At 46.7% G+C, this 119,635-nt stretch overlaps 6 protein-coding genes and 3 long non-coding RNA genes across 13 annotated transcripts; 3 read left to right on the top strand and 6 right to left on the bottom strand.

Moving 5' to 3' along the window:
* The first annotated feature begins 12,308 nt into the window (after positions 1 to 12,308).
* Positions 12,309 to 21,058, top strand: LOC120706061. Of its 4 annotated transcripts, XR_005688168.1 has the most exons (4): positions 12,309 to 12,548; positions 14,894 to 16,473; positions 19,237 to 19,399; positions 20,145 to 21,058. It is a non-coding gene; the product is annotated as an uncharacterized LOC120706061 (long non-coding RNA). The 4 variants fall into 4 exon arrangements; XR_005688170.1 differs by lacking the exon at positions 19,237 to 19,399 and having other exon boundaries at positions 12,309 to 12,552; XR_005688167.1 differs by lacking the exon at positions 19,237 to 19,399.
* LOC120706057 (LEAF RUST 10 DISEASE-RESISTANCE LOCUS RECEPTOR-LIKE PROTEIN KINASE-like 2.4) lies at positions 12,698 to 15,599 on the bottom strand. The gene is made up of 3 exons (XM_039990629.1): positions 14,906 to 15,599; positions 14,076 to 14,108; positions 12,698 to 13,961 (listed from the first exon to the last, which is right to left on the bottom strand). The coding sequence occupies exons 1-3, from the start codon at positions 15,558 to 15,560 to the stop codon at positions 12,883 to 12,885; spliced, it is 1,767 nt and encodes a 588-aa protein (XP_039846563.1). The 5' UTR covers positions 15,561 to 15,599; the 3' UTR covers positions 12,698 to 12,882.
* LOC120706059 (LEAF RUST 10 DISEASE-RESISTANCE LOCUS RECEPTOR-LIKE PROTEIN KINASE-like 2.5) lies at positions 17,083 to 19,240 on the bottom strand. The gene is made up of 2 exons (XM_039990632.1): positions 17,608 to 19,240; positions 17,083 to 17,527 (listed from the first exon to the last, which is right to left on the bottom strand). Exons 1-2 carry the CDS (start codon positions 18,576 to 18,578, stop codon positions 17,419 to 17,421), a joined length of 1,080 nt encoding a protein of 359 aa, XP_039846566.1. The 5' UTR covers positions 18,579 to 19,240; the 3' UTR covers positions 17,083 to 17,418.
* Positions 21,059 to 24,066: 3,008 nt separating the features above from the next.
* LOC120706065 (LEAF RUST 10 DISEASE-RESISTANCE LOCUS RECEPTOR-LIKE PROTEIN KINASE-like 2.1) lies at positions 24,067 to 27,940 on the bottom strand. Of its 2 annotated transcripts, XR_005688171.1 has the most exons (4): positions 27,032 to 27,940; positions 26,582 to 26,620; positions 24,537 to 25,602; positions 24,067 to 24,445 (listed from the first exon to the last, which is right to left on the bottom strand). XR_005688171.1 is itself a non-coding variant. In XM_039990639.1 (3 exons), exons 1-3 carry the CDS (start codon positions 27,831 to 27,833, stop codon positions 24,608 to 24,610), a joined length of 1,836 nt encoding a protein of 611 aa, XP_039846573.1. In that variant the 5' UTR covers positions 27,834 to 27,940; the 3' UTR covers positions 24,067 to 24,607. The 2 variants fall into 2 exon arrangements, 1 of the variants encoding a protein (XP_039846573.1); XM_039990639.1 differs by having other exon boundaries at positions 24,067 to 25,602.
* LOC120706067 lies at positions 26,005 to 28,124 on the top strand. The gene is made up of 2 exons (XR_005688172.1): positions 26,005 to 26,763; positions 27,040 to 28,124. It is a non-coding gene; the product is annotated as an uncharacterized LOC120706067 (long non-coding RNA).
* An 18,852-nt stretch (positions 28,125 to 46,976) lies between these two features.
* LOC120706064 (LEAF RUST 10 DISEASE-RESISTANCE LOCUS RECEPTOR-LIKE PROTEIN KINASE-like 2.4) lies at positions 46,977 to 77,864 on the bottom strand. The gene is made up of 4 exons (XM_039990638.1): positions 77,106 to 77,864; positions 48,677 to 48,715; positions 47,346 to 48,408; positions 46,977 to 47,255 (listed from the first exon to the last, which is right to left on the bottom strand). The coding sequence occupies exons 1-4, from the start codon at positions 77,833 to 77,835 to the stop codon at positions 47,198 to 47,200; spliced, it is 1,890 nt and encodes a 629-aa protein (XP_039846572.1). The 5' UTR covers positions 77,836 to 77,864; the 3' UTR covers positions 46,977 to 47,197.
* LOC120706066 (LEAF RUST 10 DISEASE-RESISTANCE LOCUS RECEPTOR-LIKE PROTEIN KINASE-like 1.2) lies at positions 62,177 to 63,669 on the bottom strand. The gene has a single exon (XM_039990640.1). It carries the CDS (start codon positions 63,619 to 63,621, stop codon positions 63,103 to 63,105), a length of 519 nt encoding a protein of 172 aa, XP_039846574.1. The 5' UTR covers positions 63,622 to 63,669; the 3' UTR covers positions 62,177 to 63,102.
* Positions 77,865 to 84,214: 6,350 nt separating the features above from the next.
* Positions 84,215 to 88,832, top strand: LOC120706069. The gene is made up of 2 exons (XR_005688173.1): positions 84,215 to 84,518; positions 88,629 to 88,832. It is a non-coding gene; the product is annotated as an uncharacterized LOC120706069 (long non-coding RNA).
* LOC120706062 (LEAF RUST 10 DISEASE-RESISTANCE LOCUS RECEPTOR-LIKE PROTEIN KINASE-like 2.1) lies at positions 84,834 to 89,881 on the bottom strand. Its single transcript, XM_039990634.1, has 4 exons — positions 88,843 to 89,881; positions 86,771 to 86,800; positions 85,520 to 86,627; positions 84,834 to 85,433 (listed from the first exon to the last, which is right to left on the bottom strand). Exons 1-4 carry the CDS (start codon positions 89,708 to 89,710, stop codon positions 85,292 to 85,294), a joined length of 2,148 nt encoding a protein of 715 aa, XP_039846568.1. The 5' UTR covers positions 89,711 to 89,881; the 3' UTR covers positions 84,834 to 85,291.
* Between the last annotated feature and the right edge of the window lie 29,754 nt (positions 89,882 to 119,635).

The raw sequence follows: 119,635 nt of genomic DNA on the forward strand, positions 1-119,635 counted from the left end.
CCAAATACTCGTATAAACCATAACGAGTAGAGAAAGCTGTTTTTGGTATATCCACCGGTCTGATTTTGATTTGATGATAACCAGATCGTAGATCTATTTTTGAGAATACCTTAGCTCCGGCTAGTTGATAAAAAAGAATATCAATACGAGGAAGTGGATATTTGTTTTTGATGGTGACTGCATTCAGCGGTCGATAATCCACACATAGCCTTAGTCCGTGATCTTTCTTCTTTACGAACAGAGCCGGGCAACCCCAAGGTGAGGTGCTCGGTCGAATAAAACCTTTATCCAGCAACTCTTGTAGCTGGATTTTTAATTCAGCTAACTCACTCGGAGTCATTCGATATGGCCTTCGAGATATGGGCGCTGTGCCAGGCTGTAACTCAATGACAAACTCAATATCTCGATCGGGAGGCATACCTGGCAAGTCCTCCGGAAACACATCGGGGTATTCACAAACCACCGAAATTACTTCTAGAATTTTTCCCTCAAGATGATATATGACAGTGGCTGGAATTGCATGCTGGGAAAGATGAATATCCAAAGAACCATATGTGGGAGAGTTTAACTGAATAACACGAGAGGAGGTATTGATGGTAGCACCATGTTCCTTCATCCAATTCATTCCAAGTATGACATCTATCCCCTGGCTTGGAAGGACAATGGGTGTAGTCGGAAAAATCGTCCCGTTCAAGTCAAGGGCCACACCTCGAACGAATTGGCTGGTACTTAAGTGTGTGCCCGGTGTATGAATAATATAAGGTCTTATCATGTGGGTTACTTGCAAATTAAGCCGTGCTACACATGCTTGACTGATGAAGGTATGAGATGCTCCCGAATCAAATAGCACAGTAACAGGGCAGTGATTAACGGAGAACGTACCCGCCATCACTTGGGTGCCCTCCGGAACTTCCTCCAGAGTGGTGTAGTTCACACGACCAGTCTTGGCAGGTACAATCTTCTTCTTCTGATCCTTCTGGCTGGAACCTTGACTCAGCGCTGGAGTCTTGTAGTTATTCTGCCGAAGTGGCAGACGGCAGTCACGTGCAAAGTGCCCCAGGTTACCACAATTGTAACATGGGTAGTTGTTGGGGCGAGGACCTTGTAGCATTAAAGGCCTCTGCTGCTGTATCGGAAAACGGGGTGCCCACTGCTGCTGTTGCTGTGGTGGTCTAGCGACCCAACGGCCCTGCTGTGGAGGACGGTTTGAAGTCTGCTGATGTCCCGTCTGAACCAGCTTGTACCTCTGGGGTGCGTTGCTGGAAGATCCAGCAGGTGCCTTCCTTTTCTTGTCAGCTTTGTGCGCCAACGTGGCATCTTCCTGCGTGATGGCTTTATTAACCAGATCGGTAAAGTTGTTGCACGTGGTGAGGGCTAGCTTGTCCTAAAGCTTGGTGCTAAGTCCCCTTCTGAAGCAATCTTGTTTCTTCTCATCAGTATCCACATGAAAACCGCCATACTGGGATAACTGATTGAAAGTCTGAGCGTATTGGAGCACAATGTTGTTCCCTTGCTTCAGGGCTAGGAACTCTGCCATCTTTCTCCTCATCAAACTGGTAGGGATGTGGTGGGCTTTAAAAGCTGCCACAAACTCATCCCAGGTGAGACGTGTACCAGCGGGAAGTAGAGCCTTGTGATTTACCCACCATATTTTCGCAGGTCCTCTCAGCTGTTGTGCTGCAAAGGCGGCTTTGTCCATTTCTGTGCAATTGAGGATACTGAACTTATCCTCAATGGTGCGGATCCAAGCATCAGCCTCCAGAGGATCATCGGCCTTGTGGAACAGAGGTGGCTGGGTGGCCAGAAAACCGACATAGTCAGTTTCTGCTGGTGCTAGCGGGGGAGCATGTCGACCTCTGCCGGCATTAACTTGGGATTGCACCAGTTGCCTTATTAGCTCAGTCTGCTCGTTGCGGTCCGCGATAAGAGCTGCAACGGCTTGAGCCAAAGAGGGAGGTTGTTGGGGTAGTGCTTCATGATTCTCATTGTCATGATTATCACCCATCTGCAAAACAATCATTCCCCTGGTTAGCCATTTCGCTATCAGGACTAATTCATGCAATTTAAAGAATGTGCATATATAATATGAACACACAGCATGAATCCTTCCCCTCGCGATATGGTTCACCAAGGGAAGATAAACTAACTTGCTTTGGTTGAAAGCGCATCAACTAACAAGTTTCGTCTAGAGCAGCTCTACGTATGCAATACTAAACATCGCTCAACAAAATTTCAGATCTGAAGACAGTCAAAGCGCAACTCATAGCTGAAATTTCACACAGTGACAGAAAAGATCATCATGGGAGTAAATTTTACATTAAGTAGCCACGCTGCTTCAGCTGGAACAAGGGCTATTACATAACCAAAGCCCTGCTGCAACCAACTAACATTAAAGAAGGGTTCACAAACGACCCGAGAACACACCACTACTAAAAGAAAGGTCTTGCACGACCCGGCTACACACCACACTAGCAAGGGGTTATCCTACATGACTCGAACTACCGAGCCACAAAAGAATTCTCAACCCAAGGTTAGCCTAGAGTACTATGTTGGTCATCCTACCCAACTATCCTACAGTTAGGCTACACTGCAAGGGGAGAATCAACACTATCCATCCACATCCTCACGGAGTCCCAGGTCCCGACTCGACTCTAGACACTCCCTCGATCTCCTCAGGGTCCTCTTCCTCTTCTTCTTCTTCTGGCTCCTCCTCGGCTGCCTCGGCCTGCATGTCTGCTGCTGCCTGCACCTGAGCCTGAGCGTCCTCAATCCACTCATGGGCCTGTTGAAGCTGCCCCTCCAGGTGCTGCACCATCTGAGTCCTGTTCTCTAACTCCTCCTGCAACTCCTGAATCCTGATCTTCCTCGCTCTGGACTTGGCCTTCAGGGTCTTGATCTTATCTTGAGTACCGATCATGTGCTGCTCATGGAGGTGAGCCTCTCGAGCCTTGCTCCTGCATATTGCATTTTCCTCGCGCAGCTGCTCATACATGTTGCTCAAAGCTGAGGAGTAGCTGAACGAGAGTGCTGTCCTGACGTTGTAGTCGGGCATCATGTAGTTCAGGTTGCGGTTCACCGATCTGCGTAGGCCTGAGTAGTCTCATCCTTTAGAGGAAACACACTGTAAGGAGTATCTATCACCTCTGCATTATGCTTCTCTGAGAACTCCTCAATGGCCCTCCTAGATGCAATCTCCCAGGAGTCAGCCAGCTTCCTACCATAGACAGTGAGCTGCCACGAGTCCCATTCCAAGCGAGCGGGGCACGCAGGGATCTTCACAATCATCTGACAGCGCTCGGTGCCTAGCAAGCTAGACTCGTGTCCAGAGTACTGTGGGGGCTCAGTGTAGTCAAATGCCCTGAGCATCTGCCACAGCAGACGAGGAAAGTGGCCGGTGTGGAGGGCATTGGAGTGCGCCCAACCCTCAGCGTCCACGATCACGTGCGTGAAGGTAGCCATCTGTAAGAACACATAGCGCTAACATAAGTGACAGTTTTCAAAAGAACAGATTTAAACTGGCAACGCAACACAAATAAATTTTTTAAAGAACTCACAGTAAAAACATGGTGATCCAAATAAATTTTTGTGAAGCGCAACCAAAGGTAACAAAACAAACAACAACTCAGGAATGCAAGATGCAAGATGCATGCCACGTTCTAGCGTTTCTCACCCAACAAGTACCAAAATATGGTATACGAGAACACTCGGTGGCACAATTACGTACTCTCCCTATATATAGACTAGTCGTTCCTACGATCAAGGATTTTATAACGCGCTTACGAAGTTAGTTTCCTGCAGAAGAACACAGAGACAGATATAAATATCCATTTCTGGACCCTTCGTGCCAGCACACACGAACGGCCCCCATGTGTCCTACGCCACACGGGTAACGCATATGCAGTTTCCCACATATTCACACATACATTACCATCCACTATAGAGATGGCACCCAGACGTTCGACGCTGAATGGGCAGCGCTGCATACGTCATAACAACGTATTCACTTCCCGTACACTCGCCTTACGGGACATCCAAGGGTAGACGTGTCCCAAGGGTCACGGTCATGGCCAACCGCATGACAGGTTTACATCTCGTAACATTGCCTTACGAAATGGCCGTGATCACAATCACACGGCATGAAATCCGCACTCCATATCAGGCGGCAGATAGCGACAGGCTCATTTGAATTGAGCCTTATCACCTCCTCGTATGCTCAACATACGGGACCCGCGCACGTATGAAACACGTGGGCTATTCTAAGGACTACTAGAATGCTTACCTTGCTTACCTCAGCGTAGGTGCGTCGTTACCGAAGTAAGGTTTAACAAAAAGTAAAAGCTGGAAGTGCTGGAATAAAATAGATACTTAGTTGCCACCTAACTTATACACATAATTAGGGCATACGAACTATCTATCCTATTCCTTAGCGCATCTAGCGTCAACTTTTCGAAAAACCCGAAATCGTTGCAAGGTAATCACCCCAGTGCAATTTAGAGCTCTCATGCCAGCTGTAGCAGCACCGTCCAAATTAAACCGGCTTAAATGCACTAACCATCATCTTAATGCTTAATCAAGTTACTGTGCACTTAAAACGGTGTAACCTGACAGGCTGTCGGGTAAAATCCCGATTAAACTACTGTACTCCAGGATCACAATTGCACTTAGACCCGTACGAAGACGAGCACAGGTGTTACCAGCAAACAGAAATCTTCAAATTAATTTACAACACAGGTTTTACATAAAAGATTTAAATACAAACAACAGAGTTCAAACGCACAGCGGAAGTTTAAAACTGAGTTCGAAATACAATACGATAACTACGACGACGATAAAAGGTGAGCTCCACATCCTGCCCACCGATGTGACGCCAACCTGCCCAAACTTCACGGGGAAGACGGGGCCCACTCGACGGTCCAACCCGGAGGAAGCGGCTGTCCAATCCAGGACGCACAGATCTCCTCGAAGTCCGCAGGGACACAACCTGCTCAGAAGGGTTACAACGACAACCCTGAGTATACTAATACTCAGCAAGGCTTACCCGACTCTGGGTATACTTAGCCCATTACCTAGACATGCGAAGCTTTTTGGCTCTGGAGTTCTTTTGCTGAAAGGCTGCTAGAAGTGAATCCTTACTTTCAATATTTTAGCTCCATTTAGTGTACCAAGCATTAACTAAATTCGCCTATTCATCTAGAGCACACATGGTGGAACAGATTATCTTTTAGTAACTCACAAACCAACCCTTTCTATTCCTCTTTCATTCCACTTTCTTACTACGATGTGACAAAGTGACCAAGGTTCTCTTAACCGAGAGAGACGGCAAATCGATCCGATTTAACCTTGCAAGGTGGACCTAACTCACACGACACGCGTAAACCCCGTCGGGCCACACACGTCAACTGTTCCCATCATCACCCCGACGTCTGAACCACGCCTGCCAAAACCCGGGTGAAGGGTCCCTCACAGCGAACTCCCAGAGAACTAGGAGGCGACATACACTCCAACACCCGCCATCATCCCACTCCCAGAGTAGCAGGTCGCGATTCAAAGTATCGTTGCAAATCAGGTAATTAGCTTACCGGATTCGACTACCTCCTACTTCCGGCATGTGGTTAGTACTGTTCAAACTCAGTCAACACTGCCAACAACGGAACGGTCCTCAATCGGCACAGGCGGAGCTTACTTTCCATCCATTCCATACCATTAATCCAACTCATATCCGCCCGGTCTCCATTTCTCTTTACTCCACAATTTATTACAGGCCAAAGCTAAGGGACCAAGATCCTAAACTCGCGAGTGACAGTAATCACTCGACTTCTACCGAATTCCTATTTAGCAAAGCATTTCTATCGACACCTGCATACTAGTATAGGCCCACGGTACCTAGGGAGACATGCATACTATGGTTCCATTCAACTCCTAGAACATAAATGCACAATACTTAAATAAACATTGAATAAATTAAATTAAGGTTATGCTCCGGGGCTTGCCTTGCAGGTCAGCGGGGTTAACAAAGTCTGCTGGAGCGTGATCAACGGTGTCCTCCTGCTGCTCTCCTGCTCGTGGCTCCTGGACCGGTTCAACGATCAGCTCGTGGGCGACTTCGCTCGCGGCGTCTACACGAATAAAATATGCCATGCAACAGTTAGGATACGGTGCAATGCATGAGTGCTGCTGATGCGATTCCAAAAGTTAAAACATTTTAGCCTGAAGTGTTTCCTTCAAAACAGCCACTACTAAAATGGCTTAGGGTAGCATGGAGTGAAACAAAAACTAGCCTTGCAGAAGTTACACATGCATGCAACAATTAACTAACAGAACTTAAAAAGGAAAGCGCATGGCTAGGAACAAATCATAAGTAAAACCCTAACATGCATACATGATCTAGCAACTAAAATTTACCAGATCAACGTGAATGAAATAAAACATGCCTCACACATTTTTCCAACATTTATTGATATAGAAAACATTTCTTTTAGCCCTAAAAAAGGAAAACAAACACTAACAGATCCACAACCAAGCACATAGGCTATGCATCTGAAAATTTTACAGTGGGTTACACAAGCAAGGATAAGGCCATTGCAAATTTTTCATAAATTTTAGAGCCCTAGAATAACCGGTAATAAATAAACTAGGTTTAACGCAAACCGGATTTTCAGCAGGGCAAAAGTGACAAAGTGCATGCTTAAGGATTTTTCCTCTGAAGATCAAGATTTTAGAAACCTAACAAAATTTGTTTGGCATTTATCGCATTTTTCTGTGATTTTCAACGCAATTAAGAACTTTCCAGCCGGAAATAAAGAATAAAAATTGAAAACATTAAAGGGGGGGAGGCTGACAGCCGGGCCCCACATGGCAGTGGGTGCCGGCCCAGCCCCAGCTCTCCCCCTTCCTCTGCTCTGCCCCGCGCGGGCCGTGGCCGGCATGGCGGCCTGCACCGCGGCGGCGGCGGCGTCCGGGCCCGCCCGCGGCTCGCCGGCGGCGCTGCTGCGGGGCCCCACAGCCAGGACGGCAGGCGGGGGCGGGGAACAGGGCGCGGGGCACAGGGGCGGCGCGCGGATTGGAGCGGCGGCGGTTCGTGGCGGCGGCAGGGGTGGCGCGGTGGTGGCGCGGCCGGGCCGGCTAGGGCATGGCCAGGCGGCGGCGCTGGGGTGGCGGGTGAGGGCCAGTGGCCCCAGGCGGCCGTGCGGCTCGCGGCGGCGCGCGCGAGCGCGCGCAGGGGGCCCCCGCGAGCGCGCGCAGGGGGCCCCCGCGGTGTGCGGCAGCGGTGGCACGCGGCGGCGGCTTGCGGCGGCGGCGTTCCGGCCGCAGCGGAGCTCAGCAGCAGTGGGAGCGGCGGCATGAGCACCAGGGAGCCCAGGCGGCCCTAGGGCGCGCGGAGGTGGCGCCCAGGGAGGAGCAGAGGGGCCGGGCGGCGTGCGCGCGTGACGGGCGGCGCGTTCGCGGCGACGCGGCGACGATTCGGCAGCAACGGCCACGGATTCGGTTGAGGAAAAGGTCGGGGAGCACGAGTAGGGTGCGGCCGAGCTCACCGTGGATCGATTTTGCGCGGAAGAAGGCTGGAAGGGGGTCGTCGACGTGAGGGGCGAAGCTCGGGGCGGAGCTTGATGGAGGTCGGCAATGGAGGCCGCGTTCTGGAGCTTGACTTCGGCCGGGGTAGGGCACGGCCACGCTCGTGGAGGGATGGAGGAGCTTCGGGGCGAGGTCGCGCAGCTCGGAGTGCGACGGATTGAGGTGGGGCGGCGAGGGTTGGCCGGAGCGACGAGCGACGGCGATTTCGCTCGGTTCTGCTCGCTCGAGCTCGACCTAGCTCAGAGGAAGGAGAAGGCTGGAAGGGAGGAGAAGGTTCCCGTGCTCGCAAGAGGATAAGGGCAGCGCCCAGATGCCGAGGAACGCCGGGATGAGCGACGCGTGGAGGAGCTCGCCGGCGTCGACGGTCGCCGGTGTCGGTATGGGCAACACAGTGAAAACGCTGGAGCTGTCACTGTTGACTCGTTTGAATGATTTTGACTCCAGTTTGACCCGCTAAAACTCCAAATTTCATGTAACAACTTGAAATTTGGTCAAAATAAAAGTTGTAGAGGATTAAAAGATCTACAACTTTCGTTTTGGGCGGAAGTTGATTTGGAGCTCAGATCAAGGACAAAAACGAGATCGAAAACAGCTAAGTAGATGTTTACTGCGCGAACGCGATTAGCGTTAACGACGAATTTGAGTCCACGATTAGCGAGTTAACTCGTGATTAGCGAGACGATTAACACAAGGGTGTTACACCGGCCCCCCAGGCCGCCCGGCAGCAGGGTGACCAGCTCCCACAAGTTATATAAGGGTTGGCTGGTCCCCCCACCCCTCATTTGCATCACTAAAATTCCCGAAAAAAAGAAAAGAGAGGGAGAGAGAGAAAGGCGAAGCCCTGCCGGATTTTCAAGCCGGCGACTGCAGGTAACCAAAATTTTTTTACGCTTTACAAACAATTTATGTTGTAATTATTTTTGTTGACACAGTAGATTAGCAATCAGTTTAATACAAGCGTTGATACAGTACATTAGCAATCTGATTGCGCACTTGTGATTGTCAGGGCTCAACACTATGGCATACTCAGGATCCACCTACATTCCATGGAGTAAGGTGACGGCAACAGTCCCCCAAGAAGTCCAGGTGCCTATGTGCTTTTGCGGATCCTTGTGCAAGCTAATGAAATCAAGGGTTTTGGGGGACGACTTTGGTATGCGGTTCTTCATGTGCGAGAATTACGAGTATGACCCGCCCAAGATTACGGCAATGATCGAGCAAAAGTACTACAAAACACTATCAGAGTTTGCCACTTTCAGATCTGGTAATGACTTCTAACATGATTTGGGGAAAGACTCCACCGCCTCTATGTGATTTCGTGCAGTGGTTAGACACCGAGCAATCTCAGCAGGATAAGGACCACGTTGAGCGTCAAGCAAGGTGGGCTGCACAAAGGTGGCAACGAATGCTGCATGAAAAACAGATGGAGGAGAAGCGCAAGAAAGACTAGGAAGAGATTCAGAAGAGGATTGCAGAAGTGGAATGTCAGGAGGCAGAGGAACATGAAGCTGATAGGGAGAGGAAGCGAGAGAGGGCCCGCCGTGCTAAGAAAGCAGGACCTGAAGCTATTTGGAAGGGAAAATATTCCCGGTGCACTCAGTAAAGCACCACCATGTAATTTCAGCATTTTACATTTTATAAGGCATGTCAGGTTTAATCACAACACGAGGTTATCGTGTTGCACATGCCACTGCTTTTCATTGTTCAAGTACCTAGTAGTACGAACGCCTTAGGCCTTTGCTTTGTAATCGTAGCATTGTTTACAAACTTGTATTGCAAACCGGAAATTTATTCTGAAACAAAAACTCCAGGTTCCAACCCAGATTCTGAACATGCCGCAATGACATGGGAGCATGGTAAGTGAAGAAGCTGTGGCTTCTTGCATCTGTAAAACACCTTGCATTCCGGTGTTATCAAGCAATCCTGAACGACGCTTTGTCTGCGGACACCCTGACCTGTCCTGTCCTCGCATGAAACCTCAAACCTTTGATCCTTTGTGCCCCATGGATACAACTCTGTGATATTGAGTCTTTTCAATTTTTTCTTTCATGTATTTAGTGACCCTATTAAAAAAACCACTCCTGGATCATTAAGTAAGACATCAGTTGTCTGGTACCGCTCTCTGAAGTACCTTGTGCATCCGTACATGATGAACTCAACTATGCCAACAAGAGGAAATCCACGAACATGACGCATTACCATATTGTAATACTCTGCGTGGTTGGTTGTCTCGATCCCATATCGACGCCCACCAGTGTCGTGTAGAATTGACCACTTCTCCTTAGGTGCATCCTTAATCCACTGTGTGAAAGGTCCGCCGTCTGAATGTCTCCGGCTGGAGGTTGAGGCATGTTCCTTTAGCAGCTCGACGCACATGTTATCTAGCACCTGCCACAAAGCATCAAACTTTCGCTGCTGATTCTGAGTGCACAACCTTTTGAACAAATTCATAAATTCCTTATTCTTGAAGTGCTCATAAAAGTTTGCACCCATATGCCTTATGCACCACCTACTCACAACATCTGGCCATATAGGAGGTTGTCCTTGACTTCCTTCATGTAATTACCTTATTGCTGCTAGAAGACCTGCATGCCTATCACTGATGAGGCAAACATCTGGCCTTGCAGCAACAACGTGAATCTTCACACGTTCAAGGAACCAGTACCAGCTCTCTATATTCTCATTCTCAACAAAAGCAAAGGCGATGGGAACCACCTGCTTGTTGCAATCAACTCCAATCGCTGTTAGTATTGTCTTCTTATATCTTCCTGTCAAAAATGTGCCGTCGATACACAGAACAGGAAGACAATACATAAATACCCTCATACATGCACCAAGGCAGAAGAAAGCACGAAGTAGAAACTCAGGTCCCCCATATAAACTCGGTACAATGTAGGTATCAGTCGCGCTTTCAAGATTTCTCTGCACAATTGCTGACAGCATGTGAGGCAGGTTATCATATGATGCATCATATGTGTTGAACCTCATCTCAAACACCTTTTGTTTTGCCCGCCACGCCTTTGCATAGCTGATTTTGTATTGAAAACGGTCGTCTATGTCCCTAATTATCAATTTTGGCTCAAAATCAATTTTGTCGAGAATCACGTCATACATCTTCTTGGCCACGAAAGTGGATGTGATGCTACGGTAATTTTGCGCAACAACAGTCAATCTGCATGCATGTGGTGTAACAATTGAACACTCCCAGTTTGTCTTGTACTTGCCCTTGTAGGCATGTACTCGCCATGTACAATCGCCATTGACACACTTCACCTCATATTCATTGCTGCTAGACTTCACAACTTTGAATTCCTTCCTCAACGATATAGTCCAAAGCTTCACAGCATCATTCACAGCTTCAATGATAGGATACTTTGTCCCCTGCACAACCTCATTCTCTCTGTATTCGTACTCATTACCCCTAATATCCTATATCACTGGATTTCCAAAACCCATGTCTCGTCATTCACCTAGCAACGGGTAGTCCTCATCGTCTGATGAGTCCTCACATTCCTCCATCATTCCAGCCTCCTGGTCTTCATTCTCTACAGCTTCCATTATTCCAGGTATCCACTCCCCCTTATGAGCTAAATTTTGCGGCTCAGGTTTAATGACATGCACGTTCTGGTCTTTTTTTTCTCCTGCCTGATCAGCTATACCTTGCGGATCAGATTCTATGACATGCATGTTCTGATCTTCATTTTTTGATCTTATATAAGATGATGTACTTGTGGACCCTTCACCGAAATGACCTGCTTTCCGGTGAATCTGAATTAGCATTGTAAGAGGCCACCCACGGTCAAGGGCTGGTTGCATGTAAGTCCGCCATTCTTCGCTATTTGTTATAAGCATCAACTCCCAGAAATCTCCGTCAGTTGCCAATTCGTCACAGTCTGAACGGTTAGCAAATAGGTCTTTGGATTCACATTGAATATCTCGTGAAACCATTTGCATATGGAACCAAAACTCATCTCTAAGGGTTTATCTATTCCGCACTCTCTGTGTTCAAAAACAGATAGATCTACTCCATACGCATCATGAGAAATATAGTAGTCACCATAATGAACTTGAAAACGAAGCTTACTCGACATATCTAGCCACACAATAATGATATTAAAGTGATTGCTAATCTACCGTGTCAACAAAAATAATTACAACATAAGCTGTTTGTAAAGCCTAGAAAAATTTTGGTTATCTGCAGTCGCCGGCTTGAAAATCCGACAGGGCTTCGCCTCTCTTCCTCCCTCCATCTCTTTTCTTTTTTTTCTGAAATTTTAGTGACGCAATTGAGGGGTGGGGGACAGCCAACCCTTATATAATTTGTGGGAGCTAGTCGCCCTGCAGCCGGGCGGCCAGAACCTGCCACCCCGCTGCCGGGCGGCCTGGGGGCCGGCTGCCTCTCTGCCGGGCGACCGGTCCTCTAGGGGCCGCCGCGCAAATATTCGCGAAATTTTTTGCAGAAAAGCCCATGCCGCCCTGCATCGGGGCGACCAGGTGCCGGCCGCCGGGTATATTTCTGTAAATTTTGAGAACGAAAAAATATTTTTGTAAAAAACAAAATTATAAAATATAAAAATAAAAAAAACGCCCCTGACGACGGCGGCAGAACGGCGTCTAGCCGTCTACCATGGCGCATGCTGCAGCAGGTTCCGGTCTCGACGCCGTCGGGCTGCGGCACGCCGGCGCCACGGCAGCAAGTCTCACCACGAGATTTTTAGCTAGTTTCCCGGGGGGGGGGGGCGGAATCGCTGAGCTGCCGCAAATCCGGATCCTTTCCCGCTTCACCGGCGACTTGAAGCCGGTGGTCAGGGATGCAGAGGGGATGGATCATGGATGGGGAAGCGCAACGCAACCCTTGGCGGCTTGGCGCCCGGCCGCGCGGCCCGCTTGTCAACAATGGAGGTACGTGCGCGGTTCTTGCTGCTGTCTTCGTAGCTGGTTCATCAGCGGGGAGCCGGAGACCGCCAAGGAACCAAGTAGGTAACGCGCTCTCTGATTGTACCGTAGATTTATCCACTGTCGTGGTTTTGCTAGTTGTCACACTATTTGGATGCTATGCTGCCTCTGCGCGGATAGTGGTGCTTGAGTGATGGAAAATGGAAAAGCTGTTAATCAGACAATAATGTTTGCTAGAATCATGGGAAAACTAGGATTAAACCCACACATTGGATCAATGTCTTTCTCAATGTGTGTATTCATCTATTGAAAGAACATAGCTATAATTCAAAGGCGCTACAAGAACACATTTTCAAGCTTTTGATTGACACTATGAACCACAAAAACGAGGGTTCCCAATAGGAAATATCTTGCTTAAGATGAGAAATGTGATTGGGGTGAGGGGCAGGAAAGGAATGGCTTGGGTGGCATTTCCAATTCGTTGCTGTTCTTCTCCAGCATTTCTAAGACTATGCTCATGGAAGGACGATTTCCTGGGGCCATTTGTATGCACCATAAGCCAACTACAGCCATATGCTTTGCAGTCTCTTCCAGGTCGGATGTGACTTCATGGCTTTGCACATCTTTCACTAAGCAGTCATAAATCCAGTTAGTAAAATACACTTCACTAGAATTCTCAGTATTTTCTTTAGCGTTTGTTCTTCCTCTCACCATTTGTAGTATCATCATCCCATAGCTGTAAACGTCTGACTTGGTCGACACAACTCCAAACCCTCTATAGAACACTTCAGGAGCAATGAAACCAATGGTGCCTCTTGCATCAGCCATCGAGAGAGCACTATCCTTGAGGTGACACAGTTTTGCCAATCCGAAATCAGCTATTTTGGGACAGAAGTCTTCATCAAGAAGGATGTTGTGGGGCTTAATATCAAAATGGATGATGCGGGTGCTGCAGCCCCGGTGCAAATACTCCAGACCTCGTGCGATGCCAATAGCTATTTTCCTTAATTGTTCCCATCCAAGTGCTGACCTTAAACTCTCTGAATAAATGTACTTCTCTAAAGAGCCATTGGCCATGTACTCATAAACAAGGGCCCTCTTAGATCCCTGTAAACAAAAACCAAGTAAACTGGCAATATTAACATGGGAAGTCCTACCAATACTAGTGACTTCATTTAGAAATTCCTCTCCATTGCCTTTGGATCCTTTTAAGAGTTTCACAGCAACCATACGTCCGTCTGGTAGAGTACCCTTGAATACTGTACCATAGCCACCTTCTCCTAGTTTTTCCTTGAAACATCTTGTTGCTTTCTTCAGATCTGAGTAACTGTACCTCTTCGGGGTTAGTGATTGATATCTCCTTAGTATCTCTTCCGTGTTTGATTTACTCTGAACATGCTTTTGGAGAATGAACAGGTTGAGCTTTTGTTTCCGACGGTATATGATCCAAACAAGACATGTGAAAAGCACACCAGCTGCAGCCGACAGGGAAGCTATAATTTCAACACAAAGAATAAAAACATTCAATGCAAGTACACTTGTAGCAAGTTGATCCTATTCTGTTATCCATAAGAGCTGCCATGCATAGCTCAACAGGCAAAACATACCTATTAAAATTAGTTTGACTTTGCGCCTCCCATCTGCAAGAAATACTGATTTTTAAAACAAAATCTCAAACACAATGGTAAAAAACAATCATAGTGTTATTAGAGGAATGTAGAAAACAGGCGCGATGTGACCAGAGATGGTGGCTTTAGACTGACCTACTGTGCTTCTCTCTAACATCATGGTATCATCTAATTTTCTCAATATTTTCATTTTTTGATGGACTAGATTTACTTTCTAAAATTGATTCCATTTTTTCTCTAAATTTATATTCAAGTGTTCTTTATGAAAAATGCAGTGTGTTACCTGTTGCAAGATCTTCCATGTACATTAATTACAAAAATGCCACTACCAAACCTGCTACTGAGGTGTTTTTATCAATACCGCCTGCTTGTAATTTTTTAAGAATATTCAGTGGCTAGTTAAAAACATGCTACTTTCTGCTCTGTTTTCTACTGGACTGAGTGTGATATCAAACTGTGCTGATTATAAGGCCTTGACTCCTTTAGTTGGCATGTGAACTCTCAATCTTGCTAATTCAGGAAATTCCATTGTCATTGATTTTTTTTAATTACGTCCTTTATCTGACATGTTTTAATATAAGTGAGCTAACGCAAGATGATAGAACATACAGTAGAAGTATATTTCTACTATTTTATAAATTCCTTAACATTAATAAGTAGGCATGCATAACTTAGTATGTCATAATAAGGCATGAAAGCAGTTTTCTTATTTCAAATGCAGTAGAAGAATCTGAACTTTTGTATATCAGAGACTCTGCTTCTTTCCCCATTAATTGATTTGATTTTAATAATTTCAGAAATGAACTCACCAGACGGCAGCTGCCACGTCAAGAGGAAGCCATTGCTGATGAGTTGCTCATAGTTGCTTGCGTTCACCTTGCCGAATGTCCCCAGCACTGGCACAAGAGTAGTGCTACAGCCCTCCACTGAGTACTGCGTATAGTTGCTCGAGTCATTGTAATGCCCTCCAACTGCAACACGAACAAACAAGCTGCTGCTGCATTTCGTCTCCACAAGCCCCCTATCCGCCTCTGGTATCTTGGTGCAGTTGTAGAAGATGAGGTTCAGATTGACAGGGCTGATCGAGAATGGAAGGCCGACTTTGGAGGAGGTATTAGCAGTCAGAACATGACAGCCTTTTGAGTCGGATGTGCTGAAATCTGCAACCTTGTGGATATCGGCGACAAGCAAGGAGCTGTTGTCATAGAAGATATCGAGGATCCGGAACCGGTACTTACGCCGGTAGTACCCGAGGTATGGGATGCTGTTGTTGCAATGGACCTCGAAGCCCATCCGGCCGCATTTCGTGTCGGTTGCCTGCTCCGGGACGAATCCGAATGGGTCTGCAATTGTCAGGTTGCCGCATGTCTTGGGTGAGCAGTTAGCCCCTTGATCAACTGGTTCAACGGCTGCTGCTATCTGTGAAAGAGTCATGCACAGCAAGAACAAGCTGATGGAGGACATCGGAGCAGAGGTGATAAAAGCGTGGAGATAAGAGTTCAGAGATGCACATAAGGAGGTAGGAATGGGGTGGATATGAAGTACTTGTTGGCTGGCCGATCAATGAGCGATGGAGTGCCCGAAGGGCAAGTCTTGATCATGGAGATTTTTTTTTCTTTTTGAAATGTTGACCGTGGAGTTGAGACGGCTGAAGTGAAGTCTGAACCACAACCACTGCACAGTGACTGATCGAGTATGCTTTTTGATCACAACGTCATGGTCGTATTTGGCTAGCTTAGTCCAGTCACCGTCATGAGCTTCTAGTCCTTTCTCCTTCAGTCCTTTGTTCCATCTACGTAAGCTTAAAGTCTTGTTCGCTGCACCTGGTTGCGGCGACGCCGGGACTGTACAGCCGAAACCAATTCTAGGACGACGATGCTGACGGCCGATCAATGACTTACGTAAGCTAATCCGAGTATTAGCAATTCCAGGGCCATGGAAGGATGCAACAGCAGCTGGGTACGCCTTGGAGGGGGTTTGCTTCTTGGCTGTCTCTGAAAAAGGATGTTTGGGCTCATTCTGACCATCCCGAGGCCTTTTCTTGGCCCCCTTCCGCCCTGGCGCAGACACCGGGGCTGCTGCAGTTGCCGTCTCGGCGTCTCGCCGTCGAGAGGCGCGGCGGCGGCGGCGGCGGCGGACACTGGACACATGCGCGAACCACCACTAGTGCCGCCATCCCCTACCGCGCGCGCAACCGCAGCTGCTACCCCGCGCGCCTGGGGCCTGTGGTCAGAGCAGCAGGCAGGCTGACGCAATCTCGCCTTGCGCCGTCGATGGCGCAAAGACGCAAAACCTTTCTGGGTCACCCGCCTGCCCTAGCTCGTTCTCTTCATCCAAGGACCGAACAAGCAGTGTGACCTCCCAAGGAACCAAGCAGGTAACATGCTCTCCATTCTGCCGTAGATTTATTTATTTCTATAATTTTGCGAGTTTCAGTTGTCAAACTCGTCAGTTAATTCTGATGATGCTTAGCTTTATGAAAAAACGTGTTCTGATTTTGGATGGGTCGTTACCAGTACACTACAGTATATTTGAAGGGGGAAAAAGGTTTACTATTGACCAAACTAGGCGTTTGGTTTTGTGGACTTTATTGGGATTTAATCCTGAGGATCTTTGGAACCGTGGGGGGTTCTTAGGAATACTGACCAGACTTCAGAAATGGTACACCGCATCCTGAAATTCCCAGAACGGTCTCTGCTGAGACTCAGAGTAATTGGACTAGTTCTGTTTGTCCATATGTCTCTTAGGAAATGTTGGTGCCCTTCTGAGTAACGGAACTCAAATATAAACCTTTCCAAGCCCATTCTACACGGGATCGCCATGATCAGCTTCATCTTCATATGCCGATGAGTCTTGTGCCTCCAGTATCTTACTTGATGCTGCTTGCCCACTTTAAGATGCATCTCTCAACAACTCAAATATGGACGATATGTCTAAGATACCTGAGCTAGAAAAAATGAAAAATAAATTTGTGTGCCTAATTTGATACTGGTAATCTCTGGATATTACGCAACCATATATGGATAGTGCTGCATGAGTAAAGGAAAAGCAACAAACTGGCAATCAACGAGGATATTAATTTGATAATATTTTGTCTAAAGAAACCCCCCTTCGGTCGTACTATGTATGACATCATATGCAAGATAGAGAGTACTGTTGTAGGATAGTAGCGTTTTACCTTTTTCTTAAAAAATCATAGTAATTTAAGACTTGTACCTCCTCGCTTATACACAGCAGGTGTATATACAGACTATTACAGGGATATGTTCTGAGCTAAAATAGCATGCCTCTCGCTTTCTCTGAAGTGTTCGTTTTACATCTGTCATAGAATTTTCCCATTCCCAAGGTTTATCTCCTCAAAAGAACCTTGTGGTTTGGTAGAACTGCTGGGACTCCTGCTTTCTGTATCCAAACTGTATACTGAATCTTCGCTGAAAAAAAAAGAAATTAGTTGTATATACCCACCTATTAAAAATTACAATTGCAGAAATATCTAGAGAGAATATCTTACAGTATTTGGCTGAAGTTTTGTTTTGGGGGCATGTCCAAACTGTCTAATCCTTTTTCAAACATTTCTAAAACCTTGGTTATTGTCGGACGATGCATAGGCAATACTTGTATGCACCAAAAACCGATCAAAGTCATCTTTTTGGCAATTTCATCAACCTCACTTGTGACCTCACAAGCCTGTAATCCATCATCTTTGGTAAAGTGGTCATAAATCCAGTGTGGAAAATACTTTTCACTTGACTTTTGAGCCATTGATTTCACATTTTTTCTGCCTCCAACCATCTCTAGCAACATCATTCCATAACTATAAACATCTGATTTTGTTGAAACAACTCCAAAGGTTCGAGAATAAACTTCAGGAGCAATGAATCCAATTGTTCCTCTAGCACCGGTCATTGAAAGCTTACTCTCCTTGGTATGACACAATTTAGCTAAACCAAAATCAGCAATCTTTGGGCAAAAGTCTTGATCTAGAAGGATGTTTTGAGGCTTGATATCAAAGTGGACAATCCGTGTATTACAACTATGGTGCAAGTATTCTAGGCCACGAGCAATCCCAATTGCTATTGTATAGAGCTTTTGCCAACCTAAGGTTTCTTTGGGGTTCTCAGAATAAATATACCGATCCAAAGAACCATTAGGCATGTACTCGTATATAAGAGCTCTTTTTGTGCGCTCCAAACAAAACCCAAATAGGCTGACAATATTAACATGAGATGTCCTTCCGATGCTCATAACCTCGTTCACAAATTCATCACCATTTCCTTTGCACTCATGCAAGAATTTCACAGCAACCAGGCGACCGTCATATAGCCTTCCTTTGAAAACTGTTCCATAACCACCTTCTCCAAGCTTATTATTGAGAGAAGAAATTATATTCGCTACCTCTGTGTACTTGTATCTTTTTGGAGCTAGGGATCCATATGATACTATTAGAGAAACCATATCAGTGTTCCTTTCAGTGGTGTACATAGTCTTTGTGCCAAGGAGAAACCATATCAGCACACAAATACATAGAACAAGTAAGCTTGCAGCTGCTACTGTTGAACCTGAGATTAAAGTATATGTTATTTAAATTGAAAAAAATCAAAATGCATACATTATTGTTATTCTATCAACGCTTTCTGCGCTCTAATTTTGGTAGTGCTCTACAAGACCAGTTAGAATGCTTGCCCCTGCTATCTGAACAATACCACCACAGACCACTTTGGCCACATTAGCTAGCCTATCTGATATTCCCATTGATTGAACACTTCATAGTTTTCTTCTGGAAGTGATAAATATTTAGTAGGAAGAATAACAGAGGAAAATCGCCAAATGTCCCAGTTAGAGTACACCCAGTTAATTCGGGGTGGTCATGTAGTAATATAGTATGAGACCTAACAGAATCCCTTTTTGGATCCTTCAACAGTGCTTCTGCTCAGTAGCAGAGCTATTAAAAGATTAATGGGCCAGCTAAGTTAGCTCATGTAAAGTTCCATGATAGTGGGGATCAAATACTGCCATACTGGAACATGCATGCACTAAAAGTTCCCTTGATTTCAACGGCTACAACAGAGAAAATTATAACATGAGGGGAGCCATGGTCCTGCCAGCTAACTCCATCGATGTTTCTGCTTTTTTTTTACAGGGAACATGTCAGCATTCAAGTGAAACGTGTCAGTATATGATCATTAGATGATGGAACAAACTATAATAACCTTGATTTGAATGGGTGCTGTTTTTATCATGCTGAGTTCCAACTCACTGTAGCATGTGGGCCAAGCTCGGTCAACACAACCTTACTAGATGATGTAAGAATTGCAGGCAAGAATATATTTTATCAATTTCTTCAAAAAAAGAATATATTTTATCGTTTTCTCACATAGGTACCAATCATGCTCCAGATGAACTATTCTTTTATGAGATGATAGCCTGCTTAAATTTATTTATATTATTAAGATCCAATAATGTGTTATGTATTTACCTATTATTGTCATCTTCCTGTGAGCCCTCTCGGTTGTTCCTGCAGTAGCCATAAGTTTGATTGACATTAGAAATTTGAGATTAACACATATGACTATTGTTTAAGTTAAAAAAATTGTTTGATTTTTTAATATTTCGGAGAACATATGTATCTACTTGCTATTGGAAACCAGGAAAGCATATTTTCTCAGCTCATTTGATTGAAGAAAGAAGGTCATTGATTAAACAAGTGAATCTTTACCTATTTTTAAAGCATGCAACGTTTCCACCAGAAATTCTGGTTTGGTCCAAAAATATCATCAATGGGTGGACACAAGAGCGTATATAATGAGATTTGAGCAATTAATACTGTATTGTAACATAAGTTAGGCTGATGGCGAGTGTAAGCGTGCTCTGTTTTTTTTTCTTCAAAAAAAGCAAGGTTATATTGTGCTATCTATTTTTGCCTTGCCAATTTCCTCAAGATTAGTATTGTAGTAGCAAAACCGAAGAAAGTTTGGGCTATATTAGTGATTTAGTGTTGATGCTTAATCAAATGAATTATTCAACAATATGGCATTGAACTCACTGCAGGTGACGCCATCGGGGTAGCGGCAACCCTCGCAGCGCTCCGGGAAGTACTCAAGCATAAACCCTGCCTCCATGATCCGCTGATAGTCCGCCCCCATAGCCCCGTCGTATGCCATCACCGGCACCATCGACACGCTGCAGTTCCCCGGCAGTGTCATCGAGACGTCGTCGGGCCTGTACTGGCCAGAAAGCCAGGCGAAGGAGCCATTCGCGCTGCAGCTCAGTGGCGCCCAAGAAGGAGGCAGCTGCTGTGCTCGCAGGTTGCAGCCGTGGAGGAAGAACAGCTCCTGGTTCATTTCGGAGCTCACGTAGAACGGCTCGAGGACGGAGGAGGCGTTGGCCAACTTCTCGATGTTGCAAGCGCCATCCAACAGGTCGGTGTTGGCGACTCTTATAAGCTTCATTTCGTAGAAGATGGCCTGGATTCGGTATGTCCAGAGCGAGTTCTTGAAATAGCAGGTGGCGTTGTCACATGTCACCTGGAAGGCTTGGTGGCCGCCGCACTCCGGCGAATGCGTGCCGGCGAGCCAGAACGGGTAGGCGATGCTCAGGTCCCCGCACCACGCCGGTGCGCAGGGCGCCGTCGTGCTCGGAGCCGGGGCGCCTGTCGTGGTGGATCTGGTTTGGGGAATGAGCAGTAGCAGGGCCAAGCACAGCGAGGTAGCAGGAGATAGGAGCATCATCTTGGCAACGCAATGGCAAAGGAGAGTATTGCAGGCTTGCAGCTGCTGGAAGATTGCTCGTTCAGTTGGAGTAGGCGACAACATGCTAGTCAGGAGTGAGAGCGTGCAATTGAATGATGTTGCAACGAATTCAAGTATTCAACTATGGCGGGCGTACATTTCCTTTCGATATTTTGTAATGTACTATTGTTTCCTTCTGCTTTTTAAATTAAAGCAAGGTTTGACCCCTTGTGATCTCCGATCCAACCCCACATTTTAAAGTTTAGCCATTAATATTGTCAACATCATTTTTGTGAAAGGGGAACACAATCTTTGTTGCAATATTATTGGGGAAATGCCTACACATGCAAACGTGACCAGGTCAAACACTTGTCTGACGTGACATAGGCACGACCCACCATGGTCCAATCTAATCTCCTACAGTCCTATTCTCCTATCATATGTATGTTTTCCACCTCTACAACAACACGGGAGTCCGTTTATTTGGAAATACTCTCCCAAAATGACTTCAATCTAGTGAAACTAAGATTTCTATTTCTAGTTCATTTTAGACTAATCTAACAAAACAACTTTACATTATACAGTACTTCAATTTACCCACAGAGACTGATAATTAATGAGTTAATGTCCAGATTAAGAGCCTATTTGAGAGCACTGCAGCTCCAAAAAAAAATAGCTCTGGAGTAGCAACTCCATATTTTTGCAGCTCCACTCCACTAACTCCACAAAAATATGGAGCTATTGTACGTATTTGGCTTATTATTACAATGCTCCAACTCCAGAAATCAGCTAACTTGTTGTAATTAGTCTATTTTAATTCTTGTGAATGGGCTCACATGTAACTCACTCTTCTCCCCTTCTCTTCCATCTTTATCAACACCTAGTCTTATTACCTCTACCTCATACGGAGTATTCACTTTACCCTTCACTTGTCTCTCTTCTCTCACCTCCTTCAACCGCCAAGTTTACATAAAATTTGGTTCAAAAACCATCAAAATCACTTGGGATAGAAATACTTTTGAAAACAAAGTAAAAACACCAGCTAGTAGGACACGCACTTCCAAGTTCCAACAACTTCGAGGCCACGGCAACTCGCTCATAAGTCATAAGAGCAACCACAATGTATAAACAACTTTTGTGTAAGTAGTCCATAGCTATTGTTGTTGTCACAATATATATGGATATGTCATGATAGAATCTGGAGTGAGAGAGGAGATGGAAGAGAGAGTAATATTTGTTTATTTCTTATGGGCAGTCCATAGCACTATGGGTACCTTTTGCTATAGACTGCTATATGGACCACTTCTACAATATTTTACCTAGCCTATAGTGAATACTTTATTGCTATAGACTACCTTATGGCAAACGTTGTGGTGCACTCGATTCCGTTACTGAAGATTCAGTGAGATAGTCGTAGATGTCAATAAACGGAGCAAATGTGCACAAGAAGGCTTGAATTATCAGAGATTATGATTAGGCGTGAATTCCTGTATAATTAGGCATGAATTTGCAGCAGAACAGAAACAACATACAAATGGGATCGATTTAACGACTCAAATACAGACATCAATTTCTTTGAGAAAAAACATTTTTTGTTGGTACAAGTTAGTCGAGGGGAAAAATGGACAAATTGCTCAATTTATTGGCCGCTTCAGTAATCCACACAAACAATGGGGGGAAACATTGTGGTGAATACTTTATTGCTATATGAACTACCTTATGGCAAACATTGTGGTGCGCAGGTTGCAGGCATGCGCCGGCTTCCATGCCCGCTGCAGGATGCGTGCGAGCGGATGCCTCCGCCTGGGCCCGCAAGCAGAGATCCATCGGCCCGTCTCCGCCGGCGGCAAGTCAAGCGCCCGTTTTTCTCTCTCCTCTCTTCTCTCTCCTCCACGTAGGATTCAACATGCTTACAGCCTATTATAATGCTGTTCTAATTGAGCAGTAAGCACCACCGACACGCAAACCCAATAGACCAAGGCTATAATAAGTCATCAATAGCACATAACACTGTTTGAGCTTACAAACTCCACACTGAAGCAAAAAAGGCTCGACTGACAGGGATTGGACTGAGTCAACGTTCCCCTGCATACGTAGTTTGACGGAGGCTAGTCAACCAACTGTCCTGGACCTCTCTGTTCGTGAGCTGTGCTCCCTGGCGCCATGGCGCGGTTGATGTAGTCAACACGGATGACGTCGCGCGTCACATGTTAGATGATCTGCGCCACCAACAGTACTCTCCCTTTTTAAGCACCATGCGGAATGAAGGAATTCTATAGGATTTTCGCAGGAATCAAATATAATTCTAGCTTGTGCACAAACAAAGTTTGCTGTTCATTGAGATTTGAGATCTACTCCTTCTGTTTTTATTTACTCGTGTCTATAAATTTGATCGAGGTTAGTTAAGTTTGTTCTAAGACAAACTTATTGCAACATGTAAATAAAAAACAGATAGAGTAGTCTTATTTTGCTTCTTTTACCTATCTCATCACCTGGTAACCAATAATAATACTTTTCTCTTACATCAAATCAGCATCACCCACCAGCCATCAGTCAGCCAATAATACTTTTCACTCACAGCAAATTAGTACCAGCCACACAAGCCACTCAAGTTGAAACAAGTCCACAACCGAGACCTGAAGGTTCGTGGGCTTTTAGGCCCACATGAGTGACAGGGCTATAATCTGGCCCGTTATGGACAAACTGTAGACACGAGGCAGGCCGGTTGATGGGCCGGGCCCGTCCGCTGCAGCTGCCATCTTCGCCATCTCGGCGTCTCGCCGGCGCGAGGAGGCGCGGTGGTTAACGCCAGCACGAGCCACCGCCCACCGCTGCGGGCCACCATCCCCTACCGCGCGGTCGCATCTAGTGCTGTCGCGTTAGCGGGAATCGCCGAACAACCTCCGCCCCGGCTGCCCTAGCCTCGCTGATTTGGTTGAATAATTGAATGGCATCCAAGGAACAAGTAAGTAGATTGCTCTCCGATTCTGCCGCAGATTTACTGATTATTGTTGACTTGCTGTGATTTTGCAAGTTTCAGCTGGCACACACGTAGGCCAATTTGATTAGGTGCTCTGGTTCATAGAAAACGCGTTCTGATTTTAGATTGGGTAGTTACCAGTGCGCCCGCTATACTTGAAGGGGAAAACTTTTACGATTCACGAACATCAGGGAGTTTGGATTAAGTGGAATTTTCTTTTTTTTTCTTTTTGAAATTTTACAGTATATAGATATTACAGGGATTTGTTATAAGCTCAAACGAAACTTGTTAATATGTCTGACCTCCAATGCAAGATAATACAGCAGGCTAGTGACCTTTCTTTTGATAACAATAACCATCCAGTAGACCAGTACCTTCAGATTTGGACCCCCATCACTATAAACAATAGATTATTCACAATGATACTGTCGGAACATGTTTCCACTTGCAATGAAATGCCTAAAGATGTTATTACTTCTAGAATAGGTGTCCGTCTCAGAGTGGGTGACAACAACTGTTGTCGGATTTCTGAAATCTCCTTCATCTTTAGTATGTCAGTTCAGTCGTCACTATAAGCTTGTGTTTCCGTAGGACAGCTGGAACTTGCACTTTCTACATCCAAATTATAAGCTGGACCTTCGCTGGAAAAAAGGAAAGGAAAAGTAGCTGTATGTATCAACTTCACAAAAATGGTATTGGACAAATACAGAAATGAGTAGAAAGATATCTTACAATACTTGACTGAAGTTTTGCTTTGATGGCATCTCCAATTCGTCCAAGCCTCTTTCAAACATTTCTAAAACTTAGGTTATTGTAGGGCGTTGCATAGGTAATATCTGTATGCACCACAAGCCAATCAAACTCATCTTTTTTGCAATTTCCTCAACTTCCTGTGTAACGCCACAAGCTTGTAATCCATCATCTTGACCAAAATGATCATAAATCCAATCTGGAAAATAGTTTTGACTTGACTTTTCTACAGCTGTTTTCACATTTTTCCTGCCTCCAACCATCTCTAGCAACAACATTCCATAACTATAAACATCAGATTTTGTCGAAACCACTCCAAATGTTCGTGTGTGCACTTCAGGAGCTATGAATCCGATTGTTCCTCTAGCACCAGTCACTGAAAGCTTGCTCTCCTTGGTACGGCATAATTTAGCTAGACCAAAATCAGCAATCTTGGGGCAAAAATTGTGATCAAGAAGGATATTTTGAGGTTTGATGTCAAAATGGACAATGCGTGTATTACAACTGTGGTGCAAATATTCTAATCCACGGGCAATTCCAACTGCTATTGCATAGAGTCTTTCCCATCCTAAAATCTCTTTGGGATTCTTTGAGTAGATGTACTTATCTAAAGAACCATTGGGCATGTACTCGTATATAAGAGCTCGTTTTGACCCCTCCAAACAAAACCCATATAAGCTGACAATATTAACATGTGAGGTCCTTCCGATGCTCATAACCTCGTTCACAAATTCCTCCCCTTTTGCTTTGGAATCATGCAAGAATTTCACAGCAACTAGACGGCCATCATGTAGCCTTCCTTTGAAAACCACACCATAACCACCTTCTCCAAGCTTATTATTCATCGAAGATGTTATCTTCATTGCTTCTGAATACTTGTACCTTTTTGGAGCTAGTGATCCATGTGATGATATTAGTGCCTCAATGTTCCTTTCATTGTTTCTGATGGTCTTTTTGCAAAAGAGAAAACATAGTTTTTGCCTCTTTATATACCATGCCATCACACAAATACATGGAAGGAGCAAGCTTGCACCTACTGCCATCAACACTGAGATTAAAGGATGTGTCACTTTTGTCTTAAAAAAAGGGAAGTTTTATTATGGACGTGAGAACTATGTAAACATTGATAATCTATATATCTTATATAGATAGCACCCACTAACTATTTCTCTCTTCATGCAAGGTGTCCACCTCATTCTCCACTAAGTGTCCCACTAACTTTCAACTACCTTATTAATTACAAAAAATATTCATGTCATCTCTACAATATGCAATACTTTTAATCTTTAATTAAGTAAAGTAAAATCATATACATACTCTATTTTTTCATCACCTATTCTTCTATAATGTGATCAAATATTCTATTGGTGTTTCTTCTTTTAGCTCATCGATTTTTACGAGATTCAATAAACAAGAAAATGTCCATATGACCTCTACTATGTGCAATACTTTTAATCTTTAATCTATTAATGTAAAGTCATATACATACTCTATTTTTGCAATACTTTTAATGTTTAATCTATTAACGTAAAGACTTATATACATACTCTATTTCTTTGAGCACCTATTCTTTTATAATGTGATCAAATATTCTATTGATGTTACTTCTGTTAGTTTATCGATTTCTACCAGATCTTGATAAAAAATAACATGCAAGTAAAATTCATATCACCTATATAGCCTATATAGATGACACCCACTAAAGCCATTAACTCTATTTCTCTTAACATGCAAGTTATCCGGATCATATAGGAACCCATTATATCAAATATCACATCAACGTCCACTAGGGCCATCTATTTATGTTTTGCATCGATTTTTTTGTGAATGTTGCCATGCAATCATCTTAATTTTTCTACTTTCAAATTTCACGTTAAAATTTTATTTAAGAAATCCCGCAGCAACGCCCGGGGTATCACCTAGTTAGATATGAAGATATGGCTATTTGTAGCATATTTTGAATAATCATTTGTCACAATTGAAATCAATGGTTAGAAATGAAGAAATGGCTAAACATAATTAAGTACCTATCAGTATTGCCTTTCTGCCAGTCCTCTTGCTGCCACCTGGAAAAAGCGCGTAATATTAATTATGAAAAGGCAATATTTGTACTACTATATTGATGGTTCCAAAAGGAGGGGAATAGATGAACTATGCAACAGGGGAAGGGAGATCGATCCATCGCTGATGGTGAAGGGCTGAAGGGCAGGTGAGTCTTTCTACTTTCTTTATGTGGAGGCATGTTTCTTAAATTTAATCTTTTTTTTTACAATCACAGTCACAGAAACCATGAATTCAGTATGACAGCTAACAAGTACTACTATGATAATGGTTTACTTTTGGTGAACTGCATATAACACTGATTATCATGAACAGTGGTGTTGACAATATGCAGTGAATGATGATTACTAAAAAAAGCTTCATCTGAGTACGGAGTACTGTAAAGCAGGTCCAAATCCAAACTAACATGCACTCACCGCCGCAGGTCATGGGGTAGTGGATGCCGTCGGGGCAGTTGCACGAGAAACCCATGCCATTGTCAGGGTATATGCACTCCCCGCCGCTGGCAATGCATTTGGAGCAATCCCCCGAGACCGCCGTCCACTCCAGGAGAAATCCTCTCCTCATGCCCGCGACGTAGTCGTGCCCGTGCCCGTGCCCATCTGGAGCCGCCGGCGCCGGAAGAGTGGGCACGACGGTGACGAGGCAGCCCGGTGGTGTCGCCCGGTGGAATCTGCCGCTGCTTCCAAACCGCCCTCCGAACCCGACGAACGACGCGTTGTCATCGCAAGGCAGGCGCCGGAACCCAGGCAGAGCCTCTGGCACGGGCTCGCTGCATCGGGAGAGGAACCGGAGCTCGCTGTTGGCCTGGCTGATGGCGAACACCCCCAGCCCCATAGCGGCCAGCGAGATGTTGAAGCACGGCGCCGGGCAGCCGGTGGCGAGGGGCAGGTTCTCGTCGACGACGTGGACGGAGCTGTTCCGGGCGAAGATGGCCACCACCCGGTACGCCTGGAACACGGAGTGGCTGAGGAAGGCGCCGCTGGCGTTGCACTTGAGCTGGAAGGGCGGCGACCCGCACGGCGGCCGGCCGGGCTCCTCCAGCCAGAACGGGTAGGAGACGTTCAGGCCCCCGCACGCCTTGGGCGAGGGCGAGCAGCCTGCTGGGTGCTCGGGCGGTGGCTCTGGTGCGCCGCGGGACGGACTGGCAGTTGAGAGCCGTAGCAAGAAGGCCAGAGCGTGGAGAAGACCAAGCGATGGCAGGAGCGCTGCAGCCATGTCTCCTCTCTTGTGTTGCGGATGCTGGGAGAAGAGTTGAGATCATGGACATGGAGTGCGGCCACCGGGCTGTGCCATGGAGGCCTGGAGCCCACCGAAGTTTTCAAGTGTTGCTGATTGCCCGTGCACGATGGTCCGCGGATGTGACCAAGTCTCAGCTTAGTCGTCGTCTCCACTCTCCACCACTCATCAGTCATCACTGGGTCAGTACTCAGTAGTGGTCGGTCCAATTCGATCCTTTTCAGGCGTGAATGAATTCAATGCAGCGAGTCGATCCTTCAGAAACAAAAAGAGACAGAAAACTTCTGGCTACTCGAGCTAGGCGCGCGTGCGCCCGACAGTCTTGCTTGTACCCATCGACTGGGATTTGGGAAGGACAAGCCCAAACGGATCAAAAATTTCTTGCAACTGAACCCGTGCTCTGATAATGTGTCCGTCCGGGTTCACACAAGCTGACTCGCCAGCATGACTCGCCGGCGACGTGGTCAGCGGGCGCACCACAATCTTGTCGACCCCAAGTCGTCGGTGTCACCACCAATTGTGCATCACTACACGGCGAGACAGTGGCGATCGATCCTGTCTGCCAGTACTGAGGAAAGCCACTGAGATGAGAGCTACGCACGATACAATGCAAGTGGAAGCAGTAAGCGTACGCCGAAATCTCCATGATAGTTGCCGGAGGGTTAAAAGGGCAGAGGCCACTGGCCACTAACGCGACGACGCCAAGCAATGCGCCATGGAGGCGTCGCCATCCGCGTGCTGCGGTGGATCAACAAAGTCTTGGAGCTAAAATCGTATCGATCTCTGCCGATTGCCGCTCGCGTCCAGGCAGAGTGTAGCAGCAGAACGTAAACGTACGTGAGACGTGGGCAAGTCCGCAAGTGGGAGCTGGGACTCGCCGGCGAACGCGGCGCGGAATCGTCGTACCGGCACCGTGCCCGCCACTCCCTCGGGCAAGCATGGCAGTCGCCCAGGCCGGCCGACTCCCGCTCCAGGACGAACGCCCTTCAGCAGCCGGCGGTTGTTCACCACCGTCATGGGTCATGACCGCCGCCTCCGGCAGTCCGATCCGGCCGGAGCACCGGCTCCATGCAGTATGAACGTGCACCGGCCTGACTCGATCGCCGGCGGACTGTCCGGTTAGTAGTCCTGTCATGGTAAGTGTAGATGGGAGCGCTGCCTGGCTCCGTACGTGCCGATGCAGTCGTGGAGGAAGCAAAGGGCCCGGTTCCGGCGTTTCATCCTGAAGGTGCTGAGCCTGTGGAACGTTGTCTCATTCACGTTGGTCTCTGATAATCTGTAGTTGTGCTATTACCTACTGGTTGATGGGAGGGAGCTGTTTCTTGTGTGTTACCCTCTTTTCTCCCTTTGTTGTTCTTGTTTCTCCTTTTTCCTTCTAATAAAGATCATGGCAAAAGCTCTTGCCGCCTTTCCAAAAAAAATAATACTGAGCTCTTCTTGACCGTAATCATCTGGAAAAGTATGGCTGAATGGTCATGATGCGATTTATCAATCGCCTGAAATCGTTTTGCTAGCTTAGTCGACGCCGCTCACCCGTCCAATTACTTGATTGGAGCGCATATGTATATCATCAGCGTTTGGAGATTTTGGGTGATGGATGACAAGCTGTAACTTACAAAAATATAGATATGTGAAAGTGAAGACTAATGGTGGTCAATTCTGAATGATGAATGATTGATAATATGGCGTGAATTTGATATCTCTTGGCTCTGCCCAGCTTATAGTGGAGGCTCCACGTGCGGAGCACCACGCGGCAGTCTCCGGATGCGCCGTGAACTCGTCGCAGCAGCTTCCTTCGATCCTCTGGCCCATCGGCGCCAGAGTGAGGAGACCGTCCTGGTGAACTACCACATCAGGACAACTTCGGAAGCATGCAACCGCGACCTGGCGGCGGATCCGATGATGATGGAATTCGAATTGCAAGGGTCGGTTGGGTTGGCAACCGCGCAGCTGGCCCAGGCGTCGGCTGGTGTGCCGCACGGAAACTCCCCGCCTTCGCCCTCCCCAGACGCTGCCCCAGAGCTGCAGGAGCATGTTGTTGCCGGTCCACATGCCAGCACCGGAACCCCCCAGATGGACGCATCTGCGATGGGAGTGAATGCGGAGGCAGAAATGGGCACCCTAGTGTTTGGTTATAGCTCACTTTGATCAATAATTAGAGGTATTAAATAAAAATATTTTATAAAATTAACTCCACAACTCCTGCGCTACTTCGCGAGACGAATCTAACGAGACCTTTGACCGTACGATTAGAGAATAATTACTATAGTATTATTGTAGCCAATCATGAATTAATTACTATCAATAAATTCGTCGCGAAAAATTACACACATCCGTGAAAAAATTTTATAAATAAATTTTATTTAGTAGCTCATGCATTGAAAATTCTTTTTCTAACACGTTTTGTGCTTCGCATTCAAACGGGAACGCGCAGCTGCGCGAGCCCAGCCCGTTTGCAGCAACGGTGGCAGGTGAAGCAGTACGCTTTGCGTCGCCCATCGCAAGAGCTGAGGACCCCTCACAGCAGACTCAAGAGGTGACTGACAATGTGGCCCCACATCTGGAGCTGGCAGGCGACACAGTCGAACCTGACTTTGCCACCAGGCTCGAGTTGTTCATCAAGGAAGTAAGCACCTGCTCGTGCACCAGGCCAGGCTAATGCCCACACAGATTTCCATGCGGCCGGTGCAACCATTGCACTGCCCCCTCGTAGTCGACGCATCGCAAGCCAGAAACTATCACACGTGCCGGTGGCCAAGCGTGGTGAGACCCTCCTAATGCGTCGCTTCGGTTTGAATACCGATGCACCCTCTCCGGCGTTGGTCAACGGCAAGAAGGCATTCGATGCTATTTGCAAGGCTTCTCTTCAGCCAAAATACCGTTCAGTGATCAAGGAGCTATTCCCCAACACTAGGGTAAGCTCAGCAGCGAGCCGGCGTAGAGCCATCTCTGCTGCTGCTTGAGATGGTAGCTGCGACGGAGCTAGGTTGTTCAGATTGTTTAGTTAGTGAGTAGTCAGTTTTTGAGCTGCATTTCTAGGCCCGGGCTTTTATCTTCTAATCTAGCAAAAGGTGGGCCAGCGCATAAAATTTGTGGCGCTTTGTGTAACTTGAATCGTTTTCTTCTATCTTAATACAAAGAAGCACAGCTCTCCTGCGTTTTCGATAAAAAAGTGTCTCTTGGCTCGTGATGTGCAGCCGCAGGATGCAACGTGGCGGTCGACATATGCGGTGAAGGTCAATTAAAAGATTCGTGCTGAGGGCGGTGAAGGGCGAACACGAGTAGGCTTGGACTGAGAGACCCGAAGAGTTTCGGCGTAGTCACATGCGATCCACGTGGTGCGCTGAAAAGCTAGTACATGGACGGATGAAGACGACGTTGGTTGAGTCAAGCGGGATGGAGGACTCAGAGGCTTGGCGGAGATCGGACACGTGTCGACATCAAGAAGGTCGCGTGAAGGCTGCGTTTGTCTGCGCACTCGGTCTGCGGGGTCCGACGAGGCGGCTTCGCGCCTGGCAGGGCAGCGTCCGCGCTGGCCGGCTACGGGGTATGCTCCTGTGCCCGCGTGGCGGCCAGTGACTGGCAGGGCCCCGGCCGGCGATCGGGCCAGCGCCAGCACCCGCGACTTGCAGGGCCCGCCGATGTGGCAGCCTGTGCGGCGCTCGACTAGATCCGGTGGGCGGCGGCTCCACACCCGGTGGCAACGGCCTACGGGGCCTGCGCTCTGATCTACTTGCCCTGCCGGTCGTGGTCTGCTGGACCAACTCTCCACACGCGTCTTTGGGACGGTGGGATTCGGCACTTCAGGGCCAACGGCGAGCAGAGGCAGGGCCATTCTAGCACCGCCGCAAGGTGCTCCCGGCGGTGGACAACAACAGCGGCATAGCAGCCACCATGTTGCTGGGTGCTGCCGTCGCACCAACAACTCAGCAAATAACAAAGTATCTCGTGTGATGTGAGCGATATGTTGATAGAACTGATTCCTCACCTTTTTACCTTTAGCTCTTGTAGAACCTCGTGCTGATAATGTGTTAAGAAATCAGCTTCTTGCATATACACACATTCACACATATCACCAAGGCACAAGATAGGAAGAGAGTTTCTATATTCACTTCTTATTTTTCTCTCTATTACAAGTGATGAAAGTGATCCTCTATTTATAGAAAGAGGAGCTGATTTACAATATGTGAATATGCATACTCTTTCTTCCTCTCTTTATTAATTGGCCACCATCAAAGTCAAGGAATTCTGTGACAGAACCGCCAAATTAAAACTCAAATTAAGCTAAATGGCCATCATTTGAATTCATCAGGCACATTTGGCTTAACGGTTTAATTTGACAGTCCTTTCGAAACCGACATTCCGATCGAAACAAACACCAGTAGTCCCACGCGAAGGTGAGCGCAGGCAGTACAAATATGACGAGTACATATAAATACGATTACAATACCGAGTAGCATACATTAAGTTCTACAAACCTGGTTTAATTACATAAATAATATACAAGAGCAACTTTACTTTAAAACAAAGTCCAATATAGGAAACCTGACGCTTATAATACATGAAGCGCAGTATCGAATCACACACTCAGCCCACGGGTGTGTGATTCGGAAACTAGCAAGGACTAAACATCTGGTCCGGCCACCTCCCAACCATCCGCGCCAAGCTGGATGAATTTAGCACAACAAGGGCAGAAGTCTATCTCATCCTGACCTGAAATAGTTTGAGCCACAACCCTGAGTATACTAATACTCCGCAAGGCTTACCCGACCAGTGGGTATAACTTAGCCCACATAACTAGACATGCAAGGCTTTTGGCTGTTGGTTACTTTTGCAGAAAAAGCTCTAGAAATGAGTCCTTATTTTCCCTCTTTTAGCTCCAAATTCTATATTCATAAATCATTAACTATTATTTGCACCTGCTAAGCAATCATAACAACATGGAGTAATAATTCCTAGTAGACTCCACTAATCATCACTTGAAATCCATATAGCATCACTACGATGTGGTGCCGTGATCAAGGTGCTCATATCCGAGATGCGACGTACGGCGGATCGATCCGATTTAACCTTGCAAGGTGGACCTAACCAACACGGCACGTATTAGCCCCGTCGGACCATACGGACCAACCATTCCCCTCCCCGCCTCGAACTACAGGACCGCCCCACCAGCGTATAGTCAGCCGAGCTCAACGAGAGACCACCAAAAATAAATACATGCATCCCAATTCTCCGCGACTACTCGACTCGCCCTAAGGGGTGGGAAGGAGTCCTGTACTTTCGAAGTAAGGCAGTACTCGGCTTACCGGTTTCGACTACCTCCTACTCCCGGCATGCAGTTAGTACAATTCAAACTCGATCACAGGGCCAGGCAACGAACGGTCCTTAACCGACACAGGCGGGGCTAACCTTTCCCCGCCCGGTCTCCATTTTCTTTTCTTTCTCCAACCTATTCCATTATTCCATATACTCAAAATAACGAGATATCCTATATCTCGCGAGTGACCCGAAATCACTCGTCTTCTACCGAGTTCTATTAAGCATAGCATCTCTATCGTCCTCTACATACTAGTATAACTCGAGGAGACCTAGGGATCATGCAACTAGGGTTTCAAATAATTCCTGAACCTAATGCACAAGTAATAGAAACATAATATAGGTGTCATAGTTTGAAATAAACGGATGTGCACCGGGGCTTGCCTGTGGGCTGCTGCTCAGTGCTAGTGTCAACTGGGCCTTGGGCCGGGTCGTCACGAAACTCCTGCGGGGCTGGCTCCGTCTGCTCCTGCGGCTCCGCGATCACCTCGTACACGACTGCCTCAGTCGCGGATTCTATATGTATGCATATGAGACAATGAGTAAATGCCAACTCGACTTTGTAATTAGAAGATAAATATTAAACAAATTAATAATTTACATAAAATGACGCAGGTATGGTGATAATTAAGTTAAATCCTAAGTGCTAGGAACAACTAATCTACCTAAGTATCAACTAGAGCACCATTTAATATCAACAGAACATGATTTGCAAAGACATTTATTAAATTACTTCTCATGATTTCTAAAGAATCTTATATATAAAGATATTATTTATCCCTATGCAACTATACTAGCTAGGTACATTTTATAAACATGTACTAAACTAGGTCCTATGAATACGAAAATTTTACAGTGGATCACTCATGCTTAAAGTAAGTTACTATAAAAATTTCATAATTTTTAGATTAACAGATCTATAGAAACTAATTAAGCAAGACTAAACACAATTTAAATTCTTGTAGGGGTAAAAAGGTCATTTCACCATCATGGATATTTTTCCTCTATAGATCTTACTCTAACAAATCTAACAAAATTTGTTTCACATTTATAGCATTTTTCTTTAATTTACTAGGCACTTTACAAGTCTCAGACTAAATAGACTAAAATCATTTGACAAAAGAATAGTGGCACGGCAGCACCCATGGCCACCAGGGCCATGGCCGGCGGCGTGGCGCGTCTGCCTCGCCGGCGATAGGCCAAGGCAGCGGCGGGGTAGGGCAGCATGGCGGCCAGCAGGGCTGGGCGGAGCCAACACGGCCGGCGACGCGGCAAAGAACTATACAGGGGCAGCTCGCGGCGGTCCAGGCGGCCTGGAGCGGCGGCGCGGCGGCGTTCCGGTCGATTGACGGGCGAACGCGGGCGAATAAGGAGAGCATGAGCATCGTGGATGTGAGGAAGACCGATTCCCATACCTAGTTCGAGCAGAGAGGGGCCGAGGGTAGGTCGTCGACGTGGAGGTGGATTTCAAGCGTTCCTGCTCCCGGCGGACAGGGAACCTTCGATTCCCGGCGAGGTGGGGGGTCGGGCTGTGATTGGAGGGGTTGGGGAGGACGCTAGGGGGGTGGAGGAGCTTCGGGCGTAGTGGATTTGGGATCCATGGCGAGGAGCTCGCGAATCGGGCCGGCGAACGCAAGCCGCTCAAGCTCTGTTTGTGGCGTCGGGAGGAAGAAGAAGATGAACAGGAAATGAGAGAACCAGAGCTCGAGCTGCGGAGATGGAGGAGGACGTTCTGGACGTCGGAGGCAACTAGCAAGGGGGATGAATCATGCTCGACGGCCGGCACGCGGCAACGACCCGCGGGGAGCTCGGTCACGGCATGGGCGACGGCCCGACGGCGTTTCCCTATTGGCTATGGCCTGTTCGCAGTACGCTCGCTCGTCGTGGATGGCCGGCGCGTGGCCCAGCTCGCCGGGAAAACAGGAGGCTCCTCCACGACGGCAACGCACAGAAACGAGGCGCTTCGGGAGGCGTCGGTGCTCGGCACAGGCACAGGGAGAAGAGAGGGGAAGAGATTGACATGTGGGGTCCACATGTAAGGTTTGAATTTAGCTAAACTTCATTCAAACTTTGGTGAATTCGTATTTCCATTTGAATTCCAAATTTTGGATTGTTACAGTCCTTCCCCCTAAAAGAAATCTCGTCCCGAGATTTAAGAGAAAAGTGCCGAATTAAAAAGGAAGTCGGAAAATCATATACCGTGGTATAATTGGAGCAACTCAGGACATTTGGATTGAACAAATTCCTCCGTTTCCCAGGTAGCTTCTCGCTCTGAGTGATTACTCCATTGTACCTTATAGAAATTGCTGGTTTGATTTCGAGTGACCCGAGTCTTGTGATCAACAATTTTCACTGGATGCTCTGGATAGACAAGATCGGGCTCCACTTGTAACTTCTCTATGTCCATTATTTTGTTTGGAACACGGAGGCATTTCCTGAGCTGGGAGACATGGAATATATTATGAACTGCGGATAATTGGGCAGGAAGTTCCAAGCGATATGCTACTGGCCCACATTGTTCGATGATAGGAAAAGGCCCAACATAGCGAGGGGCGAGCTTTCCCTTCACACCGAACCGTTGGACTCCTCTCATTGGAGATACCCGTAAATAAACATGATCTCCCACTTGGAACGAGATCACTTGACGTTTCTTGTCTGCATAGCTTTTCTGCCGAGATTGTGCTATTTTCAAGTTCTCCTGTATAACCCGGACTTGTTCTTCCGCCTCACTAACCATATCAGGGCCGAATACATTTCTTTCACCGGCTTCTGACCAATTCAATGGAGTTCTACACCTTCGTCCATATAATGCCTCAAAAGGAGCCATTTTGATGCTTTCCTGATAGCTGTTGTTATAGGAGAATTCAGCTAAAGGTAGACACTCATCCCATTTATGACTATAGGTGAGTGCACAGGCTCTAAGCATATCTTCAAGAATCTGATTTATTCTCTCTGTCTGACCATCGGTCTGAGGATGATAAGCTGAACTGCGAATGAGTTGAGTACCAAGGGCTGCATGGAAGTGCTCCCAAAAACGTGCAACGAATTGGGTACCACGGTCAGAAATGATAGTCCTGGGTACTCCATGCAAACTCAGGATACGACTGATATACAGCTCAGCATAATGTTGTGCCCTATAGATGGTTTTTACGGGAAGGAAATGAGCTGACTTCGTGAGACGGTCCACAATAACCCAAATAGAATCATATCCTTTAGAAGTCTTGGGAAGTCCAACAATGAAATCCATACTAATATCTTCCCATTTTCCTGATGGAATAGTCAACGGTTGAAGAAGACCAGCTGATCTCAAGTGGCTCGCTTTAACTCTTTTACAAATGTCACACTCAGACACATATTTGACAATTTCCCGCTTCATTCTTGTCCACCAAAATCGCTGCTTCAAATCTTGATACATTTTATTGCTGCCCGGGTGGATAGAATACCTAGAGAGATGAGCTTCATCAAGAATTTGTTTTCGGAGCTCTAAATCTTTAGGTACCACCAAACGATCCTTGAACCATAGAATTCCAGCCTCATCTAAATGAAAACAATTCACCCCCGGGTCATTTTCTGCAAGTCTTTGGCGAATCTTTTCCATCCCAACATTATGTTTTTGAGCAGAAATAATCCGATCACGAAGAGTAGATGAAAGGACCAAATTATCAAGACTGCCTTGCGTGATGATCCCCAAGTTTAATTTTTCCAGTTCATAACAAAGGGTCTCATTGAAAGGCACAATAGACAGGCAGTTGCACTGAGCCTTGCGGCTCAAAGCATCTGCAACCACATTGGCTTTACCCGGGTGATAATGAATTTCCAGATCATAATCCTTAATCAATTCCAACCATCGCCTTTGGCGTAGATTTAGTTCATTCTGGGTGAAGATATACTTGAGACTTTTATGGTCCGTATATATGTGAATAGGATTGCCTAGAAGATAATGACGCCAGATCTTCAAAGCATGAACCACTGCTGCTAGTTCTAAATCATGAGTGGCATAATTTTCCTCATGTCGCCGGAGTGCTCTGGAAGCATAAGCAATTACTCGACGGTCTTGCATGAGGACACAACCTAAACCCGTACCTGATGCATCACAATATACATCAAAGGGTCGAGTAATATCAGGTTGGGCTAAAACAGGGGCAGATGTCAAAAGTTTCCTCAAGGTCAGAAAAGCCTGATCACATTTATCATTCCAATTAAATTTCACCCCTTTCTTGAGCAATTCTGTCATGGGCTTAGCAATTTTTGAAAAATCCGGAACAAACCGCCGGTAATATCCTGCTAGCCCAAGAAAACTCCGAATTTCCGGAACAGATGTAGGTGCTTCCCAATTCAAAACATCTTGGATTTTACTAGGGTCAACAGAAATTCCATCTTCTGATATGACATGACCCAGGAATGGAACCTCCTTTAGCCAAAACTCACACTTGGTGAATTTGGCATACAACTTGTGTTCCCGAAGACGCTGGAGAACAATGCGAAGATGCTCAGCATGTTCTTCTTCATTCTTGGAATATATAAGAATGTCATCAATGAAAACTACGACAAACTTATCCAACTCGGGCATAAACACCGAGTTCATGAGATACATGAAGTGAGCCGGGGCATTTGTCAACCCAAATGACATAACGAGATATTCATAAAGCCCATATCGTGTGGTGAAAGCCGTCTTTGGGATATCTTCGATCCTAATTTTTATTTGATGATAGCCCGATCGAAGATCAATTTTGGAGAATACCTTGGCCCCGACTAACTGATCAAACAAAATATCAATTCGGGGGAGTGGATATTTGTTTTTGATAGTGACAGCATTTAAAGGCCGATAGTCCACACACAACCTGAGGCTTTGATCTTTCTTCTTAACAAAGAGCGCTGGACAGCCCCAAGGTGAAGTGCTAGGACGGATATAACCCTTATCAAGTAACTCCTGCAATTGCTTCTTTAACTCTGCTAACTCATTGGGTGGCATACGATAAGGTCTTCTGGAAATTGGTGCCGTTCCCGGTTGCAATTCAATGGCAAACTCTATCTTACGGTCAGGTGGCATGCCTGGTAAGTCATCCGGAAAAACATCCGGGTATTCACACACCACTGGTATTTCAGCCAGACTTTTGGCCTTAACCTGATTCACCGTATGAGTTAAAGACGCATGGTTCATGAGATGCAAGGCCATAGAACCATGGGTGGGAGAATTGATGTGCACAGTTTGCGAAAGAGTGTCCAATAGAACTCCGTGTATTTTCATCCAATTCATGCCAAGTATAATATCCACTCTCTGAGCTGGTAACAAGATCAAATGAGTGGCAAAAACTTTTTCTTGGAGCTGCAAAGGTACTTGTTTAGCAGTTTGATTCGTTATTAATTGCCCCCCGGGTGAATGAATATTGTATGATATCGCCATGCTTTCTATCTCCAACCCAAGTCTCATAGCACACTCTTTACTAATAAATGTGTGTGATGCACCCGAATCAAATAATATGGTAACAGGGTGATTATGAACTGAAAACATACCCGCCATCACTTGAGCTCCTTCAGGAACATCCTCTAGCGTGGTATAATGCACGCGTCCTGGCTTGAAATGAGCCACTTTCGGCTTCTGATTGTGCTGATTAGAACCCTGAACTTGTTTAGGTGGCATAGGGCATTCACGTGCAAAATGACCAACTTGACCACAGTTGTAACAGGGAGGGAAATTAGGGCGTACACCCTGTGGCTGCACCCACGTCTTTTGCACATTTTGCTGAGGCACCGGAGATCTGGTTACCCCTTGAGGTTGTGGGTACTGCGGTGGTCTATATCCCGACTGGTACTGTGTTGGCCTATAACTTGACTGCTGTTGCGAAGGCCGATATGTGGTCTGATACTGTATTGGTCGGTACACCGGCCGATGCTGATAAGGCGCACGAGGGGGTCCGGCCTGAAGCAGACGAAACCTCTGATTAGCCTGACTAGAAGGCCCACCCATTGGTGCCTTCCTCTTTTTCTCTGCCTGGTGAGCTATACGGGCGTCCTCTTGAGTGATAGCCCCATTGACCAGCTCACTAAAGGTGTTGAATTTGAACATAATCAAGCGTTCCTGGAGCTTGCTGCTAAGCCCCTGCCTGAAGCACGCTTGTTTCTTTTCATCTGTTTCCACATGATACCCAGCATATTGAGACAATGTGTTGAAGGCTTGAGCATATTGTGTCACAGTATTGTTGCCCTGTTTCAGAGCCAAGAACTCATTGAGCTTCCTGCGAATAACTCCTTCAGGGATATGATGTGCCCTGAAAGATTCCTTGAACTCATCCCAAGAAAACCGAGTGCTAGCAGGGAACATAGCTACGTGATTATCCCACCACGTACGTGCATGACCTCTGAGTTGCTGAGCTGCAAATAATGCCTTGTCATTGTCATTATACTAATACAGAGTGAACTTGGACTCAATGGTCCGGAGCCAACTGTCAGCTTCCAGTGGCTCGTCCGCCTTATGGAACAGCGGTGGCTGAGTACCCAAGAACTCCGGATACCCAGGGACAGGCGGCTGGTGATGATTATGATTTCCATGCCGCGGTGCAGCACCCTGATGAACGAGCTGACGGAGCAGTTCCGTCTGTTCATCGCGTCCAGTCAACATGGCCGCAATTGCCTCAACCAAATTGGGAGGCGGTGGCAGCGCATTAGCACCATTGGGCGCAGAGGAGTCATTATCGGTGTTCGGCATTCTGCAATTAATCATGAATTGATTAGTCCCAATATCTGATTAAATTAAATAATCATGATAGCAACTAATATTCAATTCATGAAAAATGCTGAATTTAGAACACTGATTAAATAACTCAATAATTGTATCACCACTTTTATTCCCCACAATTGCAACAAGAATAACTGGATCATGCATGAGGGAGGCACAACCATTTTTGTATCAACTAGTGAATACAAAATAGGCCCCAACTAAATCTCAAAATCACAATTCTTCGCGGTATAGATTTGACAATATCTCCCAAACTATACGTCCAAAAATTTATAACTTTTGCAAGCGAATGGCTATCAGAATTCTCTACAACTTTTATAGAACTCGCGTTTGCTGCATGGACCGTCTTCACGAATTTTTACGTACTAAACTTCGATGCTACGAAAATTTTTACCGCATAGATCATACTTCACGAATTTTTACGTACTAAACCTCGGAATTACCATAAGTCGAACACTAAGATGATATTTTACAATGGGGTTACACACCTACAAGCTCAGTCTAGACATATACAAACCACATTCCTATCTTACATCAGAGTTATTCTAGTCATACTACCAGATCTAGTTGTTCCTAAAACATTCACCAAACTACAATACTATGTCAGTCCTTCCTACATCCAAAGTCTAGCTACTCAACGCGGCGGCTGGTACTCGAAGACGCGCTCAACCTCGATTCCACGCGCGCGTAGCTCCTCCTGCAGACGTGCCACGTTCTGCTCGTTCACTAAAATAGCCGTGGACCCTGCCTGAGGTGGAACGTCGTTCTGACCGACGGAACTCGCTGCATCAGACATCTCCTGAGGCCCAACTCCTGACTCAACACCTGACGCCTGAGGTGGTGGCTCAGGTGGGGCTGCGGCCTGCTGCTGCTGAAGCTGCAACTGGTGCACGTTCCCTAGTGCAACCTGAAGCGCGTCCTGTAAGTGGTCAGTTAGAGCCTCCTGGTCGTCCACCTGCTCAGTCAACTCCTCAATCTGCTGAGCCTGCTCCGCTAGCTGCTCTGTCTGCTCCGCTAGCTGTTGTGACTGCTCCTCTAGCTGCTGTGATTGCTCCAAAATCTGCTGAGCCTGCTCAACTATCCTCTGCTCCTGCTCCCAGAACTGCTGTGCCAACCCCACTACCTGCTGACTCTGCTCTGCGAGCTGCTGGCTCTGTCCTAAGATCTGCTGAGTCTGCTCCTGTGCTGTAGCGTGGGCTGTCCGGAGTCCCTGCCGGTAGAGTGTGTTCTCACTCCTAAACTGGTCGCACACACCCAACATACCGGCGGCGTAGCGGGCGATCCTGGCCAAAGCTGGGACGTGGCCTGGAAGAGTAGAGTCCAACAGAAGAGAGAACCGCTGCCTCGAGTACTCAGAAGTCACTCTGACAGGAAAACCAACCGTCGAAGCAGAGTAACTCGCAAAAATGGGCTCCTGCTCACAAAACTGGGTAATAGCCATCGCAGCTGCACGATCCCAGACGCTCAAAATCTCGGCACCCTCAGTGTGCACCTCCCAAGGGTCTGACGGAAAGAGACCGAGGCGTGCCGGAACTCGCAGGCGAGCCTCCCAACCAGAGATGGCCCCCTCGGAAGACGCGCGACCGTAGTACTGGGGAGGCTCGGTGTGGCCAAACTCCTGGAGCACCTCCCACAGCAACACGGGAAGGCCCTCACGGTGAAGACAAGTGGAACGCACCCACCCGTCCTCGTCAAAGTGGAAGTCCGACAAGGCCGCCATCTGCGAAAAACGCCGACAGCAGTAAGGAACATTCCCAAAAGAAAATACGACTCATAACTCATAAAACTGTAAACATTTACAGCACTCTAGAGAAACAAAAATTCTTTTAACTTCAAACTTCCAACAAAATTCACAACACAAGTAACTCGCTAACCCATTCTTACAATGCAATGAATGGTATTATGCATGATCGTCCTACGTCACTCTTCCAACAAAATTTGCCGACAATAATAGGGCATTATACGTGGTCTTTCGGTGGCAACATACGCTCTCAATTATATAATCGATTTCTACACGCCTTAACTTACGTGTTCGTTTGTTAGTGTACCTGCAGAAACCACATGATATACAGATATATGCATATATCCACGACTGGACCCTTCGTGCCAGCACACACGAACGGCCCCCATGTGTCCTACGCCACATGGGTAACGCATATGCAGTTGCCCACATATTCACACATACATCACCATCCACTATAGAGATGGCGCCCATGCGTTCCACGCTGCATGGACAGCGCTGCATACGTTACCGAGGCAACATATTCACTTCCCGTACAAATCGCCTTACGGGACACCCAAGGGTAAACGTGTCCCAAGGTACACGGTCATAACCAATCGCATGACAGATTTACATCTCGTAACATTGCCTTACGAGATGGCCGTGATTGCAATCACACGGCGGGAAGTCCGCACTCCATATCAGGCGGCAGATAGCGACATGCTCATTTGAATGGAGCCTTATCACCTCCTCGTATGCTCATCATACGGGACTCGCGCACGTATGAAACACGTGGGCTATTCTAAGGACTACCAGGAATGCTCACCTTACTTACCTTAGCGTAGGTGCGTCGTTACAACATTAAGTAAGGGTTGTGCAAGAAATTAAGGTTTAACAGAAAGAATGTGCTGGAAGTTAGTGAATATAAATATTGCCACCTATTTATAAATAACCAAGTACTATATAGGGCTTAATACGGATTTAATCGCAAAGCGCGACTGAAACGATTTTCTTTATAACCTAGAAATTCGTTTTTACTTTTGAAAGTCTAGAAAATAGTCACATCCATACCACCCCTGGTGTATTTCGGCTCTGATACCAGCTGTGACAGAACCGCCAAATTAAAACTCAAATTAAGCTAAATGGCCATCATTTGAATTCATCAGGCACATTTGGCTTAACGGTTTAATTTGACAGTCCTTTCGAAACCGACATTCCGATCGAAACAAACACCAGTAGTCCCACGCGAAGGTGAGCGCAGGCAGTACAAATATGACGAGTACATATAAATACGATTACAATACCGAGTAGCGTACATTAAGTTCTACAAACCTGGTTTAATTACATAAATAATATACAAGAGCAACTTTACTTTAAAACAAAGTCCGATATAGGAAACCTGACGCTTATAATACATGAAGCGCAGTATCGAATCACACACTCAGCCCACGGGTGTGTGATTCGGAAACTAGCAAGGACTAAGCATCTGGTCCGGTCACCTCCCAACCATCCGCGCCAAGCTGGATGAATTTAGCACAACAAGGGCAGAAGTCTATCTCATCCTGACCTGAAATAGTTTGAGCCACAACCCTGAGTATACTAATACTCCGCAAGGCTTACCCGACCAGTGGGTATAACTTAGCCCACATAACTAGACATGCAAGGCTTTTGGCTGTTGGTTACTTTTGCAGAAAAAGCTCTAGAAATGAGTCCTTATTTTCCCTCTTTTAGCTCCAAATTCTATATTCATAAATCATTAACTATTATTTGCACCTGCTAAGCAATCATAACAACATGGAGTAATAATTCCTAGTAGACTCCACTAATCATCACTTGAAATCCATATAGCATCACTACGATGTGGTGCCGTGATCAAGGTGCTCATATCCGAGATGCGACGTACGGCGGATCGATCCGATTTAACCTTGCAAGGTGGACCTAACCAACACGGCACGTATTAGCCCCGTCGGACCATACGGACCAACCATTCCCCTCCCCGCCTCGAACTACAGGACCGCCCCACCAGCGTATAGTCAGCCGAGCTCAACGAGAGACCACCAAAAATAAATACATGCATTCCAATTCTCCGCGACTACTCGACTCGCCCTAAGAGGTGGGAAGGAGTCCTGTACTTTCGAAGTAAGGCAGTACTCGGCTTACCGGTTTCGACTACCTCCTACTCCCGGCATGCAGTTAGTACAATTCAAACTCGATCACAGGGCCAGGCAACGAACGGTCCTTAACCGACACAGGCGGGGCTAACCTTTCCCCGTCCGGTCTCCATTTTCTTTTCTTTCTCCAACCTATTCCATTATTCCATATACTCAAAATAACGAGATATCCTATATCTCGCGAGTGACCCGAAATCACTCGTCTTCTACCGAGTTCTATTAAGCATAGCATCTCTATCGTCCTCTACATACTAGTATAACTCGAGGAGACCTAGGGATCATGCAACTAGGGTTTCAAATAATTCCTGAACCTAATGCACAAGTAATAGAAACATAATATAGGTGTCATAGTTTGAAATAAACGGATGTGCACCGGGGCTTGCCTGTGGGCTGCTGCTCAGTGCTAGTGTCAACTGGGCCTTGGGCCGGGTCGTCACGAAACTCCTGCGGGGCTAGCTCCGTCTGCTCCTGCGGCTCCGCGATCACCTCGTACACGACTGCCTCAGTCGCGGATTCTATATGTATGCATATGAGACAATGAGTAAATGCCAACTTGACTTTGTAATTAGAAGATAAATATTAAACAAATTAATAATTTACATAAAATGACGCAGGTATGGTGATAATTAAGGTAACCCCTAAGTGCTAGGAACAACTAATCTACCTAAGTATCAACTAGAGCACCATTTAATATCAACAGAACATGATTTGCAAAGACATTTATTAAATTACTTCTCATGATTTCTAAAGAATCTTATATATAAAGATATTATTTATCCCTATGCAACTATACTAGCTAGGTACATTTTATAAACATGTACTAAACTAGGTCCTATGAATACGAAAATTTTACAGTGGATCACTCATGCTTAAAGTAAGTTACTATAAAAATTTCATAATTTTTAGATTAACAGATCTATAGAAACTAATTAAGCAAGACTAAACACAATTTAAATTCTTGTAGGGGTAAAAAGGTCATTTCGCCATCATGGATATTTTTCCTCTATAGATCTTACTCTAACAAATCTAACAAAATTTGTTTCACATTTATAGCATTTTTCTTTAATTTACTAGGCACTTTACAAGTCTCAGACTAAATAGACTAAAATCATTTGACAAAAGAATAGTGGCACGGCAGCACCCATGGCCACCAGGGCCATGGCCGGCGGCGTGGCGCGCCTGCCTCGCCGGCGATAGGCCAAGGCAGCGGCGGGATAGGGCAGCATGGCGGCCAGCAGGGCTGGGCGGAGCCAACACGGCCGGCGGCGCGGCAAAGAACTATACAGGGGCAGCTCGCGGCGGTCCAGGCGGCCTGGAGCGGCGGCGCGGCGGCGTTCAGGTCGATTGACGGGCGAACGCGGGCGAATAAGGAGAGCATGAGCATCGTGGGTGTGAGGAAGACCGATTCCCATACCTAGTTCGAGCAGAGAGGGGCCGAGGGTAGGTCGTCGACGTGGAGGTGGATTTCAAGCGTTCCTGCTCCCGGCGGACAGGGAACCTTCGATTCCCGGCGAGGTGGGGGGTCGGGCTGTGATTGGAGGGGTTGGGGAGGACGCTAGGGGGGTGGAGGAGCTTCGGGCGTAGTGGATTTGGGATCCATGGCGAGGAGCTCGCGAATCGGGCCAGCGAACGCAAGCCGCTCAAGCTCTGTTTGTGGCGTCGGGAGGAAGAAGAAGATGAACAGGAAATGAGAGAACCAGAGCTCGAGCTGCGGAGATGGAGGAGGACGTTCTGGACGTCGGAGGCAATTAGCAAGGGGGATGAATCATGCTCGACGGCCGGCACGCGGCAACGACCCGCGGGGAGCTCGGTCACGGCATGGGCGACGGCCCGACGGCGTTTCCCTATTGGCTATGGCCTGTTCGCAGTACGCTCGCTCGTCGTGGATGGCCGGCGCGTGGCCCAGCTCGCCGGGAAAACAGGAGGCTCCTCCATGACGGCAACGCACAGAAACGAGGCGCTTCGGGAGGCGTCGGTGCTCGGCACAGGCACAGGGAGAAGAGAGGGGAAGAGATTGACATGTGGGGTCCACATGTAAGGTTTGAATTTAGCTAAACTTCATTCAAACTTTGGTGAATTCGTATTTCCATTTGAATTCCAAATTTTGGATTGTTACAAATTCACATTGCTTTTGGACTTTAATTCATAACAACTCCCTCCCTCCCTTTCCCCCAACTTCTTTCCCCTTTCCTTTCTTAGGGTTAGAAATTAAGAGATGAAGACTTTAGATTTTGGATCGTGGATCATTAAGGAATGAAGGCTGTATTCTCATTTTGCACTTCGAGGTTTTGATTCGAGTAATCTGTGCCTCGTTATCTTGTTTTCTTCCTTTTGGATTTGTATTTTCGGATCTCGGTTATTCGTTCGTGAGCGGCAGGTGCCGCGGCGCTGCGCTAGCAGGCGGCTCGCGCTGCGCGCACGGCGCGCGCGGCAGGAGCTGCGGCCGCCGGCGGCGGCGGCGGCCGGCGCTTGCGGCTCCGCGCTGCAGCTGCCGGCGGCGCTTGCTCGGCAAGTGGCGGCCAGGCACGGCAGCGTCTGCGGGGATCAGCGCCCAAGCAGAGCGTGCGCGTGCGGCAGCGCGTGTGGCCCAAGCCGAAGCGGCCCAGCTCGGGACAGCCCAGGCAGGGCCGACATACCAAGCTGGAGTGCGACCACGCAATGAACTGGGCACGAGGTCCAACAGTCTGCATCGGCCGGTAGGAAGGCAGCCCAGTGAGAGTCTTTGACTTTTATTTCCTTTGTTTCTTTTCCCCTAGCACTTGTTAATTATTTAATTTCTTTTGTAGTGCTGTAATTAGTTAATTAATTTCAATAGTTGTTAATCTACATGCTTAATTAAGTCCTTGATTTAGTTAATCTTTGCATGTTTGTTTAGCTAGATTTAATTAGCTGTTATTCTTTTTTTTAAGTTATTTCTCTGCATGCCTAGTTAGGGTGTTTTAGAGATAGTTTTCCTTCTCCTCGGCGTGAGTTTTTTCTGGTTGTGCTTTACACGTTGCTTCCGCTGTGGTTTAAGATTTTCTAATTCCTAATTGTTACTAGGATGAGCGTGTCACCAGTTGACTCGTGTCATCTGAATTGGAGTCAGCTTTTTCGTTGAGTTTTTGAAGGCTTCCATTCGCCCCCTGTGGTCGCCCGTTCCAGTCCCACACAAAGTTACGTAAAAAGCATCGTACACATACTTGAACAATAGCAAATTATAGTAGGCATGTAGCCTTTTCTTTTGAAACAGGTATCCTAGTAACTTATCAAGATTGAACCCTGTCTCATATAGATACACAAGTTTAATGCCTAATTCAAATGCTAGGTAACCTTTTCATAGAGTTGGTAACCGTTGTAAGGTTTTCGAATTCAGGATGCTTATCTCCTTCATCTTTAGCACTTCACTAAAAGCTTTTGTTTACATACCACTGATTGTTCTTGTGCTTGCTTCATTCAAATTGTAAGATGGATCTTCTCTACAAAAGAACAAAGATTTTGCTATGTCAACATTATAGTAAGTGGTACCGGATAGTTGCAGAAATGTATATCGCAAATATATATCTTACAGTATTTGACTGAAGTTTTGTCTCGGAGGCATGTCCAATTCATCTAAACCTCGCTCAAACATTTCCAAAACCTTTGTTATTGTAGGGCGATGCATTGGTAATATTTGGATGCACCACAGGCCAATCACACTCATCTTCCTAGCTATTCCTTCATTTTCACTTGAGACATCACATGCTTGTAATCCATCGCCCTGACCAAAGTGGTCATAAATCCAATGTGGAAAATACTTTTCACTTGACTTTAGAGCCACTGAATTCATGTTTTTTCTACCTCCAACCATCTCTAGTAACATCATTCCATAACTATAAACATCTGATTTTGTTGAAACAACTCCGAAGGTTCGAGAGTGCACTTCAAGAGCAATAAACCCCACTGTTCCTCTAGCACCAGTCATAGAAACCCTGCTCTCCTTGCTACGACACAATTTGGCCAAACCAAAATCAGCAATCTTTGGGTGGAAATCCTGATCTAGAAGGATATTTTGAGGCTTGACATCAAAATGGACAATGCGTGTATTGCAACTATGGTGCAAGTATTCCAATCCTCGAGCAATCCCAATTGCTATTGTATAGAGCTTTTCCCATCCTAGAACTGCTTTAGGAGTCTCCGAATATATGTACTTATCCAAAGAACCATTGATCATGAACTCATATATTAGGACCCATTTAGAGCCTTCCAAACAAAATCCAAATAAAGTAACAATATTAACATGAGAGGTCCTGCCGATACTCATAACCTCGTTCACAAACTCCTCTCCTTCTTTTGAATCATGCAAGAATTTCACAGCAACTAGACGACTGTCATCAAGCCTTCCTTTCAAAACCATGCCATACCCACCTTCCCCAAGTTTATGATTAAGAGAAGACATTATCTTTGTTACTTCCGAGTACTTGTATCTTTTTGGAGCTAATGATCCATGTAGTACTATTAGGGCCTCAATTTTCTTCTCAATATTGCTGCTAGTCTTTCCGCACATAAAAAGACGTAGTGTTTCCCTCTTTCTACGCCTTCGCATGACATATATACATGCTAGGAGCAAGCTTGCAGCTACTGACATTGAAACTGAAATTAAAATAGCTGTTATCTTTCACTTAAAATAGTGAGGCATATATTATGTGCGTTCATATTTGCATCTTTAAAAAAAAACACAAAGGAGGAAGTACGAAGTGCAAAGTACTAGAACAAGCTATATATATATATATATATATATATATATATATATATATATATATATATAATGACTATGATTTTACTATGATTCATCCAGTTTTATATTATTTAAAGACATAATCATGGATTGCTTTTGAAATTTTAATCAAGCATTGCATACCTATTAGCACTATCAGCTTCTTGTTTTTCCTCTTGCCACCTGAAATAGAACATAATTTAATCATATAGATTCTTTTGTTAAAAGGAAGGAATGAGTTATGCTCATGAAATGTGAATTATATGATACTTAAAGTTTGATTCCGTAATGTTCCATTTCCTAAAGTTGACCTTGTGATTCAACACCCATTTACTCGACAATCTATTGTTAGGATGTGCCACTCTTGTTTGTTGAGGGAACCACCTAAGTCTCCCTTTCTTGGCTCTCGATCCAACCCCTTATAAAGCCAGGAAGGGAATCAGAATCATCATACAAATCGCCAAGAGCACAAGAGTGATAATAAGGAAGAGAGAAATGTGCATGAGGAGGCAGGGGCGAAAGGTACAGCTGAATCGAGGGGGGGGGGTGCGCTGTCCATGGTTCTTCTGCTAACTCTCTGATTTATAAGGTGAAAATTTGATGATTACCACTGAGTTTTCATTTCGACGTAGGTGCATGGGCACCCAGCGGAGTGTACCTAGCTCCCCTCCCCTCCCACGCACACAAAAAATTATGACCCCCCCCCCCGCGGTCCCAAAGGGGTAACAAACAAGAGGCACAAAACCCAAGCAAAAGAAAAAATGGCAAGCCAATTGGGAATAATCGTGATGAAAATAATGCCGCGCATCAAATCCGCAATAGTCTCAAGCATTCCTTGATCTTAACGGGAGACCAACCCAGGATGATGGAGTAATCTTCCACGTGGGCCTATATATTGTTGGGGAAACGACCCCTGTCTATCCCCTTTTTTGGTGAAGGGTTTCATATTAGTTGATTTTCAAGCTTTTTCAGCGAAGGACCGAGAGGAGTTAGGGTGTGAGAACCACCCAATTTGATACTATTTTAAACGAATCGCTGGTCATTATCATTATCATCCAGATGGAAGCTAACACGTGTTGGCTAGAGAGCGTGCCACGTGTTATCCCCCATCTATAGACACGAATAACCGACATGTCATCCGTCCAAAATAACATCAAATCCGGTAGTCCCGGTATGTGCTCCAACATAAGTCCAGGATCCAGCATATGCACATACCGTTTACAATCAGATATGTCGCCACAGAACCATAAAGAGCAATTTTACACACTTAATATTACAAGTTCGATATAGGTGGGTTTCCAAGCTTCACTTACAAGCCTTGGGTTCACGAAAGTCATATTAAACAGAAATTTAAAGTTTATTGCATTAACATGCTCTCACGGAGCTCGACTACGATAAAGACATACTCAGGTAATGATGCCTTGCTCAAGGACATCATCACAGCCACAATGACCTACTCCTCCCCCGCATCTAGATCGGCGGGGTAGAAGTGGCCGAACACCACTTCCGGCTCACCTGCAACTAGGTTTAGAAGCAACCTGAGTACAAAGGTACCCCGCAAGACTTACGCGATTAAATAAACAAGGATCGTGCAAGGCTCAAGTAAAATCTTTTAAAGGTAAGTAATTATTACATAAGCATGAGCTTCCTAGAATATCTCCTATCAAAATTAATTAGTGTTGCCCGAAACCCCCAAATAATTTTAGTTGATTAAAAGAGTAACATAACATTCAATAGATCATTGACAAGACATGAATCCAAAACCAACAATACCGAAACTCTCTAAGAGGAATTCGGCAAACTAAGAGCTTGCTCATATCCGAGGGCGCGGCAATTCGAATTGTTTATAACCTTGCAAGGGTGTACTACTTTACCCACAAGACGCAAGGACCATGCGACTCACCCAATCCGCTAAAGTTGGATAAGGGGGTACTCGCGTCAACTGTTCCCAACAAGGCTCAACCGTTGAGGGTACGCCCAGCTTGCGCGTGGAGACTTAGTTCCACCGATGACATCTCTAAATTTCCTACACATAGTTCCACTCGGGGACCCGCTAAGCCTCCCTGCATAGCCCTTGGCCACGTATCTGGGACCGGGCCCCAATGGTTAAGTCAAAGAAGGTAATTGGCTCATCCATACCATTATATTGGATATGTGGTAGCACGGAAAGGTGTTCAAGGCCGATGGCATCCACTCGGTCCTTAATCGATCCAAGCAGACTATGCCCATGTGACTTCATTCTCTAGGCCCTACCATTCCGCTCGAATCTCGGTACTACCACTTCACTAACAACCAAACCCAACCAGTGCAATCAAGGGTAATCGGTAAATGTGATACTCCAGCTGTTCTTTCTATTAAGCAGGATGAGTATTCTAAGTAGAGCTAAGCATCTAGTCAAGTTAAATAATTATCTGACTAACAAGTGACAAGAACATGGATAAACCAATCAAGGAAGGACAATGCATTAAAGTGGGCATAAGAATGCAATACGTACATAATTTATATACCCAACATTACCCGATGAGATAACTAAACTAATCAAATTAAATAGGTGCAAGGAATTATGCTTAGCTGCTTGCCTTGGTTAACTTCGGGCTCAACCACGAACGGGACTCTGGGTTCAGGCTCAACGGACTCGGTGGGCTCCACGGGTTCGACCTCCGACGATTCGGTCACTATAATGCATGAATGCGATGCAAGAATTAAGAAATGAACTAAACAACAAGCATAAATCATGGAATAAATTGAACATGCAGAGAACATTACAAGGAACACATGAAAATTGAATTTGAAGCAAAATAATTTTCGTATAATTAATCATAAATATATTAGTTTTGAGCGGTTCAAAACAAGATAAATAAGAAAAGACATGCAAACTAGTTGAAACAAATCCAATAAAATTATCTTAGATACTAGGCATGAAAATAAAGCTAACAAAACTGGTTTTATGATTTTCTCTCTTTCCAGAAAAAAGTTCTATATTAAAACATTTTCAGACAAAGCATAAGAAAACAAGCTAAAACTTTGATAAACAGCAAGGAAGAATGCGAACAAGTTGCACCACTGAAAACTACACCTCACAAGGAGTCTAAAAAAATTTAGTTTGAAATTTTTAGAGCAATACTCAAATAACTAAGCATTAAGCCAACTTTTGCAAAATAAAACTATAGATAAATTTACAGCAAAGTAACATACAAAACAATATTTTTCCTAAGTAGATCAGAGTGATACGAACCTAACAAAATATGTTTCATATTTTTCTGAGCTATAAACAAATTTCTATGGATTTTGCAAGATTACAGACAAGTAAAACCTAAGAAAACCCCAGCAAAAAAGCTAGGTGCACCCGGGTCCGGCCACACCCGCCAGGCCAGAGGCCGACGGGTGGGCCCAGGGCCAGCGGCCCACCCCAGGTCGGGTCAAGGCTCAGCTCCCGCCTTGACCCGCGCGGGAGCGTGGCCACGGCGCGCCGGTGCGCGCGCGGCGTGACGCGCGTGACGCGGCGGCGCCGGCGGACGGCAGCGTGACGAGGCAAGGCCGGAGGGGCTCGGGGCGTGCGCATGGGGTGAAGGAGGTGGCGGCGAGCCTCACTGGCGGTGGCGCAGGCGAGGAGCGGCGATGGACGGGCGGCGCGCCGACGTTGGGCGGCGGCGGACCGAGGCAAGCGGCGGCGGCCCTGCACGGCGAGGCCCAAGGCTAGATGAGCGCCGGAATCGGAGGAGGAGGGTGAGAGGGAGCTCCCCGTGTGAGGAATTGGCGCGGCACGCACCGGAGGAGGCGAAACGGCGACGACCACGGAGCTCGAGCTGTGGCAACAATGGGGGATTTGGGGCTAGGATTTGCGGGGAGAAGGGGGCCGATCGGGCACGGATAAAGAGAGGGTGAGGGGGAAGAGTGAAGGGGCGGCACGGCATGCGAGGATGGCCGGCGCGTGGCACAAGGATGGACGCCGGCGACGGGGCGACGCGTGCGCGCTGAAACAGAGCAGGGGAAGAAGGTAAGAGGAGACTGACAGGTGGGCCCGGCGAGCTAATTTTTTTCTCTCCTTTTTTTTCTCTGGGCTGTGACAACTCTCCCCCCTTAAGAAAATCTCGTCTCGAGATTTAGGTAGACAAGAGAGGAAGGATAAAACTTGGACTAAGTTGAGGCCATATTCACCTAGACAAGATAAACATCAAAGAGACGATGCAAAAGGGCAGGGATGATGTGACGTGATGAAACATTCTTAGAGTTTTCTTGATGGTGACTGTGTCCACATATAACCATATCTAGGAAGATGAACTTCATAAAGGAAGTGGAGTGCGGTAGGGAGAGAACTTACTCATCGGAAAAGAATTCCGGGTATTCTTGATGTAATCGATCTTCACGCTCCCAAGTGGCTTCATCTTCGAAGTGATTGCTCCATTGAACCTTCACAAACTTCACCATGCTACGCTTTACTCTTCTTTCATCACGATCAAGAATGGCAATTGGGTGTTCCTCGTAGGTAAGGCCCGGTTGAAGATCAAGTGACTCAAGTCGATGGCGTCAGCTGGAACACGATGGCATTTCTTTAACTGAGAGACGTGAAAAACATTGTGCACGGTGGAGAGTAATTGAGGAAATTCTAATTGATAAGCCACTGCTCCAACTTTCTTGATAATCCGAAAAGGTCCCACATAGCATGGCGCTAACTTTCCTCTGACTTGAAAACGGCGAGTGCCCTTAAATGGAGAAATCTTAAGATAGACATAATTTCCAATCTTAAGATGGAGTTCATGACGGCGACGATCAGCATAAATCTTTTGACGAGATTGAGCAATGCTAAGATTCTCACGGATAATTCTGACTTGTTCTTCGGCATCTTTCACCAAGTCTGGACCAAAGAAAGGCCTTTCTCCAGATTCGGACCAATTGATAGGAGTCCTGCATCGTCTTCCATAGAGGGCTTCGAAAGGAGACATTTTGATACTTGCTTGATAACTATTATTATAAGAGAACTCTGCAAATGGTAAGCAAGTAACCCATTTCTTTTCATATATGAGAGCACAGGCTCACAGCATGTCTTCTAAGATTTGATTGACTCTCTCGGCTTGACCGTCGGTTTGAGGATGATAAGCAGTACTGTAAGTGAGATCAGTTCCCATAGCTTCATGAAGACTTCTCCAAAAGTGAGCAACAAACTGAGGACCACGGTCAAAAACAATTTTCTTAGGAACACCATGAAGACAGACAATGCGAGTGAGATATAACTCTGCATATTGCTTGACATGATACGTAGTCTTTACTGGAAGGAAATGAGCCGATTTTGTCAAACGATCCACGATTACCCATATGGAATCATATCCTTGAGAAGACTTGGGTAACCCGGTGATAAAATCTATTCCAATTTATTCCCACTTCCATGATGGAATAGGTAAAGGCTGAAGGGTACCGGCAGGTTTGAGATGCTCGGCTTTAACCCTTTGACAAACATCACACTCAGAGACGTACCGAGCGATTTCTCGCTTCATGCGAGTCCACCAAAATCTTTGCTTGAGATCTTGATACATTTTGATACTGCCCGGATGAATGGAGAATTGAGAACTATGGGCTTCATCCAGGATAATTCGCCTGAGGCTATGATCCTTAGGCACCACAATACGCTTCCCAAAGAATCGAACTCCTTGATCATCAGTAGAGAAGCATCGAGCTTTGCCCTCCTTCATTAATTCCCGAATTCGAGCCATACCCTTACTCTTCTTTTGGACATCCTTAATTTGATCATAAAGGTCAGATTTGACCATGAGAGTAGCAAGATAGCCTTCTTTAACTATGGAAATTCCAAGTTTCCAGAGATCATCACAAAGAGTTTGCACAGGAGGAGCTATGGTCAGGCAGTTGCATTGAGCCTTCCGGCTTAGTGCATCAGTGACGACATTTGCCTTACCAGGATGATAGTGCACTTCAATATCATAATCCTTAATTAACTCAAGCCATCGACGTTGTCTCATGTTGAGATCAGATTGAGTGAAAATATATTTGAGGGTCTTATGGTCAGTATGGATATTGCAATGATTGCCAAGCAGATAGTGACGCCATATCTTTAGAGCATGGACAACAGCCGCAAGCTCTAAATCATGGGTATGATAATTTTCTTCATGTCGCTTGAGTTGACGAGAAGCATAGGCCACTACTCGGCCTTCTTGCATAAGAACACAGCCAAGACCGATGCGAGAAGCATCACAATAAATATCGAAACTCTTGGAAATATCTGGCTGAGCAAGAATTGGAGCAGTAGTTAGACGATCCTTAAGGGTTTGAAAGGCTTCTTCACAGGCTGGGGACCACTCAAACTTGACCCCATTCTTCAGTAACTCAGTCATACGCTTCGCAATTTTAGAGAAGTTCTCTATGAACCGGCGGTAATATCCTGCAAGTCCAAGAAAACTCCGGATCTCGTGGACATTCTGAGGTTGCTTCCAATCAAGAACATCTTGCACTTTGCTAGGATCTACAGCAATACCATCCTTAGAGAGAATATGACCGAGAAAAGAGACCTTTTCAAGCCAAAACTCACATTTGCTGAACTTGGCATAAAGACGATGTTCTCTAAGTTTATGAAGGACAATATGAATGCGACGAGCATGATCTTCTTTGGTCTTGGAATAAATAAGGATATCATCGATAAAGATGATCACAAAGACATCAAGTTCTTCCATGAAGATGCTATTCATCAGATACATGAAATAAGCCGGCGCATTGGTGAGGCCGAAAGACATAACAGTGAACTCATAGAGGCCATATCTTGTAGAGAAAGCCACTTTTGGAATATCTTCTTTCCGGATCTTGATTTGATGATAACCTAACCTTAGATCAATCTTGGAGAAATAACGAGCTCCCGAGAGTTGATCAAATAAGATATCAATTCGAGGAAGAGGATATTTGTTCTTGACAATGACTTCGTTTAATGGACGGTAATCAACACACATCCGTAAACTATCATCTTTCTTCTTTACGAAGAGAGCAGGGAATCCCCAAGGAGAGGAGCTCGAACGAATAAAACCCTTGTCCAATAAAGTCTTGAGTTGTTTCTTCAATTCTTTCAACTCATTGGGAGGCATTCGGTAAGGCTGTTTAGAGATAGGAGCAGTCCCGGGCATGAGCTCTATAATGAATTCCACCTCGCGATCAGGTGGCATACCCGGTAATTCTTCTGGAAAGACATCTGGATATTCACATATCACAGGAATATCTTCCAATGTTGTAGCTTTAGTACTCGGCAAAGCATATAAACAATATTCCATCTTGGCAAGAGAGAGTAGAACTCTCTTTCCAGAGGGATGCAAAAGATCGATGGTGCGGGGCCCATATTTAATAACTCCATCATGCTTACCCAACCAATTCATTCCAAGAATCACATCTAAACCTATCTGATCTAGAACAAGAAGATTAGCTTGGAAAATAGCTCCCTCGATGAGAATTGGAACTCTATCCACAAAGTTTCTAGAAATGATCTCTCCACCCGGTGATTCTATACGGTATGGCACTGGTAGGTTTTGCATCTCAAGCTTACTATGCAGCATAAATTTCTTGTTGATGAATGAAAAAATTGCTCCAGAATAAAAAAGAACTATAGCAGGGTGAGAATTGATTAGGAGCGTACCCATGAGAACTTCGAAATTCTCCGGAATTTCTTCGGCAGTGGTGTAGTTGAGATGGCCACGTTTAGGAGCTTGTTGTTGTTTGACTTCTTGGTGTGATGCTTGAGGTAGAGGGTTATTAGGCCTGGGTGCATTGAAGGCACCTCCACGCCTCGTAGAGGGGCAATCCCTAGAGAAATGGCCTATACCACCACAATTGTAGCATGGTTTCTTTGCAGCAACATTTGGATTGCTCCAGTAGGTATTGATCGGCCTAGGAGCTTGTCCTTAAGGAGGTTGAGGGTGATGCACAATCCACATAAGACAGGGACGTTGAGCACCCGACGCCCGAGGTGAAAGAGGAAAAGGCCTCAAACGTGGACGTGAGGAGCTACCGCCCGTAGAGGTAGGAGCAGGACGCTTGTTCTTTGCTTCAAGATTCTTCATCTTGTGCTCGGCTCTGATGGCAATATTCACCACATCATTGAAATTTTCAAACTTGGTAGTGGAAAGCTTGTCTTGTAACTCCTCAGAGAACCCATCATACAAACGTTCTTGTTTCTTGGCATCTATGGCCACTTCTTCAGGTGCATACTGGAAAGGGTATTAAAGGCATTGACATATGCCATCACATTATGACTTCCTTGAGTAAGATTCAGAAATTCCTTCTTCTTAATGTCCATTATACCCTTGGGAATATGGAAAGAGCGAAAAGCTGTGCAGAACTCTTCCCATGTGAAACGGTGATTTGCAGGGTGAGAAGCCTTAAAGTTCCGCCACCAAGTCCCAGGGGTATCATGCAGTTGATGAGCAGCAAATAAAACCTTCTCATATGGCTCACACTCAATAAGACCCAGTTTCTCTTCAATGACATTGAGCCAGAAATCCGCATCAAGAGGATCCTTAGAGCCACGAAAGATGGGTGGGTTGGTGCGGAAGAAATCCCCGAACCTGTTCACTTGAGGCTCAGCTCTTGGGCCATGATTGCCGGCATTGCCCATTTGATTGACTATGGTCGCCATAAGTTCAGTTTGCCGGGCCAAGACGTCCGCGAGGCTTGGGTGAACAGGAGGATAGGAAGGGGAACCTCATTGTTGCGGTTGGTATTGCCACCCGAACCATTAGCACCATCCCTTTCAGTTCCCGAACGCAACACCATCCTGTTAATAAACAAAACGGTTAGCGGTCAGGAATGAAAGTTAGAGAATGATACTCAAAGGTAGGGTGGAAAGACAATGTGTAGATAAAAATCTAACACATAACCAACACTGAAGTAGCCATTCTAAGAGAAAAACAAACAGATTTGGTCCACTAAGGTTAACAAGATCCAACTAGGCAAGATCTTAACAACAGCACACTTGATTGATGCAGCACGGAATTGGAGACCAGAAGAGAGAGTATGCATGCATGCAAGGTATGAATGCACATGACGTCTCCTCACATCGTGAGCATGCCTTAACGTCCTAGCACTCCCTTACGACCTGAAACAACCGCATTGCCCAGCAGTGCTACAACCCTCCTACTAGCACTTAGGACAATGGGTGATTCCCACCCTCTCAACCCCGGTAAAAGGCTCAAAAGGTTTCCAGCAGGTGAAAGGGTGTTCCTACGCTCCCGCTACTTATGAAGACAAGAGGGGTTAAGCATACCTTAATTAAACAAGTGAAGCAATAAGGGAGAGTTAGCTCTAAGACAAAGAAAGAAGGGTAGCAATTTACTTTAAGTTCAAATTTTTAACAAAAGTAAATCTTAATGCAAGTGATCTAATTTTATTTCTACCCACACCCTACTAAGCAAATTTTAGGTTCACTTTATGGAAACCTCGGTTCTGATACCCGTTGTGAGAACCGCCCAATTTGATATTATTTTAAACGAACCGCCGGTAATTATCATCCAGATGGAAACTAACACGTGTTGGCCGGAGAGCGTGCCACGTGTTATCCCCCATCTATAGACACGAATAACCGACACATCATCCGTCCAAAATAACATCAAATCCGGTAGTCCCGGTATGTGCTCCAACATAAGTCCAGGATCCAGCATATGCACATACCATTTACAATCAGATATGTCGCCACAGAACCATAAAGAGCAATTTTACACACTTAATATTACAAGTTCGATATAGGTGGGTTTCCAAGCTTCACTTACAAGTCTTGGGTTCACGAAAGTCATATTAAACAGAAACTTAAAGTTTATTGCATTAAAATGCTCTCACGGAGCTCGACTACGATAAAGACATACTCAGGTAATGATGCCTTGCTCAAGAACATCATCACAGCCACAATGACCTACTCCTCCCCCGCATCTGGATCGGCGGGGTAGAAGTGGCAGAACACCACTTCCAGCTCACCTGCAACTAGGTTTAGAAGCAACCTGAGTACAAAGGTACTCCGCAAGACTTACGCGATTAAATAAACAAGGATCATGCAAGGCTCAAGTAAAAGCTTTTAAAGGTAAGTAATTATTACATAAGCATGAGCTTCCTAGAATATCTCCTAGCAAAATTAATTAGTGTTGCCCGAAACCCACAAATAATTTTAGTTGATTAAAAGAGTAACATAACATTCAATAGATCATTGACAAGACATGAATCCAAAACCAACAATACCGAAACTCTCTAAGAGGAATTTGGCGAACCAAGAGCTTGCTCATATCCGAGAGCGCGGCAATTCGAATTGTTTATAACCTTTTAAGGGTGTACTACTTTACCCACAAGACGCAAGGACCATGCGACTCACCCAACCCGCTAAAGTTGGATAAGGGGGTACTCGCGCCAACCATTCCCAACAAGGCTCAACCGTTGAGGGTACGCCCAGCTTGCGCGTGGAGACTTAGTTCCACCGAGGACATCTCTAAATTTCCTACACATAGTTCCACTCGGGGACCCGCTAAGCCTCCCTGCATAGCCCTTGACCACGTATCTGGGACCGGGCCCCAATGGTTAAGTCAAAGAAGGTAATTGGCTCATCCATACCATTATATTAGATATGTGGTAGCACGGAAAGGTGCTCAAGGCCGATGGCATCCACTCGGTCCTTAATTGATCCAAGCGGACTATGCCCATGTGACTTTATTCTCTAGGCCCTACCATTCCGCTCGAATCTCGGTACTACCACTTCACTAACAACCAAACCCAACTAGTGCAATCAAGGGTAATCGGTAAATGTGATACTCCAGCTGTTCTTTCTAGTAAGCAGGATGAGTATTCTAAGCAGAGCTAAGCATCTAGTCAAGTTAAGTAATTATCTGACTAACAAGTGACAAGGACATGGATAAACCAATCAAGGAAGGACAATGCATTAAAGTGGGTACAAGAATGCAATACGTACATAATTTATATACCCAACATTACCCGATGAGATAACTAAACTAATCAAATTAAATAGGTGCAAGGAATTATGCTTAGCTGCTGGTCTTGGTTAACTTCGGGTTCGACCACGAACGGGACTCTGGGTTCAGGCTCAAAGGACTCGGTGGGCTCCACGGGTTCGACCTCCGACGGTTCGGTCACTATAATGCATGAATGCGATACAAGAATTAAGAAATCCACTTAACAACAAGCATAAATCATGAAATAAATTGAGCATGTAGAGAACATTACAAGGAACTCAAGAAAATTGAATTTTCAGCAAAAGCATTTTCCTATAATTAATCATAAATATATTAGTTTTCAGCAGTTCAAAACAAGATAAATCATAAAAGATAGGCAAACTTATCTAAACAAATCCAAGAAAATTATCATAGATACTAGGCATTATAGAAAAGCTAACAAAAACAGTTTTACTATTTTCTCACTTTCCACAAAAAAATTTCTATATTAAACCATTTTCAGAGAAAGCATAAGAAACCAAGCTAAAACTTTGATAGACATCAAGGAAACATGTGAAAAAGTTGCACCACTAAAAACTACACCTTACAAGGAGTCTAACAAAATTTAGTTTGAAATTTTTAGAGCAATACTCAAATAACTAAGCATTAAGTTCACTTTTGTAAAATAAAACTATAGATAAACTGACAGCAAAGTAACATACAAAATAATATTTTTCCTAAGTAGATCAGAGTGATACGAACCCAATAAAACAAGTTTCATATTTTTCTGACCTATACACGAATTTCTATGAATTTTGCAAGATTGCAAACAAGTAAAACCTAAGAAAACCCCAGCAAAAAAGCTAGGTGAACCCGGGTCCGGCCACACCCGCCAGGCCAGAGGCCGACAGGTGGGCCCAGGGCCAGCGGCCCACATCAGGCCGGTCAAGGCTCAGCGCCCACCTTGACCCACGCGGGAGCGCGGCCACTGCGCGCTGGTGCGCGCGGCCCGCTTGCGCGGCGCGGCGGCGCCGGCGGACGGCGGCGTGACGAGGCAAGGCCGGAGGGGCTCGGGACGCGCGCACGGGGTGAAGGAGGTGGCGGTGAGCCTCACCGGCGGTGGCGCAGGCAAGGAGCAATGACGGACGGGCGGCGCAGCGGCGTGGGCGGCGCAGCGGCGTGGGCAGCGGCGGACCGAGGCGCAAGCATAACTTTTACAACACGAGTTTAAATACATTAGTTTCATAAAGCTGGTTCGAATATATACATAACTTATAACTTTTACCATGGAGAAGCCAAGTCCAAATAAAAAAAGAAAAAAAAGAATCTACAACTCTACCATCTACTCTAGTTCAGTTTCTATTCAACCAGTCAGACCGGTTCACTCTACCGTTCAGACCGGTAGCACTAATCTACCCAAACCTACCGGTCAGGCCGGTCCACTGACTGGTCAGACTGGTCTAAACAAAACGGAAGAGCTGCACACTTCGCCCACAAGCATACAAGCCGCCAACTCGCTATTCTATGGGTCTCGCTCAACCACCTCCCACCCCTCTGCATCACGGTGGATAAACTTAACGCAGCAGGGGCAGAAGTCAACGTCTGGGTGCCCTGAAACAAAAATTGGTGGCAACAAACTCTGAGCAACTAATAATCAGCAAGACTTATCCGACCAATGGGTATAACTTAGCCCACATATCTAGACATGCAAGGCTTTTTGGTTGGTGGTTATTTTGCAGAAAAGTCCTTACTTTTCTTATTTTAGCCTAAGTTCTATATAAATTAATCATAGTCTAATATTTGCATAACCAAATCTAGAGCAAATATAGTGGAGCAATAAATAATAATTCATTGTGTTCATCATCATAGGTATAACTATTATTCCATCACAACACTACGATGCGACGCAGTGACCAATGTGCTCATATCCGAGAGCGACTGACGGCGAATCGATTCGATTTAACCTTGCAAGGTGGACCTAACCAACACGGCACGCGTATGCCCCGTCGGACCACACGCACCAACCCTTCCCCTCCTCGCCTCGAACTACAGAACCGCCCCACCTACATATAGTCAGCCGAGCTCAACGAGCGACCACCAAAAGTAAACATATGCATCCCGTTTCTCCGCGACTACTCGACTCGCCCTAAGGGGTGGTGATAAAGTTCTGTACTTTCGAAGCGAAGCAGTACTAGACTTACCGGTTTCGACTACCTCCTACTCCCGGCATGCGGTTAGTACAGTTCAAACATGATCAGTAGGGCCAACAACGACTGGTCCTTAATCGACACAGACGGGGCTAAGACAACCAGGAACCTTGTCTTGCTGCCATACCTATACACCATCATCAATTCCCGTCCAGTCTCAAATTTCCATGCATTCTATATCCATTTCAACAACTCATGTGTCAGAATATAAACAAATCTCATATCTCGCGAGTAATCGGAAATTACTCAACTTCTAAACATCATATATCTCGCGAGTGACAAGAAGTCACCCGACTTCTACCGAGAACTCTTAAGCATAGCATTACTATCGTCCTAACATACTAGTATAAACTCAAAGAAACTTAGGGATCATGCAACTAAGATTTCAACCAATTCCTATACGTAATGCATAAGTAATATATATATATATATATATATATATATATATATATATATATATATATATATATATATATATATGTCATACTTTAAATTAATAGGTTGTGCACCGGAGCTTGCCTTGAGTCTGCTGCTCAGCACCGGGGTCAACTGGGCCTTGGGCCTGGTTCTCATGCCTCTCCACCTGCTGGGCCTACTCTAGCGGCTCCCGTGGCTCCGCAACCACCTCGTACACAACCTCCTCTGCGGCGGCTGCTACACGTATGCATATGATATGAGGAATGCAATTATGATTTGTAATGATAAATTAGTCATTGTACGAGTATAGGTACTAATAATCTACCCAAAGGTACGCCCATACTAGTTGACGACATTTTCAGATATCTGGAATATCCGGACCATTATTCGGAGTGTCCGGACCCCAAAGTCCGGAGTTTCCGGGCCTATACCCGGAGTTTCCCCCGGAGTGTTCCAAATCCGGAATATCCGGGCTTATACCCGGAGTTTCCCCCGGAGTGTTCCAAACCCGGAGTATCCGGGCTTATACCCGGAGTCTCCGGGCAGACCTAACAAAAGGGCAAAAACAGCATGCATGTCACGGGGTGCAGCGGCGCCCATGACATTCCCAGTGCGCCGGCAAGGAAAAAATGGGGGAAAAGAGGTCGGGAAGGTTGAGAAGGATGCGGTGAAGCTTACCCCTTGCTCGATTCGTGCGGAGGAAGGCCGAACAATGGGGCTCGCGTGAGGCGGAGCTTCAAGCGGTCAACAATAGAGGACGTCCGTGGGGAGCCGATTCCGGCCGAGGAATGGATCAAACGGGCTTAGAAAAAGGTGGAGAACAAGGAGAGGAAGATGCTCGTGAAAGGAATCGACGATTCGGTGGCCGAAGGTGGAGATCGATGGGTGGGCGGTGGGGGAACGAGCCCAGCTCGTGGAGGAAGAAGAAAAAAAGAAGAGAGAGCTGAGTGAGGGTGGAAAGACTAAGACTTGGATTTAAAGACACATCAACCGTTTTGCCCGGAGTTTCCAGATCTACGGCCGGAGTATCCGGTCAGAGTGTTACAGTGTACCCCTTCCCAAGCAAGGCAAAGGAATTGGGCGAGTTGTTCCCGCAGCTCACGGGCGCCCAAGAACGAGGCAGCTGCCGTTCCTGCCGGTGGCAGTCATAGAGGAAGAACAACTCCTGGTTCTTGGAGCTGATGCTGAAAGGCGAGAGGCTGAGGTCGGAGGAGTTGAAGAAGAGGTCCACACTGCAACTGCCGCCCGACAGGTCGACGTTGGTGACTATGAAGGAGCTGTTCTCGTAGAAGATGTCCCGGAGCTGGTACCTCCAGTAGGAGTTCGCCAGGGAAACGCTGCCCTGCTTGTCGCATGTAACCTGGAAGCCCTTGTAGCCGCACTCCGGCGGGTGCGTGCCGGCGAGCCAGAACGGGTAGGAGATGGAGAGGTTCCCGCAGAGCGCCGGCGCGCAGGCTAGGTTCGATGTGTTCATGGCGGCGACAGTGGTGGTGGGACTGACAAATAGAGCGAGCAGTAGCACGGCTACAGGAGGAAGAAGAGATGGTTGCATTTTTGCGGCGCAACTGCGAACTGGGGTACTGCGAGTGTGCGATTCGAATTAGGACTGGGCATTCGGTTCTAACCGAACCGATCGGTTCGATTCTTCAGTTCTTAAAGAAGTTCAGTTCCTCAAAAACAGGAACTGTTCGGTTCTTTTCAAGATTAGGAACCGAAAAATTTCGGGTTCGGTTCTTTCGGTTCGGTTTCGGTTAAAACCGATGGAACCGAACTTAGTTGAGCACCCAGGAACGCGCACAGCCGCTCGCCGTTGGCGGCTTCCCTGCAGGGGACGGGCGCGCCACCACCGCCGCATGGAGCCCTGGACTGCCGATGGGCGAGGACCACGGCTGCCCGGCCGGCGGCCGTTGTGCGCCTGGCCTACCAGGGAGGCGCAACGCCGTTGCGACCCACGCACCAGCTGGCCGCATGCCCCGCTGGAGGCCGCTGGGGAGGGCGGGGCCGCGGGCCCGCGGCCGGGAACGGGCCGCAGTGGCGGTCAGGGAGGTGCCGCGGCAGCGGGCGGGGAGGGCGAGGCGGGATCCGGTCGTCGTCGCTGCCGCTGCGCCTGCCGGGGGGAGCCGCTGCCGTGCGTCGGTCGCGTCTGCCGGGGGGAGCCGCCGCCGTGCGCTGGTCGCGCCTGCAGCCTGCACCGGTGCAGGGGGCTGGGGCTAGGGCCGGCGACCGGCGGCCATGGGGCGGGCAGGGACGGTGGCCAGGGGCGGGAGCCGGAGGGCGGCCGGCGCGTGCTCGGCTGCTCGCCAAGGGTGGGGCTGAGGGCGGTGGCCGGCGGTGGGCGCGGGCGGGAAGCGAGGGGGCAGGGGGGAGATGGTGCGCCTCCGTGCCGTGGTCGGGGTCGGGGCCTCGGGCTCGGTCCTCGGGCGGAGTGGAGGCGCCGGTGGCGGACCGGCGGACGGCGGTGGCGGGGCTGGTGGGATGCGGCCTTGCGGGAGTGGAGGCGGCGGGAGCACGTGGCTGGGGGATGAGGGAGTGGAGAGGCTGTCGGTGGAGGCTGAGGGGGTCTGCTAGAGCTAGGGTTCAAGATGGGCTGTTCTACATCTTGGGCTGCTATTGGGCTATTGGGCTTTTGGTTGGGCTTCGGTTAGTTCGGTTAACCGAGCCCAAGAACCGAACTAACCGGCCTATTTCGGTTCCGCAGAATCAGGAACCGAACTAGGAACCGAAATTCTCGGTTTCGGTTCTTTTGGTTCCGTTCCCGGTTCTTTCGGTTCGGTTTTCGGTTTTCGGTTAAATTTGCCCACCCCGAATTAGAATAGGAAAGTGGGCAGGTCAGTGAATGATGATGGCTCAACGAATTCAACTATTGCAGGCGAAGTCCGACAGGTTAGTCTCTTGAAGTGATAGAAAGTTGAAGCAATTTCCATGGCTGTGCGTGGGAGCTTGGAGAATGCGGCAGAGCTGACTAGGTCCAAGTCTCTAGTCTCCTCCAACACTGGTCAATCTAGCCTGACTATTCCACGCCATATATATTGTCTGTACGACTATTATTTGTTGGCTTGTTGCACGAGCATGACCAGAAAATCAAATTTGCTCCTACTACTAATCGAAATTAATTTACGCTGCAATATGATGCAGGAAAACAGAAGCGCGGGACGGTGGGTCCTACTACGATGGATCGGCTCATCGGCGGGCCAGAACATAAAGCAACGCCAAGATGCAATGGGATCGATCCACCCACTCTCGTCGTCGGTGCTGTGTTTTGCCGTCGGGGCAGAGGCACGACTACTTGGCCGGTGGGACGCGCACGGCGGGGACAAAGCAACACCAGCTACACCAACACCACCTTCAACTTCAGCAAATCTGAGGAATGTGAGTACTCTATCCTGCTTGTGATGAGTGAAATTGTCAACCGTGCGGTGTGATCGTGCGCTTGGTCTTTGGATTGCAGGTACACGAGCGTCGAGTGTCGACGGGGAGCTGCCGTGGAGGTGCTGTGGCCGATGGACCGTGCGGTGGACGGCAGTGAAGGGCAGCCGGGACCGGAGCTCGGACCGGGCGGCAGCTGTGGCGTTCACTCCTGGATCGAGGGCGCAAGCGGTGACGGAAGGCGGGTTTCTTGGTTTGCGCCACAAAACCAAGGAGGCGGACGGCGGTTGAAGACGCAAAGCCGTGGAGGCACGGGCGTCGGTCTCGGGACTGATGGAGGCGACGGGCGTCGACGGCGTCTAGGGCCTCGCTGCGGGCGAGAAGGTGACGGGCGTCGGGCGGCGTCTAGAGCCGTCAGAAGGCCGAGGCGGGAACGGCGTCTAGGGCCACGGCGTGGAGGCGGGAATCTTCCCGCGCGTGAGGTTTTGGCGGTTTTCTCAAAACCGGCCACCTACCCGGGTTTCGCGGACCCTCCAAAACCGCGGACCGGAACTTCATCGACGTGGCGGCATCGCAGCAAAGACTTCGAGTCGAAGAAAGAAGCTCCGTCGTCGATCGAGGCTGTACAGCGGGGTGCTGCTGACCCGACCGGTCTGACCGGTCCCAGGGGACCGGTCTGACTGGACTGGCCGCAGCAGCCGGGTATAAATACCCCCACCAGCCCGTGGCTTGTTGAGTCTCTTGAGTCTTTTGTTTTCTCTTTGTTTTTCCTTCTCCCAGCCCCTGCTCTAGGTTAGGGCCAAGGACTCCAACGCAAAGAGAGTTTAGATTATAGCTATTCTCTTCAATCTAGTGGGTGGATGATGGGCGGATGGCTCTAGCTGTTGTATAGGTGAATTCCTCTGAGAATTAATGGATGAAATTTGTTTGCGATTCACTTGTGTGTGCTAAGCATCTCGTCCTCCCCTTCTCTCTTGCGTTTTGGGTTCAATTCTCCTCTTTTGGTGTGTTTCTTGTTTGGAGGAGTCCAACCCTTGATTTCGTGGTTTGATGAACTCTTTGGAATGATTCCTATGCTTATAGCCTAGTGCTAAACCCCCTGAAATCATGGGTTCTCACGGATTGGCGATTTTGTGTTTTTGAGAAAACCCCAATCTCTTTTGATCTCCCCTCAATTTCTCAAGATTCGTTGATCTTTAGGACGAGATCTTTTGGGGATATGTTCACGGGGTAGTTACGAAGCTTTCCTCCAAGTTTGGTTGGATTTGGACTTCATTTAATCGAGATTCGTGGTTTGAAGGTTTGTTTGCGGGCTTTGTGGACGACACCGGTCAGACCGGTCAGTCGGGGTTTGAACTGCCCGACCGGTCAGACCGGTCCAGTGCACCGGTCAGACCGGTCTGTGTGTGTTGCACTGCGGGTTGAGAAGTTTCTCTCGCCTTTGCTTCCGCGCTGCGACCTGGGTCTTTTGCTTCGAGATAGCTTGTCCATAGCTATTCTCGCTGACCTAGGTTTGAGGTATTGCGGTGATTTAGGGACACAGGCCGACGTTTCAAATTTCAAAGAAATTTTGATCGGCTCCCATTCATCCCCCCTCTGGTCGCCAGTTTTGGTCCCTCAATTAGTATCAAAGCTTGGTTGAGATTTTCAATACCTTAATCGGTTCGAAAACCACTTGGCGACCATGGCGAGTCTTGGTAAAATCCCGGTGTTTTCCGGCGAGGACTATGCCTACTGGAAGGTTCGCATGAGAGCATTCTTGCAGAGCATGGGAGCCGAGGTCTGGGAAATTACTACGAACCAGCTTTACGAGGTGCTGGCTGTTCGGACCACGCCCCTTCAGGTGACCCAGCACGAGGCTAACGCTAAGGCCGTCAATGCCTTGTTCGCTGGCGTTTCTCGTGCGGAGTTCTCACACGTCCAGAGTTTTCAGGAAGCCCACAAGATTTGGACGTGTCTTGAGAACTACCACGAGGGCACACCTCAGGTGAAGGCCAGACTGTTCGAGACTCACCGGCATGAATACGAGAACTTCACACAGGAGCCGGGTGAGAGCATTGACTTGATGTTCAGTCGTTTTCAGTCGATTGTGTAGAAAGTCAATGCGAACAGATCTGCTGATGCCCTTGAGTACACAGAGCACCAGAAGGCCCTCAAGTTGCTCTACGCACTTGACCGCTCTGTGTGGGATCTCAAGGGGAACACCATCATTGAGTCTACTGGCTATGAGACTCTGACGGTGAACGAGCTTTTCAGCAAGCTCAAGGCCAAAGAGGTGGATAACTAGACACGAGCCAAGCTCAATGGTGCCCCTCCTTCCAAGAGCATCGCTCTTGTGACTGGCCCAGGTGGATCGAGCTCTAACGCTAACTCTGCTCTTGGCTTTTCTCTTGCCTCTTTGCCTTCTGTTTCAGATGAGCAGCTGGAAACACTGGGCGGCGACGACTTGTGCCTCCTCATCAGCAAGTTCCAGCGCGTCTACCACAACAGGCAGAGTAAGAAGAACCCCGGGTGCTACAACTGCGGTGACCTGAACCACTTCATCGCCGATTGCCCCAAGAAGTCCGGCGGTGGCCAGAACAACCACTTCGACTACTACCGCCACCGCGACCGCGACGAGGGAGGCTCCAACAAGGAGCGTCGGTGCCACCACCACCACAGTCGTGACCGGGGAGGACGCTTCGACAAGGAGTCGCTCAAGAAGCGCTTTCAGTACAAGGCCAAGAAGCGGGAGAAGGCCTTCCTGGCGCAGCTCAGCGACCTCGACAAGAGCTCCGACACCGACCGCTCTTTTTCACCGACCTCCGACGAGGACGACAAGAAGAAGAAGAAGAAGCGGGACAAGGAAGCCACCGGCTTCATCGGCCTTTGCTTGGCGGCCGGTCGGCGCAAGGGTTTCTGCACCATGGCGGGTGAAGCCGATGGTGCTCGTGCATCTTCAGGTGGACATGCTACACCGACGCACGCCGACTCTTCTCCTGGATCCGAGAGTGATTCAGAGGTAAACTCCACGATCGACCTACTAGATACAGAGGTTAGGGAGTTGTACGCCGCTCTCGACAACTAGAAAAGGCTGCTTAAGGAAGCAGCTAGAGAGCGTAGAAAGCTTAGGGCTGAGGTGGTTTGTGCTAGGGAGAAATCTTGTGAGGATGAGTACGCTGGCTGCATATCTCACATGAACGATCTTGTAGCTCTACGTGCCAAGCATGACGAGAACGTCGCGAACTTAGATGTTGCTAAGACTTCGCTTTCAGACATGTCTCGTGAGCTCGCTAAGGCCAAGCATGAACTAGAACTGGTTAAGGATGCTCCTATTGTTACCGATGTTCTTGAATGCGATGAGTGTCCTATCTTTAAGTCCGATCTAGCTTCGTTGCAGTCCAAGTTTGCTACTGTTGTGTGCGAGCTAGAGGAGATGAAGTCTAGGCCAGTTCTGCTTGGTGCTTGCAAGCTTTGTCCCACGCTTAGGTCGGAGCTAGATGAGAAGAACGCCTTGATCAAGTCTTTTGGGAAGACTAAGGTTGTAGAGTCTAGCCCACCTATTGACTGCTCTATTTGCCCTGGTTTGATTGCCGATCTGGATAGTCTTGCGGTAGAGAAAGCCAAATTAGAGAATGAGAATACCTTATCTTAGGGCGATTCTGAGTTGGGTTTCTAGCAGTGAGCCGCAGTTGGGCATGATGATAAAGCAGTTCAAGCGTGGTGATGGGTTTGGGGTCGGTTACACATACACGAAGTTAGATTTTGACAGGTTGTATGGTAAAATTGGCAAGGCTGCTGGAAACACTGCTATCACGAGCACGCAACCTTCGCTTGTTGACCCCGCGGATGGTGTGCTTAAAGAACCACCGAAAGCACCTCCGCAGAAGCAGGTTTGGGTTCCAAAACCCAATGAGCTGAGAAATCCCCTCGACACACTCCCTGCTGCCGCAGCCCTGGTTGCCCAGAAGAAGGGGGCTGCTCCTCCCCGTCCGCGGGCTAGGCCTCCACCTCCCAAGCGTGAGGTGAGGTACCACTGTGAGTTCTGTGACAGGGAAGGTCACCTGGAGGAGTTTTGCTTCAGGAGGAAGCGGGCTGTGAGGCGAGAGCAGGAGAGACGGAACGCGGACATGTACTCTGCTCGGGTGCATGGTCCTTCTCGGCGTGGTGGTAGGCAAGATGCTAGGGCCCGCCGTGTAGGTGGAGGTCAAGGAGACGGTGGTGCTTACCATGCTCCAGTGGGTGGTTGCTTTGCCGGTCGTGCTCCTGGTCGTTTTCAGTACGGCTATGGACCACGAGACCGAGGCTTTGGAAGAGGTTTCGAGGCACCACGCCTTCCTCGCGGTGGTGTTCGTCAGTCACGCGGTAGACGGGACGGGGGATACGCTTTGCCTGGTTTTGCTAACCCTTCTGTAGAGCAAATGGCTCGACACTAGTTTGCTTCTCACTTTGCTAACCCCAGTGTTGAGACATTTGCTCACCCTTTGTCTCACTACTGATGTGCAGGTCGGAGGCTTGGAGAACAGGTGGATCATGGACTCCGGTTGTTCGCGCCACATGACCGGAAATGACAAATGGTTCTCCAGCCTCACCCCGATGCGCTCAAAGGAGTACATTGTATTCGGGGATAATGGAAGAGGAAAGGTACGTGGACTTGGCGCTGTTCGAGTTTCTGATCGCTTTACCCTGAGAGAAGTTGCTTTGGTTTCGAACCTTGGGTTCAATTTGCTCTCTGTTTCGCAACTTCTTGATGAGGGGTTTGAGGTTCGCTTCAAGGAGGGTTGTTCGCGTGTTTTAGATTCCAGAGGAGATTTGGTTTGCCGGATTACACCTCTCAATCGGGTTTTCTTGGTTGACTTCTCTGGAACTCCTCTTGGTCCTTCTCGTTGCTTGTTGGCTGGTCCTTCTTCTGATCTATGGAAGTGGCATAGGAGACTTGGACATTTGAGCTTCGATTTGTTGTCGAGACTTAGCTCACTTGGCCTGATCCGAGGATTGCCCAAATTGAAGTATGAAAAGGACCTTGTTTGCAATCCGTGTCGCCACGGGAAGATGATTGCTACTTCGCATCCCCCTGTTAATCAGGTGATGACCGCTCATCCTGGAGAGTTGCTACACATGGACACAGTAGGTCCTTCTCGGGTGATGTAAGTTGGTGGGAAGTGGTATGTTCTTGTGATCGTGGACGATTTTTCTCGCTATTCTTGGGTCTTTTTCATGAGAACCAAGGATGAGGCTTTCGAGTTTGTTCGAGACTTGATCTTGATGTTGAAAAACGAGCTACCATAGGCCATGAGAGCGATTCGCAGTGATAATGACACAGAATTCAAAAACGCTTGTTTTGATGCCTTTTGCAGTGATCAAGGGCTTGAACACCAGTATTCGTCTCCCTACACTCCACAGCAGAATGAAGTTGTAGAGCGGAAGAATAGGACACTGATTGAGATGGCGAGGACGATGCTCGATGAGCATAGGACTCCTCGCAAATACTGGGCTGAGGCGGTTAACACTGCTTGTTACGTGTCCAACCGCATTTTCTTGCGTGCTTTCATGCACAGGACTTCTTATGAGTTGCGGTTTGGACACCAGCCCCGTGTTGACCATCTCAGAGTTTTCGGTTGCCGGTGCTTTGTGCTGAAAGATGGAAATCTTGATAAGTTTGAGTCTCGCTCGTCTGACGGCATTTTTCTCGGTTATGCTTCTCAATCTATAGCGTACCGGGTGCTGATTATTGATACTAACATCATCAGAGAGACTTGTGAGGTCACTTTCGACGAGACTGCACCGTGCAATTCTTCTATCTTTGAAGTTGCAGGAGATGATGAGCTCGGCATCTCCATCTTTGAAGATGAGGAGGAAGAAGCTGTGGAGGGTGAGGCTGAGGCTACCACGCGTGTTGTGGACCCAGTTGCCTCTGCCACGAGCTTGGACGATGATGACGGTCCCGATCCGACTACGTCTACTTCACGGGGGCCGATCGAGGAGGTGACTCAGGCTTCACCAGCTGTACCTGAGGAGACACCAGCTTTGGTTGAGGAGGAGGCGACTTCGACAAGGGAAGCACCTCGACATATTCAGCGTCGTCATCCACCTCAACAGATGTTAGGTGATCTCAACGAGCGAGTTACTAGGTCCAAGGTAATAAGTATCGCTGGCTTTGCTCATTCAGTATTTGTTGCCTCTTTTGAGCCCAAGGATATTGGACACACTCTTTCTGATTCTAATTGGGTCAATGCCATGCATGAGAAACTTGAAAATTTTGAAAGAAACCAAGTTTGGGTTTTGGTCGAGCCTCCACCTGCTTGTAATCCCATCGGAACGAAATGGGTTTTCAAAAACAAGCAGGATGAGGATGGGTTGGTTGTTCGGAACAAGGCTCGTCTTGTTGCCCAGGGGTTCTGCCAAAAAGAGGGTATTGATTTTGAGGAGACTTTTGCCCCTGTTGCTCGTTTGGAAGCTATTCGAATCTTTCTTGCATTTGCTGCTTCCAAGGGTTTTAAAGTTTTCTAAATGGACGTTAAATCTGCCTTCTTGAATGGTTTTATCGAAGAAGAGGTTTATGTGAAGCAACCCCCTGGTTTCGAAAATCCCAAGTTTCCAAACCGTGTTTATAAACTTCAGAAAGCACTTTACGGTTTGAAACAGGCACCCAGAGCTTGGTATGATAGATTGAAAACTTTTCTGCTGGCTCAAGGTTTTAAAATGGGATGTGTGGATAAAACTTTGTTCCTCATGCGGTCTGGCACTGATTTTCTTTTAATTCAGATATACGTGGATGATATTATCTTTGGTGGCTCTTCTGACGCTCTTGTCTCCAAGTTTTCTGAGCAGATGTCCAGGGAGTTCGAGATGAGCATGATGGGTGAGCTGCAGTTCTTTCTCGGGCTGCAAATCAAGCAAACTCCTCAGGGCACGTTCGTCCATCAAGCCATGTACACCAAGGACTTGCTGCGGAAGTTCGACATGAGTGATTTGTCACCTCAGCCGACTCCGATCAGCACTTCGACGGCATTTGATGATGACTTGGACGGCGAGGCGGTGGACCAGAAGGAGTACAGGAGCATGATCGGCTCGCTCTTGTACCTGACGGTGACCCGGCCGGACATTCAGTTCGGGGTCGGCCTCTGTGCGCGGTACCAGGCTTCTCCGCGCACCTCCCACAGGCAGGTGGTGAAACGCATCTTCAGGTATCTGAAATTCACCCCTGAATTTGGTCTTTGGTATTCTGCGGATTCTTCTCTGGTTTTGGTGGGCTTTTCTGATGCGGATTTCGGTGGGTGTCGGTTGGATCGCAAGTCGACATCCGGCACTTGTCAATTTCTCGGTACATCTTTGGTGTCTTGGTCCTCTCGCAAGCAGGCTAGTGTAGCGCTTTCTTCTACAGAAGCTGAGTATGTTGCCGCTGCTAGCTGCTGCTCCCAGATCCTTTGGATGAAACAAACCTTGCAGGATTATGGCTTAAGTTTCAGTAGAGTTCCCATCTTTGTAGACAACATGTCAGCCATTAGCATTGCAAAGAACCATGTCCTACACTCCAGAACCAAGCACATAGACATCCGATTCTATTTCCTGCGAGACAACCATGAGAGAGGGCACATAGACCTGGTCCATGTCCCTTCAGAGAGGCAAACCGCAGATATCCTCACCAAACCGCTAGAGCAGGACACCTTTGCTCGCTTGCGAGGGGAGCTTGGGGTTTGTTACCCCTTTTGATCGCTGACTTTTGTTTGGTTAGCTTTGTAGGTCTTTGTTTTGCTTCTCTTAGTTTTATAGGTTTGGTAGTTGCATTGTGCATATGCATTGTACATGTTTGTATTTTGCATTGCCTCACTTGCACTAGCATTATTGTATACATTGCTATGATCTTCTAGTATGGGTGGGCAAAATACCCAAAACCCGAAGCCCGAACCCAAAAAACTCGAACCCTAATTCGGGTTCTAACCCACGGTACCCGAAATTATTACGGGTAGTTCGGGTATTGGGCCACGGTACCCGAACTACCCGAAATACAGCCCAGCCCATGTATGTTTACTCATTGCACTTGCAGCCCAGCCCATGAAACCCTTAACCCTAACCTAGACTGCCGCTGCCGGCCAGCCGCACAGGCGCACAGCCCACCCCACACCCTAGTCAGTCACGCCGCCACTACACCCGAGTCGCGACCCGCGAGTCGCCCAGGCCACCAGCGCCCCTCCTCGCCCGCCGACCGCCGCCGCGCCACCGCCCCTCGCCCGCCGGCCGCCGTCACCGCGCCACCGCACGCGACCACGGCCTACTTCCTCCCACAGTGCTGCTCGAGGCGACCCTCTTGCTCGCGGCGACCCCCGGCGGCCGGATCCAGTGCCGGCCCCCCTCTCCTCTTCTCCGATCGGATCCATGGAGGCATCTGGCGCCTCCCGCTCCTTCCTCTCCCTCCCCGGCGAGCAGGCGAGCCGGCTCCGGATCTCGCCCTCGCCGCAGTGGCCGTCGGGGCGGCCGCCTCACCGGCTCCCTCTGCGCCAGGCCGGCGGGCGAGGAGCTGCGGCCTCCTCACCTGCGCCGGGCCGAGGAGCTGCGCCGGCCGGCGCGGGCGTGGGGTGGGGCAAGCCTCCCCTGCTCCAAGGGGCGCGGGGCGAGCGGATCCCGGCCGCAGTGGCAGAGGCCCCTGCGGCCTGGTCCCGCCCCGCCCCCGCCCCCGCCGGCCGCCCGCTGACGCCTCCGCCCCGCCCGTCTCTCGCGGTGCCTCCACCCCGACGGTCCGCCGCCCCTGCCCCGCCGGTGCCATCGCCCCTGCCACGCCACGGATGCCCCCACGGCCCGTCGACGCCCCCGCAGCCCGCCCCCACCGCGCCGCCGACGCCCGGCCACCGGCCCCACCGCCGACGCCCCCGCGGCCCGCCCTCACCGCGCCGCCGACGCCCCGCCCTTTGTTGGCCCTCTTGATATCGGGTAGTTCGGGGATTACCCGAACCCGAACCCGAATTTTCGGGTACCCGAAATGTCGGGTTTTTGTTATTTCGGGCAAATTTCGGGTATCGATTTTCAAAACCCGAAATTTCAAATACCCGAAAAGCCCGACCCGAAATTTTCAGGCTACCCGAATGCCCAGCCATATCTTCTAGTGCCTGCTAGTGTGAGTTGATAAATTTGATCATGTATAGCTTGCTCCATTGTGTATATGACATCATCTGAGTTAAGGTATTTTGATTTGAAAATCTGAAAACATGATCACCCTGTCTTGGCTACTAGCATGTTAGGGCGTGTGATATGCTTTGCTATTTTATTCATGCTAGTATACCTTTTCGTTCAGCAATTCATACTTGAAATGATCTAAATTTGATAAAATTGCTTGAACTGTTCTTGAAATGGTTTGAAAAGATCCAGGTGGGATTGCTTGTCGCACTGATCGAGTTTTCGGGACGGCTCACTTTGCACTTGTGAGAACCCGGGCAAGGCTGTGCATGACTGAAACGAGTGCCTTAAGCTTCTGATTGCCTTTGGCATAGGCTTGGTCTCGTTGCTAAGTAAAGCATGACAAGCTTTCAACCCCTGGCATTAAATTGCTTGATACAATGAGTTTGCAAGTCAATGTTTACAACCTGCTTTGGATGTTTTTGGCTCACCTGTATGAGTTTGATTAGCACTGTTTTCCATTCCCTACTTGTTAGTGCTAGATCATGGGTGATGCTTTTATTTCTCCTAAACTGAACTTGCCTAGCTCTAGATTGATTTGATATACCTTGTTGTGCTAGATGCAGGTCTTGTTTATGGATGCACACGTGCTTGTGACTAGATGTTGCTCATATCATTGTATCCCTGAATGCTTTCACTTACACTTCCTGCATTGCATTCATTGCATAGCATCTGTTCAGGGGGAGTTTCAGCTTCAGGGGGAGCTTTAGGTCTTTTTAGACTTGATGTGTGCATGTGCCAACAAGGGGGAGAATTTTGGGAGAAGTGATCGAACAAGGGGGAGACTTGTTTGATTTTTAAAAAACTTGTTGTGCACAGGGCCTTGAGATTGCATCATTTTGGGAGAGTTGCACTTGTGAGAGGGAAAAACTTTGCTTGGGGAGTTTCTGCTTTGGTTTTGGCTCCTGGTTTCCTCGTTTTCCCTCTGCTTCTTGCATGACTGCGTCAAGCGTTACCTCTGTCTTTGAGGAGTCATGTTTTAGCTTTTGATCGATTGTGTCGAGCCTTTGCCCTTGTCTTAGGGGATCGATCTTTGCTTGAGTAAGTGACTGTTCTTTCCCTTCTGAGCTTTTCGTCACTTGCTTGAGTTTTTCTCCTTCGTGCTTCTTTGTTCTTCTCTAGTTGCACTTCTCATCAAGGGCGTCGGGCGGCGTCTAGGGCCGTCAGAAGGCCGAGGCGGGAACGACGTCTAGGGCCACGGCGTGGAGGCGGGAATCTTCCCGCGCGTGAGGTTTTGGCGGTTTTCTCAAAACCGGCCACCTACCCGGGTTTCGCGGACCCTCCAAAACCGCGGACCGGAACTTCGTCGACGTGGCGGCATCGCAGCAAAGACTTCAAGTCGAAGAAAGAAGTTCCGCCGTCGATTGAGCCTGTACAGCGGGGTGCTGCTGACCCGACCAGTCTGACCGGTCTGGCCGCAGCAGCTGGGTATAAATACCCCCACCAGCCCGTGGCTGGTTGAGTCTCTTGAGTCTTTTGTTTTCTCTTCGTTTTTCCTTCTCCCAGCCCCTGCTCTAGGTTAGGGCCAAGGACTCCAACACAAAGAGAGTTTAGATTATAGCTATTCTCTTCAATCTAGTGGGTGGATGATGGGCGAATGGCTCTAGCTATTGTATAGGTGAATTCCTCTGAGAATTAATGGATGAAATTTGTTTGCGATTCACTTGTGTGTGCTGAGCATCCCGTCCTCCCCTTCTCTCTTGCGTTTTTGGTTCAATTTTCCTCTTTTGGTGTGTTTCTTGTTTGGAGGAGACCAACCCTTGATTTCGTGGTTTGATGAACTCTTTGGAACGATTCCCATGCTTATAGCCTAGTGCTAAACCCCCTGGAATCATGGGTTCTCACGGATTGGCGATTTTATGTTTTTGAGAAAACCCCAATCCCTTTTGATCTCCCCTCAAATTCTCAAGATTCGTTGATTTTTAGGACGAGATCTTTTGGGGATATGTTCACGAGGTAGTTACGAAGCTTTCCTCCAAGTTTGTTTGGATTTGGACTTCGCTTGCTCGAGATTCATTGTTTGAAGGTTTGTTTGCGGGCTTTCTGGACTACACCGGTCAAACCGGTGGGCGAGACCGGTCAGACCGGTCAGTCGGGGTTTGAACTGCCCGACCGGTCAGACCGGTCTAGTGCACCGGTCAGACCGGTCTGTGTGTGCTGCACTGCGGGTTGAGAAGTTTCTCTCGCCTTTGCTTCCGCGCTGCGACCTGGGTCTTTTGCTTCGAGATAGCTTGTTCATAGCTATTCTCGCTGACCTAGGTTTGAGGGATTGCGGTGATTTAGGGACATAGGCCGACGTTTCAAATTTCGAAGAAATTTTGATCGGCTCCCATTCACCCCCCTCTGGTCGCCAGTTTCGGTCCCTCAAAACCAACAACACTTACCGGGCGCTACTTGTCTAGTACTACAATCACTTGCCTACTTCCACAAGTTAGACGCATTTATGCATTACTGTGAGTTCTCCCTAAAAGATGGTCTCAAGTTACTTAGTACTGGCAATTCAGTTTGAATAGTGATTACCTGACGACGGCGCCGCCACCCGCCATGTCAAGAGGAAGCCGTCTCTGATGAGCTCCTTGTAGTTGCTCGCGTTCGCCTCGCCGGACCTCGCAAGCACTGGCACGACGGTAGCGTTGCAGCCCTCCAGAAAGTAGCTGCCGTAGCCTCCTGGGTCGCCGTCGGAACGGTCGTCGGCGACGCGAGCAAACGTCCTATTCCCGCAACTCATCTCAACAAGCCCCTCTCTCCGCCACACCTCCTCCGGCAGCGGCCTCGTGCAGTTGTACAAGATTAGGTCCCGGTTCACAGGGCTGATCGAGAACTGAATTCCGAGTTTGGAGGAGCTGTTGTTCGACGGGGCGTGGCAGCGTTCCAAGGTAGAGTTGCTGAAATCTTCGAGCTTTTGGGCATCGGCGACGAGCCAGGAGGCGTTGTCATAGAAGATGTCGAGAATCTGGAACTGGTGGAGGTAGCGCGGATTGTAACCGAGGAACGGGGTGTTGTTCAGGCAAATAATCTGGAACCCAATCTTGCCGCAGCTCGTCTCCGTCGCCTCATCTGGGACGATCGCGAATGGGAAGGTGATGTTCACATCGCGCATGGCACTGGCTGCCCACCTCGCCTGTCTGCTGCCGCCGCCGCGAGCACCAGCGGCGCCGACGAGACGATGAGGAGCAGGAAGAAGGACGGGGCCATGGGAGGGCGCGACGAGGCGAACGAAGGGGGGGTGAATCAGTGATGATGATGCCATGACGGGAGGACAAGGCGCAAGCAAGTGGCTGACTAAATGGTGAAGGAAGTGAGTCCACGCGCACTCGGGACATGGTCTTTCACGCACGGGAATTTCCAAGGTGCCCGGTGGAGGGGGCAAAGGGACGACTGTCGCGTCGTGTGCCACGAGAGGTTGTAAAGGGCCGAACTAAAATTTAGCTTGACTAATAATGTAAGGCCGAACTTTTAACAATAGCTGAACTCATATTTATTTTATAAATTTTTGAATTAAAAATAAAAAAATTGGATTGTGAAGAAGATATTAGGAATCTGATCTATTACCATCCCTAGTCATGAGATGAGTAGATGACCAGCCTATTTCTTTGGTAATGACAGTTTGATGTATATCATGGTGACAAAACATTGATCGACTATGACCAGCCTTTTTTTTTTCCTGCTATTTCTAGAAAAACTGTAATGGTTGTGCTCATGAGCTAGCTCGCACTGCTCTTATTCGGGACCCGGATTTCCCATGTGTTTGGGAAGATCCCCTCCTAAGCTTTGTAACCACTTTGGTGGATCGCGATTGTCCTGATCCCGGGTTTGCTAAATAGGGCGAGCGGTATAACTGTCAGAAAAAAAGTGCAGCGGGGTGCAGAGTAACCGTCTGGCAACAGAGAAAATGATAGTAGTAATCACTAAACAGCAAAAGCAAACTAAATTCCTTTACAGGGGAAGCTAACAAATTGCACTGGGCCTTCAGAGGTGACGCAATGTCTGGGCGTCAGGCCCGCGCGAGTTACCGGGGGCGGTGGTTTTTTCTTTTTTATATTTTTTAAAAATAAAAATTTTAAAAATATATGTCCGTTTTGAAATATTTCAAAAATACCATCGGTCGCCCCCCATAAGGCGACAGGCCTTAAGTGTAATTTTTTTTTAAATTCGCAATGAGGTCCCCGGAAAAAAAAAAGAAAAAAAACGGGCGACAGGGGCCTGTCGCCCAGCCCACGGGCGACCGCCGCTGGGCCCAGCCCACGGGCGCGGCAGCGCGGCAGGGGGGCCTGTCGCCCCCCCCCCCCCCCCCGCGGGCGACCGGGGTATCCCCCTATAAAAGCTCCAGCCCTCCCCTTCCCTCCTCATTTGAGCCCGAAAATTCCACCAAAAATCTAGAAAAAAAGAGAGGAGTGAGGAGAAGGAAAGCGGCGAAGCCCTGCCGGATTCAGCACTTGTGATCTGCAGGTTAGTACATTTAGTTTATATATTGTTAGATTTAAGTACTACGTATTTAAATATGAGTAATTTAAGTAGGGGTGAGTAATTTAATTTAATTAGTGCTATAGTAGAACCATTTAAGTAGGAGTTCAATGATACTTTAGTTTGTAGTTACGTAGTAGTAAATTAGTTTAGAAAATTAGTTCTACGCATTTATTATTACAATTGCAGTACTATTAGAGACGTGTTTATAAATTAATTATGATTTAGAATAGAATTTGGCATATGCAGTATAGAATTTGAGTGTCATCACGTAGTTATGAATACTTATACGTTGTAGTTGAATTTCATACTTAGTTTTTACGGATTATTGAATAAGGTAGTGAAGTAAAGAGTATAACTCGATAAGTATTATGTGATATACAGATATGTCGAGCAAGATGCAGTTTTAAGTATTTTATGGTGAATATAATGTTATGTATGAGCCAAATGGAGTAGATCTTTCTGCCTTTAAGCGCACATCTAGCGGCATAGACAGTTGGTATTGGTTCCTTGAACGAGTGAAGATTCATGTTGTTGCTGCACGTCCAGATGTGTGCCTTATTAGTGATAGGCATGCAGGTATCCTGCAATCAATACTGAAATTGCAACGTGGAACTGCGACAACGCCTCCATTATGGCCTGATGTCCAAAACAGATGGTGCATTAGGCATATGGGTGCAAACTTCTATGAACACTTCAAGAACAAGGATCTTAAGAACCTGTTTAAGAGGTTGTGCACCCAAAATCAACAGAGAAAATTCAATGCATTATGACAAATACTTGATCAGTTGACTGCAGAGCTAGTGAAGGTAAGGGCATCAGGAGCAGGCACGAGTCAGACTGCAGAGGCTAGGGATTCAATTGAGAAGCCATTTTCACACTGGATTCGAGGTGCACCTAAGGAGAAATGGTCATTCCTTTACGATACCAACGGAATACGGTATGGTATTCAAACAACGAACCATGCAGAGTGTTTCAATATGGTTATGCGTTCTTGTCGTGCCTTTCCACTTGTGGGGATTGTTGAGTTCATCATGTATGGGTGCATGAAGTATTTCAGAGAGCGTTACACGGCTGCAAGCATAAACATCGGCAACCCCCAAATTCAGTTTTGCAAAAGAGTGACACAATATATGCAAGAGAAGATTGAAAAGACCAAACTGCACCGCGTCATATCCACAGGTACAATGGAGCATAGATTTGAGGTTCTATGCAAGGATAGAAGTGGTCGTGGTATCCATAGAGATAGGGTGGTACAGGAGAGTTTGATTACAGTTGATGGCAAAGCCTTCTGCTCCTGCATGAAGCCTAAGTTATTGCATATGCCATGCTCCCATCTCATTGCCGCATGTGCAGAGTCTGCGTTACAGCCAGGACTATTTGTTTCACCGTACTTCAGCAAGAAAGCAGCTGTATCCACATGGGGACATGAGGTATACGGGATTGGAATTGTGGGGCCTTTCACTCAGGATAATGAGAATAAGATGTTTATTCCTGATCCAGCCACTAAGAAAGGCAAAGGCCGCCGTCAGACACGTCGTATTCGGAATGGTATGGACGAGTCGGAAGCAAGCAAGGCACAAAAGCGTTGCAGCCAATGTGGAGCATTGAGTCACAACTACAAGAAGTGTCCTCAGAATGCACTTCACGATGCTGCTGACGTCGGTCCTTCCGGAAATCCCAGAGATGGAGCACCTCCTACGTTCAGACGAGCATCAGCGAGAATTGCTCGTGGAAAGCATTCGGTGTCATGATCCACAATTGTATTTCATTATTTGTAATATGTAGTAATGAAATATGGCAGGTATGTAATGAAGTATTATTGTATTTATGTGTCCAGTTTGTATGAAATATATATTTACCTATGTGTTCTCATATATTTTTGAATGCAGGTATGGAGATGGACTCCTTGCTAGACCCAGTGATCGACTCGAGCCACAGGTCTTACTTTGCAGCTGTTGAGCACCGAGCCCTAGAGGTGCTACGTCCTCGTCCACCCGGCGAGGCGATCTCTATACACCACGATTGGTGTGACCGGTATGTAATGAAATATTATTGTTTATCACTTATGTATTCGCCGGTATTCCTTTGTTTCGACATTTTTTGTTTTTTTGCAGGTTACGTGAGGCCGGCCTACTGACTCTGAGCCGTCTTGTCGAGGTTGGGCCTATTCAGTTCGACCGATCCCTCCTGACGGCGCTAGTTGACAGATGGAGGCCGGAGACACACACGTTCCACCTCCCGTGTGGGGAGATGACTCCTACGCTGCAGGACGTGGCCTACCTCCTCGGCCTCCCTATCATCGGGGAGGCTGTAGGTCCGCGTGTGATGGCGGCCTCATGGAAGGATGAGCTGGAGGCCCGTTTTGCCCTGGTTGACCGCGTGGAAGAAGCAGGTCCGATCAACCCGCACCCGCGAGCAGCAGGTCCTTTGAAGACCTGGTTCCTACAGTTTACAGTACGTATTCATTCCATATATAAATTTAATTGTTACAATTCACATGTTCCATTGATAGTTGAAACCATTAATCTTAATTGTTTATGCAGCCTGCCCTGTTGGCTGCGGATGCCGACGAGTACAGTGTGACCAGATCGCTGGAGGCGTACCTACTTTGGTTGTTTGGTTACATCATGTTCAACAACACTCATGGCAACTCGGTCGATAGGATTCTCCTTCCGTATGCACGGGAGATTGCGGATGGGGACGAGGACGTACCGCCCTACAGCTGGGGTGAGGCGGTACTTGCAGCCACTTACCGTGGACTCTGTGACGGCTGCATGAAGACACAAGGGAACGCTATTCTGTCAGGGTTCCCACTACTGCTACAGCTTTGGTCGTACGAGAGGCTAGCCGTTGGTCGGCCCTTTGTCAGCCACGAGCCTTACCACGGGGGCATGTACGGCGACGAGGAGGACGAGAGGCCCACTATGGGAACTATCTGGATCTGGCGTCAGGTACGTTCACAACAAATCTAATTTTATTATTCATTGTTACATGATGTATTAGCGCACTTTTAATTTTACTTATTCGGAATGCAGAGGTCCTGGGCACATGCGCGGGTTAGACGCGCATATCTTGAGTTTGTTTCGGAGCTCGACATGCTGACGCCCGAGGACGTTGTCTGGGAGCCTTACAGCCCAGAGGCTGTGGCTACCCGTGCACCAGCAGGCCTGTCTTTGCACTGCTCCGCGAATGCGAGCCTGTGGCTTACTTCCGCCGTCCTGGTTTATGACATCGCGGTTGAGGCATATTGCCCCTGGAGAGTCAGGAGACAGTTTGGGCAGCGCCAGGAGTTTCCGGTGCCCACCGCATTGGAGCGTGTCAGTCGCCAGGACCACAGGTAATTATGAATGAACTTGGCTCATACATTCGTGTCGAATCTAACGATTCTTCGTGGTCCACTTTGTAGGTTGTCAAGGAGTGGCTTGTCGTGCTCTGATGATTGGCTCACCAAGATCCAGCCGTGGGTGGACCAATGGGAACAGGCAGACGAGCTCTTGGTCCATCCAACAGGACCACACACAGACAGCTCCTTTAGGGCTTACCTCACTTGGTACTTACTCCGGACTCGGGCTCGTCTGGTTTTTGTTGACACTCACCCGCAGCCACACCAGGCGAGGCCTCAGGATGGCTATGGCCGGCACCACGTGGAGGCACTAGCTGGCGCGGTGAGTCTCCTGATTATATTTGCATATATATATAATCATATTCATAAGATAATTCATGTGTTTGTAACTGTACCTTTACTGAATTGATGCAGCTTCGCCTTTGCAACATGATGGAGACGGACTGCTCGACTTACTTGACGAGGGTACGTGCCGAATCCCCAATGACCCAGTTTGAGCAGACAGAGGCATGGTCGAGGTAGCATGATCAGTTGCGTCAGGTAGTGCACAACTTCGGAAGCCGTGTGCAGCACGAAGACAGCCACGGGTCGTCTCAGGCCTCGTCGTCGTTCCCGTGTCCGTCGACCATGCACGGGCCGACGTCGCAGTTCTTCCCAAGTGCAGGTAACGTACATATCTCTTTAAAATTACATCAAGTGTTCCTACATATTTACTAATATCACATACAGGATACGATCCAGCTACTGCGTTCGGCCATACTGGAATGTTTAGAGGGACAGCACCAGTTGGCGGACTGTATCCAGGGATGGTACCGGGGCCACAGATACCGGCCTACACAGGTTAGTTTATGTTTCGTATTTCGGTTTCTACATGACATGACAAAATATACGAGCGTACGCTAACATCCACATTTTTTGCGTAGGATTCTACCCCCATGCGAGCGCCGGACCTTCTTCTTCCTCCTTTCGACCCGATAACGAGACCTTCACCTTAGACGACTTCGACAGCTTGAGTCCAGAAGAGCCTGCCGCGCAAGGTGACCTCGATCTCTTGGGGTATTCACAGCTAGGAGGAGCACCACTTGGGATCTCTCAGCAGCAGACACCGCAGCCCCTTGCGCGTCCTGAGCGACAGGTGAGGTCTCCGGATGTTCTCACCTACTCCGAGGTTCATGTCCGTGCCCAGCAGAGGGCTAAGAGGGTCCGACGCCCTATGGGTGGTTAGATGTATCTAATGTTTGTATCTTTGATGTTTATTTGTAATGAGATAGCTGTGGACCGCTTATTTGTATCCGATGTTTATGATTGTGGTAGGTTACTTGTCATTTGTTTCTATAGATACTATTGATGTGAACTTATTATGTTTGTGGGTTCCATAATGCTCGTGAAATAAGGGAAGTTCTTGCGATTTTTTCCCGTGATTTAATGAAGAACAAGTTAGGTGCAGTAGGAGTCAGCGGCCGAGATCCTGCCGACGATGATAACGAATACACGCTCGAATAGCTCAAAATAGGTCCCTGGAAAAAAAAGGCCAGGGGCCTGTCGCCCGAGGGGTGGGCGACAGGCCCCCCTTTTTTTTTCTCCAGGGACTTCGTTGCAAATTTGAAGAAGAAAAAACTACACTTTGGGCCTGTCGCCCTATGGGAGGGCGACCGGGGTATATTTTTGAAATATTTCAAAACGGATATATATTTTTAAATTTTTAATTTTTTTTAAATATAAAAAATAAAAAACCGCCCGCGGCGTGAGGGTGGACCCAGGCCACATCAAGGTCCAACTTTTCACGATGGGCCCTCGCCACTAATGGGCTCGACAGCATGGTGGCCTAAAGCCCATGTAGATCCGTCCTGCGCCGGCGTCGTCTGCCGAGCTGATGCGGTTGCCGTCTCGCCGTCGAGATGCGCGGCGGTGAACAGCACCATCCCCACCAGCCACTGCATGCTTCGCCTCGCCTTCTCATACGGTGCGGTCGCAGCTGGTGCCGTCGGATGAGGAGATCATCTGAAAATCTCTCCACCCCGCGCCCTGAGGCACCGCCGGCTCGGAGCCGGTGATTACGGTGGCAGATGGAGAGGCCTGCAGGAGCAATCCAATCTCGCGCCACCAGTGGCGTAAACCCTTGGGTACGCACCCCCTGCTCTAGCCTTTTCCTTGGGAGAATCGAATAAGCAGCGGGCATTGAAGGAACCGTGTAAGTATCACACCCGCAGATGCGATTTTTAGTTGTCAGATGCGTAGATCAATTTGATTTGGTGCTTCCATTTGTTTGAAAACGTATTCCGATTTTGCATTGAGACCATGGGCATTTGAATTAAGTAGATTTTAGGGGTTTAGTTGGACGGCTTTGGAAATGGGTGCCTTGGAAATGTGGGTGTCAACTGTCAGCCTGAACCTGAACCTGAAGATTAACTGAGGAAACTTTTTTTTTAAGAAGTAACTGACAAAACTTTAGAACTGATGCACCTATTTCGAACCTAATACAAATATTCAAGAGAAATTTATGCCCCTTTCGGCCTCAGTTTTACATTGTCATGAGTCATGGCTACCATCGGCTACATTCCCATTGTTTCAACATACCATTAATCTAGGATCCAACTATATGCTGCTCGACTCTACTAAGGTCATAACTCCAGAACTGCAATGCCTCGATGTTTCTAGAATGTGTAACGCCATGATGAATACTTCTGGGTGATGGATGACTACAGGGGGTGCAGACGCATGATATTGATATGTTAGGACTACGTCAAAAATATTGTAGCCTTGACGACTTTGGCTGTCAAATATTATAGTAGCCCAGAAGCCTTTCCTTTGAAACAAGTATCACAGCAACTTCAGATTTCAACTCATATGGATAGACAAGTTTACTGCCTAATTCAAATGTTTGGTGGTGACCATTTCATAGAGTTGGTAACCGCCGTAAGGTTTTTGAATTCACATTGCTTGTATCCTTCATCCTTAGCACTTCGCTAAGCACTTGTGTTTTGGTACCACTGCTTGTACTCATGCTTTCTCCATTCAAACTGTGAAGTGGATCCTGGCTGCAAAAGCATGAAAAAAAATGCTACATCAACATTATTTTAAATGGTATTGGTAGTTGTAGAAATACGTATCGCAAAATTCTTACAGTATTTGACTGAAGTTTTGCCTTGGTGGCATGTCCAGTTCATCTAAACCTCTCTCAAACATTTCCAAAACCTTTGTTATGTTAGGACGATGCATTGGTAATATTTGGATGCACCACAGGCCGATCACACTCATCTTCCTGGCTATTCCTTCATTTTCACTTGAGAATTCACATGCTTGTAATCCATCACCCTGACCAAAGTGGTCATAAATCCAATGTGGAAAATACTTTTCACTTGATTTTTGAGCCACTGAATTCACATTTTTCCTCCCTCCAACCATCTCTAGTAACATCATTCCATAACTATAAACATCTGATTTTGTTGAAACAACTCCAAAGGTTCGAGAGTGCACTTCAGGAGCGATAAACCCAATTGTTCCTCTAGCACCAGTCATAGAAACCCTGCTCTCCTTGGTGCGACACAACTTGGCCAAACCAAAATCAGCAATCTTTGGGTGAAAATCCTGATCTAGAAGAATATTTTGAGGCTTGATATCAAAATGAACAATGCGCGTATTGCAACTATGGTGCAAGTATTCCAATCCTCGAGCAATCCCAATTGCTATTGTATAAAGCTTTTCCCATCCTAGAACTGCTTTCGGATTCTCTGAATATATGTACTTATCCAAAGAACCATTGGGCATGAACTCATATATTAGGGCCCGTTTCGAGCCTTCCAAACAAAATCCAAATAAGCTAACAATGTTAACATGAGAGGTCCTGCCGATGCTCATAACCTCATTCACGAACTCCTCTCCTTCACCTTTGGAATCATGCAAGAATTTCACAGCAACTAGACGACTGTCATCTAGCCTTCCTTTTAAAACTATGCCATAACCACCTTCCCCAAGCTTATCATTAAGGGAAGACGTTATCTTTATTACTTCTGAGTACTTGTATCTTTTTGGAGCTAGGGACCCATGCGATACTATTAGGGCCTCAATGTTCCTTTCAGTGCTGCTGCTAGTCTTTTTGCATAGGAAATGACATAGTTTCCCACTCTTTCTATCGGGACCTCTAGCTTGTTTTCTCCTCTTGCGCTTGTGCCAGACAAAAGTGAAGAGGCATGCTACCACCAATAATATACCACCACCTCCTATTCCACCTCCTGCCCATGATAGTGTAACAACATTAGCAATATCTGGTACTGGTAATCAATTGTTCCTATAGATTCTGCAACATAAGATGCTAAAAAGGTTCAGGTAGTGCAGGAAACCAAACTATATATGCAGCTTGAAGGTTGATACTCACCAATTATAGCTTTGCTTTTCCTTCTTCGTCCTGCATAAGAACAGTTAATGTGAATATCTTTCTATTTAAATGTAAGATTGTGCAGTTTAAATTAATCCTGCCATGAAAACTTTGCCAGCTTTAATCTATAACTGAACTCCTTTCATGGCTGGCAGATAAGATATGACAGTATATATGAACGGAATTAGGCCTGAAAGAAAAGGAAAAGAATATGACAACGAAGAAAGAGATGTATGACTAAACACAGACATTTGATATCCAGTAATAGTGACCATTTTTTATCTATGGTACGCATATTAGTGTGTGGTATGGTCCTGTCACCCTTGCCCCCACCCCCACCCCCACCCACTTGCCCAACAATCATGATAGGACATAAATCCCTGTATTGAACGTTCCACTTATCTTCAAAAACATTGTGGCAGAACTGAAACCTCATTTACAACTTAAATTGTACTGACTGAAATGCCTAGTTATAAACGATTATGTTAAGGGGTTGAAGGCATAAGGCTGAAATTACAGACAAGAAAATCCAGCGACAACCGGATACATATTCTCAATTGCAGGTGGAACCATAACAAGGAGAAACGCTAAGTCTCAGCTTGTTAGTAGTAAAAGATCTTGCTAGAAATAAGGATCTTGACTTCTAGACAATGGTGAAGACATCGAAGTTGTCTGTCCATAGATTATGTTTGAAGGAGTTCTAATGATTATAAAGCTGAATATGGTTACATTAACTATCCACCAGTTCAAACTGAAAACAGGAACGATGTCTGTTAAGAAAACATTTCAATAAGACGAAGAACCATGACCTAAGCACAACTTGGACAGGTTTAGTTATCTAGTAGAAAGGTTTGATTTGGACAACAGTAACTCTGCCTTGCTTGATGAAATAATTCTTCTTGCGTTATTATTGGCTATTACCATCGACTTTGATTTGTCCAAAAAGTGATAAAAACTCCTTATATTCGATGGTCCAAACTGTTTATATTTTCACCAAGAACTGGCAGAAATTTAGAATCAGCGACGGCTAGAGGGTAAATTTCTGACCTCAAAAGGGCATAAAAGGGTAAAGCGATATTCTAAACATAGAAACATTGGGAACCATTTTAAAGATGAACATGTGGGGGAGGATTTCGAAATCAATCTAGTTGCATAGTGCAAGAACGTGATTGCCCTGTTTAAGTCAAGGTCTTGGTCTAACTTGCTATAGACTCCAAGGTCCACTACATAGAGCCAAAGATACAGGTAGGTATGCGCATCATTGTGATGGTAAGAATTAAAAAAAAAAGGAAAGCACTCAGAAGTTCATAGCTAGAAAGTAAACAAATCCTTATGCAAACCGACTCTGCACAGAAGCCAGAAAAAGGGGGGGAAAAATGAAAACGCATGTTATGGTCCAAAAGGCATGCAGGAGCAAGTTGATGCAATGAGGAAACATCAAGCATGGCAATCAAAGTAAACAACAGCACAGAATCTTGTGAATATCAAGTCAGTCATATAATTGTGTCCAAGCTGTGTGGACTAACCCTTTTTGTTTTTTGTTCCTTTATTCAGAAAAAAAAAACAGAGAAGTTTATCAGTACACCAGTCAATAATTGTTGGCCGGGTGATCACACCACTCTTCTGCAGTTCAAGTCTGACAATCACATTATCGTGTATGATTGCCCTGGGTTTAAATTCCCTAGTGTTCAAATCAACTTAGAGGCCTTGTTCCACAACAGATAGATTCAATTATTCGCTTAGAAAATATAGTGCATTGGTTTGCAAATACTAGAAGAATTTTATGTAGTCAGCTATCTTTAGAAGAAAAATAGGGATAAGCTCTCATTGACTTCTCATTGACTTCTCTGTTGGCTAGCTCCGGACGGCAAGGTCAAGGTGGCGGCGGGCGGCCGGCGGCGAACACGCCTACCGCGGTTGGGGACGATGACAGGCGTTTCGTATTATTATTATGCCCTTTATCAATAAACTGATCGGTGGTTTGGGCTGCAAGGTCCGTGCTCTGTACTAGTCTCTACGCCGATGAGGCTCATGTTCAGGCTAATTTATTGGTTCTCCACCAGGTAACGTACCTCGCTTTGGCACCGGCCATGTCAGGAGGAAGCCGTCACTGATGAGCTCCTTGTAGTTACTTGCGTTCGCCTCGCCGGACCTCGCAAGCACCGGCACGACGGTAGCGTTGCAGCCCTCCAGAAAGTAGCCGCCGTAGCCTCCCCGGTCGTCGTCGGAACGGTCGGTGGCGACGCGAGCAAACGTCCTGTTCCCGCAGCTCATCTCAGCAAGCCCCTCTCTCCGCCGCTCCTCCTCCGGCAGTGGATTCGTGCAGTCGTACAAGATCAGGTCCCGATTCATGGCACCGATCGAGAACGGCAGGCCGAGTTTGGAGGAGCTGTTTTCCGACGTGGCGTGGCAGCGTTCCGAAGTAGGGTTACTGAAATCTTGGAGCTTCTCGGCATCGGCGACGAGCAAGGAGGCGTTGTCGTAGAAGATGTGGAGAATCTGGAGCCGGTGGGCGCTGTAGCGCCGACTGTAACCGAGAAACGGGGTGGTGTTGTTCTGGCAAATAACCTGGAACCCAATCGCGCCGCAGCTCGCCTCCGTCGCCTCATCTGGGACGATCGCGAACGGGAAGGTGATGTTCACTTCGCCGCATGGCACTGACACGGTCGGGCAGGGCTCCCCTCCTTGCCCGTCTGCTGCCGCCGCCGCAAGCACCAACGGCGCCGACGAGACGAGGAGCAGCAGGAAGAAGGACGGAGCCATGGGCGGGCGCGACGAGACTAACGAAGGGGGTGAATCAGCGGTGATGGGATGACAAGGCGCAAGCAAGTGGCTGACTAAATGGTACGGTGAAGGAAGCGAGTCCGCGCGTCCTGTGTGTGTCCGCGTGTAGACTATAGCGGCCAAAACATTTTGACTGGACACTCGGGACATGGTCATCCGCGTACGGGAATTTCCAAGGTGCCCGGTGGAGGGGGCAAAGGGACGACTGTCGCGTCGTGTGCCACGAGAGTGTCAGTAACCTGTAGTCTAATGGCGAGCTGGACCGTTATTCTCTTTTGGGTCAGATTGAGCCCACGAACTTTAACAGCAATAGATGAGCTGTGGCCAGCCGGTCGGCGTGTGACCGCGCATAAGTACTGGGGACCCTGCTCGGCGGGGGCATGACGGAAATGAACCATCCTGAGCTCGAATTCCTCTGGCTCCTCTTCGTCTACAGAAAATTGTGATTTTAGGATTCCAAATATTAAATCTTTACTATTTTGACACTTCCAGTGAATGATATCGTGAGACCATCTGTATCTATAAAACTAGCAAGGTGGCCCGTGCTAATAGCGCATGTAGCTAGTATTTGTTATCATTTTTTTCAGTTTACCAAAGAGATCTATTCAGCATTTTAGTTTTCTTTGGTTCGCTCTCGTAGAGTAGTGCCTGCAGCTTTCCATGTATTGGTGTTCATATCAATCATCAATTTTTAAGTTGCATTGTGTTCATCTCATGTTGATATATTTTAATACTTTAACTTGCAATATCTGAATTTGAGGATTGAATTGAATATTAGGTCACCATAAATATAGGTGCATATTGTACCACGTAATACTAAGTTTGATTATTAATAGTAATATAGGGTCACCTTGAATACATGTTTGTCTTTTTCTAATTTTTTATGTAGTTATTAGATACATTTATGTATGTGTGCATGTTAGTGTTATTTTCGAAGCCTACAACTTGTAACTTGTATGGTGGATTTTGATTTGTGCCTTGCAATAATTTGATTTTTACTAAGCGAAAGTATCTCAAGCCTAGTTGGTCTAGTTTTCAGAGCATATGGATAGCATTCAACAAACCTAGATTTCACTCCTCATTACAGTAATTAAAACAGGCATAGATTAAATAAAAATTTATATTAAAAAATAGGTTGGGGCTCTCAAAAATATTTTTATTTATTTATTTTCACCTACCTTAGAAAAATTATATATAACATATATGCTACATTAATATATATATATATATAATTTATTCGGTCTAACCTGTTTGTATTTTTCACACTTTGGTTTATGTACATTTTTTTTTGTCTTTCGCCCACCTAACTACAAAAATTGGCTCACTTCAGAGTTGTGTCATATCGACAATGGATAGTTTCAAACATGTCTTTGTTGTTATCTCTAACTCTTTTCTTGACTTCTATTTTCTCTAGCTATTTTTACCAATTTCACTCTCTGTCATTTTCTTCCTCCGCACATTTGAAATCGATTAGTGTGTTTCATGTCTGATACACCTAAAAGAAAAGTTTCCTATGGAGTTCGATTCGGTTGGTGAGTTTAGATTGTGTGTCGGAGCTTTTTTTTTCTAAGCTCCTTATTATATTTTATGGTATATTTTTGGATAATAATTTGGGAGAAAATTAAATATTTTTATGTAAACACTGGAAGTACTAAATATTTTTATATATATTTATTTAATATAAATATTATTTTTAAGAAAATACTTGCGATGTACATTTTTTCTTAAGTGTTCTAGTTACCGTACTTGATAAACAAATTACCCTTAGACTTGAAGAATAATATTTAGTTAACTGGTTCAATACATATACCACACCAAAAGTATAATTTACTTTATTTTAATTATCCTCCAACCACTCATTGATATAGCCCTGTGATGCATGTTCTCATATTGTCTTAGTTATAGTTATCTCCCGCCATTATGCTCCAAAATTCTTTGCACACTATATCATGATAATCAAAGATGCGTCATTGATAGTGCATGACTACACGTCATTATGTTTTGTTGAACACTACCTGTGGCATGCAATGGATGAGTGTGCATGTCAAATATCGATTTTCAAGTTGATTTGTTCTAGATCTCGCACAACACTCCATAATGGTTGTCATCTATCATTTTCTCACTTGTAAATTTTTTTAGCTCTCGATCATCAACTTATGATACTGCTATATGGTTGTTTCATGTAAGTTGTTGCTATTAAGAGCATCTCTACGAGTCTTTCTAAATTCCACTCTCTAAATCATCATTTGGAGAGTCATGTGCATAAAAATCGCTCTCTATACATCTTTACTCTCCAACAGTTTTTCTATATCTTGTTTACACTCTAGAGAGCCATTTTCGCTATCTATCTTTGGCTAGCGAGAAATTCAGAATAGATGATGGCTATATTTGGATAACCACTTAGAGAAGCTCTTGGAGGCTATTTTTCCATCAAAATTTCTATTTCTAACAATTATAATGAATATAGAGAGTCTCTTGGAGTTGCTCTAAGTTGTGCTTCTCCATTTATGCCCTAGCAATGTTGTCATACCTCCAAAAAAAGTTTTCATAACACACTTTGTCCAACTTGGCAAATGTTCTCTTCCATTGCGCATCCACAATACAATGAGCTTACTAAATTATTTTGAAATTTTTAATTTAAAGTTATGGTAATAAATAAATTTTTACAATGTATAATCCTTAATTCTAAAATTTAGCTGCCCTTAATGAGGTGTGCTCCCTCTAAATTTTACCCTAGGTCAGTCGCGACTTACTAATTTGTGAGGATGAAAAAGTCTGCAATTAAATCTTCTTTATCAATGGAACATATATGCTTATATCATTATTTAGGGTTAGAACTCGAGTATGTGACCATCATTACACAATGGTGATCTGCACGGTAGCTATCTATATAATAGGTTAGTTTGTACACTGGTAAGTAGGACTTATGGGTGGTAAGAGATTATAGCCCTAGTGGTCTCTTCACAGTCTAACATGATCCTTATATTTTGAGCTCAAATTATATAAGATAAGAGCTCGGCCCTTTTTGAGCCTAACACCTAGATTATCTAGATTAAATTTTGAGGCTATCCACCACCCTTGCTTGTGTTACCTTCCATGAGAATATGCTCTATGGCAAAAATGGTTGGAGGTCATCCTAGAGACAGGTTTTCTCTCAACCAATGGAAGTTTGGTTGAGGATAGTTTTGTAGGTCAGTATTGTCAGCCAAGTCTTGCAAATGCATTCTAGTACCATATTGTTGCTAGCCTAACAAAATTATTATGGTAAATCATTAGTTGATATCCAGTAAATTATTATAGATTCTTCTCTCCTCTTGCAATTTCCGATTAGTGCAGTGGATGCTAGCCACCATACAAATCACGGTTTACTCGTCTTAGTTCCATTTTTTTGCTATGCTCCAAAATTTCTTTAGCACATAGCTTTATTCGGACAGAGCACATGGTAGCATGATATTTTTTCCCTTCAATAGTTTTCTATCATGATTCACCGTTTCTGGTTAGTGGCTACATCGGGCACGTTGACTACTAATTCAACGTGCAGCGTGTTAAATAGCGCAACCCTATATATTTTATTCAGTGGAGCCTATTGGTATTTTTCGCTTTGATTATTGTATATTTGATTACCTGCATAAATTGGTCCACTTCAGACTTTTGTCCTCTCATCGATGTATAGTTCCGGGCATATCTTTGCTGTTGTTTCTAACTCTTTTCTTTGACTTCATTTTCTCGAGCTATTTCGTCTGATTTCTCCATCTTCAAATTTTTCCTCCATATATTTAAAATCGATTAGTGTGTTTCACATCCGATGCACCTAATGGAGTTCCCTATTTAGTTCAACTCAGTTGCTGAGTTTAGATTGTGCCTCAGAGCTTGCTATTTTTTCTGAGCAAAGAGGAACAACGGCACTGATTTGAATAATTTGTTATGTATCGCAGATTCGTAGGCTATCGACTTAGGGCTATTTTTCACTTTGGTTACTGTACATTTCTTATTTATTTTTAGCCTATTTGATTGACAGCATAAATTGGACCACTTTAGACTTTTGATCTCTCATCGATTTATAGTTCCATGGATACTTCTGCTGTTATTTCTAACTCTTTTCTTTGACTTCATTTTCTCAGGCTATTTCGGCTAATTTCTCCATCTTCAATTTTTTCCTCCATACATTTAGAATCGATTAGTGTATTTCACGTCCGATGCACCTAATGGAGAAGTTCCCTATTTAGTTCAATTCAGTTGCTGAGTTTAGATTGTGACTCAGAGCTTGCTATTTTTTCTGATGTTTTATGATGTCAACTTTCTTTTTTTTCTTTAAACCTGACCGAAGACATGACTATGGAAAGATGGTGTCCGAGTCCTTTCACATTAGAAAAAACTAATAAAGTCTAATTCTAGGCATGATAGAGTCCTAGTACGTGTTTATGATGTGATCTTTCCTTATTTTTTAATCCTAGCCGTATACCAAGCATGATAGAGTTCTAATCCAATATGGATTTTTTGTGTGATATGAATTTTTTAATGCGATATGAATACTTAGAATAATATAGACCGTGAATAATATAGACCGTTGGATCTTCATAAAATTCAACGGTAAAAATCCTTTTCTTTTTTCGATTAATGTGAGAATTTCTAGCCCCCTCTCGGCGAACTTACCTGATAGAGTCGGTCTTGGACCTGAGCCAAAGCTTTGATGAATGTGAGAATATACATGATACAAACGGATATATTTATGAGAATATTAAAAGAATAAAGAATATTAAAAGCATGATAGAGTCCTATTACGTGTTTATGATGTGACCTTTCCTTACTTTTTTAATCCTAGCCTTATACGAAGCATGATAGAGTTCTAATCTAATGTGGATTTTTTGTGTGATATGAATTTTTTAATACGAAATGAATTCTTAGAATAATACATACCGTAAATAATATAGATCATTGGATCTTCATAAAATCCAACAGTGCAAATTTTTCTCTTTTTTAGATTGATGTGGGAATTTCTAGGCTCTCTCGGTGAATGTGGTGATTTCTTTTATCACTCTTTTAATAATATAATAGATATGGGTCTAATATCGAAATAGTAAAAACTTAATATTTAGAATTCTAAAATAGCAATTTCCCCTTCGTCTCGGTGGGATTTCCTCCCTGCTGATTTCTCCATTTCTACCCTTATTCTCAGCAGGACTCTTACAATTGGTATACAAAGCCTACTCCACCCGAATCCCCCCCCCCCCCCACTCGTCCTGGCTCCTCCCCGGAAGGCATCAAAGACGCAACTCCAGATGGCCGCGTCGCTAGATGATCTAGCGTGCAAGTTCGAGAGCTTCGAGGACATGATGAAGCAAACGCTCGACAAGCTAAGCGGCTTCGAGGCCTGGCGCTCCACCGCCGACGACTCCCTCGGGTCTCTGTTGACGAAGACGTCGGAGACAGCGTCGTGCCTCCAGCGACTTGAGTCTACTCTACCACCGCCACCGCCTTCGCCACCGGTCGCGCCTCATCGCCCGCAGACCGCGCCTCCACCACCTCCACCTCGTTGGGTCAACCCCATCGACCTCAATGTGGCTCCTCAGCAGGCGGCATGCCCATCTACGTCGACCTTGGAGCGGCCCAGCGGGCACGGCGATTCCATCAACCACCGGGATGACGGCGGTGGGATCCTTGGAGCCCATCCGCCGCGCCCGATCACGGGTATGTCCACCGGAACCCAACTTCCGCCCGAGTCTCATTCGGAGGGTAGAGGGTGTTCTTATCGCTCGGGTCAGATGCCCAAATTGGAGTTCCCCAAATTCGATGGGGAGAACCCCCGTTTGTGGGCAGACCACTGTGAGATGTATTTCGAGTTGTTCTCTGTTAGCGACTCCCTCAAAACTCGTTTCGCCGCCTTGAATTTCAATGGAGCAGCAGCCTTTTGGTTGCAAACTTAATGAGCTCCGTAGTCGCATTAGTAGTTGGCCCGCTATGCGTCAAGCTGTTTGCAACCGCTTTGATCGTGATCAGTATCAGATTTATTTGTGCCAGTTAGATTCTCTACGCCAGACAGGGTCGGTAGCTGAATACTATGAGAAATTTGAACAGCTTTCTCACTCTGTTCTGCTTTAGAACTCGGCTTATGATGATACCTACTTTGTTACTCATTTTTTGGTGGACTACGTGATGATATTCGTACTGCTATTACACTGCATCGTCCTCCCAACGTCGATACTGCTAGTGCTCTTGCACTTTTACAGGGAGAAGAACTGGCCAATGGGAAAATCAAGCCATCATCTAGAGCGGAATTTCGCGACAGCTACAAGAGCTCTCCTCGTCAGGGGTATTCTGTTGATAAAGGCAAGCCCAAAGTTGATGTGCCACAACCTGACGAGCACACACGCTCAGATAAATTGGAGTTTCTGAAGGCTTATCGCAAGGATAAGGGCCTCTGTTTCAAGTGTGGTGACAAGTGGAATCGGCAACATAAGTGCCCTCCTCAGGTTCCTCTGCATGTGATTGAAGAGCTGCTTGAAGTCATTGACTACTCTGACTCCGCTGAATCTGATACTGAAGATATCTCCAATCCTGTTACTGGTTCTCTTATGGCCGTTTCTGATGAGGTGCAGTTGTCTCAGAAACGCAGGCGTACTATGCAGTTCCGAGGACTAGTGGCCAAACAGGAAGTACTCATATTGGTGGATTCTGGCAGTGAATACTCTTTTGTCAGTGCTGATATGGTGGCCAACCTGCAATGTTCCACAGACACTATCTCAGCTGAACATTTCACAGTGGCTGATGGAGGCCATGTTTCTTGCACTGAGTTGGTCCCTAATATGCAGTGGTGGACTCAGGGATACTCCTTTAATCAGGATATGAGAGTGATACAGTTGGGCAGTTTTGACATTATCCTAGGTGCTGATTGGCTTGAGTGTCATAGTCCTATGTGGATTCATTGGCAGCACAAGAAGATGAGAATCATGTTTATGGGCAAGAGAATCCTTCTTCGCGGTTTATCAGCTCAATCTGTATCCTGCAAAGCAATTGGGACTCATAAGCTGAAAGGCTTACTCAGAAGACACGCAGTTACTCACATGATTCAGTTCAGACAGGTACTTCCTGACAAACCTTTGAATATGGTCACTTCTACTTCTCCACCTGCAGACAACTGCCCACCAGAAGTTCAAGCTGTATTACAGAAATTTGCTGTAGTATTCAGTGAACCAGAAGGCTTGCCACCTACCAAAACTTGGGACCACAATTTTCCACTGATTTCAGGTGCACAACCAGTAAACACCAGAGCTTATAGATTTCCTCCTGCTCAGAAGACTGAGATTGAGAATTAGTTAAAGGATATGCTCAGTAAAGGCATCATCAAACCTAGCTCCAGCCCCTTTGCCTCTCCAGTTCTGTTGGTGAGAAAGAAAGATGGCTCATGGTGTTTTTGCATTGATTATAGGAAGCTGAATGCTATCACAGTGAAAAATAAGCATCCAATGCCTGTAGTGGAATAACAACTTGATGAGCTATCTGGGTCTTCTTGGTTCTCCAAGCTCGACCTTCGTTCAGGGTATCACGAAATTCATGTGACAGCTCAAGACATTCCCAAAGCAACATTTAGAACACATCATGGCCTATATGAGTTCTTGGTTATGCCATTTGGCCTTACAAATGCCCCAGCTTCATTTCAGGGTCTTATGAATGATATCTTTGCTCCATTCTTGAGGAAGTTTGTATTGGCATTCATGGATAATATCTTGGTTTACAGTGACACCGTGGAGAACCATGTTCAAAACCTCACTACTGTTTTGCAAACCTTGCAAGAACATCAGCTTTTGCCAAAGCTTCCAAGTGTTCTTTTGCTCAGTCTACCATTGAATACTTGGGCCATGTGATATCTGAGCAGGGAGCTGCAACAGATCCAACAAAGATAGTCGCTGTTCAACAATGGCAACCACCTTCTAATCTAAAAGTGCTCCGAGGATTTTTGGGCCTTATAGGTTATTATAGGCGATTTATTCAGCATTACAGTTTGATCAGCAGACCTTTAACAACTCTGCTCAAGAAAAATGTTCCATTCTTGTGGACTTCTGAGGCCCAAACTGCTTTTGATACATTGAAGCTTGCCCTGACTTCTGCCCCAGTGTCGGCCCTTCCCAATTTTTCTAAGGAGTTCATCCTGGAAACTGATGCTAGTGAGTTTAGCATTAGAGCTATGCTGATGCAAGATAATCACTCAATTGCTTTTTTTAGTCAGACACTGAGCCCAAGAAATTCTGCCCTCTCTACTTATGAGAAGGAGTGCTTAGCTATCATACTGGCTGTGGATAAATGGAGATCTTACTTGCAGTCTAGAACATTTACCATTAAAACTGACCATAAGAACCTGCTGCACCTCACTGAGCAGAGAATTCACACAAAGATCCAACAGAAGGCTCTTCTTAAATTGATGGATTTGGATTATTCTATTGCATATAAGAAAGGGAGTTCCAATATGGCTGCAGATGCATTGTCAAGACAGACCATACCTTCTCCACTTATGGCAATATCCATCAGTACTCCTGCATGGATGACAAATCTCATACATGGCTATGAAGAGGTTGATCAGGCTAAGGAGCTTCTCACTGAATTAAGCATTTGTTCAACCAATGAAAAAGGCTTTCAATTACTAAATGGCTTGATTAGATACAAGGGCAGAATTTGGGTGGGCAACAATATTGTAGCTCAACAGCACATCTTACAAGCTTTGCATGACAGTGCCATTGGTGATCACTCTGGATTTTCTGCAACTTATCACAGAGTGAAGCAACTGTTTGCCTGGCCAAAAATGAAACAATTCATCAGTGATTATGTCAAAGCATGCCCCACTTGTCAATAAGCTAAGATAGAACATGTTAAGTCTCCTGGGCTTCTACAGCCTTTACCTATTCCTGATCAAGCATGGTCAGTGGTTTGTATGGACTTCATCGAGGGCCTTCCCAATTCTCATGAGTGCAGAGTATGTCGGTGTTTAGCAGCTAAGCCCACCTAGGGATACCCCGAGGTGGTAGATTTGTAGGTAGGGTTTCACCGAGGTTTGGAACCGATGGTGCGTGGAACACAAAACTTTAGACAGGTTCGGGCTATGAGATGCGTAATACCCTACGGCCTATTGGTTGTTTGTATTGCCTTAGATGAGGTTCTGTTTTGGAGGGATCCCTGTCTGCCCTTATATAGTCTGGGTGATAGAGTTACATGGAAATCCCAGTCGAATACTAACGAAGGAGTCCTTTCTGATGCCTATCGGGTAGTTTCCTTCTATTCGACCAGTCCTACTTCTGTACGGATAGTTACAATGTACGGATAGTTATAATAGGATAAGATACATATCATGCGCTATCCTTTATTTTAGAATATTCTACGTCTGTGAGCAGTCCCGCTGCCCGGGTCTGACACAATAATCCTTGTTGGGGATTGGAGCTTCGGGTCAAGCCCTCACCCTCAGAAATGCTCCCTAACCTGTTTGCAGGGCCACAACGAGATGGAGCCAAGTATACCCGAAGGTATCGGATGAACACTAAGAAGCGCAAGCTCAAAAACCATGACCTTCAGTCCAAAGGATATCACCTTCTGTAGGCCGAAGGTAACGGATGGATGCCCAGAAGCACAAGCGCAAACACCAAAACCCTCGGTACGAAGGATACCGCTTCCGTCATGCCGAAGGTGATGAAGGGTTGCACAGAAGCACAAGTCCGAAGACTAGGACCTTCGGGTTAGGTGATCAACCTCGGGAACGAAGGTGGCAGCTAATTGCTCGTTGATGGAACCTTCATGGCTCTAACTCCCGGAGGTCCCCGAAGGTTGTTGTAACCTTCGTCGTTTGTAGACATGTGAGTAAAACGTGAATATGTGAGAAGGTCGGATTTGTACACCTCTCGAATACGTGAGAAGGTCGGATTTGTAAACCTCTCACCTTGTAATTTTACCCCAGAGCCGGCTAAGAGTGAGCTGTAAATGAGTTGGGAGGGGGCAATTTAGGAAAACCTGGCCGAGGGCTAGGGGTATAAATAGCCCTCCCTCTCCACAGTGTAAAGGGTTGAATTTTCTAATCATTATTGGAGAGTTCGACACCTACTTTCATTGTCATCTTTCTTACTGTTCATGCTCCCTCTCTGGGCATCTAAGAAGCAAAGATCCCAACAGCGGCGCCCACCATTCCAGCACGTAAGACAACCCTCGATGGCCCCAGCGAAGAAGAAAGCCACCGCCGGCACCACAAGCACCTCCACTGAGCCTGGCCGCATCCTCGACGGCCCTCAACCGCAGCATGAAGGAGCCAACTCACAAATGGAAGACATCACCAACAAAGCTGCTCCTCATGGAGACCTGATTGATAACACTGAAAACACCGAAGCTCATCAACTCACAGAAGCAGCACTCAAGCTCAAAGCCCTTGAAATGAAGAAAAAGAACATCGAAGCCCAGCTTGCCACCAAAAAGTGGGCACTGGACCAAGCAAACAAGCTAGTTGAGGCCAGGCACAGGCTAGCAGAGATGGAGGCAGAAGTTGAGAGCTTGCAGAGGGCATACCAAGAAATGCCCGAAGGTTCCTCCCAGCAAGAAAACCGCGTCATCCTCCAGACAGCCTTCGCTCATAATGAGAACCAAAGGCCACCGCCGGTCAACCTCCCATTTGACCCGACCTCGCCACTCTCAGTCGCTCTGCAGCGAACTTCATGGCCGCTCGGCTACAAGCCAACACAGCTCCCCAAGTACAACGCTACAACAGATCCAACTCAGTTCCTCATGGCCTACGAAGCAACTATCGCTTCGGCCGGAGGTGACGACTCCACCATGGCCAAGTCCTTCGTCATGGCCTGCGAAGGTTCTGTGGCCAACTGGTACTCGTACTTGCCTCCGCAATCAATCAACAACTGGTATCAGCTGAAAGGAAGGCTCCTACAGGACTTCCAAGGCTTCAGAAGGCTCAACGCCAACACTGTAAAAGACTTCAAATGCCCCCAGGATGACCGTGAGCCTCTCTATGACTACTTCCGGAGGTTCATCCAAAAGAAGGCTCAAATCCCAAACTTCCCAGAGAAAGATGCGATAGAGAAATGCATTGAGGGTCTCATGCCTAGCCAGCTTGCTTCCCACCTCATAAGAGAACCTCCGAGGACTCTAGAGGAGCTTTATTCAGAAGCAGAAAAGTATGCGAAGTCAGACGCCGACCACCGCAGAAGGGTAGAGCAAAGAAAAATCATGCGTCAGGCAGAGAAATACAATCAACAAACATGACAACAAGAAAAGCAGCCAGCTCACCAGCTCATCTTACCTCTGGAACCTTCGCATGAAGTTGAGGATCAGATAACCTTCGATCCCTTCATGACACCACCAGAGTCGGAACCCCAACGCTCAAACGACAAGCAACCTTCGTCCGGGGCACGGGGCAGAGGTCGCGGCAGAGGAAGGGGCCGAGGTCGTGGACCTTCGCGTGATCCCAAAAAATTCTTGTCACTTCCATGGGTCTGACTCCGACCACAGAACAAACCAGTGCCCGGAGAAGAAGAAGACCCTTGACAGAATGGAGGCCGAGAAAAAAGCCAAGCTAGTTGGGCACACTACATGGCCACACACCCAACAACCTCAACAAATACAGTACACGCAACCTTCGTTCGTTCCACCTCCACCATTTACACAAGCACACCGCCCACCCATGTTTAACTACAACTACAATCGCAATTGGCAGCCGCAGCCAAACCCTCAAACGCAAACCATTCAACCCACAACCCAAGCTCAACCCACTCAGGAGTAGCTACCACCATCCCCAGCTCACCCACCAAAACAAGAAAACCAAACCACAAATAGCCAACCCGCGGCACTACCATCCTTCGGCATGATCATGCCCATCTCCGGAGGTTCCACCCTGGACTTCGAAAACAAGAGGCAGCGCAGGGACTACTTCAGGCAAGTCCATTGCATCATCTCCGAAGGTCCAACCAAGAGAACCTAGTGGTCACACTCTCCGATCACCTTCTCCGAAGAAGATGTCAACCTCATCAGCTACCCACACACAGATGCCCTCGTCATCGAGGCAAACATTCAAGGCTGGAGGATTAGCAAGATACTAGTTGACACTGGCAGCTCTGTAGACATCATATTTTGTGACACCTTCGATAAGATGGGTATTGACCGAAGCCTGCTTCAGCCCTCGGATATCCCCTTAATGGGATTTGGAGGAAAAAGAGTGAACGCAATCGACAAACTATCACTACCCGTGTCCTTCGGAGACACAGCTAACGCAAGAACAGAACACATCACCTTTGATGTGGTAGAGATGCCCTACCCACACAGAGCAATCCTAGGAAGGGAGACAATCAACAAGTTCGAAGCTATCGTTCATCAGCTGTACTTGTGCATGAAGATTCCAGCCCCCGCGGGGGTCATCACCATCCGCGGAGACCAGCAACTTGCACGGGACATAGAGCGGGGATACACCCCACGCCAAAAAAATGTCCACAACCTTCGGACTGAATCTAAGCCTGATACCTTCAAAGAGCAGTAGAGAGACAGCGAGAAAACAACCTTCGAGGAAGACTGCGAAGTCAAGAAGGTTCCCCTTGACGTGCATCTACCCGACAAGATGGTAACCATCAATGCAACTCTCGAGCCCGAGGAGGAAAAAGAACTCCTTGAGTTCCTCCGCAAGAACCAAGATGTTTTTGCATGGTCAGCAAGTGACCTACGGGGCGTCAGCAGAGACATCATTGAGCACCGTTTGGACATCAACCCAAACATCAAGCCAAAGAAGCAAAAGCTTCGCAAAATGGCAGACGAAAAAGTTGCAGCGGTCAAAGCCGAAGTCCAGAGACTGCTAGATGCAAATGTTATTCGAGAAGTCAAATACCCAACATGGCTGGCAAACACTGTGCCGGTCAAAAAGAAGAATGGCAAATGGCGCATGTGCATTGATTTCACTGACCTCAATAAAGCCTGCCCGAAGGATGATTTCCCACTGCCAAGAATCGACTGAGTCGTCGATGATGCGGCAAACAGTCAACTGATGTCTCTACTGGATTGTTTCTCCGGATACCATCAGATTTGGATGAGGAAAGAGGACGAAGAAAAAACAAGTTTCATAACCCCCTTCGGCACCTAATGCTTCGTGAGGATGCCCGAAGGACTAAAGAATGCAGGACGGTCTTTTCAAGAATGTCTTCTGTAGTCTTAGAGCATCAACTTAGAAGGAATGTCCTGGCTTATGTTGATGACATTGTTGTAACCAGTTCAATAAGAAGCAACCATGTGGCAGACCTGGCCGAAACCTTCGCAAGCTTAAGAAAAGCAGGACTGTCCTTGAACCCCAACAAGTGCATCTTCGGAGTTCACAAAGGAAAGGTGCTAGGATGCCTAGTGTCCACCAAAGGCATCGAAGCAAACCCTGACAAAGTAAAAGCTCTTTGGAACATGGAGGAGCCAAAGTCCATCAGGGACGTACAGAAACTCATAGGGCGGATTGCAGCCCTAAACAGATTCATCCCCCGCTCTGCAGACCGAAGCCTACCATTCTTCAAGGTCCTTCGCAACGCAAACAAATTTGAGTGGGGCCCCGAGCAAAGCGAAGCCCTCCAGGTGCTAAAAAACCACCTACAGAACATGGTCAAAATGACCTCACCTGACCCAAAGGATGTGTTGCTCCTGTACATCGCAGCATCCTACTCTGCCGTCAGTGCAGCGCTCATGCTCGAGAGAGAGAGAGCGAAGGAAAAAAGAAGCAACTACCTGTTTATTTCGTATCCGAAGCTCTCGCAGGCTCGAAGCTCCTGTACTCAGAGCTAGAAAAAATCGCATATACAGTAGTCATGTCTGCCCGGAAGCTTCGACACTATTTCGAAGCTCACAAGATAATAGTGGTCACAGATCAACCTTTGCATGACTTGTTCAGTAACATAGAGACCTCAGTTAGAATTGCCAAATGGGCTTCGAAACTCTCTGAGTTTTACATAGACTTCGAAAGAAGAACGGCCATCAAGTCACAAGTATTGGCAGATTTCATTGCCGATTGGAGATCCCCAACCTTCAGGGAGGAACCTTCGACTGAAACCTGGATCGTGCACTGTGACGGGGCTTGGTACAACGACGGAGCCGGTATTGCTGCAATCATAGTCTCCTTCGGGAGCAAAAACAAGATACGCAGCACGGCTGACCTTCGGCAACCTCGAAACATCAACCAACAACACCACCGAGTACGAAGCCTTGCTGTTGGGCCTTTGCAAAATGAAAGCCCTCGGCCATCAAAATTTCATAGTCAGAACAGATTCGAAGGTTGTCAGAGGTCACATCGAAAAGGACTCAGAGGCAAGAAAACCAGAGCTCTTCGAGTACCTCGATGCCGTAAGATCCATGGAGAAGTATTTTAAGGGCTTCGACATCGTTCACATCCCGAGGCACATGAACGACGAAGCCGACAAGCTGGCAAAAGCAGAATCAAGAAAAGAGCAGTTACCTTCGGATGTATTTTTCGAAGAAATCACACAACCTTCTGTCAAACCGAAAAAAGAAAAACAAGTTTCAAACATCTCATCTGAAGATTGGAGAAAAACCTATAATGGAGTACCTTTGGGGAAACATCGAGCTGCCAGATGAGAAAGAGGAGAAGAAAATGTTCCAGAGAGCGAGGGGCTATGTTATCTTCTAGGGAGAGTTGTTCAAGTCAGGTGTAACCAACCCATGGTTAAAATGCATCTCGATAACCGAAGGAATCGAGCTCCTCAAGGAAATTCACTCCGGGTTTTGCGGTTCACACATTGGCTTCAGACAACTTGTATCCAAAGCCTTCAGGCAAGGATTCTTCTGGCCAACGGCGCTGAAGGATGCTCAGCACATAGTGAAAACCTGCAAAGCATGCCAAATGATGGGTCCAAAGTCCTCAAAACCTTCGGAGCCAACTCAGCTGATACCTCCGACCTGGCCTCTTCAAAGATGGGGAATTGACCTAGTGGGACCTCTACCCACAGCTCAGGGCAACTACAAGTACGCAGCAGTTGCTGTCGAGTACTTTACAAAGTGTATCAAAGCCAAGCCACTAATCAACATAACCTCACAAACAATCAAAAAATTCTTTTGGCAGAACATAATCTGCAGGTTCGGGGTCCCAAGGGAGATCACCGTAGATAACGGCAAACAATTTGATTCACAGCTCTTCAGAGAATTCTGTTACAGCGTGGGCACGAAGGTAATCTTTGCCTCAGTGTATCACCCGCAATCCAATGGTGCCATCGAAAGAGCCAATGGCATTATCTTCCGCAGCATCAAAAAGTGCATGTTCGAACAAAAAAAAGGAAAATGGGCCGATGAACTCCCGAAGGTCATCTGGTCCCACAACACCTCAAAATCAAGAACCACCAAGTTCACCCCATTTAGGCTACTCTACGGTGCCGAAGCAATGACACCGGAGGAACTTAAAAACCGAAGCCTAAGGGTGACTCACCTAGTTGAGGCCATCCCCTCGGATGACAAAGACCTCATGGAACTGGACATCCTACAAGCTTCGGAAAACCTAGAGAAGTATCAACAAGAAACCACAAAATGGAGAGACAAGAAGATCATGAAAAAGGGCATCGCAATCGGAGACTGGGTCCTAAAAAGGAAGCCAAATGCCGAAATCTCCGGCAAACTTCAACCCAAGTGGGACGGACCATTCCTAGTAATCGAAAGCAACAGGCCAAGGTCATATCACTTGTCCGACGCCGAAGGCAATGAGCTGCAGCATCCTTGGAATATCGACAGCCTCAAAAAGTACTACATTTAAGCTTGTAAAAAGGTCGCATTGCGAAGATATAAGCGATCGCGGACCTTCGCATCTATTTTCAGTTATTTCTTACATTGTAAACGGGCCGTACTCTTTTCCTCACAAGGGGAAACTCCGCACAGGAGGTGAGGTTTTTGACGAGGCGGACCCAGTGTAAACTATCTCAATACAATGAATTTTCCCCAAATAGTATCACTCTCGCCTAAGCAGTCAAAATGGCAAGCTTCGGCAAGCATCTGCATGCTAAATAAAATAGTAAGTTAGCAAAGTATGCAGAGTCCGCAAACTTTGCATACTTCTCAAAACAAACGCACAACAAATGCAAAAACGCCAAGGGGCTTCGACCTCTAAAAAGGTCCGAACCAAAAAACCTTCGGCACAAACGCAAAACAAGTGCAAAAACGCCAAGGGGCTTCAACCTCTCAAAAGGTCCGAACCAAAAAACCTTCGGCACAAGCGCACAACAAGTGCAAAAACGCCAAGGGGCTTCGACCCTTCAAAAGGTCCGAACCAAAAAACCTTCGGCACAAACGCACAACAAGTGCAAAAACGCCAAGGGGCTTCGACCTCTCAAAAGGTCCGAACCAAAAAACCTTCGGCACAAACGCACAACAAGTGCAAAAACACCAAGTAGCTTCGACCTCTCAAAAGGTCCGAACCAAAAAACCTTCGGCACAAGCGTACAACAAGGGCAAAAACGCCAAGGGGCTTCGACCTTTCAAAAGGTCCGAACCAAAAAACCTTCGGCACAAGCGCACAACAAGCGCAAAAACACCAAGGGGCTTCGACCTTTCAAAAGGTCCGAACCAAAAAACCTTCGGCACAAACGCACAACAAGAGCAAAAACTCCAATGGGCCTTTCAAAGGGTACGAACCAAAAACCAACGACAAAAAGGGCACAATAAGTGCAAAGTGAAGACCAACAGGCTACCTCGGAAAAATCGAAAGATGGATGCCAGAAGGGGGGGACGTTTTTTCCACAAGAACATTCGGCACCCATCATTCGACCTACCCGAAACAAAAAGAACTAAACCACTCAAGGACTACAGCGCGCAAGGAAGGGGGGAGACATTTTTCCCAAAATGCAACACTTCCGCGCGTTGACTCGATTGGTAAACAAACTATATATCGAGGTGCAACAAAAAAGAAATTACGTCCGGGCGACGACTTGGTAGAAAGGGGGGAGATGTTTTCCAAGAAAAACAACCCTAACAAGCGTCGCCCCGAATGACAACAATTTGCCTCCCGAAGGACTTTCATCATACTAAAAGCCGTCAAACTTATTCTGAAGGAAACTCGCCCCTACCAAAAGCAGCCTTCGAAAAGGATCCCCTGGGACAACACGCTGGCAAGGGGGGGGGGGGCATTTTTCTCCAAAACCAAAATACCTGCGTGCCGCCCAGTCGTACCTTACCTAGCAAACCCACAGGAGCATTACAACAGAAAGGGAGACGTTTCTCTCAAGACACATAGCACCTCGAAGGATGCACAAACATAGCACCTCGAAGGATGCACGTAATAAAGCAACTCGAAGGATGCACAAAACATAGCACCTCGAAGGATGCATAAAACATAGCACCTCGAAGGATGCACATAACAAAGCACCTCGAAGGATGCACAAAACATAGCACCTCGAAGGATGCAAATAACAAAACACCTCGAAGGACGCACAAAACACATCACCCTGAAGAATGCACTCATAAAGGAAACCCGAAGGATACGCAATAAGAAGCCACTACAAAGGCAATCGCGAAGGTCACATTCAGACAAAGGAGCAAAACATGTCACAATGAATTTCTACCGGACCAGCTTAAATATTCCATAACGCTGCATCCAGGACGAGCAAGGCTAAAAGCCTCCCAGCTCATCAATACCATAGCATTGTTCACATCCTGCACCATGGCAATATTTACAGACCAAAGTGCTAGAAAACTACCAAAGTAAACTACAAACTAATCTCTAACCTGAGCCCCCTACGAACCAGCGGCGCCATTCCCCGAAGGAGACCTCCGATCCTCGGAAATTCGATTGACCTCCGAAGGATGATCAGGAGTCGCCCCCTGCACCAAATAGACGAAACCAATCAAAAACAAACAAAAAAATGAAAGGTTGCTGAAACCAACCCTACCTCAGCAGCTGCGGCCGCCAGAGTCCGAACGGCAATCTTGCCAGAAGTTTCCCAGAATTGCTCAAAAAACGCAGCCTTCACCTCTTGAATTCTTGCCACCTCCACTGCCAAGCCTTCTTAGGGTACATACTGAAAACCATCCAGTCGGTCAAGATCAACTGCGCCAGCACGAAGAAGATTTCCAACAAGCCCCTCGAAGGAAACAGAGGCCGCGTTGTCATTTGCAACGCTCATCACCTCACCAAGGCCCTCGAATTCTGACAGCAACCAGTCCAAAAGCAGAAAGAAAACTTGGGGACCTTCGATCGGCTCGGGCAAGGGCGCAAAGGCTCTGCTCCAAGGGCAGCAAGAGCCTTCTTGTACTCTTGGTACACTCCATCGGCACGTCTGGCGACCTCGGGTAAGACCCGCTCGAGTTCAATCAATTTAGCCTGAACCCACTCCAGCTCGGTGATCCTACCCTTGAGGGCAGCTTTCTCGTTCGCATCCCCCTCAACGGTCCTCCGAAGGCTCTCTAGAACCTTCTCGTTATCCGAAGCAGTTGACTCCAGCTTCGAGCACTTAACCTTCAGTTGCTGGTTCAGCTCGCCGCAGTTTGTCAGCCAGACCTAATCTCTCGGTGGCGCTTTTCACCCGAAGGTCCGCATCTGCCTTAGCCTTTTGCAATAATATTCGGCTGGCATGGGCAAGCTTCTTGCTCAACTCGGCAACGATAAAGGCAGCGTCGGAGGTAGACGTCTCTGCCACGGCTGCATTAAACTCTGAAACAAAAACAAAAACAAAATCACCTTCGGGAACACTAAAAGATTGATCAAAAGCTAAAAATGAAACAAGGCCCCTCACCTTTCTCGGGGGGAGAATCCCAGTCGTGCCAGGCCCGTACATCACGGACAAGAGCTGCTGCATTGACGCCGACACAGCTGCAAAAAGTAACATAAGTAAAAACCCCTTCGAGAGCGACGAACAAGTTAGGTAATCAGGAAAAGCCAAGTAGGTGAAACTTACCAGACTCGTCGAAGGCCATCCCCTCCAAAGCCTCCACCTCTTTGTCCGAAGGTGGAGCAGAGGAACCACCAGGAGCCTCTCCACCTCTGAGCGCCATCAGCATCTCACCAACCAAGATTTCCCCCTCCTCGATGTTCACCGCAAGAACAGGCTGCGCATCCTTTGGCGCCGGAGCCGGATCCTTCAGGGCTTCAGCCATCGAGGCAGTCACCCTCGTCACGGGTGGCTTCGTAAGGTCCGTAGGCCTGGGCCCAATCTTAACGAGGCTTTGAATCCTCTTCCTCTTCATCGTACCTTCGAAGGAACAATGAAGATTAATCAGCACTTTCGCCACCTCAACCTGATGGCCGGAACCGAAAAGCATGGTCCCGTACTCATCGCTGAGATAATAACGGGATCTAAAAAGCCTCCCCTCGGGAACTACGATCTCCCCACCCACCGTCCCGATGAGCTCTTCCATGAATGAGGGCGTACCGCTATTGCCCGAAGAAACCTCCTCATCTCGCGCCTTCCTCTTGGCGCTCTCAGCCCTCGCAACAGAAACCTTCATGCTCGAAGGTTTCCGACCACGCCCGCGTCCCCGCGTGCCAGTAGCCCCGGAGCTCCCCGCCTCATCCACCTTAACCTTTCCCCTAGATTTCGACTCAGGAACCTCCGAACCAACGTTCCCCGGCAGCGTCATTCTTGGAATGGCGTTCGCCGGAACCGGCCGAGGCTCGTAAGCGACACCCATCTCAGCCAAGCACCGGTTCAACCGAAGGTTCCCTCCGCACACCTCCACCAAAGAAAGATACTCTTTTTTGTTCCAAGGGCCCAGTATCTCCGCAGCCTGCCGCTCTAGCTCATCCACAATAACTTCGTCACTGGAACCCTCGGGCCTCCGAAGCCCAAAAACCGGAGAAGTCACATCATACTTCAAACCAACAAAGCGCTTACGCTCGAACCTCGACGGAGACCAGCCAGCAGCAAGCGACCAAACCTTCACAGCCAGAAATTCCTCGACAGCATCCCTGCCACCACAAACTTGGTAAGCCGTCATGAAGGCCTCCAGACACGATTTGAAACCCGGCCCGCGCTTGCTGAAGGCAGGATGATAGACGTGATCGAACATCTCAATGTCCAAAGCCAGCAGATACTTCTCCTCACTAGAACCTTCGGGATCAGGGAAGCCAATCTTGGCGTAAAACCAATATCCTAACCAGTTCCCCTCCCACTTGTTCTTGTAAGCTGTCGAGAGCATAACCTTTAACAAACCGGTCCTTTTGTTCGACTTACGAGGAACGAAGGTGCAGCAGCCGTTCTGAACCTCGCTAAGCTCCGAATCATCATCTACATAGACCTTACGAGGCTGGCAGTGCAGCTGGAAAAGCCTACAAAAGGCATCCACAGACACTTCCCCTCCGAAGATCCTTACCACCCACAGAAATTTGGCCAATGCAACAATCCCGTTCGGGGTAAAGTGGTGTAGCTTCACGTTGAATGGCTCCAAAAGCTTCGGCACAATTGGATCCATCGGAAGTCTAAGTCCCGCTGTAAAAAAATCCTTAAAGACCACAACCTCGCCTGTCTCCGGTACAGGAATCAATTCTGCCCCCGGAGGTCGACAAACCCCCTCGGCGAAATAGCCCTTCGTAACGTAGAAGTCTATCATGCTCTGAGATACGACAGATGGCTCGAAAAACAAAGTCTTACATTTCTCCGGAGCCATCAGTTCCGACACGTCCGCGGACACCACCGAAAGACTCTCGCTGGATTGCTGCTGCTGCTGAGACGGCTGCGAACCACCAACCTCTCCCTCGGGAGCTGGACCTGAGTCTGCACGAAGAACCCCCCCTCTTAATGAATGCCATATCTACAAAAAAAAACAAAGTCAAATTAGAAACAAAGGCTCAAACGAACCTTCGATCAACCTCGCTGTTTGTTTAGTGCGAGCCATGAGCCGCAAAGCTACTTACACCGAAAAAAACAAGCAACCTGATTCGCACGAAAGAAAAACCTTCGGAAAAAGCGCTTTATAGCCGAAAGCGTCGAAGGTAAGCCAAGCTCGAGAGGGCACATGCTTTACCCCCCCCCCACCACCTCCGCTTTTATAGGAGGTGAAAAGAAACAGTACCAACGGAAAAACCGAGGAGACGGCCAACCAAGCAGCGCAATCAGAGCCCGACACGTACACAACAAAAAACGATCGTTGCAGCCGACGGTTCGGGAGACGTTTTTCCTCGGGAGCTTACCGAAGGTTACGCGCAATCTTCTTCATTAACAAGGGTTCGGACCATCGGCTTCGGACCTCGCCCTCGAGGGGCTACTGTTGGGGATTGGACCTTCGAGTCAAGCCCTCACCCTCAGAAATGCTCCCTAACCTGTTTGCAAGGCCACAACGAGATGGAGCCAAGTATACCCGAAGGTATGGGATGAACACTAAGAAGCGCAAGCTCAAAAACCATGACCTTTGGTCCGAAGGATATCACCTTCTGTAGGCCGAAGGTAACGAATGGCTGCCCAGAAGCGCAAGTGCAAACACCAAAACCCTCGGTACGAAAGGACACCGCTTCCGTCATGCCGAAGGTGACGAAGGGTTGCACATAAGCACAAGTCCGAAGACCAGGACCTTCGGGTTAGGTGATCAAGCTCGGGAACGAAGGTGGCAGCTGATTGCTCGTTGATGGAACCTTCATGGCTCTAACTCCCGGAGGTTCCCGAAGGTTGTTGTAACCTTCGTCGTTTGTAGACATGTGAGTAAAATGTGAATATGTGAGAATGTCGGATTTGTACACCTCTCGAATACGTGAGAAGGTCGGATTTGTAAACCTCTCACCTTGTAATTTTACCCCGGAGCCGGCTAAGAGTGAGCTGTAAATGAGTTGGGAGGGGGCAATTTAGGAAAACCTGGCTGAGGGCTAGGGGTATAAATAGCCCCCCCCCCCCTCCACAGTGTAAAGGGTTGAATTTTCTAATCATTATTGGAGATTTTGACACCAACTTTCATTGTCATCTTTCTTACTGTTCATGCTCCCTGTCTGGGCATCTAAGAAGCAAAGATCCCAACAATCCTGGTAGTGGTTGACAAACTGTCCAAGTATGCTCACTTCCTGCCGCTATCTCACCCATTTACTACCCTTCAAGTTGCTCAGCTGTACTTTGATAACATCTACAAGCTCCACGGCCTTCCCCAAGCCATCATCTCAGACAGAGACAAGATCTTCACTAGCACTCTTTGGCGGTCCTTATTTTGGTTGTCTGATACAGCTCTCCTGATGAGCTCGGCCTACCATCGCAGACTGATGGCCAAACATAGCGTCTTAATCAATGTTTGGAAACATTTCTCCATTGTTTGGTTAGCTCATGCTCCAGGAAGTGGAAGGATTATTTGCCTTTGGCTGAGTTTTGGTACAACACCACCTTGCACTCGGCATTGGGACGTTCACCTTTTGAGGTACTTTATGGACACCCTCCCAGACTGCTTGGCATTATAGCTGAATCAATTTGTGATGTCCCAGATTTAGATGCTTGGTTGAAGGATCGCGCAAACCTCACTGAAATCATTCAGATGCAGCTACTCAGGGTTCAACATAGGATGAAACAGCATGCTGATAAGAACCGGTCTGAGAGAGAATTCAGTGTGGGCAATATGGTTTACCTCAAGTTGCAACCATATGCTCAAACCTCTATGGCTTCTCGTAGTAACTAGAAGTTGTCATTAAGGTTCTTTGGCCCCTACAAGATTCTCGCTCGAGTCGGTGCTGTTGCATATCGTCTGGATCTTCTGTCAGACAGCAAAATTCATCCCGTCATCCATGTATCACAGTTGAAGCTCCATGTTCCACCTGCAACTCCGGTCAGTTCTAATCTGCCGGTTCCTACTGATCATGTTATGGCTTTGACACCCAGGGAAGTACTCCGGCATGCCCATGTTCCACATGGTGGTGCTACTGCAGCTCGTATCCTCGTCCAGTGGGTTTCTCCTCCAGACTACTTTGTCACCTGGGAAGAAGCATTTGATTTTCACCAACGCTTTCCTGACGCTCCGGGCTGGGGTCAGGCCGCTACTTATGGGGGTCAGGCCGCTACATATGGGGAGGGGAATGTCAGTAACCTGTAGTCTATTGGCGAGCTCGGCCGTTATTCCCTTTTGGGTTGGGCTGAGCCCACGAACTTTAACAGCAATAGATGAGCGGCTTTTTTATATTTAATATTTTTTAATTATTTTTTACAGAAGTAATACGTAATTTTTTTTACAGAAATAGCCCCCTGGCGCCCCCATCCAGGGCGCCAGGTCCCCTTTCTCCTATAAAACCCCCTCCCCTCTCATTTCCCTCCTCACTTCATCCTCACGCGACCAGAAAGAGAGGGGTGAAGGGAGAGCGGGGAAAGCAGCGAAGCTCTGCCGAAATTTTTCCGCGGCACTTTCAGGTAATTTTTTCCCACGTTCGTATATTATTTTGTGTAAATATATAGTTATGGATGTTTTTTCCTGGATTTTAGATATTATTGTATTATAAATATATAAATATAAATTAGTATATAAATATCATTTGTAGAGTAGAAATGTACTATTTTAGTACTATTATTTTAATTAAAAGAGTAGAATTAAGTTAGTTTTAATATGTAATATTTGTTTATTAATTTAGTTAGAGTAATTATATTTCCATTGATATTAGTTGAATTATATATATTCTAAGTTAGTATTTTTGAACCGTAGTTTCCACTACTTAGGGTTTAGGTTTTAATTTTTGAACCGTAGTTTCCACTAACTAGGGTTTAGTTTTAAAATTTTTATTCGTGTATTATGAATTCGTAGGATGCCTAGGCGTGGTAAATCCGGTAAGCCTAAGGTGCGGGTGGGTAATGCTTACGCCTCTTTGCCAATGCCTAGTGGAGTTCATGTGCCGATGTGCTTATTGTCACACCCGGTTTTAAGTACAAAACCGAATGCATAGCTATATGTATGCCAGGATCAAGTTTCATATATATAGAGACATTATAAGTGAATAATCAGTAACAGTATCACGTAAAAGCAATAATTAAAAGATTATCAGAGTTATACAGCTTATCCTAGAAACGATGGCTTCAACTTCACAGGCAATCGACTGGGGGTTGCGTACGCCTAGAACTCAGCAACATCTTCAAAAGACTTCACCACAACTTTCTCCTTCTGAGCAGCAGTAAGCAAGGGTGAGTACACTTATAGTTGGTACTCAGCAAGGCCACAAGAAATAACCAGAAAATGGTTTAATTTCATCTTTAAATTAAATTAATCATGTGAGGGTCCAAGCCGCTCTTGACCGTGAGCACGGCTGATATATCAGTTTTACACTCTGCAGAGGTTGTACACTTTCACCACAATTTGCGTAAAAGTTCCGAAGAACTTTGAACCCAACCACACAATGTGCTAGCTAGGCACAATACCACACTTCCGAGGTGTGATTGCATAGGGACGCTACGAGGCCTTTACAAAGATTCCCTAACCTATGACAATCCGCTAAGGTTTCAAGTCAAAGTGGTCATAACACTGTCCTAATGAGGTGGTACCTTGCCAAAGGACCATTAAACAATATCAATTGCCCAAGAGGACCGAGCTATACCTCATCGATGCATCCCCTCTTGCCCTTTCGGTAAGACTGTCACAAGCTAGAGTCTCAAATTAATCAACCAAGACCAGAGCCATGTAGTATTGTGGTTGTACGGTTTTCTTGAGTAGTTCTCCATGTTCCAATTAAACAAGTATTCTTGTAAATAAAGCATAGATAGAAGTGTGGTTAGGGTCACTTGCCTTTCTCCAACAAAAAGCTACTCTTACTGCTCTTCAGCTTTTGCTCACTTGGAACTCTTGATCTTCAATTTTCGAACAACGATTCTTCTACTCGGAACAATCTTCGGGCAAACATACAAAGCAAACAACAAGTACAGCTATGAACAATACACCAAAACAAAGAAAGGCTTTAAAAGAACGCACTAAAGGATAGGGCTCGCTACTATGGTTACGAGAGCACAAGAAACGCGAAAAACAGAGCTAAAACGGCAATTCTATGGGTTAAACGGTGAGTTAAGGATTTAGTCACGATTAGCCAAAGGGTTAAGGACTAACAAAAAAGATTTGTAAGACACAACAAAGTGTGCTCACAAAGGATAACAAGGTGATAGAGCTATTGCACACGTGACAAGGATCACATGAGCGCAAGAATCGATGAAAACGGAGCTAAAACAAAAAAGTTATGGATAAAATAAGGTTCTAGGGGCTTATTTGTGAAGAAACAGAACTTCTAGGGGCTAGATCTGAAGAAACTAGGGACCTAAACATAATTAAACTCTAAACTACAGGGGTTAGCTTGAAAAACTACAGGCTAAGGATGGCGGGTTCTATATTAGAAAAGATCGGGGGGTTTTCTGAAATGTTTTGGATTAAAATAGAAATACTTTTGAACTCAGGAGGACTGCAGGTTTATTTGCCTAAAACTGAGGGGCTTCTTTGCAAATATGCCACAGTTGACTGGTATGGGAGTGGGTTTGACTCGGCTGAAAAGGATCTGATCCATTGGATCAAGATCCAACGGCTCAAGGCGGGTCGGGCGGCTCGGACTTGGCTCAGCTGGGTCGGCGGCTCGGCTTGGACGGCTGGCGGCTCGGAGCGCGCGACTTAGGCGACCGGGACAGCTCGGTGGGTCCAGGCGGAGCCGGTGGCGGCGCACGGGCGCCGGCGGTGAGGGACGCGGCGGCGAGTCGCTGGCGTAGTCCAATCCCGGCCGTCCGGGCACGAAACCGAACGCCGTTTGGACTCGGAGCGAGCGGAGGCGACGACGAACTCTTCTAGGTCACCGGTTCGGGGCCACGGTGATCGAAGCGGGGTGCACCGCGGCGGCGCGCGGGCACTCGCTCCGGCGAGCGATTGGGGCGGCGTGGGAACACGAGAGAGAGGGGAGGCGACGACGAACTCTTCTAGGTCACCGGTTCGGGGCCACGGTGATCGAAGCGGGGTGCACCGCGGCGGCGCACGGGCACTCGTTCCGGCGAACAATTGGGGCGGCGTGGGAACACGAGAGAGAGGGGGAAAAGGGAACGCGACGTTGCTCACCCAGTGGCGGATCTCCAGGAATTCTCGGGCGTCGAGAGGAGGTGGCAGAGCGGCGGCTCCTCGTCGAGTCTGAGCTTGGGCGGAGCTCTAATGGTGGCGGCGCTAGGGTTTGCGGGAGAGAGCGGCGGCTGCGGCTTCCAAGGGGTCCAGCGGGGGGGGGGTCGCGGGCGCTATTTATAGGGGCTGCAGGGCCGCCTTGGCGTGCGGGTCACGGCAAGGAGCGGCGGGGTGGGCACGGCCGGGACTCCCTGAGCTGGAGTCCCGCTTGAGCCGGAGGAAGAGGACGGGCCCGATGGGCGGGGCCCGCCTGTCGGCCAGTGCGGGAGAGGGGGCGCCGACTGGGACGGGCTGGGGAAAGTTTTGGGCCGGCTTAGGTTGGGCTGCGGGAGAGAAAAGAAAGAGAGGGTTTGGGCTGGGCCGAAAAGAGAGGGAAAGGTTTCTTCTTTTTTTTTTTTTTGAACAACTGATTCAAACAATTCAATTCAAATTTAAATTCAAGAGAATTTAAACTCGAGTTGAACAACAAGCAATAAAATAATACATTGCGGCATGAATGCAACACAAAAGAACAACCTTATTTAATTTGAAAAACAACCACTCTATTTTCTTTTACACTAAATTCTCTGTAAAGAAAATAAATGTTGGCAAACTTTAAAAAAAATTATGAGAAAATTGTTGTTTTATTTTTAATTTTAATCACATCCTGAAATCCAAAAATTTCAGGGTGTGACAGAACTACCCCCCTTAAAAGGAATCTCGTCCCGAGATTCACAAAGCTAGCAAGAGACAAAGGTTTAGGTGGGTAGCATCCAACACATATTAATTTTCTTCTCAGTCATTCCTTCTTACAATGTATGCTTCTTAATTCCCGGTAACTCACACAAAACACTTCACGGACACTCGATCTAATTCCACCTTTAACTTCCATTCTTTCCACAGCTTTGTTGGCACATCTTTCGAAGAACATCCTTCGTACCTTGATAAAGTGATTTGAATAGAGATTGGTTGTTTCTTCTGGTTTGGGGTCTTGTATCACCTCTCAAGTCTTCATGTACTTCTGTCATGGAGTTAATTATCATTTTCTTTTTCACACCAACTGGCAAGATGTCCATCTTCTCCACACTTGAGGCAGTATAATCCAAGATCACGGGATCTAGTCATCTAACGCTTTATTGGACATCCATTGGCATAGTGCCCTTCTTTACTACATACAGAACACATTCTCTTAGCATACCCATCCTGGCTTCATCACTTTGTGGAACATCTGTTGGCATAGTGGCCCTTTTCACCACATTTAAAGCACACTATTCTTTTAACACATCCATCCCGACTTTCTTTCTGCTCTACCTCCACCCTTGGTAGAATTGCTTGTGTGGCAGGATTCTTCTTGATAGACTTGTCATATGAAGGTTGAACCACTTCAGGCTGTAGTTGGTTGGAATTGGGTTGAACACTTCTATCTGGCAATGGTTGTCGTAACTCTACCTTCTCTTGGCTTGCTTTACTAATTTATTCCTTGGACTGCTTGCTTCTTTTAGGCTGAAATTCTTTGAAAGAGATACTCCAATCCTCGAGGTTTATAGTCTGAGTATAGTCGTCATCTTGGGCAACTCTTTCTAGAACTGAATCTTGGGTAGCTAGCTTCCTATTGATATCTGAATGGTAACGTTGTCTTGCTTCTGCTATCATTAAGCTATCTTCTTGGAGACACAGACGACCATAATGCTCGCAGCACTGACATGTTTCTGGGCTCTTACTAATCTCATGTTGTTCTTTTTGGAGTGGCTTTGGTGCTTCATAGTTTCTCTTACGCTTTTCATTGTTCCATGCTTCAACTACTTGCCTCTTCACTGGTCCGGTGGGGAATTCTGCCTTGGTCATCTCCATGTTATATGGGGATGATATATTGGACTGCAATCTTTCTTGTAGAACTTGATCTTGCATAGCTAATAGCTTCTCTTTATCAAATGCTGGCTGATCGGTTGGGATTGGATGGTTATCACTGCTAACAGAGTTGTCATTCCTAGGGAATGAGGCTTGCTCTGTAACATGCTGTTGGATGTTGACCCTGATTGGAATCATTGCTTGTAGTCCCTGAGTTTGCGATGGGATGTTGAAGTCTTCATTCTCCTTTCTGCTGGGACTCACCATCTGGTTGGGTGGTAGGGATAAGATCAGTAGAGAGAATAAAGGATAAAGGAAGATTGAATTAACAAGGCAGAGTCCATGATATCCTTTTCACCAGCTCTTGGTGGTCACAACTTAAATAAATAAAGATGGAGGGGAGAAAGACATGAGGGTAACAGCAAGGAGAAGAGGGCATGCTTGTCTTCAGTTTCTTTCATTTGTCGATCATTGTAGACACTGGGAGGTTTCTACTATTGCTGCCAGTGTTGTCATAAACTTCCTTCTTGACATCCAAAGGATTAAGTAGAAAGACAGAGGATAAAAAGGAGGGAGAAGTATAAAAGAAGAACTCATCTAGGCAACTGATGTCATTGTAGGTAGAAGACCCACAACACACCAACAATCATTACAAAGAAGCGAAACAGACAAGGTCATAAAGCCAAGTATCATCATGCAAACACCGAATTCCACCAGTCAACATGGTCAAAGAACGATGCTAAATGTTGTTAATAGGGTTGCAAAGGTATTCCTAAGCATGGTTATATCTTCCAGCTTCATTGTTGATGACACGTGCCTCCTTCAACTTGTCCAGCGTTGACTCCATCTTCATGATTGTAGTGGTAGTGAGTGTCATAGTCTCACTCAGACCTGAGTCGGTGGTGAACGGAATTCTTCATCCAACTTGAGTAGGAATATGCGCAGGTGATACAGTTTTCAATTGCTTCGACTTGACTCCTCTTGATGAACTAGTAGCTCCATTCTTCAGATGGCTTGGACAGGCATTAGGACACGTGGCACGGATAATCTAAACAACTTTGAATCAGAAGAGATACTTTGAAATCCAAGTCAAGAGATGAATTCAAAACGATATTTATATGGAAAGAAGAGGAGAGGCTCAACGGAGAAAGCTAGAGAAAATAAAGAAAAAAAGGATATATCAACAAAGATAAATTTTTAAGAAAATCAAGGAGTGTCCAGGAGAGAGAAGAATAAACGGAAGGATTGAGGGTGTTGAGAAACAACAAAGGTTAATTGACCAAGAATTGATTATCAAAAAGAAAATTTATCAAGAGGACAATGGGTCAATAGAAAGTTTAAGATCTTTTTTTTTACATTTGCAAACGAGAAAGTGCAAATGATAAGATAGAAAGGTGAGAAAAAGATTGTCAAGGTTGATTGAGAAAAGAAAATAGTTAAGGAGAGAGAATATTCAATGGAGGGGGTCAAAGAGCAAGCATGAATAGACTTGATATCAAAAGAAACCTTAGAGCACGGCCATTGCTATCTAGGCTTTCGTCCTACAGTCGATACAGCTCTGATACCACTTCTGTCACACCCGATTTTAAGGACAAAACCGAATGCATAACTATATGTATGCCAGGATCAAGTTTCATACATATAGAGACATTATAAGTGAATAATCAATAACAGTATCACGTAAAAGCAATAATTAAAAAATTATTAGAGTTATACATCTTATCCTGGAAACGATGGCTTCAACTTCACAGGCAATAGACTGGGGGTTGCGTACGCCTAGAACTCAGCAACATCTTCAAAAGACTTCACCACAACTTTCTCCTTCTGAGCAGCAGTAAGCAAGGGTGAGTACACTTATGGTTGGTACTTAGCAAGGCCACAAGAAATAACCAGAAAATGGTTTAATTTCATCTTTAAATTAAATTAATCATGTGAGGGTCCAAACCGCTCTTGACCGTGAGCACGGCTGATATATCAGTTTTACACTCTGTAGAGGTTGTACACTTTCACCACAATTCGCATAAAAGTTCCGAAGAACTTTGAACCCAACCACGCAATGTGCTAGCAAGGCACAATACCACACTTCCAAGGTGTGATTGCATAGGGACGCTACGAGGCCTTTACAAAGATTCCCTAACCTATGACAATCCGCTAAGGTTTCAAGTCAAAGTGGCATAACACTGTCCTAATGAGGTGGTACCTTGCCAAAGGACCATTAAACAATATCAATTGCTCCAA

This window comes from Panicum virgatum, chromosome 5K, assembly GCF_016808335.1.
Source record: "Panicum virgatum strain AP13 chromosome 5K, P.virgatum_v5, whole genome shotgun sequence".
Lineage (NCBI taxonomy): Eukaryota > Viridiplantae > Streptophyta > Magnoliopsida > Poales > Poaceae > Panicum > Panicum virgatum.

Coding starts and splice junctions, on each gene's coding strand:
- LOC120706065 (XM_039990639.1), bottom strand. CDS start 27,833: ATGGCTGCAGCGCTCCTGCCATCGCTTGGTCTTCTCCACGCTCTGGCC. Junction 26,621..27,031: donor CTACCCCATGACCTGCGGCG/GTGAGTGCATGT, acceptor CGCTTTTTCCAG/GTGGCAGCAAGAGGACTGGC. Junction 25,603..26,581: donor CAGAAAGGCAATACTGATAG/GTACTTAATTAT, acceptor CTTTAATCTCAG/TGTTGATGGCAGTAGGTGCA.
- LOC120706062 (XM_039990634.1), bottom strand. CDS start 89,710: ATGACCATGTCCCGAGTGTCCAGTCAAAATGTTTTGGCCGCTATAGTC. Junction 86,628..86,770: donor GAAAAGCAAAGCTATAATTG/GTGAGTATCAAC, acceptor TATCATGGGCAG/GAGGTGGAATAGGAGGTGGT. Junction 85,434..85,519: donor CAAAACTTCAGTCAAATACT/GTAAGAATTTTG, acceptor ATGCTTTTGCAG/CCAGGATCCACTTCACAGTT.
- LOC120706059 (XM_039990632.1), bottom strand. CDS start 18,578: ATGTACACCACTGAAAGGAACACTGATATGGTTTCTCTAATAGTATCA. Junction 17,528..17,607: donor CAAAACTTCAGCCAAATACT/GTAAGATATTCT, acceptor TTTTTTTTTCAG/CGAAGATTCAGTATACAGTT.
- LOC120706064 (XM_039990638.1), bottom strand. CDS start 77,835: ATGGCATCATCATCACTGATTCACCCCCCCTTCGTTCGCCTCGTCGCG. Junction 48,716..77,105: donor GGTGGCGGCGCCGTCGTCAG/GTAATCACTATT, acceptor GTTCTATTTCAG/GTGGCAAGAGGAAAAACAAG. Junction 47,256..47,345: donor CAAAACTTCAGTCAAATACT/GTAAGATATATA, acceptor GTTCTTTTGTAG/AGAAGATCCATCTTACAATT.
- LOC120706066 (XM_039990640.1), bottom strand. CDS start 63,621: ATGCAACCATCTCTTCTTCCTCCTGTAGCCGTGCTACTGCTCGCTCTA.
- LOC120706057 (XM_039990629.1), bottom strand. CDS start 15,560: ATGTCCTCCATCAGCTTGTTCTTGCTGTGCATGACTCTTTCACAGATA. Junction 14,109..14,905: donor GACGTGGCAGCTGCCGTCTG/GTGAGTTCATTT, acceptor TATTTCTTGCAG/ATGGGAGGCGCAAAGTCAAA. Junction 13,962..14,075: donor AGTCAAACTAATTTTAATAG/GTATGTTTTGCC, acceptor TTGAAATTATAG/CTTCCCTGTCGGCTGCAGCT.